General features: G+C 46.4%; 1 protein-coding gene and 1 long non-coding RNA gene across 5 annotated transcripts; one reads left to right on the top strand and one right to left on the bottom strand.

Moving 5' to 3' along the window:
* Window positions 1–6,290: 6,290 nt before the first annotated feature.
* Window positions 6,291–29,373, top strand: LOC102550354 (uncharacterized). Of its 2 annotated transcripts, none has more exons than XR_005487224.2 (5): window positions 6,291–6,453; window positions 21,977–22,075; window positions 23,173–23,249; window positions 24,465–24,732; window positions 28,757–29,373. It is a non-coding gene; the product is annotated as an uncharacterized LOC102550354 (long non-coding RNA). The 2 variants fall into 2 exon arrangements; XR_593587.4 differs by having other exon boundaries at window positions 6,295–6,453; window positions 24,462–24,732.
* A 22,608-nt stretch (window positions 29,374–51,981) lies between these two features.
* Window positions 51,982–120,125, bottom strand: St3gal1 (ST3 beta-galactoside alpha-2,3-sialyltransferase 1). 3 transcript variants are annotated; one of them, NM_001013219.2, is made up of 9 exons: window positions 119,872–119,967; window positions 101,989–102,126; window positions 74,879–74,933; window positions 62,060–62,921; window positions 61,104–61,300; window positions 59,901–60,080; window positions 58,688–58,733; window positions 57,233–57,352; window positions 51,982–55,871 (listed from the first exon to the last, which is right to left on the bottom strand). In NM_001013219.2, the coding sequence occupies exons 4-9, from the start codon at window positions 62,363–62,365 to the stop codon at window positions 55,698–55,700; spliced, it is 1,023 nt and encodes a 340-aa protein (NP_001013237.2). In that variant the 5' UTR covers window positions 62,366–62,921; window positions 74,879–74,933; window positions 101,989–102,126; window positions 119,872–119,967; the 3' UTR covers window positions 51,982–55,697. The 3 variants fall into 3 exon arrangements, with proteins under 3 accessions (NP_001013237.2, XP_006241772.1, XP_008763735.1); XM_006241710.4 differs by lacking the exon at window positions 119,872–119,967 and adding an exon at window positions 118,725–119,820; XM_008765513.4 differs by lacking the exon at window positions 74,879–74,933 and having other exon boundaries at window positions 119,872–120,125.
* Window positions 120,126–144,179: the final 24,054 nt, after the last annotated feature.

Raw genomic sequence — 144,179 nt, forward strand, 5'->3', positions numbered from 1 at the left:
GGGTCCTCTGATTCCTCAGATGTACAATTACAGAGGTGCCACACCCTGCTTTTATGGATACTGAGAATCCCTACTGAGGTCCTCATACTTGTATAGCAAGTCCCTTACTGAGCCATCTCCCGAGAGACTCATGTTTTTATATCCCAGTCACAGCTATACTCCCTGACATACAAACGGGCCATCACAACCCTTTTTCTCTTTATATCAGTGGTTCTCAACCTTCCCAAATGCTACAACCCTTTAATATAGTTTCTTATATTGGGGTGACCCCCAACTATAACATTATTTCATTCTTACTTCATAACTGTGTCCTGTCACAAGACCCATAGCTAGAATGACTACTACTGATGCTGACAAATGCCCTGGTGTCCCATCACTTTCCTGGCCATTGGGAGGACAAAGAGGGTTCAATCATGTAACCCCTGAGCCCCCAATAGTGGTAGAGTTGTAGTAGATTTAAATCTTGAGGTTGCCACTTTGTAGTTGCCACTCTGATGAGACCAGTTCACCTCTCTCTTTAATTTGGATCACAGGTATGGGGCTGGGGATTTAGCTCAGTGGTAGAGCGCTTACCTAGGAAGCGCAAGGCCCTGGGTTCAGTCCCCAGCTCCGAAAAAAAGAACCAAAAAAAAAAATTTATAAAAAAAAAAAAAAAGGGCTGGAGAGATGGCTCAGCGGTTAAGAGCACTGACTGCTCTTCCAGAGGTCCTGAGTTCAAATCCCAGCAACCACATGGTGGCTCTCAACCATCTGTAATGGGAATCTGATGCCCTCTTCTGGTGTGTCTGAGGACAGCTACAGTGCACTCACATACATAAAATAAATAAATCTTAATTTGGATCACAGGAGCAAGGGTGCTGAGGCACGAGTACTTGCTAACTCAGTGTGGTCCAGCATGAGCTGGGAGCTGGAGCAAATCACCAAGTTGATAGTCTCCCAGCTCTCTGCTCATTGTTTTGGCACATCTATGGCCTAAGCGATCTTCTCGACCCATCATACGGAGGCTCAGAGACAATGCTCCAGAAAATCGTTAGTTGGAAGAAGAGCCAGGGCCCTTGGGTGCAGGGTTTACTTTGCAAACAGTCACCCTCAGGCTGGGAGGAGCGGACTGTGCCCCGAGGCTGACTCTGAGCCCCAGAACTCAAGTCCTCTCTGCCTGCTTCTGTAAATAAGGACAGAGCAAGCTGATGACCTGCCCCTCCCCAACCCTGGCTCTGTCTAAGTTGTTTCCCAGAAAAGTTAAATGTCAGGATCTAGAGCACCCACCCCAATGTGTGTTTTCGTAGCTCTAGAGAGCAAGGAACAGTTTTTATACTTCTGAAAAAAAAAGTCAAAAGAATAATATTTTCTAACATTTGAAAAATGGCATAGAATTCAAATGCCAGTGTCCATAAATAACATTTTACTGGAATCCAGCCAGGAGGACTCATTTACATGTTGTCTATAGCAGCTCCTTGGCTCACCACTCTCTGGCTTTTCCTGGAAAACCCAGCTGTTTCTTGTCCTGGAGCCATTTCAGTAGACTAGTTACCTACACACAAGCCTATAGTGTGGGCTTCCTTCCCCCTCCCCAGCACCTCCTCCTCCTACTCCCCTCCAACCCCCACCCCTGTGTGAGCACAACACCTGAGAAAACAACTTATGGAGGAAAGATTTATTTTGGCCCATGGTTTCAGACAATTTACTACATGCTGAACCTGTGGGTGCTAGAGAATGTGAGAGAGGAACTTACTTACCTCTAGGCAAAGAAGAGGCAGAGAGAACAGCACCAGGAGGGATCAGGCAGGATCATGCCCCACCTCCCCCAACCCAATAGACTGTTTGAATTTTTAATCAATATCAGAGCCTTCCTGATGGAATCATCTAGATGAACACTCACTCCCTCACTGACCGGAGAGCTGTGCCTTGCTAATCTTGGGTCTTCCAATCGACTAGGAAAAATAAACATTACATCCCATTTCACAGGAAGTCATTTGTGAGGGCCAGTGGGGAGGGTAGACCTCAAAACAAGAGTCTTGTGGGAAGTGGGGGTAAGCCAGATGGAGAGTGACTGCTAGAAGTCAGGAATCTGGATCATCGTAGTGACTTTAATAACTATAACCTTTATGTTCAATACTGAGTGCTGTAAGCATGTCAGGATGGTGCCTTGCTCTAAGGGTACAAAAACACTTGAATTCATATGCGTTATGGCTGTAACTATGCCAGAGACAGTTGGACACCTTGTCCACTCTACACCACCTCAGGACAGGCTGTTTCTTTCACTGTTATCCGTATCTGTATCAATAAGGATAATAATTTTCTACAGCAGAGTTTCCCAGTTCTCAAAGGCACAGAGTGGCCCTGGGTGACACTGCTTATTAGTCCTCCCCTCCTTTTTTTTTTTTTTAAGGATGGACATGGACCTTGGCACATAGTAGGCACTCAACTAAGTCAAGCACTGGAGCATGAAGGGCTTGAGGTCAGTGTGCTTTCTGGCCCAGTCACTCACGTGACTGCAGGTATTCCATTGAACAGAATAAACAACTCACTCGCAGCTTAAGCTCTTGGTCCCTTCCTTTTAAACAAGTCTTCATCACGTGTCATGGGGACTTGGAGTTGGGACAACACATTATATATTGAATGGCCACGATCTGTTCCTGGCTCCCTTACCACCTTTCCCTGATGTGCTTGTAGAATAGACTGTTCTAGAAAGAGTTACTTTTCTATTACCTCCAGCTGCTTCTGTTATCTGCTGGGAATGCTATGACACATGAAAATGACTTAGCACAAGCCAAATGTCACTGGTTACTCAAAGTTGTTTGTACCCCATCTTCCTCCTCCGTGGGTGAGTGGACTCATTTTCTGAATCGGAGCCATCAGGACTCTTTCCTCTTTGGGGATTCCAGCCACAGATGTGGAGGAAGAGAAAGTTGGATGTATAAGGGAAAGACCTCATCTCAAACCAGGTGTTGGGCCAGAGCAAGCAGTTCTCCGCCTTGATCCTTGGGGACAGGCAGCTGCCTTATCCCAACAGGTGCAAGGAAGTGTCAGGCCACATGCAGAACCAGGGTGGAGGCAGTTATGGGGAAAGATTCTGCAGGGCTTCCTGGGTTGTAGGGGCCATAGGAAGCCCTGGGTTCCATTCTGGGGATTGAATGGCTTTTTCTCTCCGAAAACAAATGCTGGCCTTGTTCTCAGGTTTGTTTGTGTCTTTGCTTCCCCCAGGCACTTTCTGTTCTCCTCCCCCAGGCTCAGTCCCAGGCAGGCCATTCTGAGAGCCCAAGCTTCTAGAATTTCCTGAGCTTGCTCCTCAACACAAGCCAAGAGCACGGAGCCCCTGGAAGACAAAAGAGGAGAAGGGGCTACCCCTTTCCAGGTGCAGACTGCCCTTAGCTTCCATAGTTCTGGAGCTTCTAGGTTTGGCCTTGCAACAGAAGCAGATCCAGGCACTCTATATTCAACAGTGAATACTCAGGGCAGTATTCAGTAGTGACATGGGTGATTAAATAAAAAAAAAAAAGGCTTTGTGCGAGATGACCACCTACTGAACGTGAATGCAAACTATTCTGAGTGCAGTAAGGCTGGGTGGGCCAGGTCCATTGACTGCACTACCATCTCGGAACTTTGAGAGTACAAAAGGCATGTCAGAAACTAATGCCATCATAAATGGAAGTATGTTACAAAGGAAAACCTCTTTGCAGAGTAAGGCCAATGTATAAGGAGCCAGCTTCAAGGCCAGGAGCCATACTGGGCTTCATGGTTCTCAAAGCGACATAATTCATTGTTTATATCACTGCCACCTCCAGACCCTTCTAGGCCCAGCATTGCTAATCAGAAAGAAAATCATGACTTGTAGCACGCATTGCTTTCCCAGCTCTGCAACTGAATTCCAACCCAGGCCTATGTAGACGAGTTCCACTCCTGTATCTAGATCAAGACTCATCATGCTCTTCTCTCAATTGTTTCCTAACTGGAACTTATTACCCTGTTTTGGCAAATCAGCACTTCTGGTCTCCTGAGTCTGCCCTCAGACGACGATTCCCGTCTTAAGGTACATGTGGGTCCCCACCCTGCATGTTTTCTCATCAGCTGAAGATTATCTCAGTCAGGTACTGTTGGCGTCTTCATTTCAGAGATGGGGTCACTGAGCCGTGGAGAAGTTAGGAAACTTGCCTAGGGCATCAAACTGCTGAGAAGTGAAGCTGGCCCAGGATCTGCTTTTCTTGTAAATGCACCACACTACAGTCCACACTGAACTGAGACACACAGCCTGGAGGTAAGACTACTGGATAGCAAAGCCTACAGGTGGGGTGTGTATGTGTGTGTGTGTGTGTCTGTGTGTGTATGTGTGTGTGTGTGTGTGTGTGTGTGTGTGTGTGTGGTGATGGCGGTGGGCAATGTACACATGTGGACTCTGAAGGTGAAGAAGTTCATGTAACAAATGCAAGGCCTAGAGCTTGGGAAGGACCCCACTCAAGAACAGAGCCAGAAAGGTGAGGAAGGCATTGCACAAGTATAGGACTTGAAGGAGGGGCCACTGTACACTGTACGGAGCCTGCAGGGTGGAAAGGCCATCGTACAGATGCACAACTTGAAGGTTGGGCAAGCCGTTGCTCAGGTCTACAGCCTAAAGGGGAGACATTCCACAGCTGCAGAGCTTAGAGGGGGTGAAGTTGCTCAAGTGTAGAGTAGTAAGGCCAGAGAGACTATTATTACACAACAATGGAGCTGGGACGGGAGGTATGCGTTTGTACTAGGTGAGAGTCTGAAGGTAGGTGGGCCTGCCACACAGACGTGGAACTTTACAGGGAGCGTTGCACAAATGCAGAGCCTGCTGGCAGGGGTCTAAAGCTGGGGAGGCCTTTGCTTAAGCACAAAGTGTGAAAAAAGCATTGGCTATGTTCAGAGCCTAAGGTGGTGGCAGTCACTGAAGAAGCTGAGAGTAGAGAAAACATTATACTCTTGAAGAACAAAGAGGCAGGTGACTCCTGTTGCAGAGGTCCACAGCCTAGAGGCTGAAGAAGGCCAGTCTTCACGTGTAGAGACTATGGAGCCTTGGTGGTAGCCAGGAGCATATAGTGGTTGTTCTCCTGCCGAAGGTAATGGAACACTAGCTGGTTGCAAGGCATCAAAGGAAGAGCTAACACACTTTGGATGGCTTGCAGACATTAAGGCCACTTGAGAAGGTTCCCGTGTCAGTTCCTCAAACAGCCTTCCTATGGAAGATCCTCTAGCACAGCCACATAGTTGGCATCTCTGTATGACTCAGAAGCCACACATCCTCCTGAAGACACGTGTGGGCAGCTTGATATAAGCCTGCAACAGTGAATGCTGGAAACTCTTCCCACATCTCTGTTGGGCCCCTTTTGCATGTTTCCCACAGAGGCCCACCTCGCTGTCTCCGATCAGTTTCCTCCCAGTGGCATTTCCCCACCCTGACTCTGTCTCCCTCACAGAGCTGTGCACTTGTGTGCTCTTCCTTCGCTGGGGTTTATGAAAGAAAGCAGTACTAGACAAGGCTGAGGTACCTACTCTGGTTTCTAACCATACTCCGAGGCTCTCCAGACTGAGCAAAGGCAGAGCAGTCCAGGTAGGAAGGGTATTCAGCCAGGGGGAAGATTATTCAAAGGGAACTGTGTGTTTTTGTTTGTTTTCTTGTCTGTTGTTTTTGGTTTTTGAGACAGGCTTTAGCCCTGGCTGTCCTAGTCACACTGTAGACCAGGCTGGCCTCAAAGTCAGAGATACCTGCCTCTGCCTCCTGAGTGCTGGGACTAAAGGCAAGGGCTGCCACACCCAGCTTCAAAGCATATTATGTTAATGCAGGCCCTTTGACTCAATTCCTCATGTTGTGGTGACCCCAACCATAAGAACATTTTTGTTGCTACTTCATAGCTGCAATTTTGCTACTGTTGTGAATCATAAATATCTGTGTTTGCCAATGGTCTTAGGTGACCCCTGTGAAAAGTGGTTGAGCACTGCTGTGCTAATGGGTGGGAAGGATGGCAGGATGTAGGGAAAGAACATGTATGGTCAAGGGACTCCATTTTAGCTGTAACAAAATGCCTGGAAGTAGGTTATTTATATAGCAAAGATTTGTTTTTCTTATGGTCTATGTTGGGGTAGAAATCTCGGCTCACGTCCGGACAAACCACAGCAGGCCAACATGGTTCCATGTGGAAAGGTTTAATGAGAGAAGCAGGGTAGAAGAGGAGAGGAGTAAAGCCTGTCCTGAGCACATGGAGGAGGGGGGAGGGGAATGGGGAGAGAAGGGGAAAGGGGAAGAGGGCAAGAGCAAGAGAGCAAGAAAGCAAGAGAATGAGGAGATGGGCAAGCAGCCCCATTTATAGTGCCAGGCACAGCTAGCTGTTGCCAGGTAACTGTGGGGGTGGAGCTTAGACAGAATGCCAACAGTCTAGAGACCAGAAATTCTAAGGACATGGTGCTGACAGTTGGATATAACCTTTCTGTTACAAGGTAATATAGCAGAGTACACATATAAGACACCACCTTGCCAGCTCAGGTCTCTACTGCTTTTTATAAACCCTCTAATACCATCATGGCATCTCTACCCTTACAAATGTCATCTACCTGCAGTTGTCGTACAAAAACTCCATCCGTAATTGTCACCATCATGTGAATTTAAGTCTACAACATATCACATCTGGGGGATACATTCAAACCATAGCAGAGGACACAGAGACTCCAGAATCACCTAGTCACCTTGCCTTTTACCTGTGAACATCTGGATGTGGAGACCACGAGTCTGTCCTCTGTGGTCCCTACCTGACACTTGGCAGGCATTCTCAAAGTGGGTCACATCCTCTGGTTCTCAGCATTGGGGTGACATGATACCCCACAGTAATTCTTCCTTTCCTTTTCCCCTTTCTGGAAAAGCTGGCAAAGGAAGGCCAGCCCTGGTTGCCTTTCCCTTCCAACATTCCAAGGCAGTCTGCTGGATCTGGCCACTGCCAGGATGGACCTCTCATAAAATACTTTGTTTGGGGTTAGAGCTTGAGGGCATGCAGTCCATCATGGCCAGGAAGGCACAGCGGTGAAGCATGGCAGCAGGACTACCCAGCCCCTCGTTCACACTGAATGAAGCAGGAAGCAAAGATGGGACAGGAAGTGGTGCTGGACTATAAACTTAAAGACTCCCCAACCCTGGGGCCCTCATCCTGGAAGGATTCCACAACTTCCCAGAACAGTGTCATCCTCTGGGAACCAGATGTTCATATACATAACCTTGGGTGGGACATTTCACATTGAAGCTCAATAGCTATACAGGAGCAGAATAACAATAAAGTCTATAGAAAGAATAGCTCAGGGTACAGAGGGGGTAGGTATCACTCAAACTGGAGCCCTACCTCAGTTCCAGACAGGGGACCTAAGCACACCACAGATCCTGTGAGTTTATACTTATAGACAGAGAATAGGGAGAATATTATTGATCTAGATGGTATTTTCAAGAGAGAAAATTAAATGGTGAGGTAAATGACTCTCCCCAGAGTGCTTCACCCAGTGGACATGATCAGCAGCTCTTGGCTTTTCCCTCCTGTGTGTTCATGGGTGCTGCCAACTCAACGAGCAACACTGTGTCTGTTCTCACTGGGTGGTGACCTGATAAATGAGGCCCAGATAGGTCCCCTTGTTCCTTGCATCATGTGAACTGGAACAGGGAGATACGCAACTCTATTGGCCCCTTGTGTTTGGACCTCTGAACCCCAAGAATGATGAGTGATACATTTTTTATTGCCCATAAACTATCCAGCTTAAGGTATTTTATTCCAACAAAAGATTAGATTAATACAATTTCTAGGGATGCATAAATTCACACAAGGTCATCAAGCCAACTGGGCTACTAGCTTGGTTCTCAGCTTCTGTTTGGCTGCTTATCCTAGACTTAAGACAAGAGGCCTTTGAACAATGTCATGGACTCAGGGGGAAGGAGGCCTGAAGCTTTTACCCCTTTTCCCAGGGTGACCTGGGCAAGTTGGTTAACCTCATTGAGCTTTAGGATCTGCTTGGTAAACCAAGGATAACAGCACACATTTAGCTTCCCGAAGATTTCAACAAATCACTACCCAAGACTGTCTGGTAGTGACACATAGAATGTTCTGGAAGGAACAGATCTATGGGTGGAAGGTCACTAAGGCTAAGAGAATGCAAGGGCTTGAGCTTTTATGCATGCTTCGATGAGGAGGGAATGGCCTGTTTCCATTCCACCCTGCACACAGCAGGCCCACCTTCACTTTGCATGGCTTCAGTGTCTTTACTGACTGGCATTCTAGGGCCTAGAACATTCCATGGTCAATGATTGCAAGGAAGTGAAGCAGATATCTGCCCACTGGTGAGTGGGGGTGATCTAGGACTGGGTCAGCAGGCTTTCAGATGCCTTTACCAGTGCTTTTATAGTAGCAGAGGATCCAATCCTAGAGTAAATGCTGGTGTGAACACATTGGGAAGCATAATTATTTGCATATTCATAGTGACTAATCTTAGTCGAAAGCTTATTCTATGCCAGGGTCTTTGTGTACTTACACTATTTATTTCGTTTGCTGTCTCTGCAGACTTTGGGATCCAGTGACACTTTTGCATAAATTGGTACTAATTAGCGGCAGTTAAGTGTGCCCGAGAACTGGGAGCTTACTTGGTGTGAAGCAAGACTTGTATAGTGTATGTGTCATGCCATGCGTACACATGGCTTGCATACCCCTCTGAGTAATCCTTTGCCCATTTTTAGTCACAGGTTAGCATTAGTGTATCAGTTTGAGTGCTGTAACAGAGTCCCCAAATAACAACAGCTTAGGTAGTGGAGACATTTAAATAATGCAAAAATGCTAATGACTATTTCAAGACATATTTGAATAGGTAAGCCAGAGCTCATATAGTGAGTCAGAGTCCAAGCTTCAGCATCTAGTTCTATAGTCCTCATAACTTACATCACATGCTCCAAAATGACTGCTTGCTTTCTTCCTACCACATCTTCATCCCAGGTAATGCGAAGAGGAGAACATTTTCAGTGAATACCTCTTCTCATATCCCATTAAACCAAACTGAGGGGTCACCATCGCAATGGTGTCCAGGGTCATCATCACTGAGACACTCAGACTAGACTTACTGAATGGCTTATCGTCCTGACTGCCGCAGAAGCCACCTTTTCTTGCTGTCTGGATCATTGTGTGAGGTTGCATGAGAGGGTCATGGTAGCTGGCTTTCCCTCTCATCTTGCAACAGAAGTTCTCAATCCGTGTGGTCTTGAGCCTTCTGGTAAACTCCTGTCCCCTAACATATTTCCATTATGATTTATAACAGTAGCAAAATTAGAGATAGGAAGTAGCAATGGAAATAGTTTTATGGTTTGACTCACCACAACATGAGGAAGTCTATTAAAGGGTCCCAGCATCAGGAAGGTTGGGAGCCACTGTCTTAATGCATTGCTGCTTTTTTGTTCTTTCATTGCTGCGATCAGGTACCTTGCAGAATCAACTTAAGGAAAGGTTTGCTTTAATTTACAGCTTGATGGTACAGTCTGGTGATTAGTCATTGTGGCAAGAGTGAGAAGCAGCTGGTCACACTGTACTTATGGTCAGCAAACCAAGAGAAATGGTTCCTGGTACTTAGCTCATTTTATTCAATCCAGGACCCCATCTTAAGGAATGGTGCCCAGTTAAGACGATCCTTCCCACCTAATCTAGAAACTCGCCCCACAGACATTCCCAGAAGTTTTTCTCCAAAGTGATTTCAGATATTGTCAAGTTCACAATCTGTTAACCGCCATACCTAGAATGTGTTATTTACAGAGAAGGTGAAGAGGAAGAAGCCATGTTAGTTCTTGCCACTGGACTCTGACACCATGGCTTTGGCCACAATTTTTCTGCCAATGTCAACAAGAACTTCCCGGACTCACACTGCGGCACTAGGAAAGAGTATGAGGATCTATCTTTCAATGGAAGGATGATCAAAGAATTTGGGGATCATATTTTAAAGCCACCATTGCAAGTTAGCTCTTCTTGCTACAGAGATGTAATACCTTCCCCTGTAGGATAGCAGTAATATCTGCCCTCGTGGGCCAGGAGGTGTTTAGAAGAAGTCTCAGGCATAGGAAAAACTGGGCACAAAAAGATCAGAAATGCTGGCAGCACTAGAAGAGTTGGAGGTGGTGGTGCATAACCTTATCTAATCTGATCTATCTATCTACCTATCTATCTATCTATCTATCTATCTATCTATCTATCTATCTGCCTACCTAATATATATGAGTCCTCTGTCTTCACACTCACCAGAAGAGGCAATCAGACTCCATTATAGATGGTTGTGAGCCACCATGTGGTTGCTGGGAATTGAACTCAACCTCTGGAAGAACAGTCAGTGATCTTAACTGGTGAGCCATCTCTGCACACCTTTAATCCCAACATTCTTGAGAGGGAGAGACAGGTCGATCTCTGTGAGTTCCAGACAAGACTAGTCAAAAAAGTGAGTTCCAAGACAACCATAGTTACACAGAGAAAAACCCTGTCTTGAAAAACCAAAAACAGAGAGTAGTGGGGAGGGAAGAGGAAGGGAAGGGGGGGGAGAGGAGGGGAAGAGAGGAGAGGAGAGGAGAAGAAGAGAAGAGAAGAGAAGAGAAGAGAAGAGAAGAGAAGAGAAGAGAAGAGAAGAGAAGAGAAGAGAAGAGAAGAGAAGAGAAGAGAAGAAGAGGTAGTGAGTACTGCCCTCTGCTTGCCCCTGGGTAGTGGTGACCCTGCCGTGGTCTGTGCATTCACAGAGTCCACGTAGTACCAGTGTGAGGTCTCCTGAGCCTGGCATGGCTGTGAAAATGCTCACAGCTATAATGTAGTAATTAATTCAAATCCAAGTGAGTGGGTGGTGTTTGTTGAGAGATGAGGAATATTCTGCCCCCCCACTGGCACAGCACTTGTTCCCATATGGAGACCACGTAAACACAACTCGTCACTCAGTCCACATGCCAGGTATGATGACTGACATGTGCTGGAGTATGCTGTAGAATTTAAATGACTTTTCATCTCTGCATGTTGGCAGCATTTTATAGTTTCGTAACATTGTAACGCTGTGGTTTGAATATGACCTCCAAGAAGTTGGACACTTCTTACTCAAGGCAGTGGTGCTGAGGTTGGAGCTATGAAACAGGGCTCAGTCTTGAGAGCCTTGTCCTGGTGAATAGATCCATGTTGTCAGAACTGATGAGTTTGTTACAAAAGTGATTTCTTCTGCCTCCCACCGTGGGCTGACTCATCAATGAGGCCTTTGCCAAGGCCAGCTCCTTGACCCAGGCCTTCCCAGTCTCTACAATGATGAGAAATGATGGATTTTCTTGATAAATTTAGCCTCTCCTCCCACTATCGTACAGCATAACAAGGAAACTAAGCAGATAGGGGTAGAAGGTAGGGACCGTGCTTACAACATGTGCCACTATAGCAAGCCAGAGTCCAGTTGTGTGCACTGACCCCTGCTGCAACAGTCAGGTGTCTGAATGATGCAAGTCCTTGGCAGAAATCCATCTCCATCAGCGCGCCCAGTCTTTTGACATCATGGCATGACATCATCGGTGCAGTTCATGCTCAAGAACAATGTGATTGAGTTACCAATGGGAAAAGGAAAATCACAAACAAATTTTGTAATGTTTTTAAGTAAGTTTGTATTGAGCCTCCCTCAAAGCTATCCTGAGACTTATGGGGCTCACAAACTGTAGGTTGCAGTTGCCTGAGGCTATGGAGTGTTCACCGAGAGATAATGGCTGTTACTGTTACAGGTGATTACAGGGATGTCTGTGCTCCACTTCTCAAGGGCTAAAGGAGACAAACCCTAGGAGGGAGGGAGGAAGAAAGGTGAAAGGAAAATGTAGAGGCAGATAGAATGCAGAAATACATCAAACAAGGAATAATAAGCAGACATACACACACACACACACACACACATACACACACACACACACACACACACACACACACACACACACACACACACACACACACGAGTTCTTGGTTCCCTTTCCAATGGCTCCTTTAGCCTGATAACATGTTTTTTTGGTTTTTGTATTTTTTTTCCAATTCACAACTCCCAAGACCCACCAGTCTCTCTGCTCTGCATCTTTGTCCCTTATCCAGCCGGATACCCCAGCCTCCCCATATGCCTAGGTCTTACTTCAGAAATCTACTGGACTTCTCCTCCCTTCCTCTGACCTCTCACACTGAAAATCTATCCTCTCAGGGGCTCCTAACTGCAAGGAGCATCGTGTCACCCTGCTCTAAGCTTGTGTGTGTGTGTGTGTGTGTGTGTGTGTGTGTGTGTGTGTATCAGAGGACAATCTCAGCTATTGTTTCTCAGGCTCTGTTCACTTTATTTTTTTTAATATCAGATCTTTTACTGTATTAGAGTTCACCAAGAAGGCTAAGCTATCTGCCCAGGGAGTCTGAGGGATCTATCTTTCTCTATCATCTCAGTGCTGAGACTATAAACACAGCACACCATGTTTATGTTTTATGTGTTTGTTAGTATGGGTCCCGAGGATCAAACCCTTCATGCCATCAAAGGAACGCCTTTACTGACAGAACCATCTTCCCAGTCTCTCTCCACCCCTCTGTGACTTTTTATGACACATGGTTGGAAAAAAAAATGACAAAACAGACAAGATGGGTCCAACAGGTCATTTTGATTCCAAACCATAATCTGCTTCCAGATACCCACTGCCCTATGTTCCATGTCTACACTACCCCTCTCCTCTTCCATTTAGCTTCTTGTCCTGGCAATTAATCCTTCCCCACCCAGGGAGCTTCTCGCCCTACCCATTCCCTCTTCTCTCCTTCCAGGTCCCCTATCACACTTTGAACCTTTCCTTCATATCTTATCACCATGCTCCTCTAACAGTCATTTATGTATCTATGGGTTTTCTTCTATTGTAAATCGAGGACTTTGCCTTATTGACATAAGTATTATGTATATGTATTAAGTATAAGTATTGACATTATGAATGAGAGACATGGGGAAGATTTCAGGATATTCAATCCTTTGGAGGAGGATCTATCCACAAAAGAAGCTTGGCATTGTGTTAGTAGTTCTTTCATAGTTCTTTCATAACACATAATGGGTATATAAGTAGGCACATAGTAGTGTCAACTGTAGTCTATCTATCTATCTATCTATCTATCTATCTATCTATCTATCTATCTATCTAGTTCAATATCAATCTTTCCCCTTTAAAGTGTAGCTCATGTGTCACCCCATGAGGGCTACTGAGTTCATAAGGATTCTCACTAGGGAATAAGTCATGTTCTCTAATGTGGGACAACTTGGAACAGAAGGAATTACATGGAGAGGCATGCATAGTCTTAGGGGCTGGGTACAGTAAGTGATTAGAAGAGACAGGAAGAGATAGTAGAGGAAGGAAGCAGCCATTGTACCTTACAGGGTCTTACAGACAAAGTAGAAACAGGCTTAGGCCACAGTGTCTGAAAGCCGTTGCCTGTTTAATTTTTTTAGTTTATTATGTTTTTATATTTTACATTATGTGGGGTGCATATGTGTGAGTGTAATGTGCCTGTGTAATCCAGATGTGTCAGATCTCTCTGGAATTGGAGTTACAGTTGGTTGTGAGCCACCGGGCACAGGTGCTTGGGAACTGAACTTGAGTCCTCTGTAGAAGCAGAGATGAGACAGTCTCTTCAATTCCCAGATGGTTTTAAGTATGCAAATTCCACTCCCTGTCTGATCTTCCCATAAATGCAAGTCATGACGGTCTTTTGTCCAATCACACATCTTGCCCACATACACAGATAAAGACTTTGGAATATTCCACAGAGGCTGCTCTGAGTCAGCAGTCTTCACTGTCCTGTTAGGAACTTTGGCCATCTGTGAAGTGGCTTCTCAAGTAGTGCTTGGTGTCTGCCCCTTTTGGTAGCCTACATAGCCTGTCCAAACAGCAATCTTTGTCTTGCAATCACATCAAGCCCGATCATGGTCTTACCTGGGTCCATTCACAGCATTTTGGGGGTTCAGGAAATGCAAAGCTGCCGTTGTCAGAACTGTAGCCCCTTTCTGTGTCCCGGAATGGTGAGCACAAATCCCTTCCATTTCTATAGGAGTCTCCCTCCCAGACTGCAGTCTTTTATACTGAATTTAGAAACAGTACTGAGGAGGGTGTGTACTATAATATCCACGGATCTGAAAGAACACCCCAGGACCTTCCCTGCCCCAGCTTTGTCCTTGGTGTCTGTGTCTATTCTATGACCACTGGCCACACCTTTCTCTGCTCTAACCCCTGGCTACACTGTGTTCCAGCTCCCTGGTGAACCGTCATTTCTCTGTCCCTCAGTGACCTCTTTGTCCTCAAACTTACCATGGCTTCATGCCAGCAGATATGGAGAGAGACATGCTGAGGGTATAGAGTACCCTAAGGGTCAGTGCAGACTGTCATACTAATGTCATACTAAACTCAGATGTTTTAGTATCTTCAGTTTTTGGATGGGTAAACTGAGGCTAACAGTGGTACAATGACTTGTCCAGGGCCAGGTACACTGGGTGAGCATACATTCACATCTGGTCCTGGCTCTGAATGGTGGATAGGACTATCTCTTTTGCCACTGCAGTATGAGCTGCTCAGAATCTCCATCTGCATCCCCAACGACGTGAAATGTAGCCTATTACTCCTGCCGAGCACCGAGGCCCTGGGACTCTGAGGGAGATGAAGTATGGCAATGACTACCAGGGAGAAGCTGCTGAGCAAACTGGTTCAGAGTTCACACCCTGAGTCACACTGACACAGTTCTAGCCCCTGTCATGTGACATCAACGCTCTATGCTTGAGCAGGTAGCACAGCTCTCCTGATCCTAGTTTCAAGTTCCAAACTGGGAGAAAAAAACATTGCCCTCTCTCCCAGGGAGTGTGATGAGGTGAAAAAAGTTATAAACAAGAGGGAGATCCATGGTATCTTTGTGCTGGAGGCCAAGGGTCCAATCTAAATTTCAACCCCTATCCAGCATCAACGAGATATTTCCATCACTGGCTGGATCAAAAGCAGGAAATGTCAATCAAACCAGAAGTTTTAAATGTCATCAAGAGTCTACCAGTAAGAAAATGCTCAGCATTCTTGTTTTTATCTTCCTTAACCACTCATCAACATCCAGGAAGCTTTCACACTAATCACTAACAGAAAATCAACACATGCTGTCACCAGCAGCAGAGGCATCAGAATTCTCTGGCATAGATTGACAAAAAAATGAAAATGCTTTAACAGGGCTTCAGAGATAAACCATTAGATAAAGCACTTGCTGTGCGAGGGTGGGGATCTGCGTTCAAATCCCCAGGATCCGTGGGAAGTTGGGCTTTGGTAACAGGTCATCCCATTATCGAGATGAGAGATAGAAATAGGAGGATACCAGGAAGCTTGTGAGTCAGCTAAGCCCCAGTGTACACAACATTGAGCAACAGCTGCAGCAGCAGCAGCAGCAACAGCAACAACAACAACAACAATAAAATACTATCTCAAACAAGGTAGAAGGCAAGGACCAACACCCAAGATTTTCTCTGAGCCCTCTGTCATGACATTCATGCTGTGTGGCACATATGTATCTTTATTCCCATACCTTAACACGCTTAACACGCACTAGAGGCGCACACATGTACACACAAAGAGTTTTTTTTTAAAGTTTTAACAAGCAATTACAAATGAAAAATAGAGAGCCCTTCAAGGAAGTAATTTCTAATGAGATAGTATATACATGGAAGAAACAAATGGAAATTTAGGACGGAATAATGCCACAACTAAACTGAAAATCTTACTTTCAAGCTCAGAGTAAGGGTGTGTGTGGTGTGTCTGTATGTCTGTGCACATGTGTAATGTGCATGTATGTGCAGTGTCTATGTGCATGTGTGTGTATGTACCGTGTGTATAGGAGATTGTATATCTGTGTGCTGTACATCTGTAGAGTCCAGAAGTTGTCATCATCTGCCTCCTTCAGTTGCGTTCCACCTCACTTTTTGGGAGAGAATCTCCTATCTTAATTTTGGGAAAGAATTCAGAGCTCCAAATTCAGCTAAATTTCCTGGTCAGAAAGCCGCAGGATCCTCTTGTCTCTACCTCCCAAGTGCTAGGGTAGCAAGTGTACCCTGCCATGCCTCAATTTCATAAGTAGGTACTGGGGATCAATTTCAGTTCTTTGGGCTTGCACAGCAAGCAAGGACTTACTCATCCTCTCAGCCCAGGATTATAATTTTAACCTCAAGGTTACTCTCTCCTATTTTCTGAAGTATTCTAAAGGACCTGGAAACCTTAAAACCCTGTGAGCATCTCTGCATCCTGAGAATACAGACCCAGGCCTGACTCCATGATTAGCTTGAGTATTAATGAAATCTGATTGCCTGTGAAGCCATTATTGACAGATAAAGTACATGAAGTAGAAAACTCCTTCTGTGTCAATTTGTAGGGGGCACGGTGCCAATTCCTGGGGTAGGGACATGATTTCTAGTTCAAGTTGGTTGGTCTTATCTAACAATGGTCCTCCCTCTAGGGGGATGCCAGGCCACAGGGAACAATTTGGAAGATACCACCTGCAGGGGTGACCATCATAGAACCTCAAATCTGTGACTCAGTTTTCACTGGAAAACTGAGACACCAAGTGGAAGGAAATTAGCCCAGGGATTGTTTGAGTGTGTGGTGTTAGAATGAAATCTAGGTCTTTGGGTTAGACTTTCTTACCTTCAATTCAGAAATGTATTACAGCTTAGGTTGAGTTTCCAGTTCCAGTTACTCATCCTGACCTTGATAGGAGGACAAGAAGAAGCTAATGTTACCTTTTATTCATTCAAAAAATTCTTAGCTCCATAGTTTCATTAAGGTTCATAGTATGTGTTGTTCATGTGGAATAAACCACTTCAAATCCCAGTGGCCTAAGGCCATAGACACTGGACAGCATCCATAAGTCCACAGGTCAGTGGGTGGTTGTGGACAACAACATCGTGTCAGGCTTGGCTGATCTTGGTTGAGTTTTCTGCTACATTAGTAACAGGTATTGAAGAGTCTTCTGGCTAGGAGCAGGCTGTACCCTACTCTAAGCTACTCTACATTGTGGATTTTCAGGGTCTGACATGCCTTAGGAGACTCCATTTTAGAAGCAGCTTTTGACTCCATTTTGAAGGAGACAGAAGACTGAATCCCCTGGGGGCATGACACAAACAGGTCCAGCATTACTCATGCTTCACAGACTGATGAATAATTTATTTCTGAGAGTAGAAAGGGGGCCTCTATACATTTATCAGTGTAAAATGTGAGTGTAACATGTGGGCATGTTAAAAGCCTAGGAGGGAAACCAGGGCTGAGGATTTATCAGACACACTAGACCGAAGGAAGAGTGGAACTGCCTTGCTTGGAGCTCATAAAATGGTATGTATCCAATAGCACATGCCCCCAACCTAATACCAGGTGTTCATCAAGGACTGGCAAAGAACACCTGTCTGTCCTTGACACTTCAGCTTGGGCCCCGCTACTGCCTCAGTCTACCTGACTGCCTGCTTTCCATGGCTAACTCATCTGGGCTTCAGAGGAGGTCTCTTTCAGCGCTAGACTTAGGTACCTTGTCCAGCAGTACAGATTCTGTGAACATTTTTATCAGCACTTCTGAGGTGCTATCCATTTTAAAACTTGTGTCTATTTTGTAAACCACATGTATGCATATTTTATCCATATACTTAAATTATGTATACATGAGAGATTTATTGTGCAATATGCAATGTGTGAATGATAGTTAATATTAGTAGTTAAGATTGAAATAAAAGGATTTGCATTCATCTTGGCTAGATCACCTAGGTAGGTGGGATTAGTTAACAAATGACTACCATTGAAATTTCAGCATCTTGTAAATTTACTATTATTCAACAGAATTGGACACTGTGGAAAAATACAGATGTGGTGGTTTGAATGTCCCATATAGGCTCACAGATTTGAACACTGATCCCCAATTGACAGTGCTGTATAGCCAGGTCCCTGTGGGCAGACATTGAGAGTTTAGAGCCCTGCCCAACTTCTAGCTCACTTTCTCTGCTTCCTGTCTGTGACTGAAGACTCAGTCTCTTAACTTCCTTATTAGGCCGTTTGTTTCCATGCATCTCTCCTTCAATTATGGAACCTCTCTCTGGTACCATAAACCAAAATATACTCTTTATTTCATAAGTCTCTTTTAATCACGGTGTTTTATCTAAGCAATGAAGCATAGCTAATACTGAAAACTATTGTACCTTGTACTACTGTATCTTACTGTCATTCAACAAATTCTGACCGTGTGGAAAGACACAGCCATGGTTGTCTATGTTTCTGACTGAATGTGCTCATGGCACTCAGGTGGTAGAGGTGTCAAGGTGACTGGACCACCTCTCCTGTTCTCCAGTAGACTAGCCCAGGCTTCATGTTGGACAGGTTCTGGGGAAACACATGGACACTGAGAAGTTCAAGGTCTCAGAGCTCTCTGTTTGTAGCTTTACAGCCTCACCCTGCATATCTTTGGACTCACAAGCAATACGAGCTACCAACCCTCCAGGCCTGGGGAGTACACTGCATCCCTTGATCATCAGCTCCAAAACTGCAGATGCAAGGTGACTGACAACCACTACCACAATTCGTCCCTGAGCTTCTTCTAATGACTTCACTTCTATTTCTTTCTGGCTTTCCAAGATTATGAGAGATGCTTTGGTTAGTAAGGTGAAGCTTGCCACTTTTGGATGAGACCTTGGGTATGATTCTCCACGTTTCCTTCTTTTGTCTATGGAGCACAAGGCCAGAAAGGGAGTCTCCATGAGCCTGAGATCCCAAGTGACTGTGACATTCAGAATCTGCCCTTGCCACCCCATCCCTCCCATGTTATTCACAAAGCATTAGAAGACCATTAATAGAAAACTATGTCCTTCCGGTCAAAACATTAAAAAAATTAAAAAAAAATGGAATCTGTCTTTGGTCTTTGGTGAATACGTAACACTCCAAACTATGCAAACATAAGAATTTATGCAGCTTGGCCTGTCAATCTTCTGACTAAGAGACTGTGCCTGGGGAAGGCAGATTTAGCTAATACTATGCTAAAGAGATGCAAGGCATAATTATGCTTTTAATGAGATGACATGCTCTTCCTTCCCATAAGCCACACTGCAATGGTATCACTGCAGTCGATCTGCCATGAGGCTGTCCCAAGTCGGCTTCCTTATCTGTACACTCTAAAAGATGTAACTTTTCCTGTTCTTCTTTTCTGTCTCATCCTTGCATTTCCTGGCCAGACCCTAAGAATGCTTTTTCTGGTACTTCTGGGAGTTTGTTTGTTTGTTTGTTTGTTGTTTTCCTTCACTAATTCTCTGAGGCTGCCTCCCTTTGCCAAGTGGCTGTTTATCAACCCTCAATGCCTAACTGAAGAAGACACAGCTCTCTAGCTTCCTCTTCCCTGTCTTTCTCTTCTCAGCAGCTGCTGGGGTGTACAATTTGCCTGCTCTGTTGTTTCTCATCTAAACACTAGTAAAATTGTACCCAGCCCTTTTCTAAGACCATTCTTAAAGACTAAGAACCCTGAGAGGAAACCCCAATTTCTTAGTAAAATGTAACACCTCCAAATTTCTGGTAGCAGCATGACAAAGGATCCTTAATCTTCTGGTCTCTACAATCTTGAAATCTCTAATTTATTGTAACCTGGCTGATACAAGCCCTAACCTTTAACCACATACCTCTCGCTCACTGGCTGCGAAGGTTAAAAAGGGGAAAAAAATTCTTGTCTTTTTCAGTTCTCATCTTCATGAAGGCAAACAAAATAGAAAGTCAACAAGCAAACTAACATGCATTCAAAATGTGACTGATACAGTAACAGCAAACAGCAGGATCTGTGAACCATGCAACTTTATCACTGGTTCAAGGCCAAGACTCTAGAGGAAACATTTCAACCAAGACAGGAAGGTAGAAGGAAGCCTTGTGAGAACAAGAATAACATTCTGCGGAGGGGTTGGCATGAGATGAAGCCTGAAGTGGGCAAGGCCTGGTTCACTGAAGGAAATCAGAGGAGGTCAGTGTGGCAGGAAGAAGTGGGAGATGATTTTTCCCTCTGAGGATGAGAATATGGGTAGGGAGGATGTCAGACCATCAAGCCTTGGAGGTGTGAGAGGTATTGGGGGCTTATAGAGAAATCTGTGGGGCAACACTGCCTGGTGACATGGGGCCCAAGAAGCTTCATATATCTGCAGGGGGAACAGGGCAGGTAACACTTTGCCTCTTTGGCATAAATGCAGATTCCAAGATTTGGTCCTGGCATAAGGGACCTCCTAAAGAAAATGTGACTTCCCCACGATGTTTATAACATGGTGCAGCAAAGTCTTCTTTCTTCTTCTTTAAGACTAGAGGCCAGGTTTGGGTCTGAGAAGAAGGTATCGTAGCAAATTCTGGTCCTGTCTGGAGCCCACAGAGACTGAGGGGCCTGTGTGACTGAGTTGCCTGCCTTATACTCTCATTTCAGGACAGGGAAGAGCAAATGTAGGCTACATTAGCTACAGGGACAAGGAAGTTCTAGGCCAACCCGACCCTAGTGAACCACTGGGCCAGAATCTACTACCACATTTTTGAGCCACATTTGAAGCAAGCTTTTTAAAACATTGATCAGGACAATGGACACTGGCTAGGTCTGTGGTGGTTTGAATTGGTATGGCCATCATAGACTCATGTGTTTGAATGCTTGGCCATAGGGAGTGGCCCTATCAGGTGGCGTGGCCTTGTTAGAGGAAGTACATCACTGTGGAGGCAGGGCTTTGAGGTCATGTGTGCTCAAGCTACCTCCAGTGACACAGTCTCCTTCTGCTGCCTACTAATCAAGATATAGAACTCTCAGCTCCATCTCCAGCACTACGTTGGCCTCCATGATGCCAAGCTTCTCACTATGATATTGGACTAAACCTCTGAAACTGTAAGCCAGATCCAATTAAATGTTTTCCTTTATAAGAGTTGTCTTGGTCATGGTGTCTCTTCACCGCAATGAAACCCTATCTAAGATAAGGTCCATACCTGGGATTCCCTGACAATGGCTGCGAGTTATGTTAGTCTGGTGTTTATAAAGGCAAAGTCCACAAGATTTTGTATTTCTTACCTTTGCCCAGTTGGGAGCAAACATACATCGTGACTCACTTCCTGCCTATATACCCCCTGCCTATATGTGATCAAGCATATACTGTACGGTTGGGCACAACCAACCTTGTTTACACAGGGACTTGAGAGGTGGCTTAATTTCTTTTTGCCACCTTGTCACAATGACTCATGGTTCCACACCAGGAATCAAGCTGTGTGTCCTCAAGATTGACTTGTCTGTCCTTAAGCAAGACTGGAAGGAGATCCTATACTGTTGCCATTTTATACTTGGGGAAACTGGGACTTGCAAACAATTCTTACCTAAGCAACTTGTTAGGTTGACAAGGACAAAAACCCATATTAAAGGCACTCAAATCTTTTCACAGACTCTAGCACGTCTCCTTTGTTTTGATTTGTCTCTTTTGTTTTCCAAGAAATTCAAAGCTGGGTGGGTAAAGAAAGGAATTTGATAAACTGCTCCAGCCTGGAGTTCTTCCCAGAGGCTTGGGGGCAGAGAACCAAGTTCTGCTGACACACCCACTCTGCCTGAAAGGCTTTTAAATAGCCATCCCTGACCTCTGGGTTTCTGTTTAAGGCACTGCGTAGGGGCAACCTGGGTTGCACTGTGGTTCTGAGAACTGTCTCTCCAAGATCCATGTACTCCTGACTGCATAGCCCACATCTTCCTAATTCCAAAGGCAAACTTGAGAGATGGTCCTGTCTGGACAATCAGGTCAAAGTGGATCCCAGGATGCAAAGTGACTTCTGCCAAACTACACAGCTTTACTGCCAACCCACAAACAGCTTTCAAAATAGTGGTGGCCTTGGGATCAAGGGTGATGAATGGAGACTGGAGAAAGGTTCCCTTCTTCTCCAGACCTAAAGAACGTCTCTCCTTTGTCCTAGTGTGTATGTAGCAGTTTGAACTTCCAAACAAGAACTTCTCCCCAGGATCAAGAACTCAACCCTGCCCAGTAAGAACTCTGCCCCAGGAGACCTCAACTGGTGAGCAAAACAAGAGTCCACATAACACGTTTATTTTTATTGTTTCCTTTCCAAAACTCCAAGCCGCATTCAGCAACAGCCCGGACTCGCTCCTTGATAATGAAGGCCTTTTGACCTGGGAGACCTCTGAAAGCAGCTTTTCTCTGGAAGCAAAAAGAACACCTGTAGGAGAAGCCAGGCTCCAAGTCTGGTCACTGCCTTTTCCTAAGATGAGCTTGGTCTGAAGGTGCTTATGAGTGAGGGGCGCATCCTCAATGACCTTCAAGCCCGCTTATTAAATAGCTGTCTACCAACTGTAACTCTAGTTCTTTGGTCATCCAGGAATTTCTCATCTTTAAGTAATTGATCACATATGTAACTTGGCTGATGATCTTGTGCAAAGTGCTACACTCTTAAAAGATTTTCCTTTATTTTTATTTTATGCATATAGATGTTTTGCCTGCATGTACATCTATGCACCATGTGTATGCAGTGCCCTCAGAGGCCAGAAGGCATTGAATCCCTTGGGACTGGAGCTGCAGGCAGTTGTGAGCTGCCATATGTGTTCCTGGAATTGAACCAGGTCTTCTGGAAAAGTAGTTGAATGAAAAAAAAAATGAAATAAAAGAAGAGCATAACTACTCCTGAAAGATTTTAGGAGTAAAGATTTTTTACTGTAGATCTAAGGAAGAAAACAGGCAGAGAGATGAATCTAGGCTGAATATGACCTAAACCACAAGAGGAGAGAGGGGGAAGTCGGGCGAGGGAGAAGCTGCTGACCAAAAGAGGCAAGAAGCTTCCAGGACCAAGAAGGGATCAGTGAAGCCAAAATGACTGAGTTATACAGGGATCGGGCTGGGGGAAGGGAAACAAAACGCCAGCCCTTGGGAGGGAGAGGTTTAGGGTAAGCATGAGGCAAGAAATACTGGGAGGAGCCACAGGTATTAAGTGAAACATATCCTGGGTTTGAGACCTAAGAGTAGCCAGTGCTCTTAACTGCTGAGCAATCTGTCCAGCCCCCAAATATTACAGTCGTTAGACCTAAGCTTTCTCCACCAAACAAGAAGTGGTTCATCCAACTATTACCCACAAGTCAAGGTCCCTTTTCTTATTTTTAGATACCAAAGATGGCCTTCCCTTCTCGTATCTTCCTCTTCTGTTGTTCAAATACCGGAACCTGACATCGGTTGTCTCTGTGAGTTAATATTGGTTGGTGATTTGACAAGATCTAGTGTCAGCTAGCACGAGGCTGGCTGCTTCTTCCTTCAGCCTTCTCGGTGTTTGCTTTACACTGAGGAATCCTGAGGGTTGGCGCATGCCTAGTTTTAATTGTTTTACTCTATGGCAGATCGATTGATCTCTTATCATTGTACAGAGCCTTCAGTAGCTTATGGCAACTTTATTTTGTTGTAATAGTCTTGGTATGTAACCCAGGCTGGCCTCAAACTTAGGACCATCTAATGTCAGTGTCACGAGTGTTGTTGCATAGGCGTATAGCTCAACGTTCTGTATAAAAGAGTCAGTAGCTCTGTGATAGTGAAGTCTTGGCCCCTCCCCTCACACTCTGCAAGCACCTTGCCAAGCATGGAGCAGGAACTCTGTTCATTCTTTTGAATAAATACGGTTGGTGAGCATGTTAACATTTACCAAACACTTGCATTGGGTCAGGTGCTGTGTGAACGCATTTTGCTTCTGTCTTAGTTACTGTTCTATTGCAGGGAAGAAACATCATGATCCAAGAAACTTAGAAAAGAAAGCATTTACGGGGCGATTGCTTACAGTTTTAGAGGGTTATTCCATCATGGTGGGGAATATGGTAGCAGAGAGGCAGAGTAAGTGCTGAGTAGTAGCTGAGAACTTATATCTGATCTGTAAGTTACAAGGCAGAGAGAGAGAGAGAGAGAGAGAGAGAGAGAGAGAGAGAGAGAGAACAATCAATACTGGCATCATGTGTCAAATCACACCTTCAGTGACACACCTCCTCCAACAAGGCCACACCTCCTCCAACAAGGCCACACCTCCTCCAACAAGGCCACACCTCCTCCAAAAAGGCCACACCTCCTTCAACAAGGCCACTCCTCCTCCAACAAGGCCACACCTCCTGCAATAAGACCTTATCTCCTAATTCTTCATAAATAATTCACCAGCTGGGAACCACACATATAAATATGTGATCCTATGGGGACCACTCTCATTCAAACCATCACTGCTTTCATTATTTCTTTTAATTCTTCCCACAAATTGATGAAGTAAGGATAATGACTAATGATTGCTTGGTTACAGGGGAATAAAGGGGATTTTTCAGACTCTCTAAACTGGGAATAGCAAACCAGTAGTCAAACCCAAGGTGTCCAACTCCAGATTGAGCTTTTAAAACCCAATTATTATCTCATTTTGTTCCACGCAGCAGAATCCTCCAAAGAACTAACAACCCAGAGCAAAAGGAAATTGTTTATCTCTTGTTTGGAAAAAGCTGGACCAGGACAAGCACAGAGATCGGCACAGCAGTGGACCCGGCTCACCAGGACCTCCGAGTTCTCTTCTTTGTACTCCACCTTTGGAAGAAGCTGCCTTTCCAAAACCTCACAGCCAAGATACCTACTACAGTTCTAGGAAAAAAACCCAAAAAACAATAAAACAAAACACCCCCATTCCAGGTCCCTAGTGGTGGGAGAGAGGTAAGGATTGGGCACCTTTTGACTTTGAGGCAACTTTTTGAAGCTTACACATGTTCACATATTCTCTTTGTGTGTGTCTGTGTTGGTTAGTTTTATATGTCAACTTGACTGAAGCTAGAGTTATTAGAGAGGAGGAAGTTCCTTGAGAAAAAGGCCTCCATAAGATCCAGCTGTAGGGTATTTTCTTAATTAGTGATTGGTGGGATGGGGCCCAGCCCATTGTGGGTAGCATCGCTCCTGAACAAAATGGTCCTAGGTTTTATTAAAAACAAAAACAAAAGACAAAAACAGGCTGAGCAAGCCATGGAAAGCAAACTCATAAGCAGCACCCCTCCATGGCTTTTGCATCATCTTTTGCCTCCAGGATTCTATCCTGTTTGTGTTCCTGTTCTGACTTCCTCCTTTGAGAGACAATGATGTGGAAGTTTAAGCTTAATAAACTTACTTTTATGGTAAGTAACTTACTTTTATGGTCATGGTGTTTCATCGCAGCAATAGTAACTGTAACCAAGACAATGTACATACACATGTTTATGTGCAGGTGCAAGTGCATGATGCATATTTGTTTGTACATGTATGTGGAGGCCAAAGAATATCCTTTCGTGTCATTCCTTAATCACTGTCCATCTGCCTTGGTTGTTGGTATTTTTTATTTGGTTTTGTGGTTGCTGAGACAGTCTCTCACTGGCCTGGAACTCATTAAGTGCAAGCGTGCCTGGCTGGTCAGAAAGCTGCAGGAATCTATGTGCTTCTACCTCCCCAGTGCTAGAATAACAACCATGCACTGCCTCAGACATATTATTTTACATGGCTTCTGGGAGATGAACTCAGCTCCACATGCTTGCAAGGCAAGCCTTTTCCTGTCTGAGCTGTCTCCACAGCCCTTACCTACAGCGGTTCCTAGAGCTGCACAGTAAACCTAGCAGCACAGAGAATACACAACTATGGTACCAATGTCTCTGAAGCACGAGGCCAAGCATGATCCAGCTACCTTTAGAGTCTTAGGAGGCTACAATCCCAGTGACAATGGGCACAGACCTCTTCAGAAAATGAAGAAAGACTTTCTTCCAAGCTTACTTGTGGACTCTGGGGGTTGAGAGGATCTCATTCCCGTCTCTGAAGGAGCAAGGACATCTTTAATATTTAGTTATCTGGAAGCTAAAGCTATCCCAGCTCCTAGTCTTCCTGTGAGTCCTACCTTGTGGCTTCCTCAACAAGGTCATCTGTGTCATCCAGGGAGCAGGAAGGAAGAGCCCCCGACAAGATGACTCCTGAGTTCATCAGATGTTTTAGTTGGATGATTCTAACAGACTCCCATGACATCTCAGGAGATGAGACACTTACTCTGCTCCACTGGCTGAGACCTACTTTTGTGGTTCTATTAGGCACAAGGAGCATAGGGACAGCAAGCAGTTCATTAGTTGTTCAACTATGTCCATTTAGAAGGAAAGATCTGTTGCTCACACTGGGAGTATTCACAGCTGGGAGTCACCTCCAAGTCAGCTTGTCCTGCTGTTTCCTGTGACAAACAACAACAAAACAAAAACAACAACAACAACAACAAAAAAAAAACCCCACAAAACAAAACTCTAAAGAAAGATCAATAGGAACAACTTTCTCTCTCTCTCTCTCTCTCTCTCTCTCTCTCTCTCTCTCTCTCGTCTGTTGTAATAATCTTAGTTAAAAACTAAAAACTAAAACACACTTCCTGTTTTTGAGAAGTTTCCTGTATGTGTGTATTTAGACACATTCATTCCTCATAGCCTGTATGACTGTCAGAGAATATCTTGCAGAAGTTGGTTCTCTCCCTGCAGGAGTCAAACTCAGATCCCCAGGCTTGGTGGCAAGCACCTTTAACTGGTGAGCCATCCTGCCAGCCCTTGTCTTTTACGTGGCTTTGTTTCAGGGTTCACCCTGTGCTTTATTGTAAAGTTTCATTACTTGGGAGTCAATGTGAGGGCTTGGGATTCTAAGGAAACACTTTGAGATAATTAATAAACTAATAGAACAGCCATGGGTACAGTATGGTCACTAGAGAGTTTGGTCTAGTGATTGGCATTTGCTACAACTTAGAAGCCCAGCTGTTATGTATCTAGCAGATGAGAAAAGGATAAACACCATGTGGTTATAGTGGCTGCCATAAAGGTTTTTATGATGTGTGTTTAGAAAAAAAAAAGTCCTCTCAGCACATTAAAGTTTTAAAGAAATAGGAAGGGCAGGAGTGTGCACAAAGCTGAGACTTCAATCATATAAAAATGAGTGATGGAAATAATCTGAAAGATAGGTGATAAAAATGTGGGCAGTGCCTATCTTCAGCTTATGAGACTCGGGAGGTAAGATCTCCGACGATGAACGGGGGTCTCAGCATTTATGCTCATTTTTGCATTCTCTACTTTAATAAGCAGATATCACTTCCAGCATAATAAAAAATGGAGGTGAAGTGTGTTTCTCCATAAGCACTATCAGGGAACATAGTCTCACCCAGTTAGAAGGGCATGGTGAGGCACAGCTTAAACGCCAGCCAGCTCCATGGCTCCTTCAGTCTCACAGAACGTGAACATTCATCTTGGACAATGATGAACTGGTGAGGGTCCCCGAATCCCTTACTCTGGCCACAGTCTCTAGTATTAGGTTCCAACAAAACTCTGGATAAGATTCACTCAGTACCTGTGGCTCCTCCTAGCACTTCTCACCCCTCCTGTACCCTAAACCTCTCCAGCCTGACATCTAGGATGGTCAGGAGTAGAGAAGAGTTAGATCTGGGGAGAGAAAGGTGCACCTTTGGTCCTACAGAGTTTCCATGCAAGAACAGCATCCCTGAGGAAAGCCTTTGCATCCTGCCTGCAGCCGATGTTGCTATTGTCCTATTCTTGTCCCCTCTGCCACCAAATGCATTCTCCTTAGAACCCATTTCAGCCTGAGCAGGAGCTGATGAGGTCTGTCTCTGCTGTGACAAAATGAATGTCAAAGAAATGGAATGAAGAAGGGAGGGAAGGAAGGAGTATGAAGGCAAGGCTGATTCCATGACATTCTTCAAATTGGCCTTTAAGGACACTAGGCCTAAGAACTGGGAAATTCCAGGCAAGTCCAGGCCTCAGAAGCTGCCCCTCCACTTGGCCTGAGGCAAGGACAAAGGGTCAGCAGCAGTTTCTAGATTTCCTCAACTACTTTCTCAGCCTCCCTAGCAAGTTTCCAGCTCCCACTCCCTGTAATGGAATGTCTGTAGAGATGGACCTAACAGATTAACGTAGAGGAATTCCCTAATGTGCTTTAAATCAGGCCTGCCAGCTTACTTAGTTGTCTCTCTATGCTGGTAATGGGAGACCCCAGCATGCTGGACTTCTGTAGAATAAAATCTTTTTGCAGTTATATGCTCTTGAGTCTAGGGTATCATTATTCGGAAAATCATTGAGCCCTACAGGAGGAGGGAAGGAGGTGGACATGAGGAAGGGAGGAAGGGAAAGAAAGAGGAGGGAAGGAGGGAGGAAAGGCAGAGGAAAGGAGCGAGGAAGGAAACATGGGTTTATTTTGGTTCAAAATCTGACATTACAGTCTGTCATGGCAGGGGTGGGGTGGGGGTGGAGATTCTACAGCAGGAACATGAGGCAGCTGGTCACACAGTCAGGGAGCAGAAAGAGAAAAAGGTCTGTGCTTAGTTCACTTTCTTCTTTTTATTCAGTTCTAGATTCTAGTCGACGATGCTCCCCACATTTAAGGTTGATCTTTCTACCTCAACTAACCTAGAAACTCCAACACAGACATATATTGAATGTTTGTTTCCCTGGCGATTCTAAATCCTATCAAGTTGACAGTCAAAATGACATCCCTGGGCCCATACATGGACCAATGTGAAGAAGCAGGAAGTGGTGGATGTAGGCCTAGTTTTCTTGCTCACCCTGTATCACATTCCAGCATGGTGATGGAGCCTCAGTGGCAATCTGTCCATTTCCAACATGGACATGCCCATTTTCCTTCCTCTTGCCTACAGTTCTCCAGGTAATTTCCAAAATAATCTCTTTTTCAGATTCCTTTTAACGTCTGATTCTTGGGAAGACCCAGCCTAAGGCATGATGTCACTACTTGCCTTGCATCTGGAAGATTCTTTACTCCTTCTGCATCTTACTCCAGAGACACAGCAAAGCAGTCATCAACAGTTTGAGCATGGAGGCGAGGAGCTACAGGAGAGATGCTGAAGATACCCAGTGAGTTCATTGAGATGCTGAATCAACTCAAAAGAAGAGAGAGGATCACAGCACTGACATAGAAAGTAGGCCCTCCCCAAGTTAGTATCAATGGGGAACACAGCAGAGAATGAATGAGAACATCAGTGGGGAAATATGCAGAATCCAGGAGGCAGTAAAGGACACCAGAGGCATATGAAGGGGACATAATTCCTCACCTTACACAATGGGAAATTAACAGACACATCTTGAGGTAGGAGCCCTGGAAATTTCTGACCTCTGTGTTTTATAATACACAGCCAATCATGCAAGCTAAACAGTAGTTATCCATTTATATTTCATCTTTTGAGAGCTGTTTATTCATTTCATTAGTCTCTGTCACCTAGAGATTTATCAATATTACACCATCTTTTCCTCATGTATACTAAATAAAGTTCACGATCTTTACTGTGGCATATAATATGCTTCATGACCAGCTTGCTTCCTTTCTGCCTAGATTATTTTATCATGGAAAGTCTCCTCTGACTGACTACACCTTGTGTATACATACCTACATACTCTAAGGAGCACTTGTGCTGTGTCCCCTGCCAGAGTCTCAACTGGCATCTGACCCCTTTGTGCTTTTGCCTCCTTTACCTAGGACTCTCTCTTTCTTCATTTTGCTCCTCTTTTTCTCTGCACAGAATTCCACCTCTGTTTCTCAAGCTCTTTGCTTCTTTGCTTCTTTCTTTGTTTCAACATCAGCCTGTAAGATCCCTGAGAAACTAGGAGTAAGGTACCACCCCTGAAAGAGTAGATGCTCAATAAACATGCTCAAAAGTGAGGGTACTGTGTGTCTTCATCCCCAGAGCCTGTCGATATGGTACTTTACCTGGAAAAGGGACCTTGCAAGCTTGATAACAGGGAGGATTTTAAGAGAGGGATACGGTTTTTGCAAACCACCATTCCTAGCTCTTTTGTACTGGTCCCGGGAGTTAAATTCAGGTTTTCATGTTTACAAGGGAAGCACTTTAGAACCTGAGCCATATCCCAGTTCTTGTTTTAAGATACAAAGTCTGTGGTTCATTCTGGGAGCCCCAGGATAGCACACGGCAGCAGCTAGCCCCTACTGAACCTCATATGCCCACCTCCTCCCTGCACAGGTTTCACTCCAATTCCTAGGACAAACAGAAGCAAAGCAACCTCATGTCTGGAAGCAGTTGGACTCCAATGCCTTGCTTTCAGCTCCTCTGAGTGAAAGGCTGTTGGAAGCCTGCCTTTCTGTGGCCCAGACACCCAGTGCTTGGTGACAAAGAATGCAGAATGGCCTTACTTTTTTCTCTAGTCCAGACCCCAGAGACAGGAAATCTGTTTCGCCTTTCATTTCTGTGGTCAGCTAAGAATACAGGCTGGTGGGGCATGGTGGCCCAGCCGGTAATCCTAGAGATAGGGTTGTATGTGGAATCAGGAAGATCAGGAAATCATGGCCAGTTTTGGCTCTTTAGTGAGTTGGAGGCCAGCCTGGAATACATGGGACCCAGGTTCAAATAAAGAGACAGCAGTGTGGAGTGGGCAGATGTTAAGGCTTACCAGAATCTCCAAGACACATCCCACTGCATCCCCACCTCAGTCTTTTGAGCTGCACCCCTGCCTTCATCCTTTTCTCCAACAGGCCTGACCTCCCTCTAAGAAGAAAAGGCTGATCATCGGGCCATCACTAGGGTGCCAAGTCAGCCTCCGGCACCAGTCAGGTGGGCTGTGGCTTTCCCAGAAGTCTTTGGACTGTGCCAGATTCTCCTGGAATCCACCTGTTCATGCTGCCAAGCAGATTCCTGTTGTGTGCTCTGATCTCCTCCAGGAGGGCAAATGGCATGGGGTAGAGTGGGAGAGAGGCTGTACTGGAGCTAGGGGTGGGCTTCCAGGCATGACTGCCAAGGCAGCTCCAGAGTCAGCACTCACTGGAGGTCTGCACCCTTGATAGTACTGCACTCTAGATAGTACCAAGTTCCCAGGAGGAGACAACAGGCTCAGAGAGAAGAGCAAAAGCAACATCCCATAGCTGCCTGCCAAATCCTTGCACCTGTAAAACTTACTGATAGGCACTGAAGGTCCTGACGCACATATTCTGCTCCAAACCCTAGACTCTGGGAAAGAAAACAAACAGAAAAGTCCCAGACAGAACACAACAAACTGAAAAGCAACCCGTTTTGGATCATGATTTATGTTGAAAAATTATTGTAAGATTGTTTCTAGGGGTAAAAATTAAGAAACAATACTAATCACATGGCAGGAGATCAGTTAAATGAATTTTAGTACTTCTCTGTGCTATTAGGCTAAACTGGCTGCAAGCTGAAGGTTTCATGACGTTTAAAACAGGATGACAGGAAACAGGAGGCAGACATGTGAGGCTATGTGATTCAGCAAGGAAACGCACACACACACACACACACACACACACACACACACACACACACACGCTTCCGAAAGAATGCTCCAAAACACTTGGCACAGTTCTCTTTAAGGCTGAGATATAGTTTGTAATTTTATAATATTTAATTATCTGTGTTGTCTAAAATAACACATTAATTTATTTGTTTTTTTCTTTTTTAAGACATGGTTTTTCTGTATAACCCTGGCTGTCCTGGAACTCTGTAGACTAGGCTGGCATCAAACTCTCCCTGTCTCTGCTTCCCAAGTCTTAGGATTAAAGATATGTACCAACACACCTGAACATATATAATATATGTTACATTTTAAAAATACCTTTTTTTCTTGATACAAGGTTTAGGTCTGTAGCCTGGACTAGTTATGAATGCACATCAGTTCCCTTGGCATCCCAGGTGCTGGGATTACAGAAGTGTGCCACTATGTTTGAATAAATGGTTTTTTAAAATTTCTTTATTTGGTGTGTGTGTGTGTGTGTGTGTGTGTGTGTGTGTGTGTACATGCAGTGTGCCACTATGCTTGAATAAAGACGTTTTTTAACATTTATTTATTTGGTGTGTGTGTGTGTGTGTGTGTGTGTGTGTGTGTACAGGCCCATGCAACAGTGCATGTGTGGCAACTTGTGGCAATTAGTTCTCTCCTTCTATTATGTGGATTATGGGGACTAAACTCGGGCCCCAGCTGAAGCAGCCACCAGGGACATTCTTCTGGAAACCTTCAGGGCTATCACTATCAGCTAGGGCAACAAGGTCAGCCGTGGACCAGTACCAAGTTGGCCTGACCTTTCACTTTGATGACATCCTTCCCCTTTTCTTCTTTAGAGGCCTTAGGTCTCTGAGTCTCCTGCATGGATGACCCTGAGCTCATTGGAGTTGATGTCCACTTTTGGGTCCTTAGATGGTATCCAGATAATCTCATGTATTTTCTTTCCATTCTGACACATGCCCCACATGCTCCTGGTTAACACTGTTCCCTGAGCAGACATGAGAAATTCCCACATGGATTCTGGGATTTTTAGAGGTAATTCAATGGTGCTTCCAAAGCTAATAGGGAGAATAAAGTTTGGGTCCCTGGCTAGCTGGTTCAGGACTGGGGTTTCTCTGTCCAGAGGACAGCATGTATTCTCAGCTCAATCCCCAGGGAGTTGAGGCCTATCAAGCTGTGTTTATAAAAGGCAGGTAGAAGCGTTAGAACTCTGGTTATTCATTACCCTTTATGAAATGCTGATATCTCAAATCCTCATAAATAGGCTAAGGGCTGGTGAGTCACTCAAAGGCCAAACCAGACAAATGAGCGCCTTACTGATTAACCAGCCTTGCAGCAACCTGCCAGCTGCCTAGCAGCATGGAGGAGGTTAGGGCCCATGCCTTGCCAAGGTGGCCAAGGGTCATAGTCTGCCCTTGTTCTATGGCTCTTGATCATCAGGAAACCAGACATTGCCCTTGGATTTTGGCAACTCATGGACTATCTTATAATCTTAAAAGCACAGAGGAGCTGTCCTTGAGCCCTGCCTTCCTGGACACCATGAGGCCCATGTCCTACTGAAGACATATTGGGACTTTTTTCATCTTCCTGTTCACTGGGCCTAGGGGTCCACTTTGAACTTCTACTCTGTGCCTTTAGCTGAATCAGAGGGAAGAATACAGTTAAACATTCTTGGGCATCCCTAGGACATCTAAAAAATTCTCTGCTCAAAGTGTTCAATAACAGTCTTTGTGTTAGAAACAGAAAAAGATGACCTATGAGGGACATGAACCACCAGGGACACAAAATTCCAGAGACACTGTCTTGGTTGATAGTTGGATGTGGTTATAGTTTAAGTGTGAACTATCTCTCTGAATGCTTGGTTTCCAGCTGGTGACATTATTATCAGAGGATGCCAAAACTTTAAGGTATAGAACCTGACTGGTGGATGTAGGCTGTTGAAAGGCTGATCGTAAGGGGTGGAGCCTTGGCTTCTTGATATAATGAAAAGCCTTCATTATAGGCTCTCAGCATCACAAACTCCATTGAGCCTTTCCACCATGATGGTCTGTACCCATGCACTAAAAATGTTTCCTTTCTTCCTTAAGTTGTCACTGTCATGTCAGTAGGTAGACACTGGGCCTGCCTCAGAAACCCAGAATAAATTCCCATATCAAGATGCTTAATTCATTCATGTATGCCAATTCCCTTTGGCTATGCTGGGTGAAGTCCTTGATTCTGGGGATGAGGAAATTGACATCTTTGAAGCTAAGTTCTGTCTGCAATGGTCAACTGATGGAACCTTTCTTCTAAGGATTTTCTAGCTTCCCAGTAGTCCAAAGACACAGTGTTTCAGACTCTTTTCTTAGATTTCTCTCTAGGGCTGGCAAAACAAGCCCTGGAACTCTTAACTCATCTCAACAAGGTAGGAGGACCTTATACTATAAGGTTTTGGCTCCTTAATAGAAACCTGTGGACACCACCCACATCAGGGCCCTGGTGATCTTGGCTTCTCTCTTGGTTTGAGTTTAAACCAGACTAAGCTAAGACAAGGCCACGAGGGACTTTAGGCAAACTGATGCCACCCTCACGCTCTGTTTCTACATGGACATGAAAGGGCCCAATGACATCCCATCTCTATAACTTTTATGGGAACAGCCTGAAATTTCATTGGGTAATTTAAACACCAGGAATGGTGTCCTGCCCCCTTGGAATCAAGCTAAAGTTTTTAAAGCAGTCTCTGTTCCAGCAACCCCCCCCCACACACACACACAGTAGGTCTTTCAGCCCGTCCTGGGAGCACATCCACTTAAGAACAAGAGTCTTTCCTGGAAGGAAGTATGCTATAAAGAAAATCTCTGGTGTACTGTATGGTTACATCACTTGTCAATAAGAAAACCTGTGGCCTATAGGAAAGGATAAAATAGAAGGTGTGATGTGGTAGACAGAAAGGATTCAGGGAGAGAGAGCTAAACACAGGAGGTTAGCCAGGGAACATGGAGGAAATCAGAAACATAGGAGCTGAGAAGAGGTAACCAGCCACGTGATAGTGCTTAGAATAAATGGATATTAAGCTATAATCTAATCAGGAAACAGTCAAAATTTATGGCCTAGGTATTTGCAATTATTTTTGACTCTCAAATTTGTTATTCTGGGAACCTGAGGCCAGGAGAGAAAACTCAGTTTTTACACCAGGCCCTCTTATATTTCACCCCAACTCATTCTTCTCACTTTTGAGGCAGCAGCTACACTTGCCTAGTTTCTGTTCCTCAAACTCATTAAATATGTTTCTCGTTCTGAAATATATATTTGCTTTCTATCCTGCCCAGAGCACTTTGTCTCAGCTACTGGGCCATCTGATTCCTACTCATCCTCATCTTTTCATCCAAGCTCCTCCCCTCCTCCTTGGCCTCAGTAAGACTTACTTTTCCTACTGGTTCTCTATCTCCCTTCCTCTGCAATTTCTTTCCTATACTTGTTGTGTTCCTTCTTTTTCTGAAGCTAGCTGGCTCCATGTCTAAGATATGCATTCAGTGGGTTGAGTATGATGTGGTCTATCTCCAGCCCTAGTTTCTAACTCTGTGATCTTCCCAGCTCACCCTAGTCAGACAAGGTGCCAAGCGTCAGGGAAGATTAGGCTTCCTACCAAAGGAGAAGTCCTAAGATTTAGAGCTTGAACCCTCAACCCAACGCAAGACCTCTGATAGAAACCCCTGACAGGTTCCCCATGACCCAATTATGCAGTTTTTGTTTGGTGATTTTACTCTTTTGGACTCATTCATTGCCCGTCTTTTCCTCTGAAATATAATACAAAATCGGGAGAGAGCTTGCCCATCAGGATCTTATTAGCACTAAGCATGGTCTCTGGCCTGTTGAAGGTGTATACCCAAAGCTTGCTGAGTAAACAAGCAAGTCCAATGGCCCAACTGCCCTTTCCAAGCTCTGTGGATGCCCTCCTCCCCCACTCCAGAGTCCCATCTCTACAAATTCCCAGGTATTTAGGCCAAAGGGTTCAGAGGTCTACAGTTCTTATTTCCTTCTTATTGAAAATTCAAGAGCTTTCTTTCCATCTCCACATTACAGTAAGTCTTATATCTTCAACCTTTTCTGTCATACATATATTATATCACAACACACAGACACATAGACACAGACACAAACAGACCAACAGAAAGACAGACACACATAGACACACACAGAGAGAACAAGAGAGAGTGTGAGCGTGTGTGTGTGTGTGTGTGTGTGTGTGTGTGAGAGAGAGAGAGAGAGAGAGAGAGAGAGAGAGAGAGAGAGAGAGAGAGAGCTTCCCGAGGCCTTTTTGTACAGGAAATTCAATTCGAGTTCAGGGAAGGGTGTTCACCCCCACAGCAATGCCTAACGCTGCCAAACGAAATCAACAAGCAGTTTTCAGCTTCCAGGGCTCTTGGACTCCACTCCTCCATTGGGCTAGGTATTTTAACGGGCATTTCCTTCCAGTATTGTTATTCCTGCAGGCTACTTTTCTGTTCTTCCTTTTCCTCTTTGGCCTCCCTTCCACCCCCTTGATACCAACTATAGTTGTTTTCAAGATGAATGGAACCTTGTTTCCCATCTTCCACACTCTTCTAGAGCCCAGCCCTGCTACCCTCTTCTATGAAGAGGGGATGACCCATGGCCTCTAAGACACGGCAGCTTCTCCCTTGCCTACTGAAATGCTGCTGCTGTGGCTTCAGTGTGTCCCCAAGATGTGTGCATTGCAAACTTAAGCTGTGATGTGGCAGTACTGAGCAGACGGGGCTGCTCTTGCCAGGGGCCAACGCCATGACCAAAGATTGGGTTACTTATTTCCTCCTCACACTAGGATGAGTTTGGCTCATTCCTTTTCCTTCTCTACCACCTTCCTCTTCACCTTTCTTTCCAGCCCCCCCTCCCCCATCCTCCATGTTCTCTTCCTTGCCTGCCTTCAGCCATGGGATAAAATATTTAGCAAGAACTTCACCAGATCTAAGCAGATTTGATCTCTTAACTTTTGAATTCCCAATCTCTTCCCGGAATGGTAAGAGACAAATCTTTATTTTATTACTTGCATGTATTTTGCGTAGGTATGCATGTACAGAACTATTTATGTATTTATTTAGTGTGCGTGTGAGAGAGAAAGAAAAATACAGAGAGAAAAAGATAGAGACAGAGACACAGTCACACCGGGAGAATTTGCTTGTCAGTTCTCTCCTTCCATCACGTGGGTTCTGGGAATTGAACTCAGGGTTAGCAGGGAGAGTCCTTTACTTGCTGAACCATCTTGCTGGCTCAAACCTGTTTTTAATAAATGCTCTAGTCTCCTGTATTCTGCTATGGCGACATGAAACAGATCAAACACACTTTGTTTTGAAAATCAGAGTTGACATGTCAGATCCCAGCTCTGGCTGTGATATTAGACGGAAGTTCTGGCCACATGATGCTCTCTGATAGATGTCCTGGTCACAAGCCCCTTCCAAAGGTTTATCTGTGAAGAGGGTGAGTGAGGTCACAGTTTGATGAATGATTTTGCTCATACCACAAGCTGAGGCCCTAGGCATCATGGGGCATCCCTGCCGGGCACTGTCCTACTTCCTGACCCACAGAATTTCTGAGCATAATGAAATTGCCATTTGACGTCACTAGCTCTTTGGAACATTTTGCTTTATAGTAAAACAGAAACCAAGCGGTTCCTTCCCTGTTCTCCGTAGGCAGGATGACCATTACTTTTCTGAAGCAGAACTGTGGGGTCACTTCGCTTTTGTTCTGTGTGTCCTGGTCTACCAGTCTCACATACTGCCCCAATGTGACTTATCAAGATGTTTTCCTAAACAAACCCTCCCAGGGGTGCCGCTGATGCCAGCAATTAAAATAGCAAAGACTTTTTTTCTATGCCAAGGTTTTGAGTCCTTGGCACAGACACAGGGACACTCAATTACTGTTGGTTTTTATAATTCCTGCTTTTCTTTGAAGTTGAGGAGCAGAGGGGTGAGTAGGAGAGAGCAGGCTTAGGGAAGGGCCAGGGCTAGGAAGGCAGGAATACACTACTGACTCACAGCAGGCCACACATCTGTCTGGCATGATTCAGCTATAGAAGAGCTCCCATAGAAACATAAGGCAGATGAGCAGGTACCACATGCTGGGGCCTCTGAGATGCCTTAGGTGTAAGCTTGCCAGATAAAACCAGGTAGCTAGTGAAGTAGGCCGTTCAAGCAAAGATCCCTCCATCCCAAGAAATGTATGTCCCATGAAAATTTGAGAATGATTTTTACCCAAAAAAAAAAAAGATTTTGGATTTGCTCTTTTCTCTCAATGCAAATGTATCCATAACAGGGCTTCCTGTGTTTTCCTTTGCTAATTTTGGTAATGCTACTCTGGGGACTTACTGGGAAATCAGAGGTTAAAGCAACAGGGGGCTTCCTTCCCTGGGTTACAGGATGGGAGGTGCCTGAATTCAGGGGACAAGGCTGTCCTGTTAAGTGACTCAGGCAGGCCCTGCCTGGTAAAAGCCAGGATGAAGGAAGCCCTGTCCATCTCTACTGTGGAGATGTTGCCTGGGCTGGCTACTGGAGCGTAACTCCATTCCAGCTTCTCGCCATTCTTGCTGTTCCCTGGTGACAGCAGGAGCCACTGGCAAGGAATCTTTGGAAATGTAATTTGTCAGAGTGACTCCTGTGGGACCAGCAAGGCACAACAAAGGCACTAATCTCTACACTCTATATTTTATTATATTAGTAGTAGCTATTATATTAGATGTCTAAAACACTTCTTCAATCTTCATAGTGTTTGCAACACTGTATTAAGCAATCTTAACACATGCTTTCAAATTCTTCTTCACACTCATCAGGACATTGAGGCTCAGAGAGATTAAGAAATTGGCTGTGATGTGTACACAGAAGTGGGGGTAGTACCAGCCCTTCTTACACCAACAGCATGGTGACCTGTTAGAGGAAAAGCAGAAGACAGGGACCCATTGACAGCACTATTTGCCACACAAGGAGGGTCTAGAAAGGATGCTATCATGACCCTGGCCCACATGCTTATCTGCTAGTGCACCAGAAATGGCCTTTCATTCTTATTCTTCATAAGAACATCAAACTCAAGAGTTCTTCTTTCCTGATTCTCAATAGACGTGTGCTGGCAGCCATGTCTACTTTAGGAAACAGCATGGAGTCCAGTAAAGCTACAACTGAACTCAGATGTCCAGTGAGAATCCTGGCTGTCAGTTAGTAGCTCTGGGCACTGGGCAAACTTCTAAGGTTGTCTGTGTCTTCAGTTCCTTGTTGACATGATGGAGCTGGCATTACAAGAATAACATTCATGGTGATGATAGTGTCCACATCACAGCTGGGCCCACCAAATGCAGCCGTATCATACAAGGTTCAGGCTGTCTCTGGGATGAGGTGGCAGCTGCCCTGCCTGCTGATATGAATGGTTGGTGGATCTATCCATAGCAATCCAGGGCCAGTGTGGCCAGGAACACAGTCTGTACCCTTAACATATTGATTCCTTATTAGATACATTGTAGAACCATCTGCATTGAGGGTTATGCACTGGGACTCCAGGACACAACGCTGAAGGTGCCATGCCGTGACATGAGGTAAGCATGTTGTACTGAATGTTTATTCAGCTACCATCATGAGCCTCTGGGCAGACAAAGCACAGAAGGGACCAATTCTTACTGGCAGGAAGATTGGCATTCCTGTCAGATCATAGAGGAGGCAGTCTTGCAGAAGACATAGGATTGGCATTAGAATCAGAGCAGAAAGGTCAAGAACTGGGCAGAGAGCAGCCATACAGTGGTGAGAGTGCTGAGCTGTGGCGTATTCTGAGGGCAGGGTGAGAAAGCAGGGTGACATGAGGCACAGACCCCCAAGAGCTCAGCAGGGGGCATTTGCTGTGAGCCTACTACGAATGAATGAATGATGACTTGTCTTCAGTAGCAGAGGTTGCTTTCTGGTTGGGTGGCTGGGAGAACAGGAATGAGCAAACTAGAAGGAAAGACTCCCTCCTGCCCTTGGTACCCTTTCTCTGCTCCCAACTCATTGCAGCCTCTCCTCAGCCTGCCCTCTGTTCCTCTGACCCCAGTCCCCAAAGGAGCTTCCAGTCTTGCAGGGTGCTGCATGCCAGAGATTCCTGCCTCATCTACCTCCTTCCAAATAAACCCTACCTCTTTCTCCCACCCCCAGGACCCACCCTGCTCTGCTCTGTGGTTGGTTAAGCAGTCCACCCAGAGGTCTCTGGCATCCCAGCTTGCAGAATTCCTTCTAGGTCTATTTTGCACTGGACAGAGAACATCATGGTCTCACGAAGGTTACCAGGGTTGTTTGCTGTGAACCCATGGACACAATCACTGTCTACACCTTCCCAATGAGAAACTTTGTGGCCTCTCCTCCTTGGCTCTCAGCAGGGTTTTAGGAAATAACATGGATTATGGTCGCTGAAGTACACAGGAAAAGTCAGAACTTGGAATACTCTACAAAATTCCTGAGCACACTTTGGTCTAGCACAAAGAGATCTTTTGTTCTAGGCATCAACATCAAGAGGACATTCTGTAGGAGGTCGCTGTCTAAAACTCCCCTTTGACCTGAGCCTCTGGCTGCAGCCTTTCCTCTCCATTCCACTTAAGGCATAGGATCCAATCTTGCAGGGTGCTGCATTCCAGAACACTAGAATGAGAATGGGGAAAGATCTTCAGAACTCCCGCTATGTGTCAGAATTCGGCATGCCTACTGCCATATAGTCATAGGCCCAATAGCTTGCAGCTTTATTGGGGGTTGAGAGGAGGGGTGAGGTTCCAGGAGATGGCTCAGCAACTAAGAGCCCCAGCTTCTTTCTAGAGACCCAGGTTCAGTCTCAGAACCTACATGGCAGCTCACAGCCATTTGTAATTCCAGTTCCAGGGTATTCAAATGCCACTTTCTAGCCTCTATTGGCACAAGGTACATATGTGGTGCACAGACGTACCTGCAGGGGAAACACTTGTATATATAATAAAATAAAATAATAGTAAAGAGTTTTTCAAAGGGTTTTTTAAAAGGAGGAGCCCATTGTGAGGAAGTTAAGTCATTGGAGACATGCCATTCAAGCAGATGTTGTGAACCTGCCCCATCTCCTTCTCCCCGTTTTTTCTAGGTAACACAAGGTAAATGGTTTCTATCTCCCCAAAGGTCCTTAGTACAGTATACTGCCTTGTCACAGATACATGTCCAGGAATTGAAAGCTCTGAAAAACTGTGAGCCAAAATGAAATTATGTATCTCAGGCATTTTGTAACAGCACCATAAAGCATGCTGGTATACCTCTTAAGCTCCAGATGAACCCTGGAGTGGTCTTAGAGCTTTCTAGTGAGTCGGGGATGACACCCTTTGTCTTTGTTTTGGGCGCCAATACTTCCTCTCACCTGCATATATGCCTATCTACGGTCTAAAAACTGATGCCTTTCTCTACTTAACCAACTCTTCCTGAAATTAGGTGCCAGGCTTTGGACTAGGCCCTGAATGTACATGGAGGGTTCCCAGAGCAAAGAAAGAATAAAAACATGAATATGAGAATTTGGGGGAAGGGGCGTTTTTCTTAAGTCATGTTGAAGGGATGGGACAAGGTGACTGATCCTGCTGATAAGAATGGAGAGTCCAGAATGCTGTTCCTTAGATTCAAAAGGCTGTTCGTGTCCCTAAGAATCATGGCAACTAGTCCTGCTGGCCGAAGGACAGGTGCTGCAGGCTGTGTGGCTCTTCCCACCACAGCTTGGATTTAATCTTGGGCATGTGGGCAGAAGGAGGAGGATTTTGTTCAGTGCTAGTTTTCTAGGACACCGGCCATTGACAATGCCTACGTGTATTAGGACATCTAAGTGTCTGCTGTCCACACCATAGTGGCTCCAAATGGCTTCATATCATATTTTCCACCTTCATTCAGTGAGTTCAGCTGACAAACGGAGGCTGGCTTGTGCACCAGGAAGTCCATTTCCAGGACGTGCAATGCAATCTCAGCTCTATTTTTGGAAGACTTCTACGAGTTCCTGTGAGTTCGTCAGAAGCTCACACAAAGCCTCTGCAGACCAACAGGCAGTGGGAGGGTTCAGCTTCTGTTTGCAGAGTTCCTGGATCTGACTTTTACCCCTCTTCCATCACTAGGGTCTGCTGCAAAGAATGCTTAGCCTGTGCGCCACAGCTGGGACTTAGAAGGATCCCAAACCACAGAACACAGGCCTTGACTTCGTGTCTGGGTACCTCTGAGCTCTCATCACTGGCCAAGAAATGTTGATGGTTAGCCCCAGGTTCTCCTCTAGTAAGGAGAAGCTAGGGAGTCTGTATCTAATCCTTCTATCCCTGCAAAGCCCCTGGGAGGCTCAACAAACTTGTTAGCCTCCCAGGGTCTTATTTCCTTTCCATACTCTTGGCGAAGGAGTAGCATGCTGCCTCTGAAAGAGAGCCATTTATCAAACCAGAAGACAAATTTGAGATGCCATCATTTGTTATCTTATTGCTTTGAAAATTCAGCCCACAATCAGGCACTCGGAAATATAATCCTGCCCAGCCCTAGTACATTTGTGATGTATCATTGCCACCTCTACCTAGTTGTAAAAAAAAAAAAAAAAAAAAAAAAAATTCCCACCATCCACTCAGAATAAAAGCCTCTACCCATTCAGAAACTCTTTACCATAGCCTTCCCCCAACGTCTAACCTCTCCTTACCTTCAGCCCCTGTAAACCACTGTTGTGTCTTCTCATTTTGGGAGACAGAGTCTCATTTAGTTCAGGCTGGCCTCAACTTTGCTGTGTAGCCCTGAATCTCTTGCCTCCATTTGCCGAGCACCTGGTTACAGGTGTTTTTACCATGTCTGGCTTATACCATGTTGGAGTTCCAACCTACAGCTTTGTGCAGCCTACGTAGGGATTTTCCCAATTGAACTGGGTCTTCGACCCTTGTTCTGCCTTTGGTTTGTGTGAATTTACAGACTGTGGACAGTAAGGATTCATAGAGCAGGCAACTTGATCAGGCTTCTGTCCCTCAGCACCATGCTTTTGATGGTTGTCCACACAGAAGCATGAGACTTGAGTAACTTCTGTGACTGAGGAACATATATCCCTGTGTGGGAGGAGCAGCCATTCCTCCCTCCATTCTGCTGCCGGATGAAGGTGGGGGTTGCTCTCTGTCAGGAATATTGTTTACCTGTCAGGAATATTGCTGCTGTGGGTGTGGGTATTTGCAAACCTGCTTGCAACTATCTGCCATGCATATCTAGGAACAGAGTTGCTGGGTCATGGGCTACCTTGGCTTAACTTTTTGAGGATCTGCCAAACTACTTTCCTCAGCAGCAGTGCCATTTCCTCCAGGCAGCAAGGCCCAGGTGTGCCAGCTTGCCCACTTCTCATCAACACTGGTTCTTTTCCACTGTGCTGATTCCAACCATGTTCGCTGGTGTGTGTGGAGTATCTCCCTTGGGGTCGTTGTGAGTTTGCTTTCTCCTAGTGGTGAATGCTCTTGAGGATCTTATCTTCCATTTGTTCATTTATACGTCTCCTTTGGAGAATCATCTACACAAATAACCCCTTCACTTTTTATGTATGTATTTTATTTGTGAGTGTGCGTATCGTGCCAGCAGTGGCGGTGGTGGCTGTGGTGATGGTGGAGGTGCTGCTGCATTGTTGCTGTGAGGAGAGGCTCCTATTTCACGGGGGATGTAGCCTGACAGATGAAAACCCCCTAGTGTAGGCCTTCGCCTTCCATGTTGTTTGAGACAAGACCTCCTACTGCTCACCACCACACTGTGGATGACAGGCTAGTTGGCTTACAAACTTGTCAGAATTTTCCTATCTCCACTTTCTGCTTCACTGTAGAGGGGGCAGGAGTAGAGAGACACAAGTTACTTCATCAGACATGTTCTGTGAATCTGAGCTTGGGATTCTCTTGGGCAAGGAGCAGTTTACCCATCCCATCCCATCCCCTCCCCTCAGTCCACTTTCTCTACTTTTAAACTGCATTGCTTGATTTTTTTTTTAAATTAAGTCGCAAGGGCACTTTATGTATTCTGGGAAATGGGCCTTTTGAAGGGGATATTATTTCTCCCAATCGTTAGATCTTTTAAAGGCTTTATTTGGGGGACTGGAAGAATGGTTTACTGGGAAGAAGTGTTTGCTACAAGCCTGTCGAGCTGAGCTAAATTGATGTATCTCGTGGTGGAAGGAGAGAACTGACTCCTCAAGGCTGTCCCTTCGCCTGCACATGCGAGCAGAGGCATTGGCGTGTTTTTCTGACCCTCCTCCTAGACATGCGGGTTAATGTGTAAGCATATTCATAAACCTGCACATACACACGCTTTATAAAATGCCAGCAAGAAATTATTCAGAAGAGAGGAAGAGATTTGCTGGTATCTCTATCACATCTCTCTCTCTCTCTCTCTGGTCTTTATTTAGGACACTTGACAGATGCTAGCAAATATCTGAATATTGTCACACGTTTTTCTATTTATTCTGGAGATTTAACCATTCTTCCTTCAAAGAAGCAGAAACAGAGTGGCAGGGAGCCTTTGCTTGTGACTTTTCTATCTACCTGGACTCTCCTCTCTGACCTGACCTGGCTCCATTCCTCACTTAAGCAATCACTTGGCAATGTCTGAGGATACAATACATGGTGGTTTTAATACATGACAAATCGGATCTCTTGGATTTAAACTCCTGTTCAAATAAAACTTTGTAATTTGACTAGCATCTGCCCAGTGCTTCTCCAACATCTAATAATGCTCATTGTATCCTCGGCTTCTGTTTTGACTTCATCAGATTCTATTCCTAGGTGAGCTCAGGCATGATCTGTCCTCCTGACTCATTTCATTGTGTACAGCGCCCTTCAGGTTCATCATGCCAAGCTGACTGGATTTCCTACATATTTTGGAGGCTGACGGAACTGAACTCTTGTATACTGTGTTCCTGCTTCCTCACCCACTCACATGTGAGCACACCCATGTTTATTCCATCTCGTGACTGAACAGTGTTAAGGTGAACACAGGGTGCAGGGATTCTGCCATCATTTTTCCTCGAGATATACGCAGAATAGGAAGCGCTGGACCACATGGAAGTTCTATTTTTAGTTGTTTTGAAGACTGCACACTGTTTTCACAGTAACTAGACCGATTTACATTCCCACCCACAGAAGTGCACTCACTGTGGCTTTTCCTTGGCTGGTTGTGAAACACAGTGAAGTTTATGCATGGGGCTAGAATGGTCACCATGATGCACTGAGGGAGTGGTGACAGAGCTCCATTTTCTGTGTGCCTTGCTCTGCTTCATGGTGGGACAAGGGTCCTTTCTCACATTTAACTTTTACCTTAGCCATCTCTTTTGGTACACTGCTATGTAAAAGACAGCCCCAAAATAGAGGGTTCTCACTTTCCCTGCTCAGAAGCCGATACTCGAGGCAGGTCTGAGTGGGGAAGGCTCTTCTCTACTCCACATGACACAAACTGCAGCAGCTCTCTGGGGTACAGAATATCCTCTCATCTATGTTCATGTGGTTGCCGAGTCGTTTTTACCCAGGGTTCCTGTTCACACCACAGTCTCTGCAGGGCTGTGGTGTTTCCTTCAGGGTGGTGTGTCTGAAAGTTACGGAACTAAGAATGTGAAACTTCCGCAGTTTGGAGAGCTGATTTCAATGGCACAATGATTCCTGTCATTTTGTTAATGGCGAAGGGAAACTTAAGAGGAGGGATATCGAAGAATCTGAGGTTGTTTTTGATGTTTTTCACTGGGCGTTAGAGGACATGATAGGAACCAGATCTTTAAAAGTGGATGAGGTGAGAATAAGTCTGTGTCTGTAGTTCTGCTGCCTTCCACATATGTGTGTCTGGTCAAGAAATATGAGAGAAAGCAGAGACATCCTGGAACCCATGTGTAGAAAAGCCTAATGCAAGTGAGCCTGGTCAACAAGGAGAAGACGGTTATGTTGTAGTATAGCCACGGCAGCAGGGGACTGATGTACACTGGCTTGGGTTTTAGATAAACTGTACACAGCATGCAGAATGGATGGGTGAGCAGCGAGACAGGTAGCAGTAAAAGGAATTGATGATGAGTGATTTTTATATTATCTGACTGGAAGATAGAAATATCCTGAACACATGCTGAGGGAATGGGGCTGTGGAAAGTGTGGTTATGAACCATGTCTCTTTTAGAAGCAGAAGTGCCGGGCTGATGTTAGATAAGCGAGCAGAGGAGGTGGCAGGGTGAGACTTCTCAGGTCTCTACTTTGAGATATGGGTACACTCTTCCCGTAATGGAGGCTTGCAGACAAATGAGGACAGCAAAGGGAGGAAGAGGAAGTGTGTGGTTAGGATCTGTGGAGTTGAAGAGAGTAAACATGCTAGGAAACATCTCAGAAGGAGGAAGAGTATGGAGTCCTATGTGAAGAGAGTTTGTCTCCACAGGTCAAGAGCTGTGTTGCTAGTTTGTGAGAAGTAGGACAAGGGGAGGGTCTTGGGCAGTCTAGGTACATGAGTGTAATGTTGGGATATGAGGCTACCTGCAAGGTGTTCTAGAAGGATGTAAGCAAGGATAGAGGCAAGCCATGGGAAGTACAAGAGGGTTTCTGGCCCTTCAGGTGGGAAGGCTCTATCTTCTGGTGAAGTCGGATGATGCCCCCAACATCCAGCTTGGTGCATCTGTCCTGTGAACTAGGCAGTTCCTCTACATCCCTAACCCAGTCTGTTTTTGCAAAATAAACCTCTTGGAAGCCTCAGCCTTCCCTGCCTGGCTGGCACTCTGGTGATGTACCAGCCCAAAGGTTCCTCTCCGAGGTGACTCTGTGTGGAGCAAGACTTAGAGATCAGGTCCACCGGCCTTGAGGGCAGAGCAGTTGTCACCATTTGCATGTTCTCGTGCCAGGTTCAGCCCAGTTCTCTGGGAGTCTGGTTGAGGTGGTCCACACAGTTTCAGATTCCGTTCAGCTTTTCCACGGTACCATGGCAGGAGAGGGGCAGACAGTGTAGGCTCAGAGTCTGGGTGCCTGACTCGCACTAAGGTCTGCTGCTGCTGAGCTGAGCTGAGCTGTATGGCTCTGGGTCTCATGGCTCACCTCTTGGAATGCTAGATTTGTGTAAGATGTGTATGTCAGCGAGGACGCCTGCCCGGAATCATGTGAGAAGCAGGTGAGGTGCAGTCTGACACCTGGCTGGAATGTTTCAGCTCTCAATACAGGCTAACATCCATCCACTCTAAACAGAGTATTGTGTGACAACCAACATGGTTCTGATTTACCTGCCAACCAGGTACCTGTACTTTGCTAGATGCTGTGCATTCAGAAGGAAAATCACCTCTAGTGTCTCTGCCTTTCCAGGTCCTCTGGGAGTGGAATGACAGGGTTGGGTGGAACCTTAAGATACAACGATCTTGCTTAAGCCTTCCAGTGTGTACTTTAGGTACGAAAGCGTTGAAGTGAGCACGTGGAAGCAGTCACCTTGAAGTCCCTAGAAATGGACATAGTTTGGATTTTTGGCCAATCTGTAGTCTTTCCCTTGTATTCTCTCTCATGTTTAAGGTACCATTCAGCGTTCTCCACCAAGTCCTCTCTGCCTTTGTTAGCACACAACTGCAACTGGGATGAGCTGCCTGGATCTCTGTTCTCTGATGCTGGGCTTCTTGTCCCTTGGGGTGTCTGTCTATGACCACCCCCACCCCCGCTCGCATCTTCTAAACCTTCTGATCAGCTTTAACCCAAGGCTGACCAAAGCAGACCTGCTGAGTTGTCACAAATTGGCTCTAAAACTAGGACAGGATCTCTGACATCAAGGAAAGATTTTGGAGAGGTGGCCTGTTGCCCTCAAGGATTCTGGAAGTTCTATCCCACCATTTATTTTCTTATTTATGATGTTGTTGGGCAATGAAACTCCACTGGTCAATGGACCTAGCATGGAAGTTGTAGGTATCAGATCTAACTGGAGACATTTGAGAGCTTATGAGCCATTTCCAGCTTCTTGTGCAGTGACCTGGAAGGCTATGGGCTGAAGGAGGTGAGGTTAGCAATATCTTTCATGACGGGCTGGGTCTCCACATGAGGGAGAGCCCAAAACCCTGAAAACTGCCCCCAAGAGAAACGAGTCTTGTTCTACGTTAGTGGAACTTGAAGCTTATTTCTTTTTGTAGCATTAGCCTGTCCCGGCCTGACAGATACCATAATCAGCTCTGGTCTTTGCTCTTGACTGTTATGAATAGGGTGACCCTGGCAAATAGCACTGCAGTCACAGGTGAACACCACTACCATCTCAGTCTCTTGGGAGAATTCGGGGAGGAACATGATAAGTGTTAGGCACATAGGAAATCTCAGAAAATCGCTGGCACATTGCTTCATGTCTACCATGTCATTTAATATCCTTTACAGAGTAGTAAACCATGATTCAGAGAGATCAAGCTCCCTCAGAGGCATATGGCTCAGAAATAATAGAAAGCAATGACCAAGTTTCAGGTCCAGGGGTCCCCATGAACCTGGGTTTCATGTGAATCATGGAAGGGGGACATCAAGGACATTTATTATCTTGTCCACACTGGCTGGGGACTTGGGCTGTCCCCTACTGGGTCCAGACCTGTTTTCTTGACTGGTTTACTCAATTGACTGACAGAGATAGAGATCTTATCAAAAGGGTGTTGCACTTGCTGGTGTCTAAGGCAAAAAGTCCTTTGAAAGTCTGACTTTGTTCACAGGTGTGTGCCTTTTCTCCTGTGGCTTTCAAAAGCTTCTGCATATCAGCTAAACTCAATCAGACATGATCTAAGGTGGCTCTGTTGCACCCTCTGGTGGCCACCACCACTGAACACTCTGGCTGGCGCTGTAAGCCAGGAGTCAGAAGGACGTGGGCAGCCCCGGGCTGGTTCTGTTTACTGCCTTAAACCATTGTGTAGGGCTCATGCCTAGAATTCTTCTGCTAGGAACACCACCTAGAGTCCTTGTCCTCCAGGTCCCAAATGCCATGATCAGTGTTCAGAACACAGTGACCCAGAGCTCACTTTTGATGTGCTTGCTAGCTTCACCCTCTGACACACTTCAAGTCGTCCTGAGTCTGCCTCTCTTCCTCAAGGTGCTATGCCTCATCAAATTAATGCATATGATGCCATAAGCAACGTACTTTCTTGTTTTTTATGGGTGTGACTGCTGTCTGGTTATCTGCCTGTCACCATGGCTTCCAACTTTCTCCTGGCAAAGTCCTATTCTTGCCCACAGTCATCTGCAGTGTCCCCCATGATCTTGTGTTAGATGAAGCAGATACTAAGCCTGCGTGTGCTCATTGCATAAACTGTAGCATCCCTTTTTCTTTTAGTCTATCTCTGGATGCAGGCTTTGACCACTGACTCCCAGGACCCATGGGTACCGCTGGTCCAACCAGGGCTCCTCTTGGGGGGAAGAAACCCTCCATCCCTGTGTAGACCCAGATCAATTTGAGCTCCTTGCTTGGGACAATGCTTCCACAAAGCTAGTCCAGATGCTGGAAAGTATGGAGGAAGAGTGTGGCAGAATCCAGAGGCAGCCCAGGAGGCCATGAAAGGAGGCTGGGCCTAGGAGTGTACAGCTGAGAAGCCTATGGAACTTTCCATTTCAACAGTATTCATGGAACCTTGACCTGAGAGCTCAAAGCAGACACCAAGATCTTTTGTTTTAGGTTTGTCACAGGTCAGGAGTACACCTGTGCTGAGATGATGAGGACCTGAGAGAAATGGCTTGACTCCCCAATTGTGAACCATACCTGCAGTGTCCGGGGACCCACAGTTCTGGCCTTTGGCACTTTCTCATCCATTTTGTTGTCCAATGACACCAACCAGAAAAGAACTCCTCTATCACTTTCACACATGTGAATTTCTGGTGCTTTCTCTGTGCTATATGGGACCGAGCCACTTGGTCTCATCAGCCTGACGCCAGCACCTGGCTGTCTATGTACCCCTGTGCTGGTGAACTGCAGGTGGGTCGATGTGGTTTGACTCAGTTTCAACCTTTGTACAGTTGTCCTCCATGTGCCACTGCATTCATGTACATCCCTGGGGACTGGTGGCCTCTCTAGCTCTTTCTTCTATTTTTTGTATAGTTGTCCCGCCTCAGATCACTCTCTCACCTGTCAGCAACTGTGATCCAGACTCAGGGCTTCAGAAACTGCAGCCTGACCAGGCTCCACTCCTGTGATCAAACAACTCAGACACAAATTCTCGACCCTGCTTCAGGGCCAGTTGAAGGGATGGAGAAGCTAAACCAGCAAACAGTGGAGGCTACGTATATTTTCCTCTGCTAGAGACTAGAGTATAACGCTTAGCATTGCAAGGAGCTATGGGCAGTCCTCTTTCTCATCTTGACCATTTGAAGTGTTGATTTAGTTTCTTGTGTGTGTGTGTGTGTGTGTGTGTGTGTGTGTGTGTGTGTGTGTCCCTGTGGCACCTGTATGTACATGTGAGTGTGTGTATTGTGTGTATGTGTGTATATATGTGAGTGTATTGTGTATGTGTGTGCACACATGTGTGTATGTGTGTGTGTGTGTGACCCTGTGGCACCTGTATGTACATGTGAGTGTGTGTATTGTGTGTATGTGTGTGTATATGTGAGTGTATGTATTATGTGTATGTGTGTGCACACATGTGTGTATGTGTGTGTGTGTGTGTGTGTGTGTGTGTGTACACCTTATTCTGTAGGTACTGGAGCTGAAAGTTTGCAAAATACTAGATGTGAGAACCAGGATCAGCCAGTTTCTGTGAGGTGACTGAGAATTAGGACGATTAGAAATGTGTGTGGAAAGAGGATTCACTTTACTTTCTGGTTCAGGCCCAGGACAGTCCCTGTGCAGGACCTGAGAGATAGGGAAGTGAGGAGAAATTCCTATGGTGGTAGGAGTGTCTGAACCACATCGTCTGAGGTACCTGTGGTGAGTGAGGCTGAAGCAGAGGGCAATCCCTCCCCAGCAGCTCCTCCTTAGCTCTCCTAGTACAGGGTGCTGGGCCTCTAAAGTCCACTACTACTTAGTAAGGGATGGCCTCTGAGGACACAGTTATCCATGCATATCAGGGGACTTGCTCTAGTTTTTTGATTTCAAAATCCATTGATGCTGAAATACCTTATATTAAAAACAGTAGCAGCCTCGAGGACTCTGAATTCTCCCAGACACTGTGGTCAGATGGGATGTCCCGAGGACTGGCTGCTGCTAAAAGCCACTATAGGCAAGAAGTGCCAGGAAATGTCTTTACATTCTTACTGCTTTTTGGCTAATGTACATTCCAGGAACTCAGGTCTGAGACAGCGCAAGAGGAGACATACAGGGGACAAAGGAAGGCAGGCAGGCATGGTTCCTCAGGGACTGACTACAGCATACTGCCACCATGTGGCTGCTTGTCCATTGTGCGACTGAAACCGTAAGCCGGTATAAGGGAACTGGGTCTGGTGTGTGTGTGTGTGTGTGTGTGTGTGTGTGTGTGTGTGTGTGTGTACGTGTGTTGGTTTTGGTGTACTGTATATGTGTAGAGTGCATATTGTGTTAGGATGTGTGTTTATGTTTTTTATGTGTGTGATCTGTGTTGATTGAGTATATGTGTATATGTGTGATATGTTATATGTATATGTATGTTTTATATATATACACATACGCAGGTGTATATATATAGGTGTATATGTAGTATGTGTTGTGTCTGTGTACACTGTGTATGTGTAGTGTGTTGTGTATTTGCAGTTCGGATGTATATTCTGTGTGCTTTGAAAATGAACACGCCTGACCTGTGGTGAAGAAACAGATGTGATAGAAGAAAGGGGAGTCTAGAGATGAATGAGTCACACAGAGAAGATGCATGGTAAAGCCTGTCACTGAGGATAGGAGGCAGGGATGGAGACAGGGAGCGAGGGTGAAGTCAGACAGGGCTGGATACTGGCTACCTTTCCTCTGAAGTGCCTCTGCCCAGTGCTGGGTTCTTTGCTAAGCCTGTTACCTGTGCTAACTCAGTGCTTAATGCATGTGAATTAATAATAGTAAATTAATAATAACATAATAATAAATTAATAATAATTAATGGGTGTGTCACTATCCCAAATTTACCATGGAGGTCAGGCACAGGCCACTCAGCAACCTGGTCAGGCTCACACAGCCAGGCAGTACCCCCCACATTGCCTGGCTTTAGGGCCACATCTGTACATGTTGTCTTGGACCAGCAAGGGCAAGCAAGCGAGGTGGCATATAAACTGTAAAGTGCTGTACCAATCGTGAGGAAAGGATCACAGGCACATACCAGGTTCACATGGCCAAGTTCCATTCGAAGGCTTCTGGAAATAGTTCTTTAAAAATTCAAGTAAGAATGCTTCTGTCATTCAGAGCTGGCCTGTGTTCCTCCCAGGGTGTGGCTATCTCCTCTGTGTACACTGGACCTCAGCTAAGCAAACATTGGAGTCACAGGCCCTGTATCCAGTTGGGCCTCCTGGGATGCTTTGTTTTGATCTCAAGCTCCTCTGAAGATTAGCAAAGTCAAGTCCACGTGATGGACAAGAGCAGAGATTCATGGAGGTTAGGAAACTCACAACGGTCACACCACAGGGAATGGCTCCACACTGTCTCCTGAGCCCCCTTCCAATGGCGAGGGCAACATCCCAGGAGACCCTAGAAGACGATGCATACAGCCATTTCAGGACTGAACCGAACCCTCGAAGAGAAACTGCACCCAAGCAGAGCTCTGAACACACCCAAACAATAAAATAACTCTTTTTATTTACTTTGATTCAAATCATTGGAAATATTCAACAATAAATAAAACAGCAGTGGCTGAGGAAGGCAGATTTGCTAACATCATTGGAAATGCGTTCAGACCAATCAGGAGGATGATAAGATGTGGGCAGGAGAAAGCAAAGTTTAAATGGGCAATGCTGGGCCACAGGAGGCAAGGAAGGAAAAGCTTTTGGGCAGAAAGTGCTTGGAAAACTTTGGCTCTGAAGGAGACTTGGGAAATGGCTAAACTGATTGTGCCTGGAGGTGCAGGAGGGACCCACATCTACCTACTAGGGTGGTTTGATCAGGCTCTTGGGAAATAGTTAAAGTGATTGTGCAAGGGTCTGGGGTGGAGGCAGGAGTTACCCATGTTCACCCAGTAGGGTGTGCAAGATCCGGATTAGACTCTGGAGAAAGGGTTAAAGCTGTTGCCATGAGGCAGACTCTGGGCAGGAAGAGTCAAGGAACAAGCTAAATGAGCAGAAGGGTTAGGGAGGTAAGGATGGGGTTCAGCAGGGAGAAGCAGGCTCCAGGCCTAGCCTGGCTGATGATGCATTTACTATATTCTGAGGCAGAAGGCTTAGGGGCACTGCTCTGCTGGTCTCTGCTTGCTTTCTTCCCCATGCCTGCTTTTTCCAGGTATTAGGTAACACCTGGGGCACAGGAGAGGGTGACAAAGAGGAGAGATGATCTTATCTGAAAATTGGCTAGTCAGGCCTTGGTGGCTGAGCTGCCTAGGAGCCAATCTTTCTCACCTGACTATGATGGCACCTGTGGCTCCAGCTGCCAGGTTCTGAGGGTATACAGCTGTCACTCTATCCTCTGGGCCTCCCTCACCCTGCATGTTGGGAGCTACTTTGAGAGGCACAGGTGAAGCCTTCCCACCTCTGACAGGGAGGCCACATTCCCAGGAAGTGTGATGGGCCTTTAGCAGACCCGTGTGGCCACAGCGGAGACTGCAACACCAACTGTATCCTCCCTCCTTTGGTCTCTAGACCTTCAGATCGTCAAGCTCCTGGATAGTGGCTGGTGGCCTCCCCATTCTACACTGTTTTGGGGTGTGTTCCACTAACCACGCCCACATGGCTTATTGGATGATGTCTGATGCCCAAAAGCCATCCTAAAGACATTGAAATCAAGACTTTCCTCTTCGGCTTGTCACTTCCAGGAACCAAAGGCTACAGATCTGATTCTCTCTCCCCTAACAGAGGCTGAGAGGAGTGGAAGATTGCAACCAGTGCAAGAAACACCAGCCTCCTGGTTCACTTTAGATTAGTAGTCTTGGGTGCTGATGAGAACCCACACACCCCAATTCCCTTAGATTTAGTAGATTCCTGTGCACTGGAAGCCAGCTCTTTGCTCTCTGCCTGGTGCCCAGGACCAGCTTTTCTGTCAACCAGCCCAGTCTCTTTGGGGAAGCCTCTTCCTGTACTCAGCCTCCCACACCCAAGGAAAGCTCCGGTTACGTTAAACTAATTGCTGCACATAATTCTGGCCACAACTGACTGTATTTTATTCAGTTAAGGGCCCACTACTGAGCCAGTGAAACACAGGGGAAGGATGAGGATTATGGGACAGAGAACCATTGGCTCCTTGGCTGGAGGAGGGACAGAGGGAGGGAGGGAGGGAGAGAGGAAGGCAGCGAGGTAGGGAGGCAGGAGGCCCCAGTGGGGGTTGGGAAGAGGAGTGGGAGGAGCCAACAGAGACAGAAGCGCTTCAGAGCAGCAGCACTCAGCTAGAAATGGCTACACTCCCGATGCAGGCACTTGCTCTCATACAGTAGAACCCAGCTACACCTGAACTGTCACCCCCTAAGCCAATGTCCACTACTTTTGATTTGTCTTAGGGACTGACCTGTTGACCCACAAACATCTGCTGAGTTCCTCAAACTGGGACCTTTGAGGAGGCCCCTCCACTGCAAGGACCTCGCAGGAGTCCAGCCTCTTCAGCCAAGGATTTTATGTCAGAGAGATTTTAAAAGTGAAACCATATTGCTCCCTCATTAAACGCCTGAATTCTGAGTCGCTGAAAATTAAACAAAAGCAACGCCAAAGCCACTCACAGGACACACTCCTAGAAAATGGCAATCTTGGTGTCTGCTCTTTGGTGATGCCTGTGAATGGCCTAAAGTTGAGTGGGGTCCCTGGGCTCTTACTTGCAGAGAGGAACCTGAGCAAGGGGAGATCACCCCAAACCTTCAAGACACCTCTCTCATTATCTGCCTTGATGAAGTTGTTGTGATCTTTAGGGAATATTTTTCAACAGGAACAGGTTTCTCTTCCTGAATATCTGTAGGGAGGAGACAGTTATCTCCAAGTGCCTACTGTCCTCCCTTCTGCAATGAGGAAGAAAGCATCACTTGTACTAGAAAGGGAGGTGACACGGATTCTACCAAGGATTGTCAGTGCCACAGGATCTGCCCACCAGCAAGCCCCGAGTCCAGATGTCTAAACACGTACATTTGGGTGTTCTCCCTTCAAGCTCCTGCTCTCACACGACACAGGCAAAGCAACAAAACACACTGTGAGCAGCTGTGGGGAAGAGTATGCACAGGGTCAGCTGAATTAACAAATCAATAAATAATCAGGATTTCTGTAGAGGAAGGAGGAAGAACAGACAGAACTCTGGAAAAGAGGTACATGCATTTCAATTGTAGTCCTAGAATGTCCCCAGTGCGACCCCAAACGAGTCCAGGAAGGTGGCTGCTAGGGACTTGGCTCAGTGTTCAGGACCAGGGAAGAATGCTGGTAGTTAGTGATCCTGAACCCAGCAGTCTGAAGAAGTGAACACCCATCCCAATCCTGGTATACTCTGTGTGGTACAGAGTATCATCTGAAAAGATTTTGAGCTATGCAGCAAAGCGGGGTGCTGGTGGAGGTCCCCTTTCTCCAGTTGGGGATTTTACTTCATGTCAGCCAATGCATGCGTTTTTTTTTCTTCTCAAGTTCAAAGGCACGTGGAAGTAGTCAGACCTGCTCTGGCCATCAGTATCACTACAGATGGGGGATCACAGAATGGTGACGAGGGTTTCACTGCTGTCAGCATTACATGGCCTGGTTTCCATGGAAGAACTCTAGAGACAGAAGCTTTGCCTAGCCATCATCAGTGACCTTTTTGAAGAAAGGGACAATGGGGATGTCATATCAAGAGACAGGTGAGGCTTCATGCAAAGGAGAACGGCATCTTGCTCCTCTGCTGGTGTAACCTAGTGTGGTTCTGCTCTGCAGATGACTGTCCCAAACATCCCTAGCCAGAGTCTGAGTTGAGCATGAGGTCCACAGTTCAGTGGTAGCCTCTAAATGACTTCCTGGAAATGTTCACTCTTTTGAACACAGAACCTTCAGGATTTTGTTTTCCCCATCTCTACCCTCCAATCCAACCCAGAAGCCAAAATAACTGTTGTTGTTTGGAGGCTAGGCCTTTCTTGGTATCTGCTCACTTTTTCCCAGTTAGGGGACTGCAGTGGGGAAGTGCTCCTACTGTGGGCAGGCCTGAGACCTGCTCTGTATCCTGGGAGAGTTGAACAACTTTGCTATGTAGATGATACCAAAATGAGGGTGCAAGAGGCTGCCAGAAAGCCTGGAAACACCCTGAGTTCAGCCCTGGGAACTTCTGGAACACAGTGGCTCTAGGGAGATGCTGGGGCTGCAAGTTGAGAGGTGTGATATGTTGTGTCCATCCTTACTAGGTTGCAGCATCATCTCCCCTTGAAGATGCGGATTTTGTTGATGGCTGCCAGGGTAGTTGTGACATTGTACTCGAAGTCGCCATCATGAACCCCCGTCTTTCGGAATGCACCTGCTGATGGGTTGTTCTCCCAGTAATGGTGCCAATTTCCTTTGCTGTCTGCCCCAAAGCCATATAAGTCCACCTGAGGGGAAAAGCCAAGGTGAGATCCAGATAGCAAGACCATGATAGTGGGGTGGGGGAAGTAGGAAAGGTAGCCTGTGTTTGTCCCTGGAATTTTATGTTAAACATTAATGATTCATAGAAACAACTTTCTTCATATGCCAAGTCAAGCCAAGGAAGGCTCGAGTTCAATTCTAGCCCAAAGGCACTTTGGGGTGACTTCATGTGGGTAGTCCTGAGGTGGGCAGGGCCTAGAGCCCTAAGGAGTCTTGGAGAAAAGGTAGGGAAAAGGGCTTGGGAGGCAGGCAAATCATCTCTCATCCAAGCTGACTCTTGACATATCAGATCATTTCAGAACTACACTTCCTCATTTGGAAAGGAGGCCAAGAGGCATGACCAGAGAAGGTAGGTGACAGGTTCTAAACCCTTCCTTCTGAGGCCAACATCTGAGGCTGGACACATGACAAACACAAATGGCTACTTATTGTGCACCTCACATTGGGCTGACATGTCAAAAGGCAAGCAGGCCTACTCTCTTTAGTTGCCACCTAGCAGGTACTGGGGACATCAGTGACACACCCATCAAGGCTCAACTCTTCCAACTTATGGAATTCATGAACAGAATGTCCCTTAGAGAGGCAAGGGTTAAATTCAGGTTCCCAGGGCACCGAGGAGAGGCCACAGGCCCAGGTGATAGGAGGTTCTTTCCAAGAGGGGACAATTGAGTTGGGTCTTAGCTAGTGAATAGGTAGTGGATGAGTACGGAACCACTCTGATGAGCATTCAATGAAGGGCATAGCATCTATCTGCAGGGTGGAGGATAGACTGGAGCTAGACAGGGGTGTGCACAACGGAGTTGGGACAGCGAAGTTCAATGGCATTCAGTTTCTCAGCACAGGCCTACCTTAGAGCAGGGATCTCTGGGTAGGACTGGAGATAAGAGATGGGAACAATGTCTTTGAAGTTCCACTCTGGTTTTCACAGTTGGTGGGTAGTGGGAGTCCCATAGGCCTGGTTGGCTTCCTAGCAGTGCTGGCAAAGTGTGTGGGTCAGGGTGTGGATCCCTAGGGGACTCTTAACAAGCAAGCTGGGGCTAGTAACTATGGCCTTTGTAATTCTCCCTGTCTAAGCCGTTTAGAACCTGCTTTTTCCTTGAGCTGAGTCAGAGCCGAGCCACCTTCACTGGACTGAGTCTGGAATCCTACTCTTGAGAATATCATACTGTTGACCCTCTTACACATGCCTGGTGAGACAAGGATCAGGGACCCATGAAGAGATGTGGTTGGAAACTGTCTTCTTCCCTCTCCCCTACCCTGGACTCCCTTGGAAACATGGGGTGATAGCCCTTGATCCTGCAACCTGCAAGAAGGTGGAGTAGCATACCTCATCACAGATATGAATGGAGAAGATGACCGAGAGGATGCCGGTCGATGGATACCGCCCGTGGCCCTGAAGCCAGTTGTCAAAGACATACTTGATGAAGGCTGGGTGGTAGATCAGGATCTGCAGGGAGAATGGACTGGGTGAGTACAGTCAGCAAAAGACACAAAGCATCTAGTAGGTGCCATACTGCCAAAGCCATAAGTACATGGTCATGTAGGGCTCTGACAAACATCTTTGCATTTATGGACTTAGTGCTAGGGACACTATAGACATCCTGCATCACTGAGAGGGAGGGCTGAAGAGTGACGTGGGCCACAGGCAAGAGTTAGCACAGAAGTGCTTCATAGCACTGAAGGAAGCCTTGAACAGGACAGTGGTACTGAAATAAAAATACTATGGAGATAGGGAGTGTGACCCAAGACTCCAGAAGTGCTTCAGGAAGCAGTGGAAGGGATCATGACAGTGTCACGCTGCATTAAAAACATATGTATGTGCTACCTGTTCTGCCTGGCACTGGCTGGAATCGTTGACCTGAAGCAAACTATATGCAAGGCTTTCCTCTCCTGCTAATGAAGACACTAAGGCTCAGAGAGGCTCAGCAGCATGTTCACATCCAGGGAGGTCTCCCTGTGACAGGCATTGCCTTGGCCTTGTCCCCTGTGGCTGCCTTGGGGACAGTGAAGGGGACCTTGGGAGCAGCAAAGGGTTTAGTGGCCTTATATTGTTCCTTAGGGAAGGGCTGAAATGACAGATTTACAGGCCTCTGGAGGTCCCTCCATTTCTCAGCCTTGCTTCAGGATATTAGGGTCACAGCAGAGAGACCCACCCTATAAGATGCCTGTGACTTCTTTCTGGGACTGTGGTGTCCAAGGCCAAGGACAGCATGTCGCAGGCACAGGGGGACTTCATCTAGTCTTAGCATGATGGAGGTAGGCTATGTCCCTGGGGAAGTTACTGGCTCTCTCTGAGCCTCCTCAAGCATGACAGTGCATGCAAAGTTCAGTGTGCCGGGTTTTGCACACATGTTCTGCTTTTTGCCCAGGACTGGACCCATGCAGTACAAGAACCCACTGGAAAGGGCAGGGTAAGGAGAGAAAGGTGAGTATGGCTTTGAGAAGCTCCCAGGAACAACTCAAAAGAAAAACACCGAAGCAAAGCCTCTATTGCTCATGCCCTCCAAGGGCTTGGGAGATGCGGATGGCTGGGTGCCACCCTGGGTTGACTGTGATAGGTTTGGGTATTCCTGGAGGGTCATGTCTGTGGTAAGTTCCCAGTTGGTACTGATGTTCTGGAGATGCACTTTAAAGGCCTGTCCTTAGCAGTGAAGCTTCATAGGTACCAGCAACTGCACTAGGCCAGGGCCTGGGCACTCGGTGTAGCCCAGTGAAATGTCACAGCACCAAACCTTGGAAAAGAAATCATGGGAGAGTAAGAAGGTCGAAAGCTGCCTCTTACCTTCTCTTGTTTCACTTTGATCTTCGGGGGCACAGGGACGTAGGTGCTGCAGATGGAAAAGAGGAGGTATTTAACATGGAGAGTGACAGCCAGAGTGGTATGGGTAGGAAGGCTTAGGTTCCCAGGAGCCATCTTCCTGCCCCAGCATAGCTCCTTCTGCAGCAGCTCCAAAGGGGAACCAGGAGGTGACCCAGGCTGGTTTGAGAATATTCTGTGGCTAGATGGGCCACAATGGAGACTTGCTATAAGCACAGCCTTTCAGAGGTCTGGGGATATTTATCACCATTTTAGAGAGTCAGAACATCTGTGCTCATTAGTGGGATCAGGCTAATGCTAAAGAACTGACAGGGGTGACCTATGGCTGTCACTGACTCATGCAAGCAGACACAGGCTGAAGCATCAAGGTTTAAAATGCACTACCACACGGAATCTAACTAGTGCAATCTAGGCTCTCCATGTGGTAGAGTATCAGGGGAGCACCTTGAGTCAGCCGCCTGGCCCAACCTCTTGCTGAGCCCTTCCCTCACACTCTGTACCCTGGAGGCACAGAATTCTTGGAACCCACAGTTTTTGACTCTGGCCCTGCTCCTGGGAGACCAGGACTAGGACTAGGAGTTATGTGGACATCTGGAAATGGAGCCACTCCCCTTTGAGAAAAGTCAGGGACCGAGGAATTAGACCCAGATGGTTGCATGGGCTCTGGGTCCAGTTCAGTGTTGGGCAAGTGGTTTGGCCCAGCCACGGTTGCTCCCTGGAGGTCAGAGCTAATGAGAAGCACTGCTGGGAGGGCCAAATGAGATGCTGAATTTCAAGTGATAGGCACCATGCCTGGGGAGCAGATGGCAACACTTACCATCGGAGAGCCAATCATTGACTTATCCACAAAGTATGCGCTCAGTATGCCTGTTCTGTGCTGCAGTTTATGCTGGAGCAAAGGGGCTCCCAGCACTGAGGATCAGCATGGAGCTACCACATGCTGAGTCCTTTTCTGTGGTTTATCTAAGAGATTCCAGAGAGTTGGAGGGACGCAAACTATAACACAAAGTTCAGCATAACAATGCTAGGTAGGAGGTGAGGGGGAACCAGTCAGGTAGGGCTTGCACATATGTGCCAGGAGGCATGGGGAAGAGGAATCCTATGGGACAGTCCAGCAGGAGCGTGATGTGGTAGGTAGGAGACAGATGGACACAGGGCAGACATTAGAGAAACTCACTGAGTGATGGTGCCTGTGGTGGTGGCACTGATCACCCATTGCAGGTCGGTGATCTTGAAGGGGACCAGGACCATGTTGACATTCTCTCCCAGCTCCCGGAAGCTCTCAGGATACACAAGATGGTGGGTGGTCCTGCTCCCAACATCTGCCTCAAAGCCCACTGTGGGTGCCCTGTTCATCCTGGGAGGAGAGAAAAATTGGGTATGTGGTAAGGATGCTAGAATTGGAGTCACCTGTGTGGTAACTGGAGGTGAATCCCTTGTTTCCTAGGCTTCAGTTTCTCCACATGTACAATGGGAACCTTGTAGACACAGACCAGATAGGTGTGGCAGATCAGATCTGAAATCCCAGCTACTTGGGAGGCTGAGCCTAAAGGGTCGTAAGTTCAAGACCAGCCTGAGGTGTGGGAAACAACTAGGTCAGAGGAAGACAGCCTGTCACCTGTGCACATCCAAAGTCCATCCCTAGTTCAGCATAACAGAGGGCAAGGCACTTGTATATTTATTTATAAAAGCAAGTTGGGTGGGTCTTGCCCTCCTACCATTGACCAACTGTGTCCTGGGTAATTATACCTAGTAGGTGCGCCTTTTTTGTTATCCAGAGTTCAGATAAGCTGTCTACCAGACAATAGCTTTAAACTTAGGTCTACCTGACCCTGAGCCTGACTCTGTCTCTCATCATGGCCATTCCCACAGGATAGTAGGCCCACTGAAAGCTAGGAAAGGGGCCTATGGACTTGAGGCCAAAGACAGAGAAATAAGGTTGTTCTAGGTTCTAGAAGGTACCTGGGGGATACTGTGTCCCACTTCTAATTATGCTCTCTGTCCGAGAATAATTCTGAGTATGGATTATGATAAACTCAAGGGTTGTATGGAATTTTTTTCCTGAGATATCAATTCCACTTGGGGACAAAGGAATCAGAGTATTAAAAGCTTCGTGTTCAGGGTCTAGATTGAATGCTGTGAGTAGATCTGAATCATAGAAACCAAGACTTCAAATCAGTTTTGCTACTCAATAGATAATAGGTATCAAGTCCCCAGACCATTGGAAATCTCTAGCAAAACTTGCTAGGGAGAGAAGAAGGAACTAAGTCCCAGAGGTCAGTCAGTACTAGGGTCACACGCCTGGAACCTTGGCTTTCTGAGCTAAGCCAAGGTGTTTTACACATCTCTGAGGAACCGTGGACTCGGGTCCATTGCTTACCTCAGCACAAAGTCATGGCTGTCGATCTCAGGCCCATACGAGGAGTCTTTCAGGTTACCAGAGTTTCCAACAACTGCACAGCGTCGGCAACCCACCAACCTCTTGTTCAACATGGGGTCCACATTCCCAGGTACCAGGCGAAACAGTTCCTTGACGGTGTCGCTCAGGTTATTGGGTTTCCTCTCCCGCTGGAGCCTCTGGGGCAGAGAACAGAGGGAATGGCCAGCTTGGCTCCACTGCCTCTGGCTGAGGAGGATGGCTCCCCGGCCACCAAACCCAGCTACTACTAAGCATGAAGGCACAAGCAACTACTACCCCCATCCCAGGACAAAAGATAGGAAGGAAACTCATTTATCCATTCTACAGGTACTCCCTGGACACCTTCTCTATGTGAGATCGGGACTTTAGCTGACCTTTGGGCATGTAGGAAGGGGCTGAGGCCAATCCCTAGACACCGAGGACCACTGTATTTATTGAATCCCACATTCGCACCTCCTGCTAAGATCTAGTGTTGCTATTGCTGGCGGGTGAGACCAGCCTGGATTCATGGTGCCTAGAACCAAGGCCACACACCCTTCCCAGGAAAGGATACCAGAGACACAGGGAATGTGGGGGCAGAGACTGGGTGCTACATCTATGAGTCAAGAGCTGCCACAAATGGTCAGCAGCAGCTGTAGCAGTAGTGGGAAAGAGGCATCGGGGGAAGAATCTTGGCCTCCAGGATGGTGACCTGTGACCACCACTGATGCCTTAAGCCACCAAGTCCATGGTGATTTGTGATGGAAGCCACAGGAAGGAAAAACAGTAGGGCTTTTCTCAGATGTATACATAATAGACCAACAGTTGCTGAGTGACGGGATAGTGGGGGGGAAAAAAAGCTATGTTGAATGCTGCCAGATGCTTGGCGGGTCCCCATGACTTCCCCCAACCCTGCTCCCAGACCCTATTTTCCTCACCAGCCACCACCGATATGTGTCCTCCTCCATCAGAGCATTGTGGGCTGTCAGCAGTGGCTGCATGGTCTTGTTGAAGCGCTGGTCGAACCAATATGAGACTTTGCCCTGGCTGATGCAGTGTCTGCAGGTGCACGGCTGTGACTTGATAAACTTGCGGAAGTTCTCTGAGAACTCCAGGACCATCTGCTTGGGGAACCAGGCACTGGGCACTCCCGAGTTGGAGTAGTTCAGGACAAAGGAAGTGAGGAAGATGAAGAGCAGGAAGAAGGTGAGGTACTTGAGGGTCCTCTTCCTCATGTTCACCATCTCCACCCTTTGCTGGGACCTCTGTGTTGACGGAAGGGTGGAAGAGAGGAGACCCCTCCTAGAGTTGAGCAGAAATCTCAGAGACACAGGAGCAGGCGGCAGGGAAGGGAATCTGCAGGGAGGTCTCAGATGCAGCTAGGGCAAACTTCAGCCTGTCGGAGATACATCTAGGACTGTGTTCTGGACATCCCTGGGTGGCGCATGAGGAGAGCCTGTGCAATGCAGTCCTGGCCTTATTGGTGGACAGCGTGGTCTACGTCTTCTGCATCCCAAGCAAAGTCAAGAATGTGGTTTGATGATGCTTTAGCGAAACCTGGGAAGAGCGATGTTCTCCCCAGTTCAAAAGGGATTAAGTTTAGTTAGTTAATCCTCAGCCTGGGTGACTCCCTGGATCATCTGGAAAAGGGTCTTGGCACAGGATGTGAAACTGCTTGGCCACCTTCCTCTGGGAAGTGTGGCTAAGGACAGTCCTTAATTAGAGCTGTGTCTCCGAGGCTGTCACCAGGAATGGGGACTTCCAGGATGTCTCCCGGAAGGCGCAGGGGTTGCCGAACATCTGTGCAGAAGGGAGGGAGAAAGAAAGATGAAACTTGGTGACCTTGTTATGAAAATTATTTCTCCAGACTTCTGCCCCAAGCCTCAGGGGCTCTCTGTGGGCTACAGGGAATTTAATAACGTTTGTTAGTTTTTCTTGCTTCAGGCCTGAATGTTGCGTCCTCGTCACCTGAGTTTGTCACTGCTGTGCGTTCACTCTTGCCACTGTGGACAAAGTCACTCAGGCAGCCATGTTTTGCCTAATATCCTGAAGCAATTCACCCTGAAGTCCTGAACCAAAGTAAATCTGACCTCTCCCTGAAGTTGTTTCCTGGCTAGTACACTGTTACAACCGAAATCAAACCAAACAAACATAAAAGGACCCAAGACAATGGCCAGAGCTCAAAGTTTAGCATTTTAAGTTTCTCAGTTGCTGTTTCCTGCTTCTTAAACTACGAACCTCCACAACTTACACACGAGCAAATACCTGGCAGTGAGGGAAAATGATTCAGAGCCTAAGTCCCTTACCCCAGGGTTTCCTTTCCTATGGAAACACAGCCTCTCAGTGTTGGACTTAGTGTCTGAAAATTTCATCTATCTCTCCACCCTTTCGATCATATCTCTGTTTGGCTCGCTGCTGTCCTGGGAGGCAGTATGCATCCGGTGTAGGACACGGGCAGCTTCATCTCCACTTTATCTCTCCTCTTCGCCTTACTTCATCTCCCATCTCTTAGGTATCCCCGCCCTTCAGGCCTTGGCTGTTTCTTCCTGGAGCTCTCTGCTTTGCAGCTACTCTTGGATGGGGGTGGGGTGGGGGATGGGGGCGGGGGTGGGCGGGGAGGGTCTTACCTGTGTTAGAACCTGTGTCAGACAGAAAGGTTCCAATAAGGTCCAGCAACCTCCCCTCTTTATAAACCTGAGCATATGGCTAGAAACGGGCCTAGAAACAGCTTGTGTATTATCTCTATATCAGACATTCTTCTCACGGCAGCCTTGACTCATGGCCCAATGACTTCTGGCCAAATCTTGTCCTCATCACTGAAAAGTAGACCCTCTCCAGGCCTCTGGGTTCTGGCTCGATGGCTTCATACAGCAGAACCAAAAACCAGAGTAACACCCAGGCCAGTGGAACACCTCCAACACACTACAGAGAAGGGAGAGCCTTCCTCAAAATGCTCTCAGGCCCTGTCCTGGCCAGTGGCTGTTCTGTCTTTGTCTCTGTCCTTGTCTTCTTATGGAAGGTTTTTCAGTGGAGCCTCGCCAACAGCACCAGAGTAAAAACAGTCACAGAAGGCACACTACGCAGTTCCTGTGTGCTGTGGGCCAGGCCCTGAAGTCCTCTGATCCTTGCTTCCTGAAGCACTGTTCCTCCAGGCCAATGGGGAAAGAATGACTGACATAAAGGTGAGCAACTCAGAGCACTGAGTGCAAACACTACACAAGTCATGGCCGTTTCTATTTCTATTCTAATCCCCGATGCTTCCATTGTGCAATGTTGTCCAATGAGATCCCTGGACTGTCTCAAGGGCAAGGTTACTTAAAGGACCAAACGATACCAGGCATTAAAGAATACAAGCCAGGGAAACCCTGTCGCAGTTCCTCCAGGTGGTGTCGCCTGACTCTTCTGAAGACCCTGGGGGAAAGGGATCCTAACACATGGTGTGTGCGTGAGTGTGTGTGTGTGTGTGTGTGTGTGTGTGTGTGTGTGTGTGTGGTGTGGTGTGTTAGGGATCCCAGAAACACAGATACAGCAAATAGCCAAACAGTGAGACTGATCCAGTGAGCCAGCAGCTAGTTTTGACTCCCCAGGGGCTCCTCCACAGTGGCTCTACTTCCACTCTTCCACTCTCCACCTGTCTGTTTCACCTGTTCCCTTCCCCCATACTTGGGCATACAGATAAGAGTAACACACCCCAGGAGAGGCCTGTCACCCTTATAACACTGGGCCCCAGGGTTGGATGGGGCCAACTTGTTCTTCGTACTTTGCAAGTCAGGGTCCCAGCCGCCACCTGTTCGGCCTCCGAACGGCCCCGTGCACTGGGCTCTGACTAGAGCAAGTCTCTGTGATCAGTTAGGCCTAGTGAATGTCGAGCCCATCTTTCCTAGGTGAGTGGCCCTGTATAAGTCATTCTTCCTTTCTGGTGGGTCTGCTCCATAAGGCAGAGCAACCACACCTCTTTAAGGGTCTATGGGAAGTGTGAGCAGACCCTCCCGGCATCTAACGTGCACAGAAATAAGTTATCTTTCCCCACGATGCATAGGTGATAGGACTGAGGCTTAGTGGGGAAGCCTCTGACTGAATTCATGTACAAAGGAACTGAACCATGAATTTGAACTTGTTCCTCCTCCTCATGGTGCTTTCTCAGACTTAGAAACAGAAAGCCTAGACACCCCTCCATCCCCTTCCTTTCCTGTCTCTGGCACATGTACTCTGTGCTAAGCAAAAAATTCCAGGAAGAAGATGCTGGCTTGGAAAGTAGCATCCCCTGAGCAGGATCTGGGGTTTCTGTGTTCTCATGCAGGGGTGTGCCTCACTTCTGCTTTAATCCCTCATTTGGCGAACCCATGGCTCAGTGAGTCAGAGCTGGGAAGTTCCTGCCTGGAGCTCAACTTTGCTTTGGCTCCTGGGCCATCCATAACCAGCAGCTGAGGACATCTCAGCTGACACTAGGTGACTGGCTTCCTCCCTGATGGTATTCCCCAGTATGACTGGGGCGGCCAGGCGCTAGGGCGGTATCTGCTTTTAAAATGCCTGACTCCTACTCAAAGGTGACACTGCTGTATACCAACCGAGGACTTTTAGGGGGCTCTGCTTCTTGCTGACCTGGACCCCAGTTCGGGTCACTGTCTACCACAGTGGGGGGTTTGCCTACTCTCCTCCATATCCCTTCCCCAACCAACAATGCAGGGCTCAAAAATCTCAGTTTTGAGCTTTCACTGCTCAGACAGCTCTGGAGTCAACTAGTTGATGTCTGGCTTGATAAAACCGCAAGAAGTGAGGCCTTTCTTCTGCCCTACCTTTATGGTGGTGGCTTGCAGGTAGCTTCACATTTATGTCTGAAGGTTGATGTGTTCTCTGCTGATTTCCTGAAGCTTTCTGGTTTCAGGGTTCCAGCCAGAATGGGTTCCCTAAGTGCCTGAGGTCTCACACCTCCTCCCTTTTCTCATCTTTGCAAATGACTGGTCTTGGAGGAGTGCTCATTTTCCTTCCATTCCTTCTCAGACAGGATCCTCGCTGCTGGCCTTATAGATCCCCAGGACTCTTCCAACCAAGCCTGGTGTCCCAAATGACTCTCCATTTTACCTGTACTTGGCTGGCCCATCCCAGACAGAGCTGCCACTAACAGCCTCTATGCATAGTATGTCCGGGTGTGATGGCTACTTTTCCTTGTCAAATTGACTAGATATAGAATTACCATGGAAGTATAATCAATCTTATGAATATGGAAGGAGGTAGCTGGAGGAATGGCTCAGAGGTTAAGAGCGCTCACTGCTCTTATAGAGGATCGGGGTTTGAATTCCAGAACCCACAGCGGACACCATACACATGCCTGTGTGTAATCCCAGTTCTGAAGGATCTATGTCCACTTCTGACCTCTACAGGCACCTGCAATGCACACATGCGTGAGCGTGTGCATGCGTGAGCACACACACACACACACACACACACACACACACACACACACACACACTTCTTTTTGTTTTTAATTTAAAGGATTTCTATAAAAGAGGTTGTCTAGAGGGTTTAACTGAGCTGGGAAGACCTATCCTGAGTATAGGGGACATCATACTGGACTGAATAAGAAGGAGACAGTCAGCTTAGTGCTAGCATTCATTCCTCTCTGCTTCCAAACAGTGGAAGTAATGCATTCAATCACTTCCCTATCCTCCCACTGTGCTACCCTTGCCTAGGTGATCTGTACCCCAGCTGTGAGCCAAAACAAGCCCTCTAATGATGGTTGGAGTGAAAAGTGGATCACGCATTTGAATACTTGGATCCCAGTTGGTGGCACTGTTCAGAGAAGTTACAGAATCTTTAGGAGGTTGAGACTTGCTGGAGGAAGCACATCTCTTGTAAATGTTGCTTTTGTTCAGAGTTCTTGATGACAGCAACATAAAGTTACCAACATACCTCCCTTCCTTCCTTAAGTTCCTTCTGCCAGACATTTTGCCATATCAGTGAGAAAAGCAACTGATACATGAAGTTCAAGCAGCCAGAGAATCTCTGAGTAACTTTCTGGATCCCTGTTTTGTAAAGGAGGAAGTTGGGCTCTGAGAAGCTGGCCTTCACAAGACACCTGGAACACCAGTTCCAGTCAGCCCTGTTCAATAGAATGCAAGGTGAGGTCTTGAATAAAGGAGCTAGCTCTGGGTCAAGGGTAGGAAGGGCTCTGTTGGTTCCTAAGTCTGTCCTTCAGTGTCATGCTGTCTTGCCTGTCCCTGGGAAACCTGCAAGACCCTTCTGAACATAGGTGTGGTGGTTTGAATGAGAATGTCCTCTGTAGGATCTGGCATTTGAACATTTGGTTCCCAGCGGGCAGCTCTGTTTGGCAGGCTTAGGAGATACCTCCTTGCTGGAGGTGGGCTTTGAGAGCTTAACGCTTCACCCTAATCCGAGTTCACTGTCTGGTTTTTGCTTGTGGTTCAAGACATAAGCCCTCAGTTTCTGCTCCAGCTGTTATGCCTGCCACCTACTGCCTCTGCTCCATCATCCTGGGCCCTAACTGCCTAGAATCATAATCCCAAATAAACTCTCCTTCTATCAGTTGCCTTGGTCACAGTGCTTTATCTCAGCAACAGAAAAGTAACTGACACACCTGGGTGAGTCATCATCACCAGTAGATGATGAAGCCACAGACTAGCCCAGAGCCAGGAAGTATCTTGACAGTCTCTGTGTTAAATCCACTCGGAGGGGCCAGTGCCTCGCAAGAGACCTCTCCAAAGACTTAAGTGACTCTGAAGATGGCTGACCAGTGACAGCTCAAGAAAGGCGCCTTGGAACAAAACGCTCTGCAGGCAGCTTAGGCTTGGTAAGGATGAGGGATGAAGGGTAAGAATGAGGTTCATCACAGCATTTAGGGGAAATACTAGTCAGGATTAGGGAGACCTGGTTGCCCTGTAGGGCGCCTGGGCCAGTAGACACTGACTGGCCTTGGAGTATTTGGAAATGTGGACTTGAGATGAAGGCAAAGGTGAAACAAGGTCAGTGTCTGAGAATCATCAGGGCTACAGTGACATACAAGGCTGGAGTGTAGAGGGGGCTTATGACATTCTACGAAGGCTGGAGAGTGGCTTTAATTCATCTCAGAGACTGTGCAAGTCTATCTTGTTAGAGTCCTTGGGTTCCATGATCCATCCTGTACACTCATCTATCTCTCCATAACCAAGAGGTGTTAGCACATGGGAGAGCCTGTGGCTACACTTGCAAGTCTCTTTCTGGGCTCTCCTACCTGCCCCTCTTGCTGATTTCCTTGCTGGGAGGATGGGGGAGCAAAACCTCCCTTGAAACACGGATAGCGATTCAGAACACAGTTTAGAGACTCCACGAGAAGCCTGATTAACCAGGATTAGCATCACATGGGGGACGGTCAGGTTGTGTTTTCATATTCTCAGCAGAACAAAAGGAATTTAAGTCCACAAATCTTCTTATGGGGATGGAAGGGTGCTCAACTTGGAGTGTGACGATTTGCAAACAGCAGGAGAAGTGAAGAACAGGACTGGGAGCCTGGGGAATCCTGCTGTCTGGGTACCCAGGTACACGGGTCCTCAAAGGAAAGGGCATTCCTGATTTGGATGGAGTAGCAAACACAGCACAAGAAAGGCCGCTCAGGAACCTCCATCCCACCACAGTGGCCCCTGGACCTGTCAGTTGCTTCCAAGATGCTCATGTGAGTGAGAAGTTTCAGCCAGGCTGCTCAGAGCTAAGCTTCAAAAAAGCTGAAAGGTGACTCAGAGGGTTCTTTCTGCATTGTCCTTTTTCACAGGAACACTTTAATTTTGATTCCAAAGGCATTAGATGGTTCTGGTAGAGGCAGGGACTCCTGCTAGTGTGCTTGGGATGGGCTAGTGTGCTATGGTACAGAGTCCTGCTTTCACCAGCAGGTACCTGTGAGAGTCCACTGCTATGGAGGGTTCGGGCATGTCCCTTTGTGTAGTGGGGTCTTAGATGACGCTGCCTAGCCCTTGAGGTGAACAAAAGCTCATCAGAAAGAGTCACCCTTCCACTTGACAGTTTACTGCACCCAAGTTGCCTGTTGATATCTTTCCTAAACTCAGGAAATAAGGGACATTACCCTAGCTAAAGGACCACTGAGCAATCCTCTTAGAGAACTGGGATACCAGGCTGGAGTAGAACTGTCGGACCAGCAGTGGAGAAGCAAAGAGCTCAGAAAGCAGCAGCCAGGAGAGAAATGCCACTGTTAATGTCCCTCCATGTGTAGCCTTGTTGGTGGAGCCTGAGCACAGTGATGCAGACATATGTGGGGGAGGATAGTACAGGGCCCTGTCTTTGGTATATAGCCTGCTCTGTTGAGTGACTCTGGGAACCTCAATCTTGCAGTTCAGAGCTCATTTTTTCTTAGTATACTGGGAACATGGAGATAGGAAGGTCCGAGGACATAATTCCCTGCCACATTGTGAGTGACAAGCCTCCAGTCGAAGATAGACATGACTCCTGGGTCATGCTGCCAAGGCCTGTGATGGATACTACATGCTGGGGGCGGGGGGCAGAGACATTCTGAAAGCACCATGTCACTTGATGAATCCCTGGTGTAGTGTGTGGTCACAGAGACCCTTCCTCATCAATCATTACATGAAGGCTTCAGGGTTCATGGAAAAACTCACTAAGAGAACAGCTCTTAGGTCTGGGGTCAGCTGCAGGGCCATCCTGCTCCATGGAGGAGACAATATAACAGTCCCTTCACTGTCTGCTAGAATAGAGTGAGAAAATGCAGGCCCTGCTTCCAGGAGAGTGTTAACATGCCTGCCCCTTCTCTGGTTCCCGTACATTCTGGGCCCCAGGCAGAACTCAGGCAGTTCCATTCAGCTCCATCCGATCAATCTGTCAATGTGTCTACTTTATGCATCAGGATAATGGAGCTCAGAAAAGGGGATTCACTTGCTCCAGTATGGAACATCTTATAAGAGTTATGCTAAAAGGCTGGCTGGCTAACCAATGTGGCTGCAGAGCCCATGCTCTTTCTGCTGAGTCTCTTCTTGGGCTAGACCAGTCTCCTGCCCCAGGAAGTCTGTGGAAAAGGGAGCGTCATCCCACCCTGTCCTGAACCTCCCAAAGTGACCACAGATGCTATCTACCCTCTCTGTCTAACTGAGGAAGCATGCGTGGAGAAGAGAGGTGTCTTGAGCTAGTATGGATACATAACCTAGTTATGGCTGGAGGTGCAGTGGGAACAGACCCAGGCAGCTGGCAAGTAGGTATTTAATATAGACTTTTTATGCCCCCACCATGCAACCTGAGTTGCAAGTTCTGAGTATAGGGGATCGGTGAGAGGACTGGATTGTGCATCTCTTCTACCGATTAAATAACCTCTTTATAGGGAACACAGAGTTTTAAGAGCATCATGTTGGGTTGGAATGATAGCTCAGCAGTTAAGAGCACTGACTGCTCTTCCAGAGGTCCTGAGTTCAATTCCCAGCAACCACACGGTGGCTCACAACCACCTATAATGGATCTTCTGGTGTGTCTGAGGAGAGCAACAGTATACTCAAATACATAAAGTAAATAAATAGTTCTTTAAAAAGTCTTTTAAAAAAAGAGCATCATATTTTGGTCCATTTGTTTTAAAACATACAGATGTCCTCTTATCTCCTCCTAGCACCCATGGTGAAAGTTTGGTTGCTCCCTTTGGCTCTCAGAGAGATGCCAGGGCTGGAAAGTAGGAGGGCACAGATGTTCTAGGTGAGGGGAAACACACAGGTTGGGGTGAGAAACATCTCCTGAACCTTGCTGAAACTTGGTCAGTCAGTGTCTCTGCATTGGCCTCTTCCATAGCATGTCTTATTTAGACAATTTAAGGTACAAATCTTTCCTGAGAACACGAACACGGGCATGGGGCACATGTATGTGAGGGAGGGCACAGTGTGGTTATGCAAAATGAAGTACAGTTCTAAACAGGGGTGGACCCTTAACATTTCCTTTTGTCCATTTTTGTCCCTCGTCACCTTCCCTCTTTTAATCCTTCCTGACTTTTGTCAGGGAACAAACCAACAGTCCAGAAAAACTGGACTTTGAAACGTTCAAGAATGTACAAGTCTGTGTGTGAATGTGTGTTTGTGAGTGAGTGTGAGTGTGTGTAAATGTGAACGTGTCAGTTTATGTGTGTGTGCCTTAAAAACATGTTTTAAAAAAAATTGGGGTTGCTTACAGGTTCAGAAGTTATTAGCATTAACTAATTATTAGCAAGGTGGGGGGGGGTTGGGGATTTAGCTCAGTGGTAGAGCGCTTGCCTAGGAAGCGCAAGGCCCTGGGTTCGATCCCCAGCTCCGGAAAAAAAAAAAAAAAAGAGCAAGGTGGGAACGGGGCAATGTCCAGGCAGGCTTGGTGCAGGAGGAGCTGAGAGTTTTACATCTTCATCTGAAGGCTGCTAGCAGAATACTGACTTCCAGGCAGCGAGGGTGAGGGTCTTAAGCCCATGCCCATGGTAACACACCTATTTCAACAAGGCCACACCTCCTAATAGTGCCATTCCCTGGGCCAAGCATATACAAACCATCACATCAATCCTACCCATATGTTCAAATATTTTTATTAATAAAATTACTCCAGGTATACCTTGGTGACAGAAGGGAACTCTGTCCCTGACTCTTCCCAGCTGAAGCACCCTGAGTCTCAGCACTGCCTTCCTCTGAAGCTTTGAGGTCTCTAGCCCTCCTCAGGGTCTTTGGGATGTTTGGGTTATTACATAGAAGGCACCCAAAACAAACTGACCTGACTGAAAAAAATAAAGTTATCTGTATCAACAGGACTACAGTAAACCAATGAATTCTGGGCAGATATTGGGGAGGAAGAATACATAAGACAGTGAGTGGGAAATTTCTAAACTTTTACATTTCTGAGACTGCGAGAATGAATTAGCCAAGAACTCTTTGCAGTACGGCCAATGGGGAAGGGCTGTTAGGATGTCAGAAAGAGCATCTTGTTAGAGATACCTTTGTTCTGTCCCCACTCAACTCACATATGACACATTTTTCTTGTTCCCTGCCATCTTCCAATATGATAGGCCCTTGCAGATGATGGACAGAGGAAAATAAAGAGAAGTGGTGGCTGTGATGGTGAGGCAGGGGGAAAAGTGAACATACAGATTAGTCAAGCTGGAAGAGGGCAATGGGGTACCAAGCACATTCACTGCCTCAGGGCCTTTGCACACACTGCTGTCTACACAGCAGTCTCCTTATCCCAGGTCTGACCCTCCTGTAACCAGGGTCTGAGTCTGTGCTGGAGACTGGGTTCTTGACCTTCATGAGGATTTGTTTCATATCCGGCACATGGGATCAGGCTAATCTGATGATGCCCAGTGAAGCAGGCTTGCTGGCAAAGCCACAGCCTGCCCCTGAGGTTGCATCCCACCAGGCTGGAGTTTTGGCTTGTTCCTTATGAAATACTTCCAGGCCCTCCAAGCCTGGATCCAGGCAGAATGGCTTTCTGATGGTTCTTTTTCCAGGTGACTGAAATCCAGTTCATAGAAGGTTTAATAATTCCCTCTGGGTTTCCAGAAAAGAACTCCTCAACTATTCCCAGAAAGGAATTTCAGCCTCCGCATCCCCAGGCGATGGAGGCTGTGGAGATACAAGGCTAGCCCAAAGCTCCAGCCTGCAAGCCTTAGACAGGAGTGCCACAGTTTGTAGTTTGCAGGGTATTTCTTTGCTAAGAGCTCGAGACCTGGAAACCAAATCCTGAATTGCTGCCAGATTTCTTCCCCTGCTCACTGCTGCAGACCTCAGAGACAAGCTCTGTCACATCTCTGGATTGGAGAAATGCTACAATGGCACCACCTCCCTGCTTTAATATGTGAGGTTCACAGAGAAGATAGAACCAGTCTAGGGATGTCCACCAGTCTGTGGTGACATTGAGGCTAAACTGTGGGGTCCTTGGCTGTCTGAGCATAGCACTTAGAGTGTGACCAGCTGTAGGAAGTGTACGGTGGGTGTCTGGCAGGTACCAATGTCACCACTTATTGGAGAAGAAGACCTGGGTAGAAGCCATGCCTACCAGCTGCCTCTGCACCCCTCTAGCACCAGCCTCTGCCTGCTGGTCCTCTCTCTCCGAGGCCAGAACCCCATATCCACTCAGCCTTGCTTTCTGAATTGAGCCTTCTGCTCCACTTGGAATTATGGGTCTGGCTTACTGATGTGCAGAGGGCTCACAGTCCTATCTCTAAAATGCATTTTTGAGAACGAAAGCAAAGCAACAAAATGAAGTCATTTCGAATTTCACTTAGGGCAGGGCACTGTAAGGACCAGCTAATAGCTTCCTGTTAGAGACAGCCTTGTCCTGTTGTCATTCCATTGTCTGAGGTTTCTTGTTCCTTCCTAATCCTATAGGCACTTGGAGATGACAGACAGAGGAAGATAGAGAGGAATGGTTGCTGTGTTGGTGGGAAAAGGGGAGTCTGAACACACAGAGAATCAAGGTGTGGAAGACGTCAATGGGAGATCAAGTACATCCCTGCCTCAGGGCCTTGCACACACTGCTGTTTTTAGAGCAGTTTCCTTACCCCCACTTATTCTTCACTGTAGTCTGTTATTTTGTGTCTATGCAGGTACACATATATGTCCATGAGTGTGCACAGGTACACCCTCAGAGGCCAGAGGTCAATGACAGAACCACCTTGAGTTTTGAGACAGGGACCCTGAGATCATCAAGTAGGCTATGCTGGCTGGCCATCGAACCTCCCGGATCTGCTTGTCTTAGTGTCCCTGGTGCTGAGACAGCAAGCATGGGTCACTATACCCAGCTTTTGAAAACGTGGGGTATAGAAGTCAGACTTAGGTCTTCACCCTCATGAGGCAGGACTTTACTGACAGAGTCACCACCATAACCTGAATATGTGATTCTGCCCAATAGTCCTCCTGAACACCTTAAAGCCATCTTGATTCACTCCCTGGCTCCGTGGCATTTCCCCTCCCACCTTAACCATGAGATGACAGACACTGCCACTCAACTTACATGTTTTTCTGTGTGTCCTCTGCTGATCTGTGGGATCAGAGCTCACTAATCTGGCTTGCCCTGGGCCCTAGTTGACAACAGTGACTTGGGACACAGGAGAGCACTCAGGGCTGGGAACCATTTTCTTCCTGCCTTTGCCTCACAAGGGCTGAGAGATCTCAGACTTCTCAGGTGCTGAGACCTCAGCTGGACGAGGAGCTGGTCGGACAGCAGTGTCCGCTTGGGGCAAACAGTCTACAACCTTGAGACCTTAAGCCTGGAGTTTGGCTTTTCTGGTTGGCCTCGGCTGAGCAAATTGTTGTTTCCGGGGATGGCTTTCCTTTGGCTTTGCAAAAATCAATTTGCAAAAACCAAAACAACCTAGTAGTGTAACTGTCTAACCAACCACCCAAGACTGTGTCACTGGGCGTGAGAAGTATCTGTGGGCACCTCTGAGGGCTGAGGTAGGATGGGATGAAATCACAAGGAGGAGCCTGGTCTCTCTGTGGGCTCAGGGTCTTGCTTCCTAGAGAGCTGGATCTTCAGAGAGCATTTTGGGGACACGGATTCTTGTCAGTCACCTAGGACTCATTCCTTATACCAGAACACTGGAGTTCTGGAGTGTCCTAACCATACACCAGCACCCCCTCATCCCAGTTAAAGGCCCTAAAACTTTTCCCTATAAACTCACAGTTCTGCATGAGGTCACATCACAAAAGCCACAGCCCAGCCTTTGGTGGAGGATACAATCAGCCCAACACCATCCCAGACGATCAGAGCAGAGTCTCTAGAGTCAAGGAGAATGGAGTGCTTACCGGAAGTGCCACATCAGTGGAGTCCCTTAACCTCTTTAGGTCTCAGTTTCTTCATCTGGAAAACAGAAACAAGGGCTCAGCTTCACCATCAAGAGGGCCGATGCTTGTAGGACCAACAAGAGGGTTCCTACAGTTTGCCCAGCTCGGCCTTATACAGCAAACACAAACTTGTGAAGTGGAGTGATGGCCCTGTTAACCATTCAGTGCTAGGGTTAACACATAAGTACCTAAAACAGCACTGGCAGACCGAGAGAGCCATATGTCTCGACTTCCTGTCTGGAAACTGAAACAGCAAAGCTCTGGGGACCAGGCCTTTAAGACTACTTTCAGTTCTAAAATGTTAAACGTGGAGCACTTGCCCCAGAGCCTGAACTACCTGGGGATGTTGGCTGGTCTAGCTCCTCCCACTCCCGGGGGATGACTAGTGCAGGAAGTAGACATGGGAGCAGGGAATAGCCCCTTCCTGTGGGCCCACCAATACAGGCTAAGCCCAGCACATATCCTAACCTCCAGGGCATAGCAGCCTCACAGGAAGCCTGCAGCAGGAAGACTGTGAGCTTTACCTGAACCATGAGGTCACAGCCTGAGCTGGAGATAAGGGTCTTAGGTGAAAGGTTATGACCTCTGACTCAGGCGCCTGCTGGAAGTTCTGTAAGGGTCTCAGAATTGGGGGTCCAGGCACAGGTTGACCTTTTTGGTGAGAGATTTATTAGGTGGGTTCTGAACATGACAGAAACCCAGTGCAGGGGGGAGGAGAGCTCTTAGAGGTTTCAGGGGTGGGGGAGGGACTCCTCTGCCATGTACTTAGTTGATGAGTAGCCCGTGCCTGCATTCTGCTTGTCTCTAATTCCAGGGACAGAGGAAGGCAGAAGTTCCACCCTTCAGTTAATGTGTGTCCATCATGAGGGACATGTGACACATAGCCCCTTTGTTTAGGGTCTCAACAATCTTCCTTTAAATAAGATAGAATGGAAAGAATGGGGCAGATGGACTGTCCCAGTGCCCATAATTTCCCTGTAGCAGTGGGAATTACAGAGTCAGCTGAGTGTGGAGGCTGCTGCAGGTGAACATGGATTGAAAGGCCCTGGCCCAAGCTTAATAGTCTTAGGTCACCCTGGGGCAGGAGGCCTAAAGAGGCTTTGAGTCTATATCATTCTTTTGGGGGGAGAAGGAAACTGATAGTTCATAGTTTGTAGAGGGAAGAAGTTGAATTTGAGAATGAGGGAGACCTGATGGTTGGCTGAGCTTGTGTCTTAATTTCTGAGAGGGATGGAGACATCCCCAAACATCACGTACTGAATAACTGCTCCTCCCTTGGGCTATTCCTCCTGCCTGGAGGAAAAGAACTTTCTGAGAGGCGAAGCCCTTCGTTTTCTTTTACTAGAATACTTCAGTGGCCTTGAATCTGGGTTAGCTGAGGGCTGTCATTAAGGGCGGATGACCCAGAGCCCAGGATGTTCATGGTACATGTGTGCTTAGGGACACTAGCTATGGATCCAGGTGTCTGGGGCTGTCATTCATGTCATGTGTGCTTAGGGACACTAGCTATGGGTCCAGATGTCTGGGGCTGTCATTCAGTGGCACCACGCCCTCAGTGAGCCACAGTGTGTGGTTACCCCTCAATTTTCCCATCTATAAGGAATGCCAATAGTGCTTACCTCCCATGGTTGGGTGGGATGATTCAGAGACCAAAATAAAGACAGCATTTAAGATGTGTATGATAAATGCTATCTAAAGGCTGTAGACCATCCTCACCACCATCATGGTCATAACCACAACCAACATCACCACCACCGCGCTCATCACAAACATTATTACTGGACAGTGCAAATAGTTATTCCCTGCTTTGTACTCATTGCTACTATCACCATCAGCATCATCACAAATGTGACTATCAACTCATCATCTCACCACCATTACCGTGGTTATTATCAGAAACATTGCCACCATCACCACTATCATGATCCAAAGGAATACCACCATCATGGTGGTGACCATCTGTCTCAGTTTCTTTTCTGATGCTCGGATAAAATGCCCCTGCTAAAGCACCTTAAGGAATAAAGGATTTGTTGGGAATCACAATTCCAGATTATGGCCCATCACTGAGAAGAAGTCAAGGCAACAGAAAATTGAAGGGGCTGGTTATATCACAGTCAGTCAAGAGGAGAGAGCAAGACATTAATGGATGCATGCCTGTGGTCAGTTTGACTTCTCCAGTCTTCAAACGTTCATACCACTCCTATCTTTTTATTCCTTTATAACCCATTTCAGCCATGCCCTTGGTCTCCCTCTCCCTCCCCCCTTCCTTTTTCCTCTCTCTCTTCCCCCTCTCTCCTCCCCTCCCCCCCTCATCTTTCTCTCTCTTGGTTATCTCCTTTCCTTCTTTCCCCCACCCTTATGTTTCTACTCTATCCTGCTGGCCATGTTTAGTCTCCAAGTTTCTCTCCCTGCTCTCTACTCTTCTCGATGCCTCTGGCTCTTTTCCCCATCACATTTCCAAGAAAAACCGTCCCCCCAACCACATCTCAGAGTAGCCATGTCCTCACTTTATCCATCTGGTGCCTGAATGAAATGAGGACATGACCACTTCTAGGTATGGTTGACAAGAAGGTTTTCATTGTAGATATGAGGGGGGCATCTGAAAGAGTCCAGACTGAGCATGGCCAGCAGAATACATGGGACCATGAGAGAAGAGAGAGAAAGGAAGAGTGAGAGAGGAAGAGAAGAAAGGGGGATACAAAAGAAGACCAAGATGGCAAAGAGAACTAAGAAAGCAAAGAGCCAAACTGGTGAGTTAAATAGGAAAGGGAAGAGAGGCAGAGTTCAAGGGTTGGAGATGTTTAGAGTAGGGGGTGGGAGTGAGAAGTTCTGAAAGGAGCCCCAACTCTATAACAGGTACTTTTGAGGCTGAGAGAGACTGGTGGTCAGAATCTGCTTTGATATATTAATAGGCACCTCCAGTTTTTTTGAGACCTGACAGTGTAGAAATCCTCAGTTCATACATTTGTTGCCCTATTTTATTTACTCCCCTACCTAGGGAATGGTGCCATTCACAGTGAGCTGATCTTTCTACAACAATTAATGTTATCAAGACAATCCCCTGTAGATAAGCCCTCAGACCAACTTAATCTATACCCCCTTCTCAGGTGATTATCCATCTTGAGCTGTCATCACCATCAAGATAACTGTCACCATCATCATGACAGCTATCACCACTACCACGGTCACCACTGTTATCACCTCACCTCCGTCACCATCATCATTGCTTGGTCACCACCATCATCGTCACCTGCGCTTGGCCAGATGATACACATTTCCCATTTTCTTGTGCTTGCTTGCTTCCCAGATAAGGAAGTTGAATTAGAATGATGACCAATTAGAATTAGTCATCGTTTCAATGGTTAATGATAGTGTGCCATAGGGAGGTCATGTGTTAAACAGCCTCAAGTCCCACAAGACTACATGTGGCACCAGAAAACATGAAAGGATAGAGTTATACCCAGACAGAAAAGAAAAGGCTGTGAGGAAGGAAGGAGAGACATCTGCAAATTTGGAGGAATCTTCACCAGATCTAGCACTAACACCTTGTCTTTGAACTTCTACACACATCTCCACAACTCATTTCTGTCCTGTAAACCTGTTGCTGATGGCATTTTTTTATGATTACCCCCCAGCAAGGGAATGCAAAGGTCTAGCAATAAGCCCACCTTAAGATGGGGAAGCTGAGGTACAAGATCACGATGTTGATAGTTACACTGCAGCCAAGTGCCAGAGGTACAGGTAAGACCTGGGCATCCAGCTATACAACCAGCTGGCTTGTAGACAAAGGTACTGTGAAAACATTCGTTAGTCTCTTAGCCCATCCACTTTGTGAGAGGGCAATACACCATCAACCCACCAAGGTCAAACAGCCCTGAAAATGATGTGTGACATCTCTGGCAGAGGTACAGACGAGATTGGGTGGTCCTTTCAGGTATCATAGAAGCTAGTCATGTCCCAGTTAGTGACTACCCTCAGCCTGGTCAAGGCTGAGAAAACTCCCAGAGTAGCACTGAGCCACAGTCCCCAGATAACATTCATTTGCCACATGAGCAAAATCCCTTACTAGAGTTAAGCATTAGGTATTGTTTGTATACAGCAAAGCTGAAAGATCCAGGGCACTAGCTACTTCCTACCACCAAGCATCTGATTTGTAAAAATCTACCCACTGTGATGTTTAGCCCTTCAGGGGCCATGAATAAAGTCAATTCATTTCTCTGACCCTGTCTCCATACCTGCAAAAGAAGGGCAGTGTTAGGAATTACTGCAAGCTCACAGAAAAGAGATGACACAAAATTACCCTTCAGAACTTTATTAGGAGAGCCTTGTGACCATGGGCAGCCATGGTGGAGCCTTGAAGTAGGAGAGAAAGAGAGAGCAGCCATATATAACATGATGCAAGTCCTGAAGGAAATGGCCTTGAATTCCTGAGAATGAGGTAGGATTTATACTCCTAAATTAAGAGAGCTGTAGCATGGTGTGGCCTGATTCTAGGAGAGAGGGAGAGGGATAATAGAGGGTCTATGTTCTAATGCAAGGTAGACCTGTGTTCTAAGGCAATTATTAGGATTACAGGAGAAGCACATAAACACTGAGCCAAACAAAGGAGAGCTCAGGGATGGACAGATTGGGGTGACTGATGTATGAGGGTTGAAGATAGGCACAAGGGGCTAGATCAAAATTGATATAGCTTTCACACATGCTTCTAGCAACTCTTCTGGGACTCACTGGGTAGGAAGTTCACATTGCACTTGAATGGGAATGAGGGCTTCTGAGAAGGGAAGGTTGATATCTTTAGGTACACAGAAGCACAGAAGGGACAGTAGGGTGGAAGGCACATGTGGGACACCCCCTTACTCCTTTTATTTGGCTAGCCCAGGAATTTGGAGATCTGCCAAGCTTCATCCTGCTGTCTTCTGCTCACATAAGGGGAGCAACTCACCCCACCTGTATGCTGTGGGCTGCTAGAAGTTTACACAGCACCCCAAGTTCTGAATCACTTCCAAACTCCTCCTTTGCCTGGGCAAAAGCTGTTACACTTGGCATCTCTAAAACAATACACAGGACCCAAGGGATCTGGGGTATCTGAATCCCAGCCAGAGAAATAAACACCTGAAACCTGCCTGTCCAGTGAAGTGACCCCAAGGGTCACTGGATTCATTTACAACCCAAAGAAAGCTCAGCACCGGGTCCTGATCAACAAGCCCCACTTACTCCTTTGCTGCTCAAGTTTCCTGCCATATCATATAGTAGTTGCTTCACCTTAGAAATCCCTTCCCTTCTGGCCCACCTCAACAGGAAGGTTCCCCCCCAAATAGGGCCATCCCTGTGCTATAGATCAGAGTGAAGGCCAGACCTCCCAGTCACCCCAGAAAGCTGGTCCCCCTGCCCCAACATTGGACCATATCTGTGCTGTGGTTCAGTATAAAGGCTAGCCCCAGCAGGAGCTATGCAGCACCTTCTGCCTGGCCCTGCTCCCGGACCCCTCTGGAAATACTTTTTAGGTAGTCCACATGCTCTGAACTCCTGTGTCAAGTTCTGTTGGGAGGAGCCAAGACACAGCGGGAGGCCGATCTGAGCTGTGAGCATCAGATAAAAAGCCCTCAGAAGTGATGCCTTTCCATGTTCAGAGAACTTGCTGAAAACAAGATCCTCAGCACACACCTGGCTTAGGCTTAGTCCTCTGGCTTCAGATGCTGCGATAGAAGCCTGCAGTCACTTGGCAAAAAAAAAAAAATTACCAAGTTCCCCAGTACATTCCAGGCCCCATTCCTGATCCTGGTAACTGTACTGTAAACAAGATGAAGTCCTTTCTGTCCTGGTTGCTTGTTGAGTCTAATCATACAAACCAGTAAACAGTGAGCAGGTTCGTAGAAGAGCTTTGAGTCTCTGAGACAAGTAGAGGCTACGGCCCCCTGTTGTGATGGACAGCGTGAAACTCTTATGTCTTGTCCAGATGCTAGGGTCTTTGCAGCATCTGCCAGCTGATCTGTTAGCTGACATGGAAGTCTCACCCAGTGCTTCAAAGCTACTGGCTTCATGCAGCTAGTTCTAATTAAAATTCAACCTTGGAACTAAAACATAGCTCCTTGGTTGTACTAATCGATGAACCAATTAGCACTACTAATTCAATAAGGTAATTTGATCAGAATTAAATAGAAAAGGAGTCCCTTGATGGCGGCAAACTTCGGGTGCTTATTAGCCTGGTGGCTGGTGGCTACTGCCACAGCTCATGCTGCTCTATGACTCACTGTCACAAGCAACGTTCTAGCTCCAGTAGAAAGTGCAGACCAGGGAAGTCCTAACAGAGTTCCTGCTGAATGCCTTGGGTAAAATCCCTGTCCCATAGCTTCCCTGGCTGTGTGGTCTTTTGTAGATGACCAGCTCTTTCTGGGTTGTTTCTTCACCTTTAGGAACAGAGCAGGACTGATACCGTGAGTTCTGATGAATACCTTCTGAGTCACTGAGGGGGTCTGAGGGTGGGAATTGGGGAGGGGCTCCAGAAGAGCATCTTGCCGAGCTCCAGAGGGAGCAATTTAGGAAGCACAGGGAGCAGAGACCAGGAAGATTGAGGGACAGAGAACCTCCAGGTGGAAGGGACCTGCAATGCATGGTGGGAGTTGGCAGAAAGCTGAGCAGAAAGAACATCTCTGTAGGTTGGTAAAATAAGATGTCCCTTGACAGATTTGGGGACATCCACCCATCAAATTATTGAAGAACAAAGTCTCTTCACATACCTATTTTCATGTCCCTTCCACGGTTTCATCTGTCCTTGAGATCCTGAATACCCCAGAGTCCCCAGGCCAAGTCCATCTTTTATGCTAGGTGTTGTTATACCAAGATAGAGTAAATCCCAGGAAGAAACTATCAGGGGCCTCTTGTCTATCCTGTAAGGCAGCAGTTCTCAACTTGAGAATTGCCACCCCTTTGAAGACTAATGGATCTTTTCACAGGAGTTCCCAAGACCATTAGAAAACATGGATATTTATATTATGATTCATAACAGTAGCAAAATTATAGTTATGAAGTAGTAATGAAAATAATTTTATGATTGGTGATCACCACAACATGAAGAACCAGAATTAAAAAGGTCTCAGAATTAGGAAGGTTGAGAATCATTGCTCCAAGCACTTCTCTGGGCTGCAGGTGAGGATCCAGGATGGACTTCAGCCAGCAGGCAGCTCATCATCACCTTCATCTCATATCTGCAAAAGGCTGGCCACAGGGGTGTGTGCACCTGGCAGGGCCTGAGAAAAATGTCGGGAGATGGAGCTGAGCTGTGAAGCGACTCACTGTTCTCAGAAGACAAGACTCTGCAAACTTGCTGATTATGTGGGACAGGTGAAGTGTTTAGTCTTGTAGTGGTCTCTTTCAATAGGCACTTGGAGGCTGCTTGTGCTAAAATGTTCTTTACTTGGGCCCACACACAGGGCCCAGGCTCATATGACTATGGTTCCAATAGGCTCAAAGGGAGTGGCACAATTAGGAGGTGTGGCTTTGTTAGAAGGAAATGCCAATGGGAGCAGGCTTTGAGGTCTCAGATGCTCAAGCCAGGCCAGTGTCTCAGGGTCTCTTCCTGCTGCCTACTGATTAATATGTAGAACTCTCAGCTACCTCTCGAACACCATGCCTATCAAGCATGCTGTCATGCCTCCAGCCATGATGATAATGGACTAAACCTCCAAACTGTAAGCCAGCTCCAATTAAATGTTGTCCTTTATAAGAATTACTATGGTCATGGTGTCTGTTCAGTGGTTATCTAGCATTCTTGAAGTCTTGGGTTAGATCGTTATCATCTCCAAAACAAGGCATGGTGGTCCACACTTATAACCTCTGCACAAATGGAGGTAGGATCAGCTGACGTTTAAAGGCAGCCAAGCCTACAAACTCAAGTTCAATGACAGCCTGGGATAACTAAGATTTATTCTCAATTGAAACCAAACAAATGGAGGCAAAAAAGATACGTCATGGCCCTAACCCTGCAATTCCCGTGAGTTCCAGGAATAGTAAGGCCTGTAGGCAGACAGCCCACCCTCAAAATGAGAACAATTATCTGTGAAGGAGAGGCTGCACCCAGGAGCAGTTCATCTGGAAAAAAATAGATTGGTCCCCTTGGGCAAGGATGGTGAAAGCCGTGAAGCGAGAGATTAATAACTTATTGACCACCTTGCATGACTGAAGCTGAGACAACGAGGAGTGAGACTAAATCTTAAACAGGGGTGATGCTTACACCAGGAGCCCTGATGGGAGCCAACTGGGAGTCACTGGAGTCCCCCAAGATCCACTGATGGAATCTCTGTGTTTCAGCATTTTTCATCTCCTTTGTAGATGTGTCTGGATGGGGTCGAGTTGAGACTGCTGGAGCTGCTGGGGATGGGACTTGAGTGTAAAGTTGTAGATGAGGAAAGCAACTGGCATAAAACTGCAGTAAAGGTGACATGCAAATCTGCCTAGGTTTTCATCAGTACAGATAGCGCCGTCCCATGCTGGACACAGAGACGCTCTCTGTGCATGTGGGCATCAGGTAGGCATCACAAGCTGAAATAGTGAAAGCACAGGGATTAGCGTGTGGAAAGAACACGAAGTGGCCAGTGCCCAGGTCTTTATCTCTAAGTTCTGGCAGTGAGCTTTCCAATTGGGGTTTGAAGGGATAAACCTAAGTGCCTATCAGCATAGCAGAGAAAGGGTGAGGAAGTGTAAGCCTTTCTATTTCCTCTGGTAATCTCCAGCATTCTCTCAAGCTCCTGGGTTAAACCTGGCTGTCTTGGCAGTGTGCACCCATCTCAAGAATGCGAAAACACTTTTTTTTTTGCGAATTCCTGTCAATCCAACATTTGCTAGGGTAGAAAAGCAAGGCTGGAGGCATTGAGAGCTCATGTGAGTGAGGTTTGTGGGGAAAAGGGTGTCTGGCATCTTAAATTTTTGCAAAAACCGCAACCAAGAACAGAATGGGACTTTTCTGGTTTATCTACCAGCAGATGGGTGCTTGTACTTACTGATTACCTAGTGTATGCTTGGTACTTTGTATGCTAGCAAATGTTAACTACTTAGGTGTACACAGTTTCAAATATGTCATGTAGATTAACCCATCAGCCTTTGGAGATGAGCTATAGGTAGGAGACTTCCTGTCATCTCCAGTTTTGACAGGCAAGTGACGAAGCTCCTTGTTTTGGATCACAAAGCTCTGGGAAGGCAGTACCAGTTCCTGAATTCAGGTCTCCTGCCTCTGGAGCTGATGCCTACAGGCACATATGATCCTAAGCTGTCTCACTTCACCTTGGACTCTGACGTTTGATTCCTTCTGACTCTCGGTCCCCTCCATTGTAACAAGAGATCCTGGAGATCAGAAAGGAGACGGGGTTCCCCAGATAAGGACCGTGTAGGCTCCACTCCACTCAGCTCTTTAAGTCTGGTTCTGTGGTGTATTACCAGGTCATGGAGCATGGCGAAGTCAATGGGGAAACAGTTCCACAGATAGCCTCTACAAAGACAAAATGGGTTTCCCAGTTGACAACAAAAATTGGTGAAACAGTCTTGACTGCTTGAACATCTCTGGAGCTGGGTCAGAGGAAAGATGTTCTGCAAGCTGTAAAATTTTCCTATGTTCTTCAAACATAGACTGACAGGGTACTTTTGTAGAAGTTTCCTCCAAGATTGGAACATTCCATTTCCTCCTTCATAGAAGCTCAGTGAGATGGGAAGTAAAGAACTCAAAATAGCTTCAGGAAGTCCTTGAAGTGGGCTGGATTCTCTAGGTCCCTCCCCTCTATTGTAACAAGAGGCTGTGGAAACCAGGAAGGAGGGATTTTCCCAAGATGGGGTCCAGGTAGGCTCCACCCAACTCCTAACCTTGCTTCTCTGGTATGTCACCAGGTCACCAAGCAAGACAGAGCCAACAAAATAGCCACCCAGAGAAGCCTCTGCAAAGCCAAATTGGATCATTCTTAGACAAGGACAACCCACTGGAAGAAGCAGAGGCTAGAAGACCTTCCTGGAACTAAGAACACCAGAAAGGACACTCTCCAAACTGCCAGGCTGCCTGCAGGCTATGCAGTGTGTACCAGGTTTTATGGCTGTCATCTATTCTGCTTTGATGATGCAACTGTCATTGAAACATTTCTCTTCTGTAAGTAATCCCTCACCCAGATTCCTGCACTAACTCCAATAAAATTCATTGAGACACCAAGTGGAACTTTGGTTGAATCCACACTGGAGTCTGTTGATGGTTTCCTGCTGTGCATGCTGTGTCTCCCAGGAAAAGTTTGTCTCACAACAGTAAATTAGTGGAGGAAGGGGCTGGTGGCTTCCATGGAAGGAAGATGGGATCCTCCTCTTATCTCCTCTATACACATCACACCTATACTGTCAATTTGGCCCCTATAAGTGTAGCATTATGATCTTGTTGGTGTTCACCTTCCTAACCCCTCTATTATCCTCTGGGGCACACAGAATGCTCAGCTTGCCGCTATCCCTCCCACTGCCTCCTGGAGGGATCACTCTTCCTCTGCTGGACCCATGTATGCTCTGACCAGCAGAAAGACCTCAGGGCACATTGAGAGCTCTGCCACCACCAAGGTGGCCTATAATTACCTTCTGCATAGAATCAAGGCCCAGATCAAGAAACATAGGAAAGCTCCTATAGGGAGCACCTTCCCTTCCATTAATTTCCTGCTAGTAGAATTCTAAGCTTGGGAGGGATTTAAATAAAAGCAGCCAAATTAACTCAACATTTCATGCTACACTCTCTTCCAGGAAGGCTGGCAACTCCTTTGAGGTCTAGGCTGTGCATACAGATACATCTCTGCTGTGATGCATATCAGCCCAGAAGCCCAAGAGGGACTGCAAAACCACTCAAGTCTAAGAACTCGCCCCTGCTCAGCTGTAGCATGTGTCAGGTACTTCCTAGTTCCCAAGAAAACTCTCCCTGCTCCTTTAACCCTCAGCTTGCAGGTAGAGACCCAAAGTTCAGAGAAGTGGAGGCCTCTGACTATACAGCCTGTATAGGTGGAAAAGACTCAAGCATGCCAGACTTTAGAGACAGGCTTGTAAACCTGACTATAGCCTGTTATGTCAGGAGAGAAGAGCTGAATTTAATCTGTCCAGGTAACTTGTGAAGGGCAAGAGGAAGTGAGTGGTGTGGGAGGGCAGCTGAGGCCAGATGGAAGGTGGAGAAGGTAAAGAGCCTTCTCCAGCTATTGGAAAAAGGCAAAGGAAGACAGATGGTGACATCCTGTGACACCGATCAGTTTGGTGGAAATGTGAAGGCATTGGGATGCCGTGTGCAGGCTATGATGTATTCCTGGTAATCTGTACCAATGAGAGGGAGGAGGCATTAGCCATGCTGAAGAACCCTCTGGAACTACTATAAGACATGTTTCATACAGGCTTGTGAAATACCAGTAATTCCCCACGCTGGAGAATCCCAGAGCTGCCCAAATTATCGAGCAGTCTCCCTGGAGGTTGTCATATGTGTTCAAAGAAGAAAAATGGTTATCTGTAAAGAATTTACAATAGCATGGGACTATACTGCTATGACAACATTTACAATATCATGGAGATGTACTGCTATGGAACCATTTACAATAGCATGGGACTGTGTTGCTGCGGCATCAAAGTGACAGGACTCAGGAAATAACTATAGTATGAGGACATAGCAGAGAAGCAAGCTTAGGAGCTAGGTGGAACCTGCATGGACCTCATCTTGTGAAAATTCCTATCTCCTTCCTGGTCTCCATGACATCTTGTTACAATGGAGAGAACTGTCAGTGGCACCAAAGGTCTGAGTCAAAGGTGAGGTCTTTAGTGTTTGTATACTCCAGGGGACAAAGGGCCTAGTGAATTTGGTCAGTTTCCCTTTGTCAGTAATACAAATGCCTTCTGAGAAGGCATAGGACACACTTCTAGAACTGAAAAACTGAACTAGCTGAAGGACTGTGTACTGCCTTGTTTTGCTTGTCAACTCAACTTGACACAAGCTAGAGTCATGAGAGGAAAAGGAGCCTCAGTTAAGGAAATGCCTTCATGTGATCCAGCTCTAAGGCATTTTCTCAGTGATCAATGGGGAAGAGTCCAGCCCATTGTGGGTGATGCCATTCCTAGGGTGTTAGTCCTGAGTTGTATAAGAAAGCAGGTTGAGTAAGCTGTGGGGAGTAAGCCAGTAAGTAGCACCCCTCCATGGCCTCTACATCACCTCTAGGTTTCAGCCCTGTTTGCATTCCTGTCCTGACTTCCTCCAATGATGAATTGGACTATGAGCTGGAAGTGTTAGCCAAATGAACCTTTTCCTCCCTCCACTTGCTTTTTGGTCATGGTGTTTCATTGCAGCAATAGCAGCCCTAACTAAGGCCTACTGACTGTTAATGTTATATCACATTTGGGACCTGGGTGTGAGTCTCCACAACTTCACCTATTCATTCTGCATTCATTCCATTCATGATGACTGAACCCTTGCATTGGGTCAAGTGATGACATAGGTGGAGGAGGACTACAGCAGGAACAAACCTGACTACAAGGTGAAATTTTAAGAGTAGCAGAAAGCAAATTAAGTCAGGAATGCATGACAGGTTCAATGTCTCTAAGGCTCTTGAAGAAGAATGCAGAATTGGACCAGAGACAGGGTTCATAGAGCTACCTCTGGTTCCCATTGATATTGTTTTGTGATTACTCTTTAGGGACTTCTATCTTGCTGGAGGTGGCCCCTTTTCTGGCATAGAAGCTTTGGTGCACAGATATGTCGGGTCAGCCCTTCCAAGAGCTCTGAGTCATTCTAGCCCTAAGACAAACTTGATCTGATCATAGGGATTCTTACAGCTGCCAAGACACCAGTGTAGGATGCTGAGTTAGGTGCCGGCCATTCTCTGCCTTTGCTGAGCCAGAAGCACCTAGGGTTTGGTTCCTGCTCAGCAGAAAGAGCCACAAGTCCCTGCCAGGAGCCCTGGTCCTCGCCAGGTCTGCTCTACCACAGCCTTCCATCTAGCATGAAAGAACAGTCACCCAGGCAAAAAAAAAAAGTCTAGAAAAACTCTGTCCCCTCCCATCCTGAAAACCTCCTAAGAATCTATTCCAGGAACAAGCTCGATGTATCATCATCTTGGTGTGCAGAGATGTTTATCATCTTGTCATTTTTGCGAGCACCATGTCAGAGTGTCTCAACACATGCTGGTGTAAGGAAGTCATCAGTATGGGGTGAGGTGGTGCATGGTGCAGGCTGCGATCCTAGCACTCAGGAGGTGGAGGCGGGAGGATGAGGATTTGAAGGCTAGTCTCAATGACAGAGAGAATTTGAGGCAAGCCTGGGATATGTAAGATTCTATCTAAAACAAAGAAGTCATCGGGTATGTCAGGGACAAATATGCTGTCAGCTAGACTATGCAGCATTTAGCATGCAGCATCCTCACACCTCAGAGCACACCCAGAGTTTCCAATGGCACCAGAATTTTTCTGTTATAGTGTGTAATCAGGGAACATGGGAAAAAACATTACTGAACCAGAACTCCAAGGAGTAAAAGAGTCTTAAACACTGGGGACAGACAGTTACCTCCTGGTAGGGGTGGCCCATGGGAATCTGGGTATCTGCTTTATTTTTGTTTGTTTTGTTTTGTGTTGTTGTTGTTGTTGTTTTTTTTTTTGAGCTCTCATGGTTTTCTTACCTTTCCATTATTTTCCTTCTGTGACCACACAGCAATTTCATGACTGGAAAATATAACTGTCTAACTAATTTAGAACACTAAAAACTGGTGGTGTCCTGTGCTGGGCAGGAGAATAGGGGTGGGGTGGGGTGGGGTGGGTTGGAAGAATCCCCACTCTCAGGATCTTGACCAGAGACCTCTAGAAACTGAGTATCAGGTTAGAGGCAGCCTAGGAACTACTTTCTCAGGATCAGCTTAAAGTCAATGGAGCACAGAGCGGTGAAGGACACCCCAGGAAGTTGAGGGTAGGACCAGTGTGTGAGAAAGGTAGCCCTAGCGACACTTAAAAATCAAAACCAAATCACCGAAGCTGCCTTGTGCCAGTGTCTAGAGGATGCTTCCCTGCTCCAGGGAGACCAGCCCCTACCGTTGTCTCTAAATTCCAATCCCGAATCCACCGGAGACAGTGAGCCTCCCAGATCATATAGGTCCCTTCTTTACTACAAAGCCCTTCTTACTTTAAAGTCACTTCCCTTAGGTCTTTGTCATAGCCAAGGCAAGCAGAGATGGCCACTGACCATAAACCAGCTAAGAGCAGGTGATTATCAGGGCCTCAGAGAGGTTCAGCTTTCTTATCCTTGGAGCTTGGCATCCGATATGTAGGTCTTTCCACACAACCTTGGGCCAACTTGTAAGGCAAATGACTTGCAGCCAGCACATAGCTGAGCAGTGATGTTCTGGAAGTCCACCAGGCTTGGGGGACTTGAAGGGAAGATAAACGGGGTACTTGGAGTTGATACAGCTTTGAGTGTACACTAGAAAGCATGCTCATTCAGTCTGAGGCCCTCATAGTGTGCCTGGCCATGGGGAAAAAAGCCTTGAATTGGAAGGTTGGTCCAGCTCAAGGACCACTCTGTGTAACACTTATCTGTGAACACCAAAAGACCTTCTCAGCTCTGTCTCTAGACAGCCCAGATCCTCAACCACAGTAACTGTTTGGTATCACCCAGGGCAAACAGGCTGTTCCAGAGTAACAGGTGGGAAGGTAGAAAGAAGTGACAAGGACTGTTAAGGCCCTAGTCATCCAGAGCCACAGAATTCCCATGGGAAGACTCTGCATTTAGTTTGGGTGATTGCAAGGTTTGGTTCAAGCTGCTGATGGCTTCTTTCCTACCCAGACTTCTGTGGTGTTACAAAGCATCTCCAAAGTCTTGGGGACTAGTGGCTGTGAGTTCTTTGAAATAGAATTAAAAGTCAGAGCAGAATAGAGAATGCTGGGCTTCAGGCAGCAGAGACTATCTTGAAGGCCTACAATCACAGACAAATATAAGGTCACAGTCAGGACCCCGGGTAAAAATAGCCCACAGGAGTTTCCTAGACTAAAAATTCACAGGCCCAAGAGTTCACTGGGCTCTTACATGAACTCTCCAGCTTAGTACAGAAGGTGGAGTCCCCTTGGTTCTTGGAGGGCTGAGAGAACTATACAGAAGAGAACAAGAGATAGAGGAAGCCATGTGTGTGGAGGGCCAGGGCACAGCCACTGGGGAACTGCAACCCAACATGAGCTCAGCTCTCAGAGCAACCCAGGCAATCAGACTCTGACTCTCCATTGACCAGCCAGGATAACTGAAGGCCAGAGAGATAAGAAGACTAGCTGAATCCCACACTAGCACTGTTTTGATCCTGGGGTTGATGATTTGAAACCCACACTGGCTCACTCACGTGAGCATGTATAGTCCGCCATCTGCATTTTAGCAAAGAATAGGTTACTTCACTCTCCACAGAGAGAAAGAAAGGTGAGGTTTTGTCTGTTTGTCCTCAGTTGAAAATGAGCTTCTGTCTGGGGGACAGATCCTGGAAACAGATACAGTTTCTCACACTGTGAATACTGTGCAGCTGTGTTCACATCTGGAGAATGGGCACAGAGGTGGGAGAGTTCCTTGGGGCTCTGAGTACTTTCCAGGGTGTATCAGCTTGCTGCATGAACAAGGACCTCATCAGATTATCAGGTACAAATCCCAGCTTGCCCTAAGCTTCTGTGTGACTTTACTCAAGCAATGTTCCTGTGGCTCAGTTTCCTCTCTAAAACAAGAGGATAGAAACTATGGTACTTGCCTCACAAGTTGCAATGACAGATAAATAAGCGGATGTACACAGAGCTCTTTGTATGTGGCACACACAGGCTCTGCAGCATGAATACTAGGAATCACCACCCTTGCCAATGAAGAGCCAGGCTGTCCTCAGACAGGAATAGCTTGTCTCTGAGAGCTTTAGCACCTCTCTGTCCCTGTCCCATAGCTACTCCCCAGAGATTTCAATCCTAATGGCACCAAGCAAGGCTGGGAAGTTGTAAATCCAGGGCCATTGCCAAGAGTATAGCATGTCCAGACACAGGAGTCTTGAGAGCTAAGGTAGAATGCCCCAACCAACCAGCTTAGGCCACTAGGCCAACCCTGCCACAGCTCTTTGAATATCTGCAGGATTTAATCATGCATATGAGGAGAGGTTTCAGCTTAACTCCAAGCCTAGAAAGCCACAATGATCCCCTCTTTATACTACGAGCATACAAAGCCACAAGTGTCCCCTCTCCAGCCTTTATACTAATTAGGCTGGTAGTCACTAGGCATGGTACCCACAAGACAGTATCTACTAGTTCACTGCCCATCACACACTGAATTGGGGGGAGCAGACCATAGTCCCCGTGCAAGGCACTGAAAGTGCTGTGCTGTCAGCAGCATAGTCTAGGGCCTGGAGTGATGGGGACATAAATCATCAGTAAGCAGAAACACACTGGGTCAAATATGGGCTAAATATGGCCTGCTACCTATGTTTGTGAAGCGGGTGTCTGTTACCGGGACACAGCCACACCCAGTTGTTTCTGGGTTGCTGTGGCTACTTCTAATCCAACTTGGTGAAACTGAGTAACAGAAGAAGAGGTCTGGTCAGCAAAACTTAGTCAGTCTATTTACTGTACTGTCTCTCACAATAACCCTACTCTGAAGCATACATAAAGGCTGTAGTATACATCTGCCCTCTCTAGCCAGGGTCCCAGGTAGGACAGGACAGCCCAGTTCAGTGAGGCTCTGGTACTTTTATGTCTTCTAGGGGCAGGGCCTGTTGTGATCTCCTTAGTCAGTGGATCTCTTGTTAGGTAAAAGAAGAGGGGTAGGGCCTCTGGGCTATGAGGCTAGCCTGTACAAACAGAGAACACCACAGAGTGAGCTAATGATGCTTTGGGGGGCCTACTGGAGACAATATGGGGTCACAGGGGACTAAGTGTATGGCAGGAAATACTTGGTGCCCTGTACTCAGGTTCTTAAGCTGATAGAAATAGGCCACTGAAGAATTTTTTTTTATGTCTCTCTGGCCACAGAGAAGCAGGGGATATTTGTGGAATGGGCATGGGCCACATTTCTGAGGTAGAACTTGTAGAATTTAGCATTCACAGGGGGAATCTGATGGGCAAAATAGCAGCTGGCACATAACAGGTTTTCAGGATGGAGAGAGATACATCTGGGGATAAGGGAACAAAAGTCCTTGAGGGGACTGTCCTTGGGAAGAGCCCTAGGGGCTGAGAGTGGGGAGCTGTTCCAAAAGGAAGTTGGAGTTTATAAAAATCAGGACCGCCTACTGTTAGGTGAACTTTTGAATAAACTCAGGGGGTGGGCACTCCAGCATAGGCCTTCAGAGTATATCTTCAGGCAACTGTCACTTCAGGACCTCTGCAATGGCCTCTGGGGACCTCCCTTCCTCCTGCCAGGGTGCAGCTATGTCAGAACAGGAAGGCCGGATTTGGTTTCAGGTCCTGAAGAGTCTCAGGGGTGGAGGCACTTGCACCTTGTTTCAGCTCACACCCTGGGCATTCAAGTGGAGAGCCCTGGAGGAAAATATTCTTAGCTGAGGCTTGGTGGGCTCTGGGCTGGCCCTGGGGCTTCCTGAGCTGATTTCTAGGCATCTAGGTACTGCAGAAACAGCAGCAAAATGCACGAGACAAAAGTCACAGCTGTCACCAGGCTAAAGAGGGACTTCAGGGAATCAGAGGGGAGCAAGCGGGTGGCTCTTAGCAGCTGGTCATTTATTTGTACCCCGCCTTTGAAACTACATTTTGTACATCACTTCTGAACACACTGGTGGTTGCCCCCTGTGTCCCTCACTCTGGGTGCAGAGGCAGGAGGAACTGGTTACTAAATATTCTAAATATCAGAAAAGAGAAGAAGCAAGTGACTTGCTAGAGTGACCCATGGGATTTGTTTAAATTGGCTTTAGTGTGTGCACAGGATATTTAATATATTTATAAATGCATATGATACACATAACACAATGGTTTAATGTAGCACATGCTACATAGTGCTTCTGTAGATGTACATATATGTCATTACACGAATGATATAAGTACATTCATATATATGCATGCATACAATGTGAATGTGTGTGTAGAAATATATACACACATAAATGTTCTGCAGCCTTTCTGATATACCCTTGGAGTTTTGTACAATTAACTGTTAACTCCCATAATCCTTCTCTAAGTAGGTCTTGTTATGCCAGTTTATAGAGAAAGGAAGTGAGACACAGGAAAATCTTCAACAGCTGGGTGTGTACATTGCAGCTGGATGAGAAATATGGCTCCTCCCGATCCAACCCAAGAGAGCCCATGTACCCGCTGTTCTTAAATCCATCCCCCTAACTGCAAAGGACAGGAGAGGGTGAGGGGTACAGTTCTTCAGCGATCATGGCCTGCTCTGTGCCTTCTGTGGAGTTCATAGTCAGAACCATTCCCCACTAACGCCAGGCTTCCTCCTTCAGAGGCAGATGACACCTGATTTCATAACAGACTGAAGCAAAGGCAGAGACTGACCCTTGGAAGGTATCTTCTAAGCCAAACCCTGACAAGATTGGCCCAGCAACACCTCTCTCCTCACTAACTGGGTTCCTGTCGAAGCATTTCTCGTTGAAATGCTTCAGGCATCACCTTATAGCCAGTTGTTACTGTTTTCGGACCACAAAATAAACATCCCAAGAATTCTTCAGTATTTTCATCCAGTACAGGTCTGAATTATGTGAGTGATCGAGTTGGGACCATCCTGCAGCGAGGAGGAGGGGCTTCCTATGATGAGCACTGTGAATCGCTGCCTCGTACAACCATGCCATACTCTAGGCACACTATTTCTCAGGAGACCTCTTCACTAGTTCCTTTCCTGCCATTGCAAGCCCATCCCTGGGGCAGCATGCTGTGCCTAGAAAGTGCAAGAACTTTCTTGCTGCTAGAACAAGAGTTTTCAACGCCCCCCGGGCCCGTGTGTGTGTGTGCGTGCGTGTGTGTGTGTGTGTGTGTGTGTGTGTGTGTGTGTGTAGGACTCCTGCTGTGCCTCCCTTCCCTGGCTCACTCCCATACTCCCACATCCAAGTCATGGATAGCTGGTGACATGTGGCTTATGCTATTAAATTCTAGTGGATTTCAGACATTTAGAAGATCCAAGGCTATCTGGATTCCTCTGGATGCCGGAATCTCTGAAGCCCCTGAATTTAATCAGAACATGGGCTTTCCACCTCTCACCGCCCAAAGGCATTCTCGATTTCTTGCAAGTACCACCACCAGGTATGAATGGCCTGCAGGCCCAGAAGACACTTGGAGCAAGCACCAAGAACCATTGCTTGTTTAATTTTTGCCCTGTAGATTATTAACAACTCAACATGACCCCAAGTGGGTCACGCTCCCGTGTATCTCATTAACTGCTAGCAAACACCCTGCCCCGCCCACATGCTAGCCTCTGATGAGTGCAAGATTGGAGAATGGGTCCTCATCATATCAGAAACAAGCTCCCTTGACCCCATGGCCTGCCTTTTCTTTGCTTGACATCTCCTTGCTCCTGTTCTTCCATGACCTGGATACTGAGCCCCGCAGAAAAAAGATCCACTTGCCTGTTACATGATCCCACCATGCTGTGGGATCACCTTGGTTTTTGCCCTGTCCTTCTCCCAGCCCCTTAGGATCATCTTCCAGCTCCTGTTCCCAATCTTCCTGGCTTCCTTCCCCAGCAAGGTCACAATTGCAAACAGGTGGGAGAAATTCTCAAAGCCGCTCCACTTGACCTGGGAACTCATCCCAGGAACACAGAGTACAGTCAGTAACCAGGGCGATCAGATGTATTGATGTGCATGACAGACCGATACGCAGCAATAGAGGGATGGAAACTTCCAAGTTCTACTGTTTGCTAGAATATTACACAACCACCAGGCAGTGTAATGATTCCTGGAACACTTTTAGACTGACTCTCCTTGACTCAAGCACAGGATTGAAGGAGTTGGGGGTAGAGAAAGTCCCTGACCCCTAAAGGCCCTATTGAATACACTGCCCATCTGCAGAGGCTACTAAGTGGAGGAGGGCGATTTTATTCTAATGGACAAAGACAAAAGCAAGTCTCTGTCTCCAGCCTTAAAGGTCCCTTTCCTGTCCCCCCCTCCCCCGCCAGTGGCCATTACTCTCAACACAGAGGGTAGTTTTAGTGCTTAGAAAAAGTGTTTATACAAAAACCATTGAGCAACATAGTGACGTGTCTTCCCCGAACAGCCTCTTGGACGCGCTGTAGAATGTAACACAAAGGCTTGCCAAATGGATTTCACGCAGGCTGGCTCTGTTACTCTCCCTTCCTCTTCCTCCTCCTCACCCAGCCATTGATTTCAGAAAGGGCTGAAAACTACTTGGGTGTGCTTGCTTAATAAAGTGGGAGGCATGCAGACATGTAAGTGGGCCAGTATCCAGAAAGAACGAAAGTTCCCAAAGTCAAAAGACCTCAAGGCCACAGATAGAGATCAGTTTCTGTTGCCCTAAGAGTAGATCTGAGGTGGTGTCACAGGTTGGCAGGGACCTGAAGAGGCTGAAGAGGGAAGACAGATACGTAGGAGTCCTGCCTGACTCTCACCCACTTAGCTAGCTGCACTCTGAATTTTGTGCTTATGGATTGAGCAGATGGGTCAGCCTGTGGCTCTGAGAGCAGTGGGACATAGCCTGGCTTTGAATTGCGTTTTCTAATACATTGGGAATGCCTAGATTTACCTGGTCCATCACCTGCCTCAGTTCTAGAAAAGAAAAGCTATAGTTGGTACATGCAGGAGCTCACAAGGGGGAAGAGGAAACACCAGTTCTGTTCCTCCAGAATCCTAAATAGCACAGGGATACTCAGGACTGGCCAGGGTGACAATGACATGCAAAGGAAGGTGGGGGTAGGAGATGCCAAAGGCCTGGTTGAAGACAGGGGTAAAAATGGAAAGAGAAGGGGTGATGTCCACAAGACAGGACATGGGCATGCACTGAACTTTGAAGAAAAGATGATGACAACTGAGTCATGATGAGGCAAGGAATGAGGTTTTCCAGCAAGGAAGAACATACACAAACCTGAAGTCCCTGAGGTACGGCAGGCTTCCCTCTGGAGTGGTCATAAGAGCTATGACGTCACAGCCATAACTCTACCCACAGTCACCCTTTTGCTGTGAACTCAAATTCACAGAAAAAAAGCCACACCTTTGTTAACTATTTAGCAGACTGATTAGTGCTCAGTAATTTTGGGTAGCTGAACTGTTGTAGACAGAGAGAAAATATGGCCCCAGGTTGCAGGTGTAGCTTAGGTGGTAGGGTGCTTACTTAGCATATCCTGGCTTCAATCCCTAGCACTGCAGAAGTGAAGCCTGGTGTTGCAGACCTAGAACTTCAGCACTGGGGAAGTAGAGGCAGGAAGAACAGAAGGTCAAGGTTATCCTTAGTTACTTAGCAAGTTTGGCTATATAAGACCCTGACTCATAAAAAAATGCTACAGATTATTTTTAAGTCTTCTTACTATCCAGTCATCAACTGTCTCTGCTCTGACCTAACAGTCTTTCAGCTTCAAGTGAGACCCATAGTACGTATTAAAACACCACTAGCTTTCAACAACTTTAAAACTAAGCATGTCATCAGATCACCCCTGAAATCTATAGCACAGGTAGCCTACCTACCCTCTTTGCTGTAACTTGCCCACCTGATGTTCCCACTGAAATTTTGGGTAAATGAATTGTTTTTATGACTTTCTTTCATTCTGTGACTATAGCATCCATGTTACCAGTAAATGGGGGAAACATCACTTGGGGGTAACCTGAGTCTGTGTTCATTATCCATGTTCATTTATATTTGCCTCAGAATAAACTTTCCTTCCATCTGGAGCAAGAGCTGCTCTTTGATCAATATGTCCTGAAGTCTTTTCTGTTTCATATGGGACATCAGAGTGTGCTGTATCTAAAAGAACTCTGAGTACTTTTCTATATATTAACTAATTCAGGCTATCATTAGCTATTATGTCCATTTCTCAGGTAAGGAACTTGAGGTGAGGATTACTCGGTGAGTAGCAGAAGTATGATTTGCTGCTGGGCCACATTAATCACTGTTCTATAGCAGGAGGGATGAGATTGGGAGACCTAGGACGAGACTTGGAACTCTGAGGAGACACTGAGTATTGTCCTTCTTCCCACAAAACCTGGAAGACATACCAGGGCCATCATGGACATGAACATTAGAAGGAGGAAGGACTCAAATCAAAGCCATGCCTGAAACTGAGCTTATCTGCAGAACCTGCCTGAAAACCTCCTACCAGCTGGGTGTCCCAGACCAAAAGCTGATCATTCGTGAAGAGCGAAGGACTCAGTATGTGAGGTTGGCTTCTAAAAGCACCTGCAAAATTCCCATGCCACTGTTATGCTTCCTCATCCTGTGTCACTGGGCCTGGCCACAATAGTTGACTGAAAATATCCGTTGCCCGTGAAGCAAAGTGTTGGATCCAAGGGAGGCTGATGTGAGTTACATCTGCTACAACAGTGAAGAAGCAGGGAAAAGCAGAGAGCCCACAACAAGCTGGACAGTGAGGAATCACAAGTGCCGGGACACCTCTGGTCCTGATCTACCCTCAGGATTTGACCAATGGAATGAATGTGAGTAAATGAGTCTGCTGTAACAATGTAACAAGCACAACTGAAGGTGTACAAACCAGAGAGAGAACTCTACAGCATCAGCCCCCAGTATTCACTGTTTACTATACACAAATGAGACTTTCCCTCTTAGCATCTAATACCTGGAACATTTATTTCAGTGCTCTCTGGAAAACTATACATGGACCCATTATGAGTGATTCCACTCTAATTAACCCTACTACTGAACTTGGCCTTCAGGCTATTTTCTCAGGCATTTGAAGCTATAAAAATTAGGAGCAGGGATCCTGAAAAGGCAACAGAGCTGTTGGACATGGCTCTGGAAACACGCTGCAACTTCTAAAGATCATCTCGGAGCCATGTGCCTGTGGGTACATTACTAAACCACTCTGTGCCTCTGCTCCATAAAAGGCTTAATCAGTTTGGAATTGTTGCTAAGGAAACACTATACAAAGCCACATATTTACAATGAAATGCAAGCTCTTGATAAGTCGAGTGCACCTGGCTTGTAGGTAGCTATTTCCCATGGTGGCTGGCCACGTGCTCTAAGAAATGAACTCTAGTCAAGCCTTGAAGGTACTCCGACCTGCTCCACCAACACTCAGCTCAGCCCTTCTGTAGTTCATCTCATCCTTGAGATGCAGCCTGGAAGTGGGATCCCTAGGTCAGTGTCTTAGTTACTGTTCTACTGCTATGAACAAACACCATGACCAAGGCATCTCCTAGGAAAGAAGGCATCTAACGGAGGGCTTGATCAGAGTTTTTAAGGGTTAGTTCATGATCATCACTGCAAGAAGCAGATGGTCATGGTGCTGGAGTGGTAGCCAAGAGCTTTACAGCCTGATCTGAAGGCAACATGAAAAGGGGTGGGGGGTGGCTGGGACTTGGTTTTTAAACCCTCAATGCCCACCCCTAGCAACTTATGTCCTCCAACAAGGTCACATCTCCTAATTCTAATCCTTCTCAAACAGTTCTACTCCCTGGTAACTAAGCCTGCCAATACGGAAGTGTCTGGGGCCAGGACACCCTTAAACCACCACAGTTGGCCTAAAGATTGTATAGACTGTGTCCTTGAGCATCCCAGCAGCATGAAAGGAACAAGAGACTTCAACCCATTTTCATCAGCCAGAAAACGAAAACAGAAGCCCCCATGTTACCAAACAGCACTGTGGTTCTTCCTATCCTTCCCAACGGCCTTCCTAGCATTAACAGATGACCTGTTCCCCACCTGAAAGCTCTAGAGACCAAGGAGAGAAAGGCAGATAGTTCCTCAGCTACAAATCCACTGGAGACTGGCCCTCACCCAGGAGAATGGTACCCCATCCGCAGAGCACCCCACTTATCAAGGCTTATATTTTATCTTAAATCCATGACAATATATTATTTCTCTACAGAGAGCTCCAAACTGCACATGCTACAGGCTCCATAAAGGCTCTGCCTCCTATGCCTGCACTGACTGGTGATTCTATTTTCTGCTGCCTGGGCTTATCAGCAACATCCCAGAGGTATGGGGCCAGCTGACTCCTTCCACCTTCCATGCCCAGCAAAACCTCAGGGCTGGTGACACCCATGAGTGCCTGCCAAGAAATGGAGGATGGGAAGTACAGACAGAAACAAAAGCTATCTTCCGTTTCTATTCATTCATCCACCAGGTTCACTCATTAAATCACCCTTACTGCCTAATCCTTCGCTATCTGACAGTCTTGCAGATTCTCCCTTGCTTGTATCGCCCCTCTTCCAGGGAAGGGGCACCTGCTCTTGACACTGCCCCTCTCTTTTCAAAGGCCATCAACAAAGAAAATTCCCCAAGCTCCTCTCCACCCAGGTCAGTATCTGGGGGCCACCAACATGCCCTCTTATCTCAGTTACTGAGAGCCTCGCCTGCAGGCTGTCTCTGGTCTGGCTGATAACAGGGCCTGTTGTTTTTAGAGGAAATAGCTTAGTGCTGAGAGCTTCCATGCACATGACTCTGCCTGAATGTGTGGAGGCAGGAACAGTCCCAGGTCTCTACACGGTCATAGCTCCTATTAAAGAGGAAAGATTCCCATCATGAGTTGTGACCAACAGTACTAGTTTCTTCCCTCCAAGTTTTTCTCAACCATCAGCAGTGGGCTTAGGCTTCCCACAGACATCTAAACAGACCTCTGGTTGCACCCACAATTGCAACATTCCATACCTGGTGCCCTTGCCCACTATCCTGCCATTTTGATGCATACTTCCTTCTTCCCCTTAATCACTCCAGGCTAGGACATGAACTCTCTGTGGTCATCATCTAGAATAACACCTGACACATTCAAGAACTCAAAAGCACTTGTAGAGCCACAAGGGAAACTAGTATTTGTCCAGTGATGTTGAGAAGACAGCTCTATTTAAATTAAGGTTTCCTTCCTTGTTTCAGCTCAGCTAGGTAAATCCAGGACAAGAAAAGAGAGTTCTCAAGTCTTCCTCCCATTCTGAGCTCAGGACAAGAGGCCATGTTCTGTGTTCTCACATGCATGTATATTCACACATTGTTAGGTATTGTCGGTGGACTTTTTTTTAAAATAAGACTGTGTGTGGGTGATGTGGATTAGGGATCAAGGGAGAGGTGTCCATCAACAAGGTCCAGCTGACCACTGCCAGGGTCGGAAATCTGTACCCATGGGAACAAACACCTTCCTATTGTTAAAGTTTGGAGGTAAAATGTCTTCTTCTTATAGTTTTACATGTTTGAATGATTGTTCCCCTGTTGGTGACCCTATTTGGGGAGTTATGGAATCTTTAAGATGTGACTGTGGAACTCTCTGACGACTCTCTTCCTGACTGGAGGAAGTTGGGCCTCCCGTCCCCCTCTCTCTTTCTGTGTGTGTGTGTGTGTGTGTGTGTGTGTGTGTGTGTGTGTGTGTGTGTGTGTGTTTATGGGTTATAGCTCAGCTCTAGTACCTGTTATAACTCTTACTAGCTTCTAGGTCTATCTGATCTTCCCAGATGTGAGTAAGCTTCCGCTGCTATAGCTGAAGCTATTCCTGCCCACCATGTCTTCACAATCATGCTGGGGTAGCATCCCCTTAACCCAGAAGCCAAAATAAATCCATTTTCCCTAAGAGAACCTTTGTCAGGTATTTGATCACGGTAAGGAGGGATGGATCTGTGACACCCACCCTCTGCTCTGGGTTTTCTTCTTCCTTTTATGGTGCATTCCTGGCCCTGTTGCATTCCTGTTGGAGCACAACAGGCAAGATAGGTGTTCACTAGGTGTAGCTGCTTTCCACGACAGTGCAACGTAGCATGGCTTTATTAGTGTTCCAGATAAGGGTCTAACACAGGCTCTGAGAGTTTAATAATGTGCTAGCTGGAGTAGCACTGAGCTATTTAATAGCAAGATAGGCTTGAACCTCATGGATGGTCTAGCATCATTAGTGAGAACTTAAGATGCAGTTCCTATACAAGTCAGTCAGTCAACTTGAAGAGGATTAGAACTGCCATAGAAATCAAGTTCTGGACACATCTCTAGGGAGTGTTTCTAGGTTAATGAATTGAGGCGGGACTATGTATACTAATGGTGCTGGGCATACCAGGCATGGACTGGGTCCTGAGCTAAATCAGACGGAGAAAGTGAGTCAATCCCTAGCATTCATCTCTTGCTGTTTCCTGAATGTGGATGCAACATGTCCAGCTGCTTCATGCTCCTGAGACCATAACATCTCTGTCACGCTGAGCTCGCTACACCTCCAACTGTGACCCATAATAAACTTGTCCTTTCTTAAATGGCTTTCGGTCAGTGAGAGGCCATCAATACAGTTTTTTTAGTTTTAATCCGGATGATGTGTATGTGTGTTTATATGTATATACCTGTGTGTGTTTGTCTTACACAATACATAATCTTCCCTAGCACTATATTTAGAATGCAGGGCTTCACTGTGCCCGCCACACCATTCTCCCCTGAGAGGTGTCAAGGCTCACTGACAGACGCTGATTCCGCACAACCGCCAGCCATCTTCAGATCTAGTTGCATAATGTACGAAGCACGTGAGCCTCTTCAGTCTTGTCCTCAGTGGCAGCACGGAACTCTTGAGCTACGATGCAGTCATGGCAGGCCAGGCCGTACTTGTATTGACAGTCATGTGTTGTGAAAGAACTTTCACAATTCAGGTGTCTCTTCTCAATTTTCACGAGAACGGCAAAGTTCTCTATCAGAAGCCTGCTCTGTACCTCACAGGGAAAATGGTTCCTCTCAGGGGAAGTTGCTCCATATGGCAGACAGGCAGGGCACGCTACAAAGAGTCTAAGAAAACAGGGCAATGGCCCTTTGCTTTGCTACATAACCCACAGAAGAGTCTGAAAAACAGCACATGTCTCATCCCCTGTGAAATCCCTCAACATTAATTCCAAAGAATAGAAAAAGCAGCATATTTTTCTCATCCCTCAAGGCAACCCACAGCACAACCCTGTGGGAGGGTCTGGAAAAGACAGCACTTCTTCCTTACATGGAGAAAAACAGACACTTACCTCAGGAAGTTGAGCCACTGTCTGCCTCTGGCTCACTGATACAGCTGTCTGGCCGCAGAGCTCTGAGCCTTGCTCAGCACAGACCCAACAAAGTGCCAGTTGCTCCTTGATGGCATTGCTAACTCAGCAAAGTCAAGCCTGAGAGCAGAGAACAGAGAGAAAGTATAGGTTAGTTTGGGCATTAATCCCATTCAAGGTCTTTTTGAAATACTCAGAAGACAATGACAAGGAATCCAACTACCGAGCAGCCCGCCCAAACATTCACACTGTACAGGGGGTTCCAACAGCACCACAGTCCCATGTATGGACAGAACAACAACTAACTATAACTTCTGCCTGCAAGGGGTGAGAGTCAGACAATTGCACAGAAAACATAGGGGGATGGGACACAGGACATAAGGGACACTTGGGAGAATGAAGGAGGAAGTGACCAAGTCGGTCTGAGAGAAGGATGTGGAAAGAAGGAGGTGAGAACTGTTAACCACGACTACCCATGAGATCTCATTTCTATAAAGGCAAAAGTCTTGAGGGAAGTGTACTCAAGGACCAGGAAAAACAACACCAGCATGAAAATTTAAAAGGATTATTGTATAGGGAACACCAATGGTGAGTCACTGGTCTCCTCTGGCTCCCCAGCTCTGTAATGCATTCATGACATTACCAAGGTCATAGTCTCAAAGATCCCCAAATTATGGGTTTGAAAAGCATTCAAATGAGCATGGCACAAGAAGGACAACAGAGAACAGGAAACAGATTGCACTGTCCCACCAGGACCATCATTGCCGAGGGCGTCCCAAATTCCCTGCATCCCAACATTCCCCGCACTATCTGTATTCAAAGCAGTCCTGCTTTCCCTCACACATAGAGTCCAGTTTTTCACCTTTCAATCCTGAGATTGACTTTGCACTAGTGAAATAGCAGATGGAGCACAAAGGCTCAAGACTACAGTAGGGATTGGGTGTAGCTTAGCAGCAGAGTACATATTTATAGCATTCAGGAGGCCTCAGGTTGTACTTCTAGTATTATATACACCCCAAAGAGTACTCATGCAACAAATCTACTTCCTCATTGCTGAAAGGACTCATTCTAATACCAGTCACTGGCTGCGACAGCCCTATCTTGGATGTAAAACATCACCGAGAGGTCTTGGGTCTCCCTGGCTAGCCTAGGTAAGCATCAGACTTGCTTGTGTGGCTAGTCGATTGGACAAGTCCTAGCTAAATGAAGTAGATCAGAAGTATGCATTTGCCCAGAGTCAGGACGATGAGAGCAGTGGGCTGGATCAAGCCCTGGGGCCTGAACTATGCATCTTGCAGGGAAGGACTGCTAACCGACACACTCACCCTGGCACCTCTCCACACATGGCAAATTAGGAAGAAAGTTAGCTTATGGATGACAGCAAATTCAAAGGGTTGGCACAAGGGAGAGGGAGTTCAAGATCTGTTTCAGGTGAAGAATTGGCTGATAAGAGATCAACAGAAGCCAGCTTTGTCTAACGGCTTAGGTCCGGCTTTGGAAACTACACATGCTGTTGACTATAAACGGACTGTTAGGAGCTGCTGATGGGACAGGATGTTTACAGGGAAGATACATGGACATAAACAGCAGGACTCAGATTCTCAGTATGGAAGCAAAAACCAAGGCCCGTTCCTTCCGGCCTCGTCTTAAATGAGTTGCAGGGGAGGGGATACCGGTCCCAGCAGCCCTCACTATCTATCCCCACCTCCACTGAAGACGTCTCGCTGCTCAGCTGAAGCAAGACTTGTCTACCACTGGAGAAGGTCTTTACTTCTCATAATGGGCCAAAGGGGACTTGCCTTTTAGCAACTGCTGGAGGGAGGAAGCGCCGACTCTCTCAGCAGCAGCTAGGATAGTCTGTTAACCTTAAGATCTTAACCCGACCTCCCACTTCACTGGCTGACATGACTGTGCCCCTCCCACCAATTTCTGCCCACCCCTCTCATTCCAGTACCAGAGGCACTTCCCAGGACCCTGCTGCTAACTCTCGGATGGGAAAGACCTTGCCACTGTAGTTCCTGGCATCTGTACTTCCACAAAATCCTTTCCCAGCCTGGTAATCAGAGCACCAAGTGTGGCATACAAAGAACAGTCATTATAAGTCTTCTTCCTCTTCCTCCTCCTTCTCCCTTTTTCTTCTTCTCCTCCCTCTTTCTCCATTTCCTCCTCTTTCCTCTCCTCCTTTTCTCTTCTTCCTCTCCTCCTCCTCTTTCTCTTCCTTCTTTTTGGTACTGCTAAGGATCACGTTCAGGCATACAAGCTGGGCTAGAGGTCTTACCCTGGAGTCCCTACAGTTTCCTTTGCTTCACCCACTTTTTGTCTATTCATTCTTTCATTTGTTTGTTTGTTTGGTTGTTTTAACACCAGATCCCTCTCCCTGGCCCCAGTGTCTTGTTATTGCTCTTCCCAGAATGAGCCTCTTAGAGGAGGGGCCACACTTTGCCCGCTGGGTTTCCCAACTCACCCTTGTTACCCTTGTTGTAAAATAATACTGTATTTTATAGACAATACTGAGGAGGCACTTGGTGATTGTTTAATGAATGAACGAGAAAGAGATGGAGCTCTGAGTATCAGTGGGAGTAAGGCTGGCTCACCACTCAGTAGAAGCCTGTACTTGAGTTTGGGCTTTATGAAAGTTACATTTACTGAATAGTTGAAAACCATCCTGAAAGAAAGGACTACACACACACACACACACACACACACACACACACACACACACACACACACATATGGATCCTCAGAGATAATATGCTGATTGCGCTATATCCTAAGGCATAAGGGGGAAATTGAGGCTTACTTTAACATGGAATCCTGTTCTTCATTGAGCTTCACTCTATATTCTGGTACTGCAAACACTAAGTGAAGACCAGAGATCTCACTGCAGCAATGCAACCAATCCCTTGCTTTGTCTGGATGTGACTGGTTTGAATCTGAAATACTTCCCTAAGGATTGTAGATCAAAGGCTTTGTTGTCAGCTGAGGAATCTCAGGGAATTGAATGGATCTCAAGGGCCCTGACTTGATCCATGGATACATCGACTGATGGGCTGCTAATTCAGTAGGCTTACTGGGAAACGATGGAAAGAGGCCATAGGGGTCTGCTGAGAGGAAGGAAGTCACTGGCAGCTGTGACTTCTCTTCCCCTTCCCCTGTCTCTCTCAGCTTCCTGGTAGCTTTGAGTTGAGTGGTCTCCTTTGTCCCATGATCGCACAGGTTCTGCCCTGCCACAGGCCCGCTGCCATGCAATCAAGTCACAATGGATGGAAAGCTCAGAAACTGGATCAAACAAGCCCTCTACACTCATGTGGTTCTTCTCAGACATTTCTTCAGAGGGGTGAGAAACAAAACCATCTCTCATCATCTGCGCTCAGCTCGCTCTCCGGAGCATCAGGTGCTCCATTTTGAAGCCATAGCACTGAGCTCTCAAACACAGAGAAGGCACACTGTTGGTGCCAAGAAGAGTCAGTTCATTACTGTGACTTCCCATGCCTTGCATTTTTTTTAAAAACACAAGTCCATGAAACCCTTTGCTAAAAGGCCCCATTGCAGCTATGTTGACATCAAGCCCTGACGGCATGCTGGCACTGTCCAGGTTGATGCTTCCACGGGGCCTTCCAACATGGATGACAACTAAATCCTCATCACTGAAACGCCATGGTAGGTGTTCAAACACTCCAAACATGAGCTTTAGATGCAAGAAAATCAGACATAATAGCTATTCTCTGTGGGGCCAGGAACAACCTCCCAAGACCACAAACAGGAAATCCAAGTTCCAAGTAGGGGCTCCCTTAAGGCTTAAGAATGCTTGCTCAGTTACCCAATTGGTGCACCGGGTCTACAGAGCGCATAGAGTCTCCAGGTTGTAACAACTTGTTCCAGGCAACTCACCTGTTCATGATGTCCATCCCCCACAAAGCATGAGTTCCAACTTACATTCTCAGTGGGAAGCTGCTGGTATACTCAGGATACTCAGAGACAAGAAAGACATTTACCAACTAGCTAGAGCACGGACTCAGACAAACTCCAGCTAAACAAATCATGGTTATGCTCCTCTGTGTTCTTATTTCCCCTGCTCTGGATCCACAAGTCATTCTTTCTTTGACCCTATTAGTACATCCACCATTCATAGTTCCTAGAGCAATCAGACGTGCCTTCTTGCTGCACTGTGTTATACAGTAAATCTCACAGGAGACTGTTCTCCAATTTTGTTCCTTCTCAGGTTAGGGCAGTGAACAAGAAATAAAACTCAACATCATTCCTGGAAAGACAGAGCCAGTTTGCTTAATAAATAATAACTTTTCCCCTTTAAGTAGAAAATGATTGTCTGAATGTTGATTGGCCTGCTACTATTCCTGCATTAAATTACAGGACTCTTTCTTTAGTCAGGGGCCTGTGGGCATGTCAAAATCTGACACAGCATGGATACTTCTAGATGTGCCATATGGAAGGGCAGTCCAGTCAACTGTGTGATTTTACAAAAGTAGCTTTTCTCAAACTTCCTCATGGATATGATGCAAAACGTGCCTCCTTCAACACAGCTAGGCTGTGTTGGTAAGCAAATGAATTATCAAGAGTGCAGAGGCTGGGATGATGGCTCAGAGAGCAAAGTGCTTTCTGCACAAGCCTCAAGACCTGAATTCGGATTCTCAGAACCCATATAAAATCTCAGCACCATAGTGTGCCTGTAACCCACGGGCTAAAAAGAGATAGGCAGGCCTGCAGGTCTTCAGGTCAGCCAGCTTAACTGAAACAGTGAGTTGCAGGTTCAGTGTGTGACTCTGCCTCCAAAATTAGGGAGTAAAGGAAGACCCAAGATCAATCTCAGGCCTATACACATACACGCACCAATGAATGCAAAAACAAAATAAAAAATGTAAAGGATAAAAATTGTAAAAAGAACACAAGGTCACTTTGGTAAAACTAAATAAAACAGCAGTAAGTACAACAGGTTGTATTTTTAAGTGCTGACTGGCACTTTCTTAAACTATTCTTGTGCGTGTGTGCATGCATTCGTGCGTGTACTGTCAGTTTTTATCACTTTGAGCACGAATATTGTGATGGCTTGAATAGGCAAGGTCCCCATAGACTCTCGTGTTTGAATGCTTGGCTCTTAGGGAGGGGATCTATTAGGAAGTGTGACCTTGTTGGAGTAGGTGTGGCCTTGTTGGAGGAAGTGTATCACTTTAGGGCAGGGCTTTGAGGTCTCATATTCTCAAGCTATGTTCAATGTGTCACCCAATCTCCTTCTGCTGCCTGCATATCAAGATGCAGAACTCTCAGCTCCTCCATCACCATGCCTGCCTTCACACTGCCATGATTCCCACCAGGATGATCATGGACTGGACCTCTGAAAATATAAGCCAGGCCCAATTCAATATTTTCCTTTATAAGAGTTGCCTTAGTCCTGGGCCTCCTCCTCCTATGGGGATACGGATGGAGATAAAGGAAGTCCTTGACTTCAGGTAGAACATTCCTGGGCATTCTTGAAGTGGACTGAGTTGGTTGTCAGCAGAGCTGGTGGCAGCCTAAGTGGTTCTTCTCTGGGCATCAGATGCAGATCAGTGCAAGTTTTCTTCATCTCCTGAGGACTCAGAGGTAGTCTCTCTCTCTCTCTCTCTCTCTCTCTCTCTCTCTCTCTCTGTCTGTCTCCGTCTCTGTCTCTGTCTCTCTCTGTGTGTGTGTGTGTGTGTGTGTGTGTGTGTGTGTGTGTGTGTGTGTGTGAGTGATGGGCAATGTTTTCTAGATAACTTCTTCTTTAATGAAGGAGGTTTATGAACCTGATCTTGTAATCGGGGGAAGACAGAATGAGGGAAATGGGAAATGGGGAAGAAGAGAAGAAAAACCTCACTTATGACCATGGAAACCTTGGACCCAGCCTCTGGCGCAGGCCACCTGGAGTGCCACTAACAACCACTTTACTTTTGGTGCTTAGTAGTAGCTCAGAGTACATGCTGTGAGGGAGGATAACTGTTAGTCTCTAATATTTATGTGATTGAAGGAATGAGGTGCAGAGAGGTAGAGAGGTACAGAGAAATGAACAGGGGACTCAATACAGCAAGGGATAGAGGTACTGCCATACCACCACCCCCTCTCTTTCAGAACAAGTTTGTTAGAAGGACTTGGTAGAGAAGATATGTAATAGCCCTCATTACATGTCCTGCCCTTGAAACTTGGGTTTTGACTGGTTTCTATGCCTCAGCCTCTCACTGTCAAAACGCTAATAACACTGGCATCCCCAACCCTACCCAGAAAAAGAAATGAACCAGAATGGCCAAACAGTGCACTCCCTGGTACGTGCTTAGATGGATAAGAAGCAGAGAGACACTAACTTAAACACACAAAGGCCAACACAGACATGTTCAGTGTGTGTGTGGGTCTTCTGAAAGTGGTCACTGATGTGGATGCCTAGCAGCCATAGGAGGCCTGATTCTCGGCCCACACTGATGTGTGACGAGAGTAAGACAGGGACACCGAGACTACTACTAAAGGGGTGGAGCAAGCACAAGGCAGGGCCTGACCTGAGCTGAATAAAGTGCAAGTCCAGAAACCATTTTGCACTTTTCAGTTGCCTCTCATGTCTAGCAAACACTTTCTGATGTCTCAAACACAGACAAAGCTCCTGGATTAAATTCAGATAGCTCAAGAGAACTCCAGTCTGCTCTAGAAAGACCCTCCCCTCCCCAAGTCAGAAGATGCATGAGGAATCATTTTTCTACCCTGTGGAGCCTCTGTGGTCAGAGAGGTCCCTACATGTTGTGTGCAAACCCCGTCAGCATATCCACAGAGAGTCTAGCCAGGGAAATGGCATCAAAGTGGTCAAGCAAGAGGGTTCCAACAGGCCCTGCAATGCTGAATGAGGGTGTCATTCAGAGCATTGTGTCAGCTATCCTTTCCAAACACTTCCAGAGCAGTGACTCCCTTGGTGTTTACATAGCACCTCCTGGAAGATAAGAAGACCTCAGTTTTACAGACGAGGAAACGGAAGCACAGAGCAGTTAAACCACTTGCTCCAGGTCACACAGCTAGTGCGTTAACAGATGAGCTGATGATTCAGTGCGTGACTCAGCAGATATGAATAATTGAAGAACTGGGGAGAAGAAGGTTGAACAAGGGCATCCACTAAGATTTCATAACTCCGTTTCACACTATCTTAGCGTGCACCCTCTGTAATGTGCTATCATTGGCTTGCCTCATGGCCTCCTCACTCACGCCAAGCAACAGTTACGATTCCATAGCCCAAGGTTAAGAAGGAAACCTCCCTGACTGCACTCCGGGGATGCTTTCCAGTCATTCGGGTTGTTCAGATTCCAAACTCAAACTCACTCCATAGCCCCCAGGGCTTCCTCTGCTTTGTGGGTTTGGCAGGGCATAGGGATTAGTTTCATTTGTAGATTCCTGTACGTACTTGGGGCTCACAACTGCCTCCTTCAGCCTGTTCCAGGTTGCAGGTAGGGACAGGCAAACAGCAAAAGGTTTTATGTCTGAGACAGTGGTGTCACTACAGAAGGTAGGCTCTCTCTCTCTCTCTCTCTCTCTCTCTCTCTCTCTCTCTCCCCCTGTGTGTGTGTGTGTGTGTGTGTGTGTGTGTGTGTGTGTGTGTGCGCACGTTGGGGTTGTGGCAATGCAAGTTTGCACATGACATGACACGGCATACATGTGGAAGTCAGAGGACTTTTTCTGGGAGATAATTCTCTCCTTCCACCAAGGTTCTGGAGATGGAACATGTCTTCAGGCTTACTTGGCAAGCACTTCTATCGGCTGCCAGCTCCCAGAATGTATTTTTTCCTTAATCCGAAGTTCCTATGAGGTGGGTGGGCAAGTACAACTAACAGCTCATCTTATCTTCTCACTTCATTTTTAATTTCCCTTTTGGCCAAAAGACCACATTTTTACACTGAAGATTAGCCTTTGAAACTTCCAGCTCTGCACCCCACAGAGCAGCTCTTGGCGCTCACAGCTAATATGTTTCCCAAGCAACAGCCTTTATCCCTCTGACCCTCTGCCAGGTGGTGGGATTAGCAGATCTTCCACTAAAGGAACAAGGCACCTTCCTGCCTTTTGTGAAGATGTTTTTAACAGGTGGGTTTTCAAAGTCATAGGCTTTCACTCCTCAGCTCACTGGAAGCAGGTTAGCCTCCCAAGGCGCCCATCTAGGGAGCCAGGGAAAATTCTCAGGCTGGCTTGTGCCACCTAGGTGCTTAATCTTCCTGCTAAGTTCTGTCTCATCCTGGGAGGCTCGCGATGGCTTTGAGCATCACTTGGTCCCTGGGCATCATAGGTTCTATAGGTATGTGCCAGCACTAGGAGAAAACAAATCCCATCAGAGACCTGGGATGGGGATTTTTGTGAAGATGGCAAAATCACACAAGTTCAGAACCAACCAAGAAAACTCAGGAAGCCTGATTGCAATGTGACTCTTGGGGCACACTGAAGTCAAGCTCGGGTCTCCCAGTGGGTGAGGCTGCTGGTCTTAGACTCAGGAGAAAGGAAGTGGGGGAGACTCAGGACCTCCTACTGACTAGGTAGTTGAAGCATCGAGTCCATGACTATTAATGAGAGCGCTCAGATGGGGTAAATCTAGGCTAGAAGCTGATGTCCTGTCAGAGGCAGTTCTGCTTTCCCATGTAATTCCCATGAAAGCTGTAGGATACAGAATGATGTTTTAAGTACACTGCATGTGGTCAGGGTCCTGGCCTCTGAAAGCGCCAGTAAATTCCAACTCTGTCACTTTCAGCTATGGGATTCACCCACATCAGTGTCTTAACCTCGTTGACCCTCAGCTTCTGGTACCAGTGAAATAGGATTAGGATATAAATACAGAGACGACTCAGGCTGCTGTGGGGAGGAAAGTACAATGTTAGAGAGGTCAGATTCTCCAACCAGGGAGCCTGCTTGCGGGCTAGGCTGCGTTGAACGATAATCTGTGGTCAGGTGGGAACCCAGACACCATGAAGAGAAACAAGATGTAGATCTAAGACAAACCAGACGGCTCAGGAGGTAAAGGCACCTGACACCAAGTCTGGCTACCTAAGTTAGATCCCCAGGACCCTCCCAGTGGAGGCAGAGAACAGAACCCAAAAGTGGTCCAGTGACCTGCACAAAAGCACCTGTATATGCTGATGTCTCAGTCTCTGGAGCTGCAAAGTAGGAAGAACTTTCATCTCTAGTCTGACACTTGGAGGGTGACCCAGCTACAGATACTCAATCCATGGGAGCTGAGGCTGCCTGTTCCCAAGATATCTCAGTTCTGAGACCCTGGAGACCCTTTCAGGCCATGTTATTGCCTCAGTTCACCAAAGCAGAGTAAAGGGCCAACGGAGTCCTTCGCTCCGTGACCAATGTAATCAGGAGATTTATTGGAAGCTTCCATCCACACTTCTGAGGCTCTAAAGAAAGAGTTGTACTTTTATTTTCTTCCCACTGACCCTTTTATTTTGGAAAAAGTAAATAGCCAATTAGAGGAACTGTCATCTTTCATGTGAAGTTGTCCGTGGCCTGTTGAGCCTGAAACAGTATTTTGGAATCATTCCATTTTCTCAGTTAGAAAAGTCATAGGCTTGCTTTGGTTGTTTTTTGTTGTTTGTTTGTTTTGCTTTTTTAATAGATGATAGATTTTTCTCAAGAGCTCTTTATTAAGTAAATATGTGTGCATATTTACTTGGCTCCATTAGTTTCTTGTACATTCAAATGGATTTCTGTTGTTTTCTTTTAATGAAGCCAAATCCATCACATTCAATCTGTGAGGGTTATTTTTTTTAACCCGTATCTAGTAAAATTCAGGGAAAGTATTTTCTCTGTGAATGCTAGTTGTCCATTCCTAAAGTCACTTTTTAATTCTACCAAGTCACTTGGAACTAAAGAAATATTCAATTTTCCTGATGATTTATTTTTTTATATTTGAAAAATGGATCTTACTATATAGCCTTGGCTGGTCTTAAACTTGGAGATCTACCTGCTTCTGCCTCCCAACTACTGAGATTAAAGGCATATGCCATTAGGTCAAATTGGTTTTGACTTTTTAAAACCCTTATTTTATATTCTCTTTAAAATTTTCAAGTTATAGACAGGAGAGTGGCTCATCAATTAAGAGCACATGTTTCTCTCCCAGAGGACCTGAGTTAATTCCCAGCAACCACATCAGAAGGCTCACAACCACCTGTAACTCCAGCTCCAAAGGATCTGAGCGAGATCTGAGGCCCTCTGGCCTCTATGGGCATCTGCACTCATGTGCACAAACCCACCCACAGAGGTATGCATATATATATATCACATAAATAATATATCACATAAATTAAAAATACTTTTATACTTACATGGTTGAATAACTTCAGTACTTTAGAAGAGAAAACAAAAAACACACATAAAAATAATCAGAGAAGAAAGGTCTAAATAACCCCAGACTAGTCGGAAGGCACTTTTAACATACAAATATTTCCAGTCTTATTAATGTGATCTTTGAATGGGCTTTTGAAAAGCTATGGTGGACTAATCTGTCCACAAATTAACCTTCTAAGGAATAAAAGAAAAATAAAACAAAAAAAAAGTTTAGAAAGAAAGCTAGGGAGAGGGCTTAGTGGGCAAAACACTTGCTTTTCAGAGAGAAGAACCTGAGTTTGAGTACCCAGTACCCATGCAAAAAGCCAATCATGAGTGCACAAGCCTGTAACCTCAGCACTGGGGTTCAGAGATAGCTGGACCCCAAGAATTTGCTGTCCAGATAGCCTTGAAAAAACAGTTAGCTTCTGGCTCTATGAGGTACCCTGTCTCAAGATGATAAGGTAGAGAACAATAGAGAAAACACTCCATGTCCTGCTGTCACTTCTGAAGGTACCACTGCATATAAATATCACTGTATGTATTTACATGGTCATACACCCACTCAGATGTATGCACCAGACTCATACACAAACACGCACACACACACAAAAAAAATGCCCAGCATTGCTGAGTAATTTTTCCAAAGGTTTATTTATTTATTATGTACACAGTGTTGTGTCTGCATATATGCCTGCACCTCAGAAGAGAGTGCCAAATCTCATTACAAATGGTTATGAGCCATCATGTGGTTGCTGGGAATTGAACTCAGGACCTCTGGAAGAGCAGTCAGTGCTCTCAATCTCTGAGCCATCTCTCCAGCCCACTGGGCAATTCTTATAACCCAAAATTTACGGTGAATTTATTTACAAATAGATTTGTTTTCTCAGCAATTATACAAAGTATATCTGTGTGACAAAAGAGAAAACTGAGTCAGGGAGCAGGTGAGTGATCTGGTCGCTGAATTGAGCATCTCGTCAAGGTGCCCTGAAATCCAGGCAATGTTCAATCCTTTGCATTGAAATGTGAGCAGAGACAAGCTGAAGGTCTGCATGGTTTGGATGTGGCTTCAGTGGGTCCCCTAAGGATCCAAGTGTTGGAAGCTGGGTCCCCAAAAAACAATGTTAAGGGAAGGTGGAACCTTTCAGGGGTGGGTCCTAGTGAGAGGACACCAGAGTAGCCCATCTTCACCATGTCCTGCTTTCTGACTGCTGAGTCACTAGAGGAATCTCTTCCTTGGGTACTCCACCCTTCATGCTTCTTGCTAGAACCTGAGCCAGGGGACCTCACTAGGGCCTCTGCCATGCTGCTTGAATTCTCAACTCCCAATACAGTAAATGAGACAAACGGAATCCACCCTCTGCCTTCTCACTGGCAGTAGGATAATCTTTGGGCTGACATACTGCTGCCTCAAGCTGTGGCAGAACCAGAGAGGGTGACAATGTGGGTTGGACCTCACCAGTCTACCCAGTCTATACCTGACTCCTCCCAATTTCCTCCCCAGGAGGCTACACTGAAGAATCCCTCCTGCTTGCCAGTCCTAAGACCCAGCTGCATCCATGCATACTGGGTGGCTGTTTTTCCAGAGGCTTGAGGTTGTGTATAGCAGGCTGGATTAGGACAAAGTGCTTGAGTTGGTCTTTCTTCCCCCGGTCCCCGTGGTCTCTCCCCAGGGCCTCTGCACATTTGTACAGCCATGCCATCCTGGATCCCAGCCTCTTCCCGTGTCTCCTTTCCAGAAGTAAAATAGGTACTGCATCATTTCATGCTGTATTTTCCCCAAGTGCTGCCCCAACCTGTGTAGGAGGGGTAAGTCCTTTATTCAACCTTTATTCAACTTGAATTTCCTGTCTAAACTCAAAATGTCAAGATGTTTCAAACACACACCTTGGGGCATACACTAAACACTTAGTAAAAAGTAGATGCCACGGAAATCCTTCTCAGAGAGGCAAATAAGGCATGCTTACATAAACCTCTGTCACCTGGGCTTCTTTCCAGGAGACAGAAACAGGGCGGGCCTTTTACACTGCTGTCTCCTACATAGGACATGAAGGGTTAAAGAGGAAAAGGGAAGAGCCTCACTGGGACCATAGGGCTAGTCTCAGTCCATTCTGGGTACCTTAAACTCGATTGAAGTTCTCCTTGTTCTCCCAGCCAGGCTACAGAGTGTTTTGGTCTTGGGTGACTCCCAGTAACAGTGCTCTGGGATCACTTCTCAGTCCCTGTTCTGGCCAGTTGGTAATTTTTCACCCTCCTTCTTCCATAGGGAAGAAGGGGATTTTAATGCTTTAATACAATTCAAAAGAACAAGAAACATAGGCTCCCCCAGGGCAGCATGGGGAGTTTTCAAAGCGGCTAATACGCTATTTTACCTTTAAGTCAGCTGCCTATTGACAGAGTTTTTCTTTGAGCTTTCCAGAACTTTTGTACTCCATTCCACCATTCAGAAGAGACTCGTGCCCCGAAACAATCAATTTCTCTGGTAAATAGACTTAATTCAACTGGAACTTGGAGCCTCTGAAGCTTCCATGAGTGAACCTGGCCTTTTATTTTCTCCATAACTCCGCAAGCCAGTGGAGAGGCCCACGCACCTTACCAAGACTTAGCACAGAGGTACAAGGACTGAGTCAGTCACACAGCTGGCCTGTGGCTGTGTCCCGCTGAAAGCCAATACCCTTTCCTCACCTCTGCCTGCTGTTTCCTTAACTCCACCCTCCCAAATTTGTTGTTCAAATCTGAATGGCAGGCGTATGTACAGGTGCAAGTCCAATATTCAAAATCAAGTATTAAGCTATATCTTCCAAGCAAATCCAATGCACCCTCTTGGCTTTGCATAATCATGCTGAGGTCCGGAGTCATACTGTCAGAAGTTTGCAGTGAGGGCCCTGCACTCTCTGACTATCCTAGTGTGTAAAGTGGCCCGAGGAAAGGACACACTGCAGGAATGGGAGGCGAAAGCACCTAGCTGCCTCACCTCTTTGTACAGAAGCTGACAGCAGCCTGTCATCTCAGTCCCTCTGTTTCTCTTGCATGCACAAGGTGTACAACACTTCTGATATCTGCATGACCTCACCCAAGAAAACACATCTGTTCTACTGCAGACTGACAACAGAATCCACAGGTTTCCTTCTGTGGCCCCTTCAAAGGTGGGGACTCTCAGCATCTTTTAGCACAAGTGGCTTTGGTTCTGATAAATACCGAACAGAGCATAGCGCTTCATCCCATGCACCTCCTCCAGAACACTGAGACCTCTGGGATAGAACTCGAGGACCATGTGGCTTTCCACTCCAGTACCTCCAGAATCCTGTGAGGTATCTGGAACTAAACAAAGTTCCCATAAACACTAGCTCAGATAGAATCAATGAAACCCAAGCCTCACCACCAAAGTAACCAAAGAAGTAGTGAATCCCAGACTTTTCAATGATGTTTGATGTTGGGTCTCCAATAAGAACATATCAAGACGTGAGTGAACAAAAATGAGTGGTTTTGGAGATGAAGAGCCGGAAGTCACTCTGGTGGTGTTCCCTGGGGCTCATGGTTTTGCATTAAAGATAAAGAATTGAACAGAATGTCTAAGATAAATTTTAGGGTGTGGACAAGGAGGTCATGCTGGTCTCTTTACATCTGTACATGGAAGCCCCTTAGCCACTACTATAAATGCACGGGCAGGAGTCAGATCTCATCTCTCAAACCCAGCATTGAGAACTGCTGGCAATCACTTGACCTAGTGAAAGACAGGAAGTCACTCTGTCAGTGAGAGAGGAGGAGCCAGGGGGTAAACACTCCAGCCTCCCCAAATGAACTAGTTCTGAGGAAGAATCTGAGGGAACCTAAAGGAGGTGGGGACTGTCTTCACAAAGAGGCTTTGCTGTATGCCAGGTGCCTATCAGCAGAGAGCCACAGTTTCTTAATTTGCAGAGAGTGAAACTGAGACCCAGGACCCAGAATAGCTTGGGTGCCACGTTGCAAAGCAATTGAGCCTTGGCACTGAGACTCAAAGACAGGCTCTGACGGGGATCATGTCTGGGTTCCTCTGACCAAATTAGAACAGACATGCTCTCGGGTTCTCAAGCCAGTGATGAGGAATGCAGTTTCCATGTGGATCATGCAACTGATCAAAAGGGCCTGAAAGTTTGATTCTAGAATTTGTGCTAACCAGGCCATCTCTCTGTGCACAAAGCACTGAGAAGTACTCTAGAAGTCCCCCTTGCCAGTTGTTTCACTTCCCCATTTTTAGTAATTTACAATCAGCTGAAGTTCACAAAAACAAATTATATAGAAAGTTCTAGAACTTTTAAACTTATAAGTTTTGAAGCAACTTTTATTGCTGATTATTGTTACAACTGTTCCGTTTCACTGCTAGTTATCCTTAACCTTTTGCTGTGCTCGATATAAAATTTGGACTTTATCATAGCACTTCATATTAGCCAGGATCTCAGGTATTTACCGGGATCTTGGGAAATATTTCTGGATAAGAAACCATTGTACAAGGACAAGCTGACTGGTGGACTTTACTTTTTTTTTTTTTCTTCTGTTCTGTTTGCTTTCTGGAGACTGGGAATGGCTTGGGATGAAAGCTAAGGTTCAGCTTCCACAAAGTAAAGCTCTGTTCAAACACAAACCCCCTGAGTCAGCAATTCCAGCCAGGTAAATTGATAGGGGTAGGTATCTAAGGCACACATCTGGAGGTGCCTTCCTGGGGAGGTCTGCCTGACACTTGTTTCTAGGTTAGACTTCTGACAAGACAGGCCGCTTGGTGGGAGGAGACAGGGAAGATGTACTTGTCACAAAGTCATACTGAGGATCCAGGATTTCCTGACATCCTTTTCTTTCAGGCCCATCCCCAAGGGGGAGGGGGAAATCAAGAACCTCTAACATTGGTGACAGCCAACTGTTCAGAGGCCCCAACCTCAGGAGGAGTGTAGGAGGAGTGGTGGTTAGCCTGCACCTGAAGGTTGAACTCAGCACCATCTACAAATAGCTCAGAAAACGGTCAGTTTCTGCTCAATGCTACAGAGCCCAAGAGCGTGGTGCTCACACTCCTGAAGAAACTTCTGTGGTCATTTCCAGCAACACTTCCTGTTTTTTAGCCCCAGATCTGGACAAAGCCAGTGTGGGGAAGCCCCTGCTAAGCTAAGCTAAGCTAAGCTAAGGCCGTGGCTTTGCTGGCCAGTGTGACCTACACAAACAAGGCGGGAAGAAGAAATATCATGTCAGAAAGGACAGGGAAGAAGTTCTCTCTCCATTCGTGTATTCCTTTCTTCTGTTCCCGTTCACATACATGTAAACACACAAGCATATTGTGAACATATTTGCACGGCAGATGTCTACACACGGTTCTGTGTAATATCTATTCTTCAAGACTCATTTGGGTGTCCGTAGTAACGGCGGCTCCGCCTTACAGATATGGAAATTGTGGTTTTTAGAGGCTAAGTCACACGTTCAAAGCGAAATTTTTCATTTTACATCCTTTTTTAGGCACACACAGGAGACACATGTGGGGAATTTTAGTTATTTTTTTTCAGCCAATCATGAAAGTTCAGAAAATGAGTAGGCTTTGGTGTTTGGGACAGGAAAGGGAAGTGCAGAGGCACAGGGGCCCAGCCCAGAGGCTCTGGTCACAGGCTTAGGCGGTCTCATAGCTTAGCCTAACAGTTGTTTCCAAAGCAACCGACAGGGGGCAATGCATCCTTCTTTTTCAAACCTGGGGGTGCTCTAGCCCATCATCCAAGAAAGAAAACCTGGGGACACTGCCTTTAGTTACCAGAACACGCACATTGGTTTAGCAGGGTGCGTGCTCAGCGCTCTCCTGGAAGCCAGTGGGTGAATTTTAAATCAGTAGTAATAATGGAAAGAGAGGAAGGGCGTCCTGATCCTTGTCACGAAGTCTTTTCAGTGAGCACGTATTAGCACCAACTATGTGCCAGAAGCGGTGGCAGAGACTGTCCCCTGCTCCTAGCAGTTTTTCTGCTGGGGAGCGCCCCTCACCTGCAGCTGGGAGGCGTGAGCGCTCCATCTCACCACAAAAGCCGTGGAGGTGTGGGGACCCGAGACAGTGGTAAGCTGGGAGAGGACAAGGTTACCCATAAACACGCTCAAAGTCTGGCGAATACCTGATGTAGCAACTATGCGAGCTGTCCTTGGGGTCACTAGTGTCTCTTGAGGAGTCATTCAGCTTCTGAGATGCCTTGGCCAAACCATCTCCCACCCACTCGCACGCTTTTGGGCACGCACATGTCCTCTCATGGAGCGCGGCCAATTCCTGCTGGCGGAAGAAGCCGGCTAGGACCCTTGTGCAAGAGGCTGGAGAAACTCCAGGTTCCAGCAGATAGATAGATGGAGGTCCGGGCACTCTTTTTGAGACTCCACGATGAGGCAAGGCGAAGCGCCCAACACCTTACCTGTACTATGAGGCGGGCACCGGGAGGCTTAGTCCCTGTCTCGAGTTCAGTCGCGCTGCCTCCCGCAAGGTCACACTCAAACGCCCACGCGTAGAAAAACGAGGGCTGAAAGTTGCTTGCGCAAAGGTCCGATTCCGAGCTAACAGTACTCCAACCAAGTCGCCTTGGCCGGTGTCACCACTTCCCACCCCGTGCACTTATCAAAGCGGCAGACCGTGCCCTGCGCAGGTCACACTACAGAGATGCAGACAAGTTGCTAACTTTTGTCACATTATTTCTTGGCAGCTGCGGCGCCTAACGGGTTTGGGGCAGATTCCAAGTTTAGAGTTGCCACCGCCGAGCTCACTTTGCCCACCCTAATCTACCCACTTTTCAACACACCGCTTCTTGTTGTGCTGTCCTAAACTCCAACTTCTCCCAAGATCCAAAGCAGGGCGGTATTAGAGGTGTCCCGGGGGACGACAGCTTCCTCCCAGGGTTTGCGCCTGCCCACAGATGATTGGAAGACTCCATCCGGAGACTGTCCCACCACCTCTGGTCTAGAAAGTCAACGCTATCCTAGCATCCCCACAGTGTCCCAGCCCGAGACCTCCGCCTCTCTAGAGAGGGGGGCGTTCTGCGCCTGATGGAGTCTCCTACCCGCGGCCCGGGAGGAGATCCACTGCGGTGCTGGGTGCAATGTCACGGCAGCCGCTCTGGGAGTCGCTACTACAACCGCCGTAGGCTCTCCACTGAGCTCCAGGAGGCTCCTCCAGTAAGCACCGAAGAGCCTGGAGCACCAGAGCTGGAGTCTCCTCCCTGACCCTCTCCCCGAGACCACCGTGGTGGCTGTGGCAGAGCCAGGGATCTCTCTCCTTGTATCTCCCTCTTGGCGCCAGGGGTCTTTGGTTCCACTTCTACTGTTACACCTTCGTAGTCCCTTCCCCACCCCTTCTGTTCCCGGGTCGGGACGATCACCTCAGCACTCAGAGAACACAAGCGAAATTTCTCCAGCCCCAACTCGCGAGGGGGCGCCGTCCCTGGGGCACCGGGACAGAGACCAGCTGGGTGCGCACTCACCAAAGACGGAGACACGCTGGAGTTGCCCGGTTTGGGGCACTGAAGCGGTTCAAAGGGGTATCTAAGGAGATGTGTCCAGGATACTTACCCCAGTCAGCTCACACCTCACGGTCCTCCTCTGTCTCCTCCTCTCTTCTCCCTCCGGTCTAGGGCTCTTTGTCTTTGCAAAGTGTCGAAAGTGTCTGGCATAGTGGGCTCCGCCAGCAGAGGTTAGCGCCGGAGAAACGGGAGGCGGGGTGAGGATGGGAGCGGCCTCTGGAACACCTTCCCCCGGGTGTAACGGGAGTGAGAGGCGGGGCGTCCGGGGAGGGGCCGCCTTCGCCCGCCGGCTGGGACCAAGCCGGGACTCCGGCGCGCCCAACCTGGTGGCCGCCTCCTCCGCGCTCGGCCCTCCCCTTCCTCCGCCCAGTGCCCGCCCCTTGGCGCCGGGGCGCCCCCCTCCGCCCCTCCTGTCGGCCTCAGCTCGGCTTTCCCCTTGCTTGGGGCTTCCTGCGAGCCCAATATAGCTCAGCCGAGCCACGTGGACCGCAGCGGACTGGGTGGAGGCCCGACCGGCCTGAGAGACGCCGGAGGCGGCGGCGAGGGGACCAGATCGCTGCCCCAAGAGAGGGATCTGCCGGAACAGTTGGCGAGGCTAGGGAAGAACTCCCGAGAGGCTCGAAGCCCGTGGGGTCAACCCCGGGGATGAGGCGTTGGGCGTGCACCCAGAGGTTGTGGCTGGCGGTGCCCAGAAGAGCCCCATTCAGGGGCGCGGTGGAGAGAGGGGTCTATCAGGCAAAGCCATCTCTTTCTCTAAGGGCGCGGGACTCCAGGTGGGATTTAGATAGTCTGGGGGAGGGGCATGGCGGGTTAGGGATCGCGGTGACCTGAGCCTTGGACGGCGCGGCCCGGACTGGGAGCCGCAGAGCAGGTCACTAAAGGCATCCACATCCCCGCCCTTCACGCCTGCTCTTCTGAGGGCTTTTCCTTTGCCGATGTACAGACGGCGGCGGGGTCCCGAGCTGGGATAAGGCTCATAGTGCGAACCAGAGTTAGAAAGGTCCCCGAAGCAGTCTGGGGATGAGGATTTGGTTTAGGTTAGAGTAGAGGTTTTTCTGGCCCTGCCTGTTTTAATAGGGAAGTGAGGCTAGTTGGTACAGAATTTAATGCGTGTGGGTTGTAGATCATAAGTGGTCGATTTAAAACGCATTTCTAAGATCTGGTTAGTCAGTGGGTGTTCTCTCACTGGGATTATCTCTTCCACAACTTTTCCGTGAAATGTTAGGGAAAGACGGTCGCGCGCAGGAGTCGTTCCGTTTTCAGCTCTGACTGCTTCTGGAGACAAGCCTTTGCAGTGGAGGAGGCTAGAGCTGTCTGGCTGGTCATTCACCAGAATGAAGCTGTACTGTTAGGGCGAATTCGCAGCGCTTCTCCATTACTGTGATCTTTGGCTCCTGGGGGGAATGTCCTCTGTTTCCTAGGCTTGTACTCCCTGGTCCTAGAGTTTGTTTGCTTGGGTTGTTGTAGTGAGCAAATGGATACGGGCTCTTGAAAGTGCCTTTGGCATCTAAGAGCTCAGTTCAAGCTTGCGGAAGGAGGAAGGAATGGGTTTCAGCTGTGCTCCAGGACTACCTAGATAGGGTTGAGACATTGTGTAAGTCCCAGGAAAGTAGAAGAGAAATCATTAAAAGGGAGGAAGGGGAGAACAAAGAAACAACAAACTACCAGAAAAGGAAGGAAATGAATAGACCTACAAGTTCCACTTGTAGGGAGGAGGGATAAGAGGGTAATGTTGCTAGGACCCCTCCAGTGAAGCCTCACTGGGGCCTAATCTGTCACAGGGCTGTCCTTCATCGGGATTTTGAGAGAGGGGGGTCTCTAAGGTGTTCAATGACCTGTACTGAGCAATTTTTCTCTGCTGTTCTAGGTTGGTTTGGGTTTCCATGCTAGAAATGGGGTGAGGTCCTTGTCTCTGGAATGATCTGTATGAGCCTCATTGTTTCTGAGAAGCTGTTCAAACTGCAGCACCTGACATTCTTCTGTGTGTATGGGGGAGTAAGGCAGAGGTCCCATCCTGTGAGCTACTGTCCTCCATAGCACAACATCTCACAGACCTATCTAGTGTGAGCCACTTAGATACTTGGTCCCCGGAGATAGTTTGGAGCAGGCACACACACCACAGTGACTTTCAATAGAATACAATTTAAATGGTCATCTAACTGGACCTCAGGATTAAGAAAAGAGCCCTGTGGTTTGCAAGACCGTATCTGCTAGCCATGTGCCTCTTGATTTGATGAGGCTTACTGTGGCTGAGGAACACTGTGCCTTGATTCCTGCTGGCTGGAGTCCTCTCCCTGTGCTCCAGAAGCTCGTAAGGGAGCACTGGATGAATTAATTGTATTCTTCTTGCAAGGAGGCAGAGTGCATAGGGAATCACTTAGGGAGATGGAAAAAAAACTATATGAAGAGAAGGCTGCTATTATATTCTAATGGATTCTGTGGAGGGAGGGTTAGATTAGGCAAATGAAGAGCCCCATGTCATCCAGCTGGTTACACTAGCATGGGCCAAGAGCCCATGCCAGCTCTGTGTCCAGCCCAGAGTCTTAGTGGAACCCTGGATGACTCCAAAAATGACTGATGGGCTCTGGTGAATGTGTATAAACCACCTTGTCTACATAAATGCACCTACTTCTAGAAAGTAGAAAATCCACCCACTCCCTGCCTGTCAACACATTCCTTTCTAGGTAACAGGGCAAGGCTCCATAGCCTACCCTTCCTTCTCTTCTTCTGTATGTATGTATGTATGTATGTATGTATGTATGTATGTATGTATGTATGTGGCATTCCATGCAAGCAGCACTTTTGAAAGACACCCCGCACCATTTCCAGAAGCAAGGGAAACAGGCCACAAGCTAGGGAAGGATGCATGCATTTCTTTTTGTCACCCTGATCATGTCTCCCAACATTTCCTGCTGGGAAACAACTGAAAGTAGACATTACAGGGAGTGCCTACACAGTGGGTCTCCTGGGGAGCCCTGACATGGATTTAGTGCCACCTCCCCTTGAGTTCAGAGCACAGTGAAGCTATCGTACTGATGGCTGGGGAAATTGATTTTCTCTTTTCCCTTCCCCCTTTGTTGGCACACCAGAGTGGAAAAGTAGTAATGGGCTCTAATCCCACTGGGCAATTGTGCAGAAAAGAGGAGAGTGATGGGGCTTGCTGGAGGTTTGAGTTTTGGGTGGTGCTTTCTTAGGTCTCAGGCTATGAGGAATTTCTGAAGTTTCCTTAGGAAAAGTGGTTCATGTAGAAATGTCCAAAGTAACGTGACTTGGGAAACTAGAAGAAGAGACTGCTTGTTGCTATCATTCATTTTTTTTCTCCCCCCTTTCTCCCTCTCCCTTTCCCTTTGTTTTCCTCCCCCCTCCGTGTGTGTGTGTGTGTGTGTGTGTGTGTGTTGCATTAGTGTTTCTAAGGAGATGCACAGAAACCTATTCACACCTGATAGAGAGGTCATTGACAGTCCAAAGAAATTATTCCATTCAAGTTTAACTTAGTGAAGCAACACATTGATGAGCTTACTTAATTGGAGTCTGGGTGTTTGAAAGATAGCATCACTAGAGATCTCTACATAATGTGCAGACAGTTAGTAGATCAAAGACTCCTCTCTCGCAGGCAATTGCTAACTGCTTATATAATCTCAGGGAGGGGTCCCACAAATCCTATACATTTCTTATGAGTTTAATGAGTTTCCACCTTACTTACCTCTTGGGAGGATGTTTTCAATATGAAGTTACATAACACATTAAAAACAGTTATGCATCTCTCTCTGTGTGTGTGTGTGTGTGTGTGTGTGTGTGTGTGCATGCTTGCACAAGTGCATGTGTGTGTGAAGTTTCCCCTTCTGGAACACCCCTTAATATTTTGGGTCAGTTTTTGCCCCAGCTTCTAATACTACTGCAGCCATAGAGAGTTGTTTCAGTCCCACTCTCTCATTGTTGATCCCTTCAATCTTTGAGTTTGTTCAGGAGAGGAATCCAATTGATAAGCCAGTCCAGGGGTTAATGGGGTCACAAGTCCAAACTGTGCAGGCTGCCAAGCATTGAGTGTCCGTCCCTGAATAGACCTTGACATGGAAGAGCCCTCTAGATTTGGCACTTGGCAGAATATAGAGAATATAGCCTGTTAACCCCCTCCAGTCCTGAGGTGCCTTAAGGGCTTTTGAGCCAGCTAGACCTGTACGATCAACCTCGTTTCCAGACTCAGTGTCCATCCAGGCATGCCTGCGGTGTCAGCCTTTGTGACTACCCTAATTTGTCCTGAGGTAAGCTTTAATACTAGGTAGAGACACCAGAATAGGGAGATAAATGGACTTGACTTCTTAAGAATAATGTCTAGCTGGATATTTGGCTTCATGCTAGAGCACTTGACTAGGCTGTATGAGGTCTGGGTTCAGTTTGCAGGACTTTAGAAAAAAAAGGAAGGAAGAAAGATAAATTTGGAGTAGAGCCAGAAAGCCCTTATCTACTTTGTATAAAACCAACAAGTTTACTTTGTTTGTTTGTTTGTTTGTTTATGGGGGAATACTCATGTAGAGAAGAGAGGACAACCTGCAGAAATTGATTCTCTTTACCATGTCAGTCTCTGGAATCAAACCAGTCATAAGGCTTGGTGGCAAATGCCTTTACCAGCTGAGCCGTCTCACTGGCCTGAACAGGACATTTTTAATTCATTTTCTCCATTATATATCTTGTGCTTATGAAAGAAGTCAGATGGGAGACCAGTAGCTTTCTGAGTGGTGTTCATTTAATCCTGCTAGGACTGTAAGTGAAGGTTTGATCACAGCATGGAAATAGTAAGATGTGCTCTGGCCTTTAAGAGGTGGGGCCCAGTGGGAGGTCTTTAGGTCACTGGAGCATGCTGTCTCTGAAGAGACTGTGGGAGACTGCCGATTCTCTCTACTTGTTTAGACCCATGTCTGCTCCTCCGTGAGATTCTAATACAAAGTGTTGCTGTCATATCCCCTCAGCAGACAGCCTAACCAGTGGTGCCACTTGATCATGGAGCTAAATAAATTTCTCCACTTGTTAAGTCAACAGTGTCGGGGATTGTGTGGCAGTTTTGCCCTACATCTGTAGATCCAGACCTTGTCACATGTCCAAAACCTATCTCCAGACTTGCTAATTGCATGAATCAATCAACATATTTTCCTTAGACCACTGCAGGTCACCATTCTGTGACTTACAGCCAAGAACATAGTAACTGTAGTCAGGATCATTTTCTGGGACTACTTCCCCACCTTCTCTAAGGTCACTCCCAAACCCAAACCCTTAAAACCTCATAGATCTCCATTAACAGGTTTCCGAAGTCCTTCTTGGTGTGACCCGAGTGTACTTCTCAGTTGTTCTTTAGCTTTCAGATCCAACGTTAGCAGGTGATTTGGGTAAATTACATCATGTTCCTGATAACAACAGTTTGCTGGACTGAATTGGAGAAACACACCAGACACTGCATCTGCCCTTAGAGTCAGATGCTGCAAGATGGCCCCAGTGCAATAGCAGCAGACATCAGGAAAGGCACAAATGCATGATGAGGTGGGCTGAGACAAAGAAGACAGTGGCAATGTAAAGTGTTAGGGTATGTGTGTGCACTTTGTGCTACTGTTTGGGTAAGTTCTCAGGGTTGAAAGGCTGGCTTAGGGAAAAGTCCTTGCAATAGAAACCTTTTCTTCTATGATATTTTCCCTGACTGAAGTCAAAACAGCCAAGACAAAATGACTGGTTTTTGAAATCTGCTCCAGAACACAAGGTCAATGCCTTCATTCTTGGAAAGAAACGGTGAGGCTCCTCTGGGATAGAGAATGCTCTGTGTCGTGAGTCTTGTAACAATCACAGTCAGCACCTGAACATGAGGAACCGAGAGTGAGGCTCCAGAGAGGGGTGAGCCGACTCCTGCTGTTATCAGTGTGAATTGACAGTAGCCTTAAGCCCGAAGGAAGCACCTACTTAGTTCCTCACGCTGGGGTCTTTGGCTCCAGCATCTCAAACTGACATCTCAGCTGCTTTCAGGAGAAAGGTGCCATGCGGAATTGACTAGCTGAGTGCCACATACTCGGAAAGGCTTTGATAATTGATGGCCATTATTAATTTAAGTATCTTTCTGATGTATATTAGGCTTGTCAACATATCTGTGGATGTTTTATAAATGAGAAAGGAAAAGCACACAGTTTGTGAATTGCTAAGACATGAGAGGTCTCTGCCAGGCTGGCTGCTCCTCTTTGGAGAAATTTCCCATTTTGTGTGTGTGTGTGTGTGTGTGTGTGTGTGTGTGTGATCTGCCTATGGGAGTGGCTTCAACACTGCTGTTTTCCCTTTCCCTCTTTTCCTTTTTTTTCTTGTTTTTTTTTTGTTTGTTTGTTTTGTGCCAACAAGAAAACTAACATTTTTCTCCAGTCAAAACCAAGTATCAACATCTAAATCTGTAGTAAAAGATCCCCATGCTTGAAAGGGATGTAGATGGTATCTATATCTGTTCCTGGGAAAATAAATAAATCCTGACACAAAGTACCTGGTGTTTTGTTTTGTTTCCTTTTGCACCTTAGTAGAACAGGTTGACTATTCCTAAGACAAGTCCACCGTCCTTTCCCTTTTGCTTCCGGCAGTTGAAACATACCCCAAATACACCAGTGGGGACATCTCTGTGCTTTGTCAAGTGGAACTGTTTTATACATAGGTCAGTTGTCCAGACTCCGCTTGCAGGCCTCCCTCTAACATGAGTAGTGATGAAGCTAACCTCAGGCTTCCAGGAAGGTCCAATGTCTTGACTTGTTAAATGAGCACATTATTATTATTATTATTATTATTATTATTATTATTATTATTACTACTACTACTACTACTACTACTACTACTACTACTACTACTACTATTATTTTTAGTCTTACTGTTGGGACCACACACCTAAAGGGAAGAAGGCTTCCATGTGGCTCACAGTCCAAGGGCACAGTCCATCATGGTAAAACACGGCAGCAGGGCTATGACAGCAGAACTCTGGGCTGCTTGCTCACATCCTCGTGGTTCAGGAAGCAGGAAAGAATATTGGAGCCGAGAGCAGCGATGGGCTATAAACCACAGGCACAGTCCTCCAGCAACCCAGTTCCTTCAGCAGACCCCCATCTTCTAAAGTTTCCACAGCCTTTTGAAACAGCACCACCAGCTGGAGACCCAAGTATTCAAACGCACGAGTCTATGGGGGATATTTTCTTTCCAAACCACAACTACTTAGTCATGTAGAAGTGAATCGCTCCCGTTTTCAGCTCTGAGAGCAGTGCTGGTATGTCATTTTACAATTTGCAGGGCTCAGGCTTCATCTACCTTGATCCACAGACGTTAATAAAATTCCAGCCATTCCCGAGTATACCTCATAAGACATATTGTTCTAGCTTTAGGGCATCAGATTTTTTATTTTGAACACTAGGAGAGGAGAGCACCCCCTTTACCATCAAAGGTACTACTTATAGGCTCTCCCAAACACTTCCACCAACATATCCCTGCTTGGTCTAGTTCCAATTCTCTAGCGTTGACAGGTACTGAATAAACATTTCTATTCCAAGTATTCAGATGCTAAAGGCAATGAGCATCTGGGGGCCATTAGCAGTCTGTGCTGCAAAGTACAAGAGGGCTAAATCACTAAACTTAGATCAAGGCCAAGAGTATGAAAACCAGACCCATCTATAAAATGTGGACTTGTAGTTTCTTGTTGTCATAGTAACTAGAAAATAGTCTAAATCCACCTGTGAAGAGGAAGGAAGCCTTTGCACTACAGCCAAACTGTCTGGCTGTTAAATCTTAAGTTCAAGACAGATGTTGCCTGTAGTATTAAGCTCAACTTCTTTATCCCAGCTCCAAACCCCCGTCCACACTGGGAAAGCTCAGATTTATACAGAGACTTGGATTGGCAGGGATGGCTGTGGAGGAGAACCATCCCCTTTGGGCGTGGGGTGTACTTAAAGCTATTTTAATGGGCTCAAGGCAGAGGAGTCTTTTGATGACTATTTCAAATAGGACTGGGTTGTCCCTTAATTTGAATATAGCTTTTCATTGAGGAAATTTAAATAAGACATTACCAACCTTGATCCATTTAGTTAATTCAAAAAACTCTTAGCCCTCCCATTTGTAAATCTCTTTATTCTCTTACTGCTGGCTTCGCATCTGTTGGCACGTCCTGTCAGTTTAAACACTGGGGGAGGACATTTAAGGAATCTGTTCTCCGAACTCTTTAAAGTGAGCATCTAACAGACCTCTTAAGGAGAAAAGTTAAGATTTCATCTATGTTGACATGGATTTGTGAGTTGAATTCAAAGACTAAAAGAAAGCTGGAATTGGCCAATTCAGGGCCAGGCACTGGAAAGATGAATGACTTGGGAAAGAAGAGTACTTGCTGTTCTTGCTAAGGAATAAGGTTCAGCTCCCAGCACATACACAGTGGCTCAACCATTTCTGACACCTTCGTCTGTCCTCTATGTTCTTAGCAAGAAGATGGCATACATACAAGCAAAACACTCATAAAAGAAAACTGAAAAAATTTTACATGAATACAACTATAACAACAAATTATTTATACAGATGATACATAGATGCGTGTGTGTGTGTGTGTGTGTGTGTGTGTGTGTGTGTGTGTGCATGCTTGAGTGTGCACATAGAGGTCAGAGGTCAGAAGTCTTTCCTCAGGTAATGTCCTGATTGTTTTAGACAAGGTCACACTGGTTTGGAGCTTGCCATGTAGACAAGACTGGCTGACCAGCAAGAGTCTTGACTCCACCTCCCTGGGACTAGAATTGCACCTGTGCACATCACACTTGAGCTTATATGTGAATTCTGGGAGTCAAGCTCAGGTCTTAGTGTTTGTAACAATGTTACCAACCTAGCCATCTCCCCTCTAGTCGTAAGTGTATGTTTTAAATGCATACTGACACAATAACCTTTATCTTTGTTCATTCATATACCAAAAAGAAGGCTCTTGGATTGTTTTGTTTTTCTTTTTCTTCTGTAAGAAGAGTTGTTATTTCTTTTCTTGTTTCATATTGAATTTCATGCTAAGTGTTGTGTTGACTCTGTTTTGGGAAGTGGCATTCCCTGTCCCAAGTTGTCTAAGGAGCTTGTAGCCAGGAGACCTCCTCTTGCTTTTGGCAGTCCTAGTGAGGCCATTTTACCACCTTCTCTCTAGATTCCAGAACTTCCTGGCTTTAGCATAAGAGCCTACATCCTGATCCATTATTCAGATTTTGTGTATTTAGTTCAAGTACCCATGCTTTGTAGCCCTGTGACTTCTCTGAGTCTTTGTTTTCTCATCTGTGAAATCAGATTAGCAACTGCTCCTTCCTACAGTTATTAACAAGTGGATACATAGCGGGTCTTAGGACAATGATAGCCTCAGAAAGGCTGCTCTACATTAGTAAACTGCCAGAATGTGTTCTTCAACATTACCTTTCTTTGTAGTAAAAGATCTAGTTGCTGAGGCTTCTCTCCTCTGAACCCACTCCCCATCCTCTTTTGAACCTGCTCTCTGCAGTCAGAGCACTCTAAAGATACAGGCTGTGTACAAGTAGGGATACAGAGCAGAAGCAGGGACCAGGTCCAATATCTAGACTCCCGCTGCCTTCTACAACAATTGAGCATCCCTCCAGTATCATGGGCAAGGGCTGGGTCCTAAAGGGTCCATTGGAATTTCCAGCATGGTGAATCTTGGAAAAATGTTTCAGACAGTGATGTGTGGAAAATAGTAGAAGCAGAGACAGCTTATTAAGAAAGAAGGCTTCTGTGGGTTGGAGAGGTAGATCAGGAGACAAAATGCTAGCCTTCCAGTGGGAAAGACCAGAGCTCAACTTCTAGAATCCATGTGAAACTGCGGAGAGTGCTGGTAAGACCTTATGGATATAGCTTCTGACACTACTAGGACATATGGTCTCAGTAACCTCCCATATGCTGTGTGGCTCTTACAATCTTTCTGTCCCCTCTTTTGCAATGTTCCCTGAGCCTAAGGAGGACTGAGTCATGAGGGTCCCTGGAGAAATCGGCACACATTAGATCCTATCTTAAAAATAAGATAAGGTGTATATACCTGGGGCATGATACCCAAGATTGACATCTGGCCTCCATGCACACACATACCCAGAAAGAGAAAAGAAGGGAAGAGAGAGAGAGAGAGAGAGAGAGAGAGAGAGAGAGAGATCACGTACTAAGAAAGAAGTGTGTAATATTCCCTGGGGAAATGTCAGTGGCTCAAAGGCAATGGCTGTACAAAGGGCTTCAGCATTCCATACTGAAGACACTGGGATTGCTCACGTGAGCATGCTGAGCTGTGGCACAGTTCAACCCTAGGTAAGAAGAACTTTCATTCTTCCTTTCCCACATTGGCTTATGCTAATTTTGACCTCACCCTCTGCCATACTTCCCTATTCTTTGTCAGGACAGGGTTCAAGGCTTCCAGGCAACATACTGGAAACTGCTGGCTGAGATAACCAGCTGAATGCTGTTTTAGTGCCCTCTCTGGCTCTGATTGATTGTCTTTGTGGACCACAGGATCGTGTAAGCAGTAGGGACTTCAGACTGCGATCGTAAGAGGTGGGTGTCCATAAAAGTCTTGGAAAGACACAAAGTCTCAGTATAAGAAAAGTAGAGGATAAGGAGGAAGAAATGGAGAAGGGGAAGAAAGAAAAAGAGGAGAAGGTAGAGAAGGAAGGAAGACAAGGAAGGGGAGGAAGAGGAGGAGGAGGAGGAAGAAGAGGAGGAAAAGGAAGAGGAGGAGGAACAGAACTAACATATGCGTGTCCCTGTAGCTATTCATGGAACCACCTTTATACCTCTTTCATCAGTGGAGTATAGGGGACTACTCCTCAGGAAGTCTCCAGACTCTTATGATTCTGCCCTAATTCCTTCCCTCAGATACCCGTTTATCCTTCCTCCTTGAGGTGGTCCTAATGAGAAATGTCCCCCCTAACCCTGGGAACTTGAATACTTAGTCCCTACTCGGTATGCTTTGAGAGTAAAAAGCCTCACTTATCTCTAGTTTCCTCTCTCAGCTTTGTGTTTATGTTTGAAGATGTGAGCCCTCAGTTTCCTGCTCCTCCAACCATGCCTGCTGCTTACTGCCATGACTCTACTCTTATCCCCATTGGAAACCCAAGGCAAAGTAACTCTTCCATAAGTTTCATTTCATTATGTTTTACCACAGCAACAGAAATACTTTTATATTATTTAAATACTGATATATTACATCTTGCTCTGTGTCCAGCAGAAAAGGCTCTGTGCATACTACTGCCCCATAATCTGTGTACTGCTAACCCTCTGTGAATTTCCTTTCCTCTCCATTTCTCTCCCATGTCCAACTTCTGCGGCCTCAGCTCAGTTGCACTCTTCTGTGAAGAAAGCCCGTGACTTCCCAGTGGGTTATAGAATCACATTGTCTGCTGCTAATTGGGTCTCAGATGGATCCCAGTCTCCTGTTTGACCACAGGTCTCGTTCTTTCCTATCATTTTATACTCACTGTTGGCCTGTTTCCTGATGCAGAATCTCTCAACAGTTCCCAAATTTTCCTTTGTCCGGCCATGCCACCTCTCTACGGGATATTTTCTTTGAGTGTCTGGCTGGTAGAACCTTTGCCAGTAGGCTGGTTGGTGGGCAGAGGTATTTCTTTAGTGCCTGCAGTCCTGCATTTCCTTTTATAATGATGGTTCTCCAGTACCAACATAGGTGAGTTTAGAAGACTATAAACAATATGATTTAGACATAATGGATTTTTTTATTTTATTGGATTTTTATTTACATTTTAAATGTTATCCTCTTTCCCATTTTTTCCTCCAGAAACCTGCTATCCCATCCCCCATCCCTGCTTCTTTGAGGGTGCTCTCTCACCCACTCACTTACTCCCTCCCATCACCCTGCCCTGGCATTCCCCTACACTGGGGCAACTAGTCTTCACAGGACCAAGGGCTTCTCCTCCCATTGATGTCAGATAAGGCCATCCTCTGCTACATATGCAGCTGCAGCCATAGCTCTATCCCTGGGTACTCTTGGGAATGTAGATTAGTCTCTGGGAGCTCTGGGGAGTCTGGTTGGTTGATATTGTTGTTCTTCTTATGGGGTTGCAAACCCCTTCAGCTGCTTCAGTCCTTTCTTTAACTCCTCCATTGGGGACCCTGCTTTCAGTTCAGTGGTTGGCTGTGGCCATCTGCCACTGTATTTGTCAGGCTCTGCCAGAGCCTCTCAGGAGACAGCTATATCAGGGGGCATATGTGATATTTTCTGGGTTTGGTGTCTGTATCCCTAACCTTTAGATGTTTTACAGAGCAATAGTGATAAAAACTATATGGTATTGGTACAGAAGCAGACAGGTAGATCAATGGAATAAAATTGAAGACCCAGAAATGAACCTGCACACCTATGGTCACTTGATCTCTGACAAAGGAACTAAAGCCATCCAATGGAAAAAAGATAGCATTTTCAACAAATAGTGCTGGTTCAACTGGAGGTCAGCATGTAGAAGAATGCAAATTGATCCATTCTTATCTCCTTGTACAAAGCTCAAGTCCAAGTGGATCAAGGACCTACACATAAAACCAAATACACTAAAACTAATAGAAGAGAAAGTGGGGAAGAGCCTCAAACACAGGGCACAGGTGAAATTTTCCTGAGCAGAATACCACTGGCCTGTGTTCTAAGATCCAGAATCAACATCACAAACCACATGAAGCTCGAGAAGAAGGAAGACCAAAGTGTGGTTGCTTTAGACTTTCTTAGAAAGGGGAACAAAAATACTCACAGAAGGAATTGTGGAGCCGAGATGGAAGGAAAGGCGGTCCAGAGACTGCTCCACCCAGGGGATCCATCCCATATAGAGACATAATGGAAATTCTTGCATGTGCGCACATACAGGCCCCTGAGTATAATCCTGCTGAGACCTTAAGTGCAAAAGTGATTAATTCCAAGTAGTTAGATAGACTGTCACACTTGTCTTTCATGACCATAAACAGATACCTGTGATACCCAGGTGCAGAAGCTTGACCCTTGAGATCTATAGATACCAGCACCCAGAGTCACAATGAAATGATCTGGGTAAGTATCAATCAGTAGTGCAGACTTACAATAGGTGTATGAGATAACGTCGGCATCACTCAGTGTCAAAACGATACATAGCAAATTCCATTAGCATGGATTGAAGGAAATGTTAGGACAGTAGTGAAGCATCACTTGAGGCAGAAAGGGAATGTGGCAGGTGCCAGGCTGCTCATTACCCATGACCTCTTGTCCTCTTCCCCTCCTAACCTGCAAAGGAGTGCACAGGCACCCATAGTCTCTATTGCTACTCGGCTGGGAAGGTGACAAAAGTATGCTGTGTCTTGTGTGCTCATTTCTTTAATAAAATATAGGATGCTCCCCAATAACAAAATGACAGCTTCTTGCCAAAGAACAAAAACACGAAGAAGAATTCATTCATCCAGAATCGTTGGGAAAGCCATAGTGGCCATATGTGCTACCCACCTACTACCTGACAGACTTGACCTTCTCTGTGGCAGGCAGATAATCTGACACACAGTGACTTTCAGCCTTACAGAGTGCCCTCCAGAGTCTAGGCTAAGTTCTGACTCCTACTCTGTATTGAAACATATGGTGCTCCCTTCTGTGTCCATGTGCTCCAGACGCATGGGCAGCTGATCCCTTCTTGATACGATCCACCAAGTGCTCCTTGAACTACCTAAAACTTGGAAAAGGACAACCAGCCTATGTAATGATTTGACTATGTACAGCTTCCATAAGCTCATATGTTTAAACACTTGGTTCAGATTAGCACAACTTTGGGAAGGGTTAAAAGGCCTTGTTGTGGGGAGGTGTGTCACTGAGAGTGGGCCCTGAAGTTTTAAAAGACTGGAGGAATTGCCTGTACCTTTCTTTCTGCCTAGGGGTTGTGTTTCAGGAGTCTAGCTCTCAGCTACTGATCCAGCACACGTCTGCTGTCATGTTCCCTGTCTTGATGGCCATAGACGCTAACCCTCTGAAACTGTAAGCCTCAGACAAACCCTTTCTTCTACAGATTGTCCTGTTCATGGTGTTCTATCACAGTGATAGAAAGTAACCAACGTAGCCGACTAGCCACGTTTTTCATCACCCAAAGTGGGCTCTGTACTGCTTCGCTAGGCCTGGACACTAGAGTCAGGCAGGATCCAGCTATGCATTCATTCAAGCAGTTTACTCTGAGATCACAGAAAGTTAGTCACCTGATTTCTCCATTCCTTCTTTTCAGCAACAATACCATGTAATGGATTCTCCTCAGCCTCACAGGGATCTTGTGAAGAGTCACTCTAGCATCGTTTGTGTAACTTTATACACAATCCCAAGCTACATGTTGGTTTTGTGTCAGTACTTGGTTCTCCTACATGCCTCCATATCCAATTTGTGGTCCACAAGCTACCTGTGTCCAGGGACAGCTACAGATGGAGCCCAACAGAAAGCCATCAATATACTCGGAACATAGAACATTTTTCCAATTTGTTCTGAAACTTGATTGCGCAGACCTAGAGTGTGAACATAATAAATGACAGTGTCATGTCGCTATGTCAAAAAGGTGACATTGGACCTTTGACACTAGAAGTCACACTGTTAGGCATCTCATTCAAACCTTTCATTTTACTGCAGGACAGACCAGGGCTCAGGGAAGCTCCCCACCTCTCAGAGTCCTGAGTGGAGATCAATTCACATGGAGTCCTATGCTGATTTATTTGATTAATAGATACTTAGATAATGCTTATCAGTACTGTTTCAGGTTATTCACAAATATTAGCACTTTTTCTTATGTGTGTTACTGGAAATTGTACCAAGGGGCTTCAGACATGCGAAGCGAGCACTCTCCCAGTGAACTACTTCCCCCACCCTCACCCCTTTTGTATTTTATTTTGAGTTAGAATCATACTAAGCTGTTGTGGCTGACTTTCAACTCTTGTGACCCTCTTGTCTCAGCTGCCCCAGTAGTTTGAATGTAAGCCTTGCCACCACCAGTTCAGCAATATTAGCATGTGCAGAAACATTGGAGTATTATCTGGTACATGTCACATGTCTTAGTTATGGTTTCTGTTGCTGTGAAGAGAGACCATGACCAAGGCAACTTTTACAAGGACAACATTTAATTGGGGCTGGCTTACAGATTCAGAGGTTCAGTCCAGTATCATCAAGGCAGGAAACACATTAGTGTCCAGGTAGGCATGGTGCCGGACTTGTTCCAAAGTCTTCCCGGCAGTTGTAAGGAGGGTCTCAAAGCCCACTACCACCCGCAGTGACACACGTCCTCCAACAAGGCTATACCTCCTAGTAGTGCCACTCCCTCCCTAGGCCAAGCATATTTCAACCACCCTATCACTTCATAAAAAAGAGGCAGAAAATTAACTAATCTGTGTATCTGTAGGAATAAAGAGGCAGACCTGACCCACTGTCTCTGGACTTTGCCTAGAGCCCCCACATAAATCTTTGTTTTATGACACCCGTCAGTTTCCCTTAACAGCAACCAGAAGTTCAGTGTCTCCCTCCCCTGTTTCTCTTTTCCTCCATCCCTCCTCCACCCTCTTCTTCCTTTCCCTTCCCCTCTTGAGCCATCATAGTGAAAACAGGGGACAACTGCTTTCCATGGGGCTCTGCCATATCTTTTGAGTTTCCTTTATAAATGAGGAGAAGGGGATGAGAACAAGTTGGAGCTCATGCTCCTGGGCTGTGCATTGCTCAATCTATCTCATGGTATCTCTCCCAGGATCCTATAGGGTGGTGGTGGCAGGGAACTCCTCCTGGAACTAAATTGCCATGGACTCAGAGTTGTCCTTTGGGATGCCTACATGGCCGCAGGCAGGCTTCCGGTGTCTCATTAAGCAGGAACAGGACAAGTGTTTGAGATTGTCATGATGAAAGGGGCTAAGCTATGGGAAGCTGGGTGGGAAAGAGGCTAAGGAGTAGAGACCAGGTAGACTGTGAAGAACGGAGGATTCCAGGACAGCAGGGAACTTCATTTACCTGCTTCTGGAGGCTTTAGGGCTTATCAATGTCAAGTCTGCTTTTCTAGGAGCATTTGGATGTTGTCCTAACAGTACCATTGGAGGTTCAAGTGTATGTCTATCCCAGACAAAGGAAGCAAAACCAGTTCATGTGCCCTGTGCTTCAGGCCTTCCCACCTCTTCTGCATATCTGGAAATCCAGCCCCTGTTAGGGCACTAAAGCGGGAGCTCCTCATCCTGAGGTAGGAGCCATCAGAAAAGGCTTTAGACTCTGTTTCTCAGTGGGTGTCCCACTCTTCAAAATGGCACATTAAATGTCAGCAATTTCCCTTATTTGCCTTACTGTAAAATAGGTTAACTGAGTGCCCAAGACATTTGGAAATGATTGATAAAATGTGCAATTCTGTGAGCGATAATTTTTCGTGAGCCTCAGGGCCTGCAGAGGAGGCTGTTGGAGGTACCAAGCATCTTTGATAACTTTATGCTCTTCTTAGGTTCCAGGCACAGTTCAATGGGGGGAACAACAGGCACAATGCACTGAATCTTCCCTGCAGACCTAGGACAGAGGAGTTTCCATGAATATCTCTGTTTTCTAGACAAAGAAAACATGGCTGGGAGAAGTTTGAGGTCTTTCCTCGTGTCGTGCAAATGACACAGAGTAGAACAGTGACTATAGGCCAGACTCCTGAGAGTGCAGTCATGCTTTAAGCTTCCCTTTGCCCTTTAAGAAGTACCCTAACCACAGCCACCAAACTAGATAAGATGGATGAAACAAAGAAGTGCAGGCTGACAGGAACTGGATGTAGATCTCTCCTGAGAGACACAGCCAGAATACGGCAAATACATAGGCGAATGCCAGCAGCAAACCACTGAACTGAGAATGGGACCCCCATTGAAGGAATCAGAGAATGGACTGAAAGAGCTTGAAGGGGCTCGAGACCCCATAAGAACAACAATGCCAACCAACCAGAGCTTCCAGAGACTAAGCCACTACCTAAAGACTATACATGGACTGACCCTGGACTCTGACCCCATAGGTAGCAATGAATATCCTAGTAAGAGCACCAGTGGAAGGGGAAGCCCTGGGTCCTGCCAAGACTGAACCCCCAGTGAATGTGACTATTGGGGAGAGGGCAGTATTGGGGGGAGGATGGGAAGGGGGGCACCCATATAGAAGGGGAGGAGGAGGGGTTAGGGGGATGTTGGCCTGGAAACCGGGAAAGGGAATAACAATTGAAATGTAAATAAGAAATACTCAAGTTAATAAAGATGGAGGGAAAAAAAAAAGAAATAAAAATACCACATGCCAAAATTAACCAGTCCCGAAGATTATACAACTTATATACAGTTAAAATTATGTATATATAAATAATTTTATAAGTTTAAATGTATAAAGCAAAAATGTTTCAAGTTCTAATCATGTCATAGATCGATGTTTTTGTTTAGGTGGTGGTTAAGTGCACAGAATATATCCATTACTAAAAGCGTGGAAGTCAATGTGAAACTGCACAACTTCCATTCTGAGCACAAGTTCTAGCTTAATATTTTAACACAATGTTATTTTTCGAATAGTAACCATGATATAAAGATTGGCATTTTAAAAAATAAATTCATACAAAATTTCTTGATTCCAAACACTAGTAGACAACTATCCTAAAGTGAATAAAACAGAAGTTTTTCATTGTTTTAAATTCAGGTACCTCTTACCTATGAATGCAGTATTTTAAGTAAAATTAGCAAAAGCAATAATGATCACAAATTACAGGAAATACGTGAGGGTATTCAAAGTTATTCAGGAGCACAACTGTCTCCAGGGTAGCTCTGCGCACACACACTCCTGATGGGTGAAGCCAGAAACCACCTTCTGTCTTGAGAAAGGAGATTAAAAGCAAATGACATTAAAAAAAAATATGTCATATTTGAAAAATAAAACTCTTGGTTATAAATAAAAAACAAAACAAAAAAACAAAATGAAGAAGTGCCCTAACCTAAGTGAACTTCAGGTTTCTAATTTAGGCTGAGGGATAAATTGAAAACCTTTCTCCAGGAGGCCTCAGGGTGAGACTGTGGACCATCCATTACCCTGGGACCCTGCCTGTGCCAGGAACGTCCCACTTTAAAACTGGGCTCAGCTACACTCCGCTTCAATGACCCTGAGCCAATCTTTACTGAGAATTCATATCATAAGCCTCTGTTTTTTTTTTTTTATCAACAAAGAGAGGAAATTCTTCTCATACAAGGTCAGGAGCACAACCCTGAAGCTTCCAGATAACCTCCAGCTCAAAACCAGGAACCCCAGGAACTCCACCAATGTCTGCATCCTCCCCTTCCCCTGCTGAACTTCTGAACTTCCCCTGAGATTACCCTGTAACTGATCTCCTCGATTCCAGATGCCTCAGCTGTGCTCTTTCCCTGCACATTCCCTGGTAGTTGTGAGCTCTGCATTTTCTTCATTGGCTTGTGTCTGTCCTGTCCTAGAGTTTCTATGTAGTTGGGCTGTGAATTTACCTCCTCGAACCATCCCAGTACACAGTCACCTCCTAACACATGCTAGTTTCACCGATAACCACCAGTGGGATGAAGACAGGAACTCTTTCATGTAGGCACTTGGTAACGACTCAGGATTTAGATTTGATTGTAGCCAAGTGTGCGCCTGAACTGCCCTCCATGAGGGCCAGGGGAGAGGGCTGTATGGAGTCTAAAGTGATTGTGGCAGGGGCTGATCTTACAGAAAGAACATAGCCCTGTCCTAATCTCTGGCCTCATCACAACACCTCTTGCAAAGTCCCAAGCAAACAAATTAGCCACCTGTGGAACATTTTTAATGAATATATTCTTGTCTTCTTTTTTTTTTTTTTAAAGCTGGCAGCTCAGCAGAAAAGGCAAGTAGGCAGACTCAAATACAAAAAGGATAAGGGGTATTTGCCTTCTCTATCCCTTCCCCCATGCATGCACACACACATGCATGCACACACACTTCCACAGATGTACACAGGCACACACGTGCACACACACACACACACACACACACACACACACACACAGTAAGAGGGTATGCGACCCATTGGAAGGAGTCCACCTGCTGCTGTATCGTCATGCACAGGTGCATCTACTCTGATGGCATTCTGTGTGATGGACAGACGCACCAGGGAGAAGAGGAAGACATTAGAAGCCAACGTGCCCTCACCTCCAGGTAGGCACAGGCTGATAAACAGTCAGTGTGTGACCTTCAGGTAAATGAGTTTCTGGTTGGCGGGATGAGCTCACACAGACATGTGGCAGGGCTATACTCTATTCAAAATAAATCTGTGGACCATTTTATCAAGGAGTGCCATTAAAGCACTCCTGATTGGATCAGATGGTGCATGAAAAGAACCTGAAGTAGAAAGACACATGGAGGCAGATACCCTTGCTTTGTTATGTGTTATAGTATTCATGGTGTGTTCGGGGAAATGCATTTTTACCTAAGCATGCATTTATGTGCAAATAACACCTAGACCTCACTAGATACAACCCCAGTACTCAGCTTTGCCCATTTTGGCAGAGTCATTTTTTTAACAAAATCAATTTTTACATGTATGTATGTAAATACGTACGTATGTATCTATGTGTGCATAAAAGGAAGCATGTATAGGCCATGGCATATGTGTGGGATCCGTCCATTCCCTTTCACTGTGTGAATTCCAGGATTAAATGGAAATCATCAGTCTTGGCAGCGAACACTCCACCCACTGAGTCACCTGATCGGTCCCTATTCTGAAATTTTTATTTTAAAGTATCATTTGTTTTACCTTATGTGTATAGGTGTTTTGCCTGCACGTATATCTGTATATCATGTACATGCAGTGCCTGTAGAGGCCAGAAGAGGGTGTTACATTCCTTTGAAGTGGAATTACAGATGGTTGACAGCAGCCACATGGGTGTTAGGAACCAAAGCCAGTCCTTTCAACAAGCAACCTGTGTTCTTAATCAACTGGGGCATTCTAGAAATTCTTCGGGGATTATCCCTTCCTGTTAACTTCTTATCCCAGTAGAAAAACGCCCTTCCCTTTGGGTCTCTCTTCCTTCAGCCACACCTTACTGTCTTCCTGGGGTGTGAGGGTATAAAAACACCTTGGCACGAGCACCGGCCTGTGAAACAAGGGAAATAGAAACCCACCTCGATTAACTGTTAGGCAAGAATTAAAAGGCATTCATTTTAGTCATACCGTCCTTTGAGTGGAGAAATGACCTATGGCAAAGAATGTTCCAGAATATTGCTATAAGCAGAGTTAGAATCTGGGCCTTGTGATATTTTGCCTCGGACTCAGGGATGAGATGAGAACAGCCTGCTTGATCTAGGTTCCATCCCACTCCATCCCGGCTTTGTGACCTAAGGAAAGTTACTGAATATCTGTGCACCTTGGCTTCCCTTTCCTGTGAATGAACAAGAGCACGGCCAAATTAATGTGTAGTCTTAATGTAATCTTAAGACTATGATCCCGCCTCACACGCAGAAACACAGAGCACATTCACAGGTAAGTGTAGCCTTTATTTCCCTCCCCAAGCATATCAGATTGGCATCCACCTCACATCCTAATTACATCTTTTTAAAGAAATGGCTGCAGCGAATCTGTAGTCCCTCTGTTGCTGGTGCTGTGTCATCTTGGAGAAGAATTTCCCTATTTGTGGTCTGCTGTCTGCTCACATGACTGAGCGTAGATCCATGCAGCCTGCCCAGTAAGCTTGAGTCTATAAAACTGGCAGCGACCATTGCACTGGACAAGAGTCTGCAAAGACAGGACTCAGCCGAAGAGTCTCTTGCCTGTAGGGCCAGTTTTCAGGGAAACATGTGCTTCTCACCTACACGTGGAGGGAGGAGAGGCATCTCCTTGACCCAACATTTTTACAACGCAAGTGATAAAATCCAAACTCTCCCTTATGCTCGACGGGTGCTCGACAGCAGTGTTACACCCCAGCCCTACCTTGTGTATTTTGGTTCCGTGTAAAATTTATGTTCCACAGAGCATTGTAACCATCTCTTTATGCTGCCAGCATTCACTTCTCTCCACCCTTTCCTTTGTGCTCCCCTCCAGACGTTTCCATGTATCTTTCCAGGTTGGTTTTTCTATTGTTTAGAGGACAATATTTTATGTTTCTTCTCTCATGGTCCTAAAATTATTCTGTTTTTGCTCCATTCTCTTTTGAAGATATTCTTAGAATATTGTAGAATTCTAGGAGGCAGATATTTTCTTTCTGTGTTTTGAGGATGTCATTCCATTGTTTCTTGGCTCCCATTGTTTCTGTTTAAAAACTAAGCTGCATCAGGTACAAATGCAGTTTAACTGGCTTACACAAACTAAGCATGCCATAGAGTAGCAACAAGATGGAGATAGATGTGCCCTACCACACACAGCCGGCACTCTTTCCTAACACTATCAGCACAAGCTGGATTTTAAGTCTCTTCTGTGCTGTATTTGAATGGAGTCACAGAGAACTTGTGTTGGCTCATGTTCAGAATGTCTGTGAGGGCTGTTCGTGAACCTGATCTTGCAGCTACATTCTCAGTGCTGAGTGTTGTTCCATGATAGGAGGCTCTACAATTCACTACTTTATTCTACCTTGGATGGACTTTGGTCAGGGCCACTGGTGCTAAGAGTGTTCAAATACATTTCATGGCTAAGCAAGGCATCTAGCTACATGGGTCCATGAAAATGCTCATGTTTGACATGTTGTTGCTGCGACCAGTTAGCTGCAGACAATGGTTGTGATTTCCAGCTGCACTAGTGTGAGTGATCTGACTGATTCATACCAGGCTGGCCAATACACTTTGTCTTTTTCATCTCTGTCACCCTGAGGGATACTCATTGCTGAAACCCCAGGCTCACAGGACACACAGACCTGAGAGCTGAAGTGTAATGCAGTAAGGTTTGCAGATCTGGAAGGCAGATATAGTCACGTTGGCTCTGTTTTACATGATGAACCGAGAACCCCCAAGAAGCTCCAGGGACTTGCCTATGGTCACACAGCTAGCAGGAGACGGGCTGCAGTCCAGATAATTTTGCTCTACCCCTGAGCCCCAGCAGATAATACTAGAGGCTCCTTGTTTTCTTCTAGTGCAGCTTGCTGCCTGCCTCTCTTGAATCTTTGTGCCTGACCTTAGATATTGTCTCTGGGTCTTTTTTCTGCAAATGCATCCACATGAGTGCACCTGTACACACACACACACACACACACACACACACACACACACACACACACACACACACACACACCATTGAAGGATAGAAGGCAGAACATGTACACCTCGGCTTTCAATGATCTTCCTGTTCTATACAGATTTGCAGATGAGACTGGCGATCAGAGCAGTGACCTGATTTTCCTGAGCTCATAGAACTACCTGGCAACCAGGCAAACTCCTGACCTGCTAAGCTGATGCCACCCTGCCTTGCCACTTCTCCGGCCTACTGAGTAATGCTGAGGAAAGGAGAAAACAGATTTGTGTTTCATATCCTTGGCATGAATGAATGTTTTATTTGCTTTGAACCATAAGGTAAGAGTTATTTCTGGTGTGTGTGTGTGTGTGTGTGTGTGTGTGTGTGTGTGTGTGTGTGTGTGTATTCATTCACAAGCAACTGTTATGTGGTGGCCCCAGTATATAAAATATTACGACAGTTCAGTTCTTTGCTTCAATTTCAAAATCTTCACTAGAAAAAATCTTGAACACACTTATATTTTTCAAATAGACAGATGATTTTGATTATTTGTATATGAAGCACAAACAGTTGCATTCATACACACATGGGGGAGTGCTTTATTGATGTCCCTGTTTTGAGCAGAATAGTGACAAGGTGAAAGGATATATTTATTGCTCAGGGTATTACGCTATGAAAGATTCCAGAACATCAGAAACCATACATTTAGTTTAGTTCTAGGTCTAGCATGTGGTTAGAAATGGAACCAAAAAAGATCTTGGTTTATGCTCTGCATGTATCTATCTGCTCACTGGTGTATCCACCTACTCAACCATCCACTCATTCGTCCATGTACCTATGGACCCATCCATCCATCCATCCATCCATCCATCCATCCATCCATCCATCCATCCATATTAACAATGAGCATCTAACTTTCCCTACTCTTGACATGTGCAGAGAACTTAGGCTTCTTGTTCATAGGAATTTGGAGTGACATACTCACAATGTTTACCCATCCTGTATGGACAGATTTGTGTTTCATATCCACATACATGCAGGGTTAGGAACTCTGAGAAAACAGGGGTCTTCCATCTTCTTGTAACTTCCAGACCTCAAATAAAGTATAAACATTCCCTGTGCTTCATGGCAAGCATGAAGGTGGACTTTGCCTTACTTAAGCTTAGAGTAGGGAGTTAGCTAGCTCAGAAGCTCTCTGATGGATGCTAAGCTTAGCTAGCAAGAAGCTGGAATCTGCTTCCTATTCATTCCATTTACTCAATGATCCATCCATTCATCCTTTGTCCCCTCGGGGGTTAAGAACACCATCTCCTCTGTGCTGCTCATCATTTGGATGACAGGGAAGATAGAAAGATCACCCCACTCATTAATTCCCTTGTCCAGGCTAAAGAGAGACCTTGTCACAAAAATCAAGGTAGATGACATTTTGAGATATGGTAGTTTAAATGAGAATGGTCCCATTTGCTCTTATGTTTGAATACTTGGTCCTCGGATGGTGGAATTGTTTGGGAATAATTAGGAGGAGTTAACTTGCTAGAAGAGGTGGGTGACTAAGGGCAATCTTTGAGGTTTCAAGAGCTCATGCTGTCCTCAGTCTCTCAGAAAGGGGGGGCGTGTCAAAGACCACAGAACAGCACAGACAGAGCTGATAGCATATCTAGGTCTCTTACCTTCCATAGGAAGGATTCTTTCATGAAGCACCATGATGGTAATAGACTGACTCTCTGAAACAATAAGGGAATCCCTAACTAAACGCCTTCTTTTGTAAGTTGCCATGGTCATGGTGTCTCTTCGCATCAACAGAATGTGTTGGGGAGAAACATCAGGTGACAGGAAGATGTTATATTGGGGAGAAAGAATGTCAGGCATGGGGGGGGTGGTCAGAGAGAGGAAAGGTCAGAGACCAGGTGTATCAGATGGACAGTGTATAAGAAAGAAAGAGAGTGTAACAGAAAAGGAATTTGTAAGAGTCTGAACATAGGAACCCATAGGACTTTGCTAATGTTGTCTGCTGACTTAATGTCCTGTGATGGTGGACTTACTACTTAACATACCCATCTTAATCGTATAAACAGGGAGGTTCACCCTAGTCTGCAGGATTGTCATCAAGTGGGGGAGAGGCGGTGTCTGCTCTGTATTTTAATAACATGGCCAGTGCCTCTGAGCTCAGACAATATTTCCTCTAATTAATGTT

Source organism: Rattus norvegicus, chromosome 7 (assembly GCF_036323735.1).
Source record: "Rattus norvegicus strain BN/NHsdMcwi chromosome 7, GRCr8, whole genome shotgun sequence".
Lineage (NCBI taxonomy): Eukaryota > Metazoa > Chordata > Mammalia > Rodentia > Muridae > Rattus > Rattus norvegicus.

What these genes read in the sequence shown, in the direction of transcription:
- St3gal1 (XM_008765513.4), bottom strand. Translation starts at nt 62,365, where the DNA reads ATGGTGAACATGAGGAAGAGGACCCTCAAGTACCTCACCTTCTTCCTG. An exon ending in ACACATATCGGTGGTGGCTG is followed by an intron (nt 61,301 to 62,059) that starts GTGAGGAAAATA and finishes TCTCTGCCCCAG; the next exon opens with AGGCTCCAGCGGGAGAGGAA. An exon ending in CCATTCATATCTGTGATGAG is followed by an intron (nt 55,872 to 57,232) that starts GTATGCTACTCC and finishes TTTTCCCCTCAG; the next exon opens with GTGGACTTATATGGCTTTGG.